Source organism: Pleurodeles waltl, chromosome 4_1 (genome assembly GCF_031143425.1).
Source record: "Pleurodeles waltl isolate 20211129_DDA chromosome 4_1, aPleWal1.hap1.20221129, whole genome shotgun sequence".
Classification (NCBI taxonomy): domain Eukaryota; kingdom Metazoa; phylum Chordata; class Amphibia; order Caudata; family Salamandridae; genus Pleurodeles; species Pleurodeles waltl.
The window spans coordinates 1,001,522,811-1,001,666,989 of record NC_090442.1 but is presented as its reverse complement, the minus strand read 5'-3'; the positions used below and the strand labels follow the sequence as shown (position 1 = coordinate 1,001,666,989).

General features: G+C 47.3%; 1 long non-coding RNA gene across 1 annotated transcript; it reads right to left on the bottom strand.

The window, feature by feature from the left end:
* Nucleotides 1–41,444: 41,444 nt before the first annotated feature.
* LOC138288609 (uncharacterized) lies at nt 41,445–102,420 on the bottom strand. Its single transcript, XR_011202486.1, has 3 exons — nt 102,208–102,420; nt 46,655–46,729; nt 41,445–41,513 (listed from the first exon to the last, which is right to left on the bottom strand). It is a non-coding gene; the product is annotated as an uncharacterized lncRNA (long non-coding RNA).
* Nucleotides 102,421–144,179: the final 41,759 nt, after the last annotated feature.

The window sequence follows — 144,179 nt, the reverse complement described above, 5'->3', positions numbered from 1 at the left end:
GAGGAACCGGCACAGCTGCCCCGGGAGAGCCCACCACCCCCATAGCCGCTGCCCAGGGAGGACCCAGCCCAGCTGGCCAGGAGGGCCCCACCACCCACAGCCCAGGTGGGCAGTGAAGGAGCACCATCCCCGCTGCCCAGGAGGGCACCACCAGGCAATTAGCAGTTGGCCATAGACCGGCCGCCGTCTCCAGAACCGCTGAACTGGGCCCCGCCGTCTCAAGAACCGCTGAACTGGGCCCCGCCGTCTCAAGAACCGCTGAACTGGGCCCTTCAAGGCAAGGAGCGCTGAACTGGGCCCCGCCGTCTCAAGAACCGCTGAACTGGGCCCCGCCGTCTCAAGAACCGCTGAACTGGGCCCCGCCGTCTCGAGAACCGCTGAACTGGGCCCTTCAGGGCATGAACCGCTGGCCCTTTGGCAGACGTGGCAGGGCAGGATCTATCTCGGGCAGGGCTGCAGGATGTCCTCTGGCCAACTTGCCTCCTCCAGTGGCAGTGGGGTCTGTTATGGACTGTATGGACTGTGGCTTTGCTCTCCCCAGGATGGCCCAGTGGGCAGGCCACCCACTGTATGGACTGTATGGACTGTGGCTTTGCTCTCCCCAGGATGGCCCAGTGGGCAGGCCACCCACTGTATGGACTGTATGGACTGTGGCTTTGCTCTCCCCAGGATGGCCCAGTGGGCAGGCCACCCACTGTATGGACTGTATGGACTGTGGCTTTGCTCTCCCCAGGATGGCCCAGTGGGCAGGCCACCCACTGTATGGACTGTATGGACTGTGGCTTTGCTCTCCCCAGGATGGCCCAGTGGGCAGGCCACCCACTGTATGGACTGTTTGGACTGTGGCTTTGCTCTCCCCAGGATGGGCCAGTGGTCATGGAGTCCCCTCGTGGATCTGGCGTCGTGTACTCAAGTGGCTGAGGTGCCCCCCCTTCCCTTCCCCCTGAGGTGCCTGTCCTATTTTCTTTCTGATGCCCCTGCAGTGTTCTCTCCGTGGAGTTCTTGTCGTGGGACTGGGCCTTGCCCCTTTGCACAGGACCCCTGTGATCCACGGACAGTGGTTGGACTACATTTAGTAGCTGTATATATTTTGTACATAGTTTATTTATTTATTGGGATTAATGGTGTACATATTTCAATATATCTGCCCGTTTATGATCTCTTCTTTTGGTCTTTGCATTATTTCGGAGGGGGGTGGTTTGTGGGTTGTGACAGTGATCTGTGGGAATGCATTGATGTGTGTGTTGTAGTGGGTGTGGGTGGGTGGGTGTGTGCCGGTAATCTTTTCCCTCCCCTGTGTCGTAGGTGCCGTACTCACCGATGTCTTCCGCGCCGCCGGGCGTGCTCCTGGTATATGAGCAGGAATAGGAGTGCGGGGATGACCTGCAACTCTGGCTCCATACTGCCGGAATCTCGCGTGGAGTGCGTAGAGGTCAGCGTTTTCCCGTTCGTAGTCTGTTTCCGCCGTGTTCTTATCGGCGGTGCTCCCGCCCCGGAAAAGGTGGCAGATTGGTGGGTCGTAATAGGGTGGGCGGAACTTTGTCTGCCGCCGGGCTGTTGGCGGGAACCGCCGCGCTGTTTGTTTGTACCGCTGTGGCGGTCGGAGTGTTAAGTTGGCGGGCTGTGTTGGCGGTTCCCGCCAGGGTCAGAATTGCATATTTTAGACCGCCGGCCTGTTGGCGGCTTGGCCGCCGCTTTATCACCGACCGCCAGGGTCAGAATGAGGGCCTTAGTTTCTTCCCTCTGGCTACAAGAATGCAGGCAATGCACTTCCACAGTCTGGGAAGCTATTCTCACATCCATACTATGTCATGCTAACCCAGGAGCATCTAAATACTTTCCTTTTGTTAGGCAAAGCATTGCTGAAGCAAATTTTATGGTTAAGAAACAGAAGACATGGCACCCACATGTGCATAATCTCCTTATAATGTTTGCATTTTTCACCCTGTATAATCTGTCATGTTGCTTTGATCATGAGGGCATTGCATCATTCTAGCATAACTTAAAGTGCTCAATTGTTCCTTCTCTATGTTTCCAGCCAATATTTTATATTTCCAACACCTCAGCTGATCACCTGTCTATGCGGAATCAGTGTTGTAGCAGTAGCCTAGACTTAATGTTCACCAGATTCTAGGCCCTATCAAAGGTGCCAAATATAGAACTGGCTCACATGCAAATAATGATGTTTCTTTTTACAGTTTGGCATCCTCAGAGTGCATGTTAGGTCAAATGTATACTCTGTGTGTAAGGCCATCTGTGAAAATCTTTACCTTGACTTAAAACTTAAAAATTGTAACCTCTCCTTTTTTCTTTAAATGACCCTGTCCTTGATGTCCATGTTCTTGATAGCTCCCCTCTGAGTCATGTGCACGTTGCCTTAATCTCTATTGTTTTACATATTCAAATTGCCCACACCTCACCTCAATGCTTGTAACCTCTCATTCTTGGTAAATCAGATCGTGCAAACTATCAATACCTAATCTGCTCTAGTTTATCTACTAATCCCATCGATCGTCTGCATAAACTCATATACTCACCCCTACTAATGATCTTACCTAACTGATACTAATTTTAATCCAACACAAAGACACTGGAGTGGACATGCAGATGTGGAATGGTCTCCTTGAGAGAACTAGACTAAACCCTTTACAAAAATAACCACTGGATTTACCTGTTACCTTGGTTCCAAAGTGAAGTGCTGCTTGGTATAAAGCACTTCAACACCTTGTTAGGGCTATTAAGTGATTCTTAAATGGAAATGCAATACAATACTTATTAAATAATCTGCTATCTTTCAGTGGTGTCCACTCCTGGTCTCTCTGTCCCCTATCAACTCCTCCATAAATGACTGCTGAAGGGCTAAGGGTCAGACAAGGGGTCGGCCATGAGGAGTCATCTTGTGGTATCTCACGTCTGGCAAATAACACTGATTCTGCTAGCTCACTCACTTGCTTAGTGAGTTTTCACAAGTCTTTGATCTAAATGGCCTTGTTTGCAGTGCACAGAGACCCTTCGCTGATGCACACAGAGAAACAAAATTTGAGGGAAGATTGGTATTGAGTACTTTGGCTTGCACTCAAGTGTTGTAATAGGGTTGTGGTTCTTCACATTGGTTTCCAAAAAATTGCTGAAGTTGTTTAGAAGAGTGTTGGCATCAGCCATGTAGTTGATAGGGTGAGAGATGAGTCCAAGCAATAGGTTGTCTATGGAGAAGTCCTTGAAGTATCTTAATGTTTGTTTTTCGCTTTTTCATTGTCCTTGGCTGTTTGGCAGGACTCTGAGCAGGGAGATAGGGATGGCAAAGTTGTTGGCCCATTCTGGGGGTATAGGTGATTTGTATTGGATGGTTGGTGAAATTGAAAAGACAAGGTTGAGGATATGGCTTTGGAGTATGTTGGTTGTGTGACATGCTATAACATGTGGCACGTATTGATGAGCTTGAAGAGGCTGTATCTTGTTTTTTCACATGTGTTGTCTGAGAGGTTGAAGTGACTCAAGAGGGTGGTTTGGACATGTTGGATGGATGAGGTGGTGAGGCGATCTGAGAATTCATAAATTAATGTGTTGAGATGGAAATATCTCTTGCATGGTGCTGGATGTGCAATCCTACCAGTGCCCCAACTGTACTGATGTGTGGATCCCTAATTCAAAAATGGATCATCATGGCATAGACCTGTCTCATGGATTCTGGCCCTTTTTGACCCCAGGGAGCACCCAAAGCACTACTCTTAGTGGTGCAATATTACTGCCTTTGCCAGGAGTTAAGCAGCAGGAGTGCATTGGTGGCAGCATACCAAGTAGTGGTTAGTAGGAGTCAACAGGTCTTTTTTAACTGTGTCACTTGAGTGAGGCCTCCAGACTCACTCCCTTAATGTTCTGTTGCTGTGTGCTTAACTCACCCTTAGTCTTAAATTGGTTTGGTGCGTAGTAGTGTGCAGTCCGTGAGTGTTATAATTGTGCTGAATGTATGTGTGCTTCTGAATGGTATAATACAAGGATAATGCAGTGCTGTGCAGCGCGAATATGCTATATGTGTGTGCTTGCGTGTATGTGCAGCTGTGAATAGTACAGTACATGGAAGATTCTGAGTTCCATTTTGAAAGATCAAGGGCTGATTAGAGGAACATGATGAGAGGAGTTAGAGGAATCCCTCCAGACGGACTTGTGGATTGCTGCATTCCTGTTAGCTGGGTGTGACACACTAGATGAAGGGAGAGCCTGGCTCTTCGTACACTTCAAAGAATGCTCTTTGCTTCAGAGGTAGTTTACTGGGAAGGAGCCGGGGCACATCTCAGAAAGTAGGTGAGGTTGATAACAGAATCATAAAGAGTAGGGCTGAGGCCCTGTGGTGACCTCTTGATACACATATCATTGTGGCAGACATCCAGGTGTGAACCTCTAATCATTCCCATGGCTTGTGTTGTGGAGCTTTGCAGTTGTTCCTGCTGTAACAGACTGCTTTCAGGAGGAAGAGAGCACAGAGGACAGGGTACTTCAAAAGAAAGCAGACTTCTAACATAAACTTCAGAGACTCAGGGCCTGATTTAGATTTCGGCAGATGCCGAAATATAAATCCCATAGGAAATAATAGGATTGAAATTTTGGTAGATGGGATATCCATCACTGTTGTGACAGAGTAACACATCTGCCAAAATCTAAAATAGGCCTTCAGTCTTTAAATCACATTTGGTGTCTGGAAATAGACTATAAGAAGGGGAGCTTGAGACCCAAACAAATTGTCAACTATCAAGCAGCCAGGGGCATGGCCAACATGGCGACCGGAGCGGCAGCATAATCTGTAGCTCCGCTCCCGGCCCTTATAATTATCCTGGTGATGGTGCCTCCAGACCCCTCAGAGACGGGCACCGTTCTCCTCACCGCCCGGGACCCCCAAGAGAAGCTGCTGATTCGATTCCAGCGCAGCTGTCATCCGCCAACTCGAGCTGCGGCCAGCGCGGAGGCGAGCCAGGACCCGCTGCCCGAGCCCGGGACGAGCGCCGATCGGAGCTGGAGCCCAACATCGCCAAAGAAGTGGCACCAGGGCGCTAAGCCCCACTCCTGCAAAGCCACAAGTAAGGAGGCCAGGGACGGGAGGCTCGACCTGGTTGGCCTCGGGCGCCCGAGTGGGGTCGATGCCGGCCGATGGGGCGCGGCCCGTAAATCCTCGGTGGCACGGATCGAGCTGCGGTGCATATAAAGAGGCCTGGTTCCCGCTCCAAACGGAGGGAACCATGGCAACTGAGGCCCCGTAACAACACAGCTGCAGTTACACTATACCCTCCCGCCAACACAAGTGCCTCTTTCGCACGCAACCGCCTCTTACCAGCCACAGCAGCTGAGCTGGACTGCGACCCTACCCATCCCTTCTCCCGCAGCCTCCCGGCGCCCTGGCTGGCCGGCAGACCCGGCTGAGATTGAGGCATTGGGACCGAAGACCAAGCTGTGGACCCACACAACAGGTGCTACACCCGCGCTGCGCTAGACCCATAAAACCGGGTTGAATACAGATATCCATACAAAATAACGCAAGGAGGTGAACTGAACCCTGCCCCTGTCCGCGCCCAGACGCGTTAGTGGAGAGTCAGTTATGGGGTCAATACATCGCGAGGGATAATGAGCATGCCTGGACTGCACGACAACGCAAACATTGCGCCTTACATCATGATTAGCAAACGACTACCTCGGACTCCACTGGGCATACCGAATGCGCTTGCACCGCAACGTGGGCCTGTGCCTATCTTCCATCGACACAAGACAGGAGCCCAACCATTATAGCACCACAGCTCCCTAGACGTGTCGATTAGCCTTAGATACATTCGTCCGGGCACACAACACCTTAAGTCTCCTATTGCAGCGGACATCAAATGGGCAAGCCGAAAACCCCACGTGCACCCCCGGGGACCATGAAATCAAATCCTCCCGGTGACCATGCAGAGATGCAACAAGCACTGCAGAAAATGGAACTCACTTTACACGCCCATACAGCGCAGTTTGAAAAGATATTACAAGCCATCCTGGATACCAAGTCCACTTTGGAAGCCAAAATAGGATCCGTTGCAGCAGACGTCAGCATACTGCTTGCAGACCAGCACGCACTGTCAGATTGTGTGACAGAACTGAGGATGCAGAGGGAAGGTCACGGCGCAACAACATCCGACTAGTGAGGTTCCCAGAATGAGTCGAAGGCCCCAGCACAGAACTATTTGTAGAACAATGGCTCACAGAGACAATTCTAAAAGACAAAGGGCCTGATTCTAAGCTTGGCGGGCGGCAGGAGCCGCCCGCCAAGCGGGAACCGCCAGAAGACCGTCTCGCGGTCAAAAGACCGCGGCGGTCATTCTGGGTTTCCCACTGGGCTGGCGGGCAACCGCCAAAAGTCCGCCCGCCAGCCCAGTGGGAAACACCCTTCCCACGAGGAAGCCGGCTCCGAATGGAGCCGGCGGAGTGGGAAGGTGCGACGGGTGCAGTTGCACCCGTGGTGAATTTCAGTGTCTGCAAAGCAGACACTGAAATTCTTTGTGGGGCCCTCTTACGGGGGCCCCTGCAGTGCCCATGCCATTGGCATGGGCACTTCAGGGGCCCCCAGGGGCCCCACGACACCCCATACCGCCATCCTGTTCCTGGCGGGCGAACCGCCAGGAACAGGATGGCGGTATGGGGTGTCAGAATCCCCATGGCAGGGCAGCAAGCTGCGCCGCCATGGCGGATTCCCATGGGCAGCGGAAAGTCGGCGGTACACCGCCGGCTTTCCGCTTCTGGCCGCGGCTGTACCGCCGCGGTCAGAATGCCCGGCGGAGCACCGCCAGCCTGTTGGCGGTGCTACCGCCGACCCCGGCCCTGGCCGCCAGGGTCAGAATGACCCCCAAAGTCCTGAAGTTCTTCTCAATAGAACGTGCCCACAGAGTCCCAGGTATACCCCCTCCACCTGGAGCACAACCCCATCCCTCTGATAGCAAGGCTCCTCAATTATCGGGACAAAGACCTCATCCTGCAACTATTCCGCAAAACCGGTCCTATACGCTTTGAAAATGCAACAATCACAGCCTACCCAGACTTCACTATGGAAGTGTTGAGGAAACGTAGCTCTTTCTACCGTGTTAAGGAACACCTTTGCGAGCACAACATCAAGTATGCGCTGATGTATCCAGCCAGGCTCTGCGTGCAAGATGACTCCCGAGTCCCTTTCTTCGCCACACCGGAAGACGCCTGGACCTGGTTGCACGCCAAGGGCCTGGCCGGTTCGACCGACATTGATAACCCCTTGGAAAGATGGTCTCCCCCAAAGGCAAGACGCAGGCAACGTTAAAAACAAGGCACTAAACCCACACCCGAGCAATCTTTTGTGGAGCGCTCCCTCCTACTGCAGGCCACATCGCGATTTGTGAATGTATCACCAACAACTCTCTCCAGTCACACAGACGGCGAATTAGACCAAGACGCCCACTCGGACTCCACAGTCTCCCCCCGGGGCCCGCCCCTTACTCCGGGCACGGCCGACGATATATGATAAGCACTTAGCGCCCGGCCACTCATGAACCCTGAGATGTGACCAACCCGCAGCATTAAGGGTTAACTCAAACAGACACCCAGGAGCCGAATGGGCTGAGCTGAGGACCCATGATACTACACACCACAAGATCATGTAACCGCGGTCCTGGGTGGCGGACCAAGAGACAGTTGCATTAAGGGCCGGGAACTTCGACGACCAGATTCCAACAACCTTATGCACGCCCCACTCCATATGGACCATTCACTTAAGGTGGCGGTCAGCGGAACCCTACCCGCCCCGTCACAACCAAAGTTAATGTTTTATAGTGTTATCAGTTCTTTTATCAGCCAATGGGTTGCCACCAAGTCGTTCACATGGACACACATTTTCAGCATTGCATGTCACATTTACTCCACTAGTAATAGCATGATCAACAGAATCAGGGGCATAAATAAGCCGGTACCTGGTGGCAGAGGGCATACTCCCAATAGGAACGCGGAGAGGATTATGCTTGATCCTCAACTAGTTAAACCTGCAACCTCACATGACTTCCCAAGTTCAACAACATATCCCAAGATACAATGTGCTCACATGGAATATAAGGGGAATGGCATCACTGCATATCTTAGGAGACACCAGATACATCTAGCCATGCTGCAAGAGACACACTTCTCAATTGCTACACTAGAAAGCACACGCGTAAAATAGAAAGGGCAATTATATGGAACCCATTTGTCATGGCTCGCACGCAGATTGACCCCAATGGTAGATACGTGGTCCTGGAGGGCGACCTTGACGGCTCGCCCCTAGCGCTGGTAGCGCTATACGCCCCTAACATCAACCAACGCAACTTTTTAGGTATACTAACAACCAGAAAGCTCAACGACCCGCCAGCAGATAGTTTATGGGGCGGCGACTTCAACTGCGTCCTAGACACCCACATGGATCGCTCCTTTCCCCCGCTTGACACCGCCCTGTCCAACCGCGCCTCACAGGACCTGGTAACTTGGGTCTCCAAAAATGGCCTGAGGGATGTCTGGAGATTTGGGCACCCCACACACCGCGAATACTCCTACTATTCCTCAGTGCACAGCCTACACACCAGGATAGACATGCTTCTTGCATCAGCGGCAGAGTATATGCCCCGCATTAATCAGACCATAGTCCATTATACTCAATTTTAGAATGGGGTCGCACACACACACACATACCAACGTGGTGTCTGCAGACAGAGGCGCTTGCAGATCCCCCCTTTACGCAGAATTGGCCAAGTGCTTGTCCAATTCTTTTTCCTTGAATAATAACACAACTACATCACGTGCAACCGAATAGGACGCCCATAAAGTTGTGGTATGCGGACATTGTCTTACAGCCTCAGTGGGGGTAAGGCGTATACTAACCAAAGAATTGCAAGAGCTAGAGACTACGATGCGAAAGGTAGAGTTTGCAGTCTACAGAAATGAGAAGCCGATGGAGGAACTGAAATCACTAAGGGTCAGCCACAGAGAGGCAGATGTCAGATTGTGTACACATGATTATAGACATTTCACGGCATGTCAACATGCAGAAGGAGATAGATCAGGACGATTATTGGCATGGCTGATTCGACAGCCATCGCAATCCTTACCTATAGGTGCGATCCGACTGCACTCAGGTAATGTCATTAACACTCAGGTGGAAATCAATGAGGCCTTTTATACATACTATTGCTCCTTATATTCACCCCCTCCCCCATCAACTGAGCAGCAAATGGCTGAACTTCTGTCAATAATCCCCCAAAACCGACAACTAACCGAAAATGCAGACGCATTGGAGGGCCCTATTACCATAGATGAAGTATGTCTAGCGTTGTCACAGATGGCACGCAGCAAAACACCTGACTCAGACGGCCTGCCAGTAGAGTATTTAAACTCCCAAGCAACCCACCTCTTGCAACCACTCCCAGAGGTGTTTAATGAAGCGCACACCAGGGTGCAACTACCAGATTCCATGTGTGAGGCCCTGATAGTGGTGCTCCCGAAGCCGGGCGGCGCCCCTGTATGTCAGATCATATAGACCACTCTCCCTACTAAATTCTGACTCCAAGCTTCTCGGGAAAATCCTAGCAAACAGACTGCTCCCCTACCTACCAAGTCTGATACACACTGATCAATCCGGATTTATACCAGGGAGAAGCACCTTCTTAAATATCAGATTACTAATCCGTATAATGCACAGCGACACAGGCGGAGAAGTGGTGGCATTATCCTTAGACATAGAAAAAGCGTTCGACACGCTGAGTTGGGATTTTCTTATGCACGCACTCATAGCGCTGGGTTTTGGCAACGGCTACATTAGATGGATTAAAACACTATGGTGGTCATTACAACCCTGGCGGTCGGTGGTAAAGCGGCGGTAAGACCGCCAACAGGCCGGCGGTAAAGAATTTGCAATTACGACCGTGGCGGAAACCGCCAACAAAGACAGCCACTTTAACACTCCGACCGCCACGGTGGTACAAACAAAGAGCGCGGCGGTCACCGCCAACAGACAGGCGGAAGACAAAGTACCGCCCACAGTATCACAACAGGCCAATCCGCCACCTTTTCCAGGGCAGATTCACCACGGATAAAAACACGGCAGAAACAGGATTCAGAAGGGCAAAACGTTTACCTCTACACACCACACGAGGAACTAGGACACCATGGAGCCGGAACTCCAAATTCTCCCTGCGAAAATCTTCCTGCTCCTCTACCAGGAGCACGAACGCCGGCGGCGAAGACCACGGTGAGTACTGCACCTACGACACAGGGGAGGGGGGAGGGAAAAAACAGGGACACACACACGCAACACCCCCACCCTCACCCTCACCCACTACAACACACACACTAATACATATTAATACATGATAGTCACACCCCCAAGCCCCCCAGAAGTATGCAAAGACAAAAGAAAATTAGTGGAACCATTGTAATATATTAACATCAAGTAGGCAAAAATATATATATACACCATAAACAAAATATACACCAAGCAAAGTAGTCCAGGTAGTGCTCCAATTAAGTCAGTGGAACACTGGGCCCACACAGTATGGGCGTGGCCCACACAAGATCCCCGACCATGATGGAGAGAGCACTGCAGGGGCATCAGAGAGCAAGAAAACAGGCACCTCAGAGGGAGGGAAAGGGGGGGCACCTCAGCCGGTTGAGTGCATGACGCCAAATCCACGAGAGGGCCACATGCCCACTGTTCAATCCTGGGGAGTGCAAAGCCACAGTCCCTCAAGCCTCTACAGTAGGTGGGTTGCCCACTGTTCCATCCTGGGGAGTGCAAAGCCACAGTCTCTCAAGTCTCTACAGTGGGTGGGTTGCCCACTGTTCCATCCTGGGGAGTGCAAAGCCACAGTCTCTCAAGTCTCTCCAGTGGGTGGGTTGTCCACTGTTCCATCCTGGGGAGTGCAAAGCCACAGTCTCTCAAGTCTCTACTTTGAGTGGGTTGCCCACTGTTCAATCCTGGGGAGTGCAAAGCCACAGTCTCTCAAGTGGATAACAGTTTCCACTGGTTCAGCCTGCTAAGGACAGAGGTAGTGGATGTATCTCTCCACTGGTTCTGGAGGGGGTTTTGTGCCCAGAGTGCTTCATCCTGCTAAGGACAGAGGTAGTGGATGTATCTCTCCACTGGGTCTGGAGGGGGCTTTGTGCCCAGAGTGCTTCATCCTGCTAAGGACAGAGGTAGTGGATGTATCTCTCCACTGGTTCTGGAGGGGGCTTTGTGCCCAGAGTGCTTCATCCTGCTAAGGACAGAGGTACTGGATGTATCTCTCCACTGGTTCTGGAGGGGTTTTTGTGCCCAGAGTGCTTCATCCTGCTAAGGACAGAGGTACTGGATGTATCTCTCCACTGGTTCTGGAGGGAGCTTTGTGCCCAGAGTGCTTCATCCTGGCCGTGACGGACTCAGTAGAATCAGTGGCCTTGGCGCTCATGGGCCAGCGGTGCTTGAGGCGGAGGTGCCCTGTTCAGCGGTGCTTGAGGCGGCGGTGCCCTGTTCAGCGGTGCTTGGAGTGGTGGTGCCCTGTTCAGTGGTGCTTGAGGCGGCGGTGCCCTGTTCACCGGTGCTTGGAGCGGTGGGCTCCTTTGCAGTGACTCAGCTGCTGGCGGTCCTCTCTGGCCCAGCGGGGCTTGTGCTGGCGGTCCTCTCTGGCCCAGCGGGGCTTGTGCTGGCAGTCCTCTCTGTCCCTTCGGGGCTTGTGCTGGCGGTCCTCTCTGTCCCAGCGGGGCTTGTGCTGGCGGTCCTCTGTAGCCCAGGGGGGCTTGTGCTGGCGGCCCTCTCTAGCCCAGTGGGGCTTGTGCTGGAGGTCCTCTCTGGCCCAGCGGGGCTTGTGCTGCCGGTCCTTTCTGTCCCAGCGGGGCTTGTGCTGGCGGTCCTCTCTGTCCCAGCAGGGCTTGTGCTGGCGGTCCTCTGTAGCCCAGCGGGGCTTGTGCTAGCGTTCCTCTCTCGCCCAGCGGGGCTTCTGCTGGCGGTCCTCTCTAGCCCAGCGGGGCTTGTGCTGGCGGTCCTCTCTAGCCCAGCGGGGCTTCTGCTGGCGGTCCTCTCTAGCCCAGCGGGGCTTGTGCTGGCGGTCCGCTCTGGCCCAGCGGGGATGATGGCTGGGGCCTCCTGGGCAGCGGGGATGACGGCTGTGGCCTCCTGGGCAGCGGGGATGACGGCTGTGGCCTCCTGGGCAGCGGGGATGACGGCTGTGGCCTCCTGGGCAGCGGGGATGATGGCGTTCTCCTCTGCCGTGCTGCTCTTCCCAGACTTTCCTGGTTTCTTGTGACCCTTCCACACCTTGGAAGGTGTCGCAGCTGACTCCACACTCCCACCGGGACCCCTGGGAGCAGCTTTGGTGGCTGGAGTCTTCCCCCTCTCCCGCCGGGCACTGCCCAACCTTTGATGCTTCACAGGTGGGGGACTGTCTGTGATGTGACTCCGTGCCACACTGGCTGCCCTGGTGGCCGGTGCACTCCATATTCCGGTGACTACAGGCACCACTGGTCCCGGAGATGTTGTAGCTGAGGTGCTAGTTCGGGACCTAGGAGATGGACGGGGTGGGGGAGGTGTGAGAAAGAGGTCAAGGTTGGACAGGAAAAGTTTTTGGGAGACACTGGGACAGGTAGCTGGAGGGGGTTTGGGAGTGGAGGAAGAGGTTGTGGTTGTAGGAGGTGTTCGTTTGCTGACTTTGGGTGAAGGTGCATGCGCTGGAGGCTGTCGTGAGGTGGATGGCTGCTGGGTGGGTGTGTGCCTGCGTTTGTGTATCTTGGGAGGTGGTGTCACAGACACACTGGGAGAGGACACAGGAGATGTGTGAATGGTAGTGGGGTGGTGACTGCACGTGAGCGGGGTGTGGTGGTGTGTGTGCTGGTGATGGCAGTAGTGGCTGTTGATGTAGTGCATGCAGGTGTGAGTGGAGACGAGACTGGGAGGGAGGAGGGAGACGAGGAGGAGGGGGACACAGTGGAGGCAGTGGATGTTGGTGTGTCTGCATGTGTGTGATGTTTGCGTGAGTGCCTGTGGGATGTGTGGTGCTTATGTCTGCTTGAGCTTCCCTTGTGTGTTGACGTGTGTGCATGCTGGTCTGAAGGTGTGCTTGGGATAGGCTGGGGTACAGGGGATTGGGTCTGGGTGGAGGAAGTTGGAGGGGGGAGGCTAGAGACAGGGACAATGGCTGCCATCAGTGCTGATGCCAGGGTCTGAAAAGCTTGCTGAAGGGCCGCCTGACCAGAATGAATGCCCTCCAGGAATGCATTTGTTTTTTGCAACTGCCTTTCTACACCCTGGATGGCATTCAAAATGGTAGACTGCCCAACAGTGAGGGAACTGAGGAGGTCAATGGCCTCCTCACTGAGGGCAGCAGGGGTGACTGAGGCAGGGCCTGAGGTGCCTGGGGCAAAGGTGATGCCCACCCTCCTGGGTGAGCGTGCACGGGGCAAAGGCTGAGGGGCTGCTGGGAGGGCGGTGCTGGTAGGGGGGTGGCGGCTGTACCTGTAGATGCAGGGGGCACAGATGTTGCCGCCACCACAAGGGAGCTCCCATCAGAGGACGAGTCTGTGCCGCTGGTATCAGCTCCTGTCCCCGCCGTGGAGCTCCCCTCGCCCTCCGTCCCACTGGTGAACTCCGAGTCTGTAGTTTCGCCCTCCAGGGCCATGTGGGATGCAGCTCCCTCGTGTTCCGGTGCCACTGCTCCTCTGCCTGATGATGTTAATGCACACAAGAACAGGGAGACCACAAAAAGGGGGGTGACGACAGAAGAAAGACATGTTGAGTGCATGCATTCCCGCTACCGTTGGCGGACACGACAGACACAGAAGCCCCCTGCACTACGCCGCGCTCTTGGGCTCCACGGTTCAATTCCAGGGAAATGGGCTACTAGGCTATGGACGACATCTGCACACATGGATGACACAGGGGCATGACTAGGTGTACTTGGCACTCTACAGAGGTGGGGTGGGGTGCCACATAGCCTGCCTTACAGAGGGACCTTGCCTACTAAACTCGCCCTGGCCTAGGGAAACCCACAGCCCAACTCCCCCACCCAGACACCTCCACTGCGCGCTAAATCAGCAGGATGAGAGTGTACTCACCCCCTTGTGGCTGCTGTGATGCCCTCAAGCGCCCATCCAACTCCGGGTACGCCACCGCCAGGATCCTGAACATCAGGGGGGTCATGGTGCGACGGGCACCCCTCCCACGTTGGGAGGCCATCCCCAGCTGAGCCTCCGCCGTCTTCATGGTTTTTTTTTTTTTTTTTTTTGCTCCAGCTTCGAATGTCCTCCCATCTTTTCCGGCAGTGGGTGCTCCGTCTGTGGTAGACCCCCAGGGTCCGGACGTCCTTGGCGATGGCACTCCAAATATATTTTTTCTGGTGGGCGCTGACCTACATGATTTGTACAGGGGGAAGAGAAACTTTATTACCAACTGCACCGTCACAGTCATTGGCCCCCATCCCTACCCTTTGCATGTGGCACATGCACTCACCGTCTTTTCATGCCCGCTGCACTCTACCCCCATTCTTCTTACATCCACCCCTCTCCACACAGGCATAGCCCATACAGCATGCTCCCAGAGTACTTACCTGTTTGTCTGGAGGACCGTAGAGTAGAGTGTACTGGGGTCGGACCCCATCCACGAGTTTCTCCAACTCCTCCGATGTGAAGGCAGTGGCCCTTTCCCCAGACACTCAACCCATTGTCTCTTCCAGACTGAAGTCACAGCAGCACTTGCAGTGTAGGTCCTCTCCTGTCGAAGATCAGGTATCGAGTAATTGAACAGATAGAAAATGGCGGTCACGTCCACGGCGGTGCGTACCGTCACCGCCGGCGTACATCGTCATTGGCTCCTGGGACCCATAGGGTCCAATATTAACCAATGCAGCATTGCGCTGCAGTCTTCGACCGCCTACCGTGGCGGTGTACAACGCCAGCGCAGTTACCTCACATCCTATTGTCTCACTTTACAGGTCAGGCAGCCGCCATTTCAGGGGCCCACATGGCTTCATTTTTAACTGCGTCACACATACCTAGGCCTAGACTCAACACACATACAGGCCACTTTTTGGATTATGATTTGTGTTCTGTGTAAGCTGTGGGTACGTACCTCTGAGTTGGTTGACTCTGTGCTCGCTGTTGTCCTTCATAGGCACCTTCCGCTGGGATATGTGAGGAGATGGCGGCATCCTCCGGTGTACCGACCGTTGGTGGACCTGTCGACAATGGAGGAAAGACATGTGATCATCACCTACAGGCTTGACCATGCCACAATCCAGGAACTGTGTATCCAGCTGGAACCAGACTTTATGTCAGCTATCCGCCATCCCACAGTAATCCCCCTTCAAGTGCAGGTGCTGTCAGTGCTCCATTTCCTTGCAAGTGGGTCATTTCAAACAACAGTGGCCATAGCATCAAGGATGTCCCAGCCTATGTTTTCCAACGTGTTGTCCAGAGTGTTGTCTGCCCTGCTGAAACACATGCGGAGCTACATCATTTTCCCTCAGGTGGAGGATTTTCCTCCAGTGAAAGGTGACTTCTATGCCCTGGGACATATCCCCAACATCATAGGTGCCATTAGTGGGACACATGTGGCTTTGGTCCCCCCCCACAGGAGTGAACAGGAGTACAGAAACCGGAAGAGTTATCAGTCGATGAATATACAGATGGTATGTTTGGCTGACCAGTACATCTCCCATGTGAATGCCAAGTTCCCTGGCTCAGTGCATGATGCCTACATCCTGCGGAATAGTAGCATCCCTTATGTGATGGGTCAACTCCAGAGGCACTGTGTGTGGCTATTAGGTGAGCACCTGGAAGCAAGACAGTGGGAATGGTTGTCTGGGTCTGGGGATATCCCTACAGGTTAGTGTGTGTCTAACAGTTGTCCCTCGCCATTTGCAGGTGACTCTGGTTACCCCAACCTGTCATAGCTACTGACCCCAGTGAGGAATCCCAGGACAAGGGCAGAGGAAAGCTACAATGAGGCCCATGGATGAACTAGGAGGGTGATCGAATGGACCTTCGGCCTCCTGAAGGCCAGGTTCCGGTGCCTCCATATGACAGGTGGATCCCTATTCTACTCACCAAAGAAGGTGTGCCAGATCATCGTGGCCTGCTGTATGTTTCACAACTTGGCTTTGCGACGACAGGTGCCTTTTCTGCAGGAGGATGGTCCAGATGCCGGTGTTGTTGCAGCTGTGGAGCCTGTGGACAGTGAAGACGAGGAAACAGAAGAAGAAGACATGGACAACAGGGACTCAGTGATCCAGCAATATTTCCAGTGAAACACAGGTAAGATTACAAAGCTGCCTACTACATGTACTTAAACACTACCACCTCTCTACTGTCTGCCGTTTTCACCCAGTGTATGGTCACTGAGTTGTCACTTTCCCTTACGATTTCACAGATGTGGGTCCCAAAGTGTGACATCTGCTTTGATTCCTCATGGACTACAGCTGTGTGACATAGGTATGTTGGCATTACAAATGAAAGAGCTTTTTGCCACAGTAATTGCTAATACACTATTCCGAAATCACAGACTGACTCAAGATTGTTTTGTGCTTTAAGGGTGTTTACTTTAGGGCTCAATATTGGAGGGGGTAGCAAAATGGTGAGGGGTGATGGCGGAGGAATGTCCATGGCAGAGTCCAGTCTATAAGTCTCACAGGTGCATTGCCCAAATGGGCATAGGAAGTGGAGCTGGGGCAGTTTAAGGATGGACAGGGTAACAAAGTGGGACAGAAGGATGACATTCAGGGTGGTCTCGTTTCTTGGCGGGGGTCTTGGCATCGTTCTCTGTCTTTGTCCTGCATCTCAGGGACCGTTTGCGAGGTGGTTCTCCCTCTGCAGGGGGTGGGGTGCTGGTGTGGTGATCCTGTGGCGGTGCCTCCTGTCCACTAGCGCCGGCGGAGGTGGTGGGCAGTTCATCGTCCAGGCTAGTGTCAGGGGCCCCTTGTAGTGCCACAGTGTCCCTCCTAGGGTTGAGTACTACCGTCAGCACCCCTACGATGGTGCCCAGGGTGGAACTGATGGCTCTGAGTTCCTCCCTGAAGCCCAAATACTGTTCCTCCTGCAGGCGCTGGGTCTCCTGAAACTTGGCCAGTACCGTTGCCATCGTCTCCTAGGAGTGGTGGTAGGCTCCCATGATGTTGGAGAGGGCCTCGTGGAGAGTGGGTTCCCTTGGCCTGTCCTCCCCCTTTCGCACAGCAGCCCTCCCAGGTCCCCTGTGTTCCCACATATTAAAAATATATACCCGAACTCAAATCCAGTATGCCCCAGACGCGCTACCCCAGCAGCAGACTTCTATCATATGGTTTGGAGCTGCCACCCAGTGAATATGGCCTGGCAACGCATCACCAATACCACAGCTGACATTGCCGTTCACACCCAAGCATCTGTGCCGGAATCTTGCTTACTAGGCATACGCCGGCGCAACAAAGGTGACAAACACCTCCATAAATTAATTGACCTAACCTTCGTAGTGTTCAAGCGATTGATTGCCACGCATTGGAAGGCTCCACACACCCCGTCACACGCTGCCTGGCTCAGAGACCTACACAGCAGCTCGCAAGCAGAGGCCCAGACATTGCACCAGCTACAACACAGGGGACTGATCCAAGGCGGCGCCGAAATCTGGGATAATTTTGTGGTTAACATCGAGGCCAGAGATGATACATATCCCCCCTGAACACAGGGGAACCTGCATGTTACGGTTCCTGTCATATCTCCACACTGTACACCCCCCGAAGACCTCCATAAATAACCCAGACATTATACTCACAGTGCACCACTCCGGACTCACGTCCGCCAGACACGCAACAACAAGCCAAATAAGTGCCCTCCAACAGCGGTGCACTGAGGAATAGTAGGAGTATGAGGAGTATGCCACGACAATACCACTTTCAGTGCTACGCCCAGTCCTGGCTCGACCTGTCTCCCCCTACAGACCATAGACACAATTGAAGTGCCACCGCCACTCTTCAGGCAAGAACAGCCCAAACCACTCCACATGCCCGTTAATCCACTCCTGGAACACCAATGTGACATCAATTATAAGTTGTCCTGTTATATGTTGCATTACAGTACACCAAAATACGAACCGCATTGTATAAGGCTATATATGCGTGTAAACAGAATGCAAAATCATAATGGAGAAATGTACTGCTGCTTGTTTATCATGTTTAATAAACAGATTTAAAAAAAACTATCAAGCAGCCAGTCCGGCTGTGGTTGGTGGGAAAGTTCTGCAAGACTTGGAGCAGGGGCCAAGGCCTGCTGGTCTCCTTGGGTGATAAGGGGACATCACCCAAGGTGTCCAAGACCACTTGCCCTTAGAGCCTGAAGCTCCAGCTCCTGCCTGCGGATCCTCATAGCGAGATATGAGGAGATGGCTACTGCACTGATTGGGTTCCTGCCTGTGTGCTGGGAAATGTTGGTGACTCTTGTATGCCAGAGGAGTGCTATCATGAAGTGAGCCATGACTGCTGTAGCACAGAACGGTTCATCATCCATGTGCACTGCCAAGTATGTGACCCCGCAAGGCAGGAGGGGCTGGCATGAATATTGGTGCCTTGCTGATTGGGCCATAGTCCATTAGCAGTATCAAATCAGTGACCCCTGTATGCCAGGTGGGGTGCTGTGAAGAATGCTGCCATGCTGATTGGCCAATAGCCTGTATGTGGTATCAAGTCGGCAATGCCAAATGCCAGGTGGGGCCACCATGAAGATTTCTACTGTGCTGATCAGGCTGTAGCCATGCCCAAAGGAGGAACGGTGACCCCATATGCTACGGTGTGCCACTGGGACAAAGCAAGAAGAGTGGTCTGGTTGAGACTGTTGACAGAGGAAGGAGGCTGCTGTGGTAACCTAAGCGAGCACATGCTGTAATTAAGGACCAGCACCAGGATTGTAGTACCAACCCCTTATCTATAGGGAGGAACCTGAGAACTTACTAAATATTGGAGTAGCATTGACAACCTGCCAGCAGCTCCTACTGCAGGCCGACGTGCAAGAAACTCGAGGACACCTGACCACAGCCCTCCTGGGCTGCGTGTGAAAGACTCACTGGAGGCAGCTGCTGCAGCTTCAGCATCCATGAAGAAGGCACAGTCAGAGGCTCCGGTCACTCGGATCCTGATGCTGTAGATAAGACTGATTTTCAGGCCAAATGGCCCTGGGGGGAACTTGCCTTTTAGATAGCGCTGCAGTGCTAGAACTATTTCGACTTTAATTGTAAGTCAGAGTGGGACTTCTGAGGCTAGGACTACTATTTGAGCTTAAACTAAATGTTGCCTGTGGTGAATGGGAAATAAACACTTCTGCTAGCTCAAGGGAAATGGGGAATTAGGGACCCACCTGTTGAACACTAGAGGAGGGGACAGGGTGGGTTGTTTGTGAATGTCGTATTTTACTTTGTGGTCATGTATAAATACTTCTTTTTCCATAAAAGCAAGTATTTGACTGGACAATCATTTATTGTCGCTGCATATATTTTTGAGTTTAAGCCTCTGTTAACCTCCATCAAAGAAGCCTTGGACTGCGTCAAGTCCTAAAGGGATACTTGGCCCTGTTGCTCAGGATCCATAGTAGGTTATCACACTCCAGGGGTATGAGTGATTTGCAGCAGACATCAGAGATATCAGGAGAAAAAGGACTCAACCCCACAGTTTGTCCCAGTATCTTCTGACAGAAATCATTGTTCTGCCCAACATACCTGTATATGAGATGGAAAGTGGCAGTCTAAGTTGCAAGGAGTGGGAAATGGTATGTCAAAGGTTCCATACAGTTGAGTGCTTAAGTTGCAGTAAGAGGAGGACTTATGGATCACAGCGAGACCTCCTACCTTGTTATGTGCATCAGCGATTCAATAGATGGTGCAGACTGTGGGAAGAAGGATGTCTAGTATGTGCAAAGATATGGGTGTGAACTATGTTTCTTTGATAAAGAGGGTGTCAAGATTGTTATAGGTGATGAGATCTGTAATGTCTGCTGCGGGGAGTAATACAGAGAGACCATTAGTGAGCATCAAATGAAATGTGTGTTCTGTAGTTTGTGTGTGTGTGGTAGTTAGTAGGATATGTATGAGGGTGGGTCTATATGTTGTGTGAATGTCTGAGTCAACTGCTTCTGGGTTTGATGGTACATTTGGCAGTATGGGATGCAGGGTGATGCATATGATTTAATCTTATCTTGCAAATTTCAGTGAAACAAGTGCTCTGGCCCAAGACCCTTCCTGGCTCTAACAGACCCAATCAGGCAATGTCCTTGTTTGTGTCTGCCCTTTGATGGGGACACCTGGGTGATGGGGCACCCTGACGAGTTGACTGAAGCAGGGATAAGGCAGAAAGTGACTTCACTTTGTGTGCAGATGGGTGATGGAAATGCAGTGATTTCCCTTTCTGTGCAAATGGATGATGGGAAATAAAGTCCTCTTGCTTAGTTATTTCTTTCAAAGAGGGTTTGGCAGAAACGTCCTGAGCATGTAGATGATGGGAAATCCAGTGATGTCATTTTCTGTGAAGCTGCATGATTGGAAATGCAGTGTTTTTACTTTTTGTTTAGATGGATGATGGGAAATTAAGTCCTGTTGTTTGGTTACTTCTGTTAAAGAGAATTTTGGCAATAAACTATTATTTTCACTTCCTGTGTAGATCGATGAAGGGAAATGCAGTGGTGTCACTTCCTGTGCAGATGGATGATGGGAAATGCAGCTGGGGAAAGGGAAGTTATATCCTCTAGCATGGCTTCTTTATTTCATAATGGTTTTGGCTGGGGCCCCTTTGTGTTGCTTCTGTGCAGAACATTAAGGGGTTGCATTCACTGCACAAGGTGCTCCCATGACCAAAACATGTCCCTAAGTCCCTATTTTAGCCATAGCTCCTGAGGTGTGGGCCTGATTTGAACACTTGTGCAAGGACTGATTTTAGTTTCTAGTTCAGCAATGAAGACAAAAAAGCAAGGGTAAATCGTAGAATGTAAAGAGAAGTGCCCATCAAGAAAAGCTACTTATTACAGTTGAATCTCTTCTTCCGCCATGTCACAAGAATCAGCGGTTCATAAGGAGTTTCAAATAGCCTGGGTGATTATGTCCTAAAATGAGTAACAGACAAAAAACTAGCACAGTCAGTCAGAAAATTACTCAACAAGGGTATGAGAATTAGAATTTTCCAGAAAGTCTGAGCTGCCTCCACACAGAAAAAATATAAAACTTGACATTGTGACACACCTTTAATTTAGCAGGATTACGGACAGAGGTCAGAATACCTAAGTCCAACAATTTTTTACATGCATCCGGGGTTTGATTTCGTTTGGAGGGTCAGGGCACCATAGTCAGGAATTCAGTTTCCGGGCACTTGTAGAAATCCCTTCAGCAAAGGCCACCTTCTTTAAAATTGGTTCACTGAGACAGGTTCCTGAAGACACAACAGAGGGTTAAAAAGACTTGGATGTAACCATGTAAACACTCAGCACAAAGTTCATACCCTCATAGTCTAGAGTGTGCTCAAGCTTTGTTTCATAAACTATTGCAATAGAGGAGTTCTCCAGAGACAGCAAGGGAAAGCCCTGAAGACAAATGTTAGAGCCACCCAATGTTATCTAACATTTTCTGGTTATTTTCCAATGTAAGCATCGCCCTTGTTCTTAGGATTTCCAATGTCAGACCAGGTTGGATCAAAACATCTCTACCTTTTAACTAGATAATAACTTCCCATCCATATCACCCTTTCCTCAGTTACCGCACATATCCATCCTCACAGGTAGGCACCTGCCCCATACATCACTGACATACAGTTTTACCATCGCTTTTAGAGTATAAACTCATTAAACTAACCTTGACAATTTCTAAGTTTCTTTTATACAGTCCAGATGTCATGTGCGTTGCTAGTAACACCTGAAGCAAGAGTAGATTTGTCAACATCAGGACAGTGCGCACTCTACGGGCGACGAAAATGCAAAAACTCAGCCTTTATGCAAGAGCATAATTCATGCATGGTGTTTATATGCAGTTTGTTAACCTTTTGCATTGCAGACTTTAACCTTGAAAAACACTATTAATGATGTTTGCAATAACTGTTCAGTTGCAAGGTATTGCTGCAGACTTATTGGGTGTGTTAGGGTGTGGTCCCTTTCTAGGACCTTCTAGAAGTTTTTCTGCAGTATGACTGGGTGTGGTCTGTGGGCTGGGCCAGACTCTATATAAGGGAGCCAGCCCAGCTCCACGTGCTCGCTATTCAGAGGCCCCGGTACAGAGCAGCAGCAATTTCCTGAGCTCCTGTTCCGGAGGCCTACCTTGAAGTTCCAGTCCTGCACGGCATTATCTTGGTGATCCTAGAGCAGGGTGGTAAGACGGTGGTCGGGCTGAGCCCCCGACCCTGCCCTAAAAAGTCTCTTGAATTTTTAGGCCTATTCTTGAAAACTTTCAGAGTACGCAAAGCATTGCTTTGATGTTAATCTTGGTGTTCAGATCAGCAAAGGTTTGCGCGATCGTTTCATGGCATTTGCATACTTTGTTAGAATCGGCTGTGCGCGTGATTCATTTCTTGCATGACAACCCTGGTGTTCGGATCGGCAAAGGTTTGCGCAATCGTTTCATGGCATTTGCATACTTGGTTAGAATCGGCTGTGCGCGCAATTCATTTCTTGCATGACAACCCTGGTGTTTGGATCGGCAAAGGTTTGCGCGATCGTTTCGTGGCATTTGCATAATTTTGTTAGAATCGGCTGTGCGCGCGATTCATTTCTTGCATGACAACCCTGGTGTTTGGATCGGCAAAGGTCTTGCGCGATCATTTCATGGCATTTACATATTCTGGTTAGAATCGGCTGTGTGCGCAATTAATTTCTTGCATGACAACCTTGGTGTTTGGATCGGCAAAGGCTTGCGCGATCATTTCATGGCATTTACATATTCCTGTTGGAATCGGCGGTGTGCGCGATTCATTTCCTGCATGACAAACTTGGTGTTCAGATCGGCAAAGGTTTGAGCGATCATTTCATGGCATTGACATATTCCTGTTGGAATTGATAGTGTGCGTGATTCATTTCCCACATGTTAGAATTGGTATTCAGATCGGCAAAGGCTTGCGCGATCATTTCAATACATTTACATATTCCAGTTGGAATCGGCAGAGTGCACAATTCATTTCCCTCATGTAAAACTTGATTCCCAGATCGGAAACAGTGTGTGCAATCATTTCAAGGCCATACAAAAAACTCTGAAGTGTAATGTTATTAAATGTGCACACATTTCTTTTGTGAAGATGAAAAATCCTAAATGTGACGTTCTTGTGCATATTAAGTTCCTAGCATCATTCTAATTGTTTTCCAGGGATGGTTTTCAGACAGCCTTTAGTCCTAATGTTAAATAAGGCAGTGTTTGTTCTGAAGCTATATTCTAGAAGGTCCTTGTATTTCTATACATTACGTGACATGTTATGAAAAGCTTTTATGAAACATTGCATTAATCATCCTTGATTTTATTCCAGGTGTCCAGAGTTCTTGAGGCCTAGTTAAAATCACTCCTTAGAGTATCCATGGTAACAGTAAGACAATACTAAGAATCATAATCTAGTGACAGTCAATGTGATTTTATTCTGATGTTTTGTTGTTTAACCTTTCGCTTCCTACAGGTCTCTTTCCCAGCTGTTCCCTACCTAATCCCCTTTTCCCCACTTGGACTCTCTTAGACTCTGTGACATTCTAATCAGAGTATTGGAGCTGTCTTGTGGTGGACATGTTGGGAACGTGCGCAGACCCCGAGGATCTGGTGACTCTGACAGAATAGTGAGCCCACAAATTATTATCCTCCTGGTTTGCGTGTGTTCTCAGCATGGCTACACTGGACGAGCTAGTCAAGGTTATTACGCAGCTCCAAGCAGAGGTAGTTTCATCAAAAGATATAGCAGCCAGTTTAGCTGAGCGAGTGAGTCAGTTGCAGGAAAGGGTAGAAAAGAAGGAACAAAGTCCGTTGGGTGTGTTTTGGCCTGGTCCTTCTTCTCAAGCTTCTGGAGTTAATCTTCCTACGAACATTTACCTCAATGTCCTTTCAGCTATTCCTCTAGCTCCTCCAGAACGTTTTTCAGGCGATCCCTTGAAAGCACAATCCTTCCTGGTTCAGGTGGAATTACATTTTACATGTCGTCCAAACACTTTCCCTGATGCCCAGTCCAGAGTGGCTTTCTTGTTCTCTTATCTAACTGGGGACCCAGCCACCTGGGCAATCCCTCTTGTACGTAATGACAGTTCCCTGCTTTACAATTGGAGAAATTTTGTTCGTGAGTTTGAAAGAGTGTTTTATCGAAGAACTATGACATTGTCAGCAGATCGTGAACTACTAGACTTGCAGAATCTAGTGTCCTACTTAGCTAACTTTAATTGTCTGGAAGCCGAGACATCCTAGCCAGAAGAAAAGCAAGCGGCTCTGTTTTACAAAGGACTCAAGGATGAGCTAAAGGACATTCTTGCCCAGATAAACCCGCAACCTACTGATTGTCGAGATCTAATAAACCTAGTTTTGAGACTGGATCATCGTCTACCCGAACGAAAGGGAACATGTAAAAAGACTGAAAAATATTCCTGGCGTGTTCACGATCATAGAGAATCCAGAATCCAGAAAGAGAGAACTCCAGAACCTATGGAAATCGGAACAATCAGGAGACCTTTGACCAAAGATGAAAAGAACCTACATAGAAAGAATGGACAATGTCTTTATTGTGGACGCAAGGGTCATTTTGCCAAAGATTGTCCAATCAAACCAAAGAGCAAAAGAGGTTCTATCCAGAAACTTGTAGCCAATGCACAAGTCGAGTCGGAAAACTAACTCACCCAAGATGTAAAGAAGGGTTGCTCTTGGGTGTCACCGTGGACCCTTCACAGTCGAGACATCTCAAGTTGGGCATAAAAGTTCAAGTAAAGAAAAAGATCTATTTCAAGAAGGCCCTCGTAGACTCTGGGGCTACCGGAAATTTTGTTGATGCCCAATTGGTTTGCACATGGGGGATCCCATGCACCGAGAAGAAGACTCCAGAGATAATACAAGCAGTAGACGGAAAGCTCTTGACTGGAGGCCCAGTTACTCTACAGACGGTCCCCTTGTTAGTGATCTGTGATGGGGGAAATCAAAGAACCAAACACGAAGAGAAGCTCATCTTTGACGTGATCCATGCTCCCCAGTATGGAATTATCCTTGGCTCACCATGATTATCCCATCACAATCCTGAGATTAACTGGGGAGAACGGAAAGTTGTGTTCTCTTCCGCTCTCTGTAAAAAGGAATGCCTCCAGACGTCTCAAGTTGACAAAATTTGCAAGTCTTACATAGCCACGGCAAAGAAATAAAGTTGCCTAGGGAGTATTTGTCCTATGAAGACGTATTCGATGAAAAAGAAGCTGAAACCTTGCCCCCTCATAGACCTTATGACTGTCAAATCGATCTAACTCCAGGTGCTATACTCCCTAGCTGTCGTCTATACGCCTTGTCAGAACATGATAATCAACACTTACGAAAGTATCTAGATCAATTCTTAGAGAATGGTTTCATCCACCCTTCCAAGTCTCCTGCAGCCTCTTCTTTGTTTTTTGTCCCTAAGGCTAATGGGGATCTTCGAACCTGTATTGACAACAGGGGTTTGAACGAAGTCACAATCAAGAATAAATACCCCTTGCCCCTGATTCCTGTCTTGTTGTATCAAGTGAAAAAAGCAAAAATGTACACTAAGCTCGATCTATGAGGTGCTTACCATCTAGTCAGGATGAGAGAGGGCGACAAATGGAAAACCGCGTTCAAGACAAGATATGGGGGGTCATTACAACATTGGCGGTAAAAGCCGCATACCGCCGTGCAGAAGGCCGCCAACACACCGCCGCAGCCGCAGAATTCCGCCACAGCTATTATGACCCACATCTCGGAATCCGCCAAAAGTCACACACCCACACAAGTCCGCCACACCAAAGGTCAGTGATAAACTGGCGATGACAAATCCTCCACCGTCACGCCAACAGAAATACGCCCACACTATCACGACACATGAATCCACGCGGCGGTCTTTCAACTGCGGTATTCCATTGGCGGTACACACTGCTGCACTCAAAATACACACACCCTTACAAAGCACAGCCACATTGGACAATTCAAAATACACACACCTAATACACATACACACACCACTCCCACACATCCAATACAATATAAAACACACACCCACATCACCCACAAACCCCTACTACCAAAAATTCCAAAAGAAGCCCAGAGAGAGACACCACCAGCAAGAACAACAGCATCCACAGGCACACAACACCATCACCCACACAACTTCCATGCACCTCACACAACACACCACTACATATAACCACACTTATCACCACACACTCCACCCCACACATCACCTACACCACCCCATGGCACGGCAAAGACACCCCAGGTTCTCGGAGGAGGAGCTCAGGGTCATGGTGGAGGAAATCGTCCGGGTAGAGCCACAGCTATTCGGATCACAGGTGCAGCACACCTCCATAGCTAGGAAGATGGAGCTATGGCGAAGAATAGTGGACAGGGTCAATGCAGTGGGACAACACCCAAGAAATCGGGAGGACATCAGGAAGAGGTGGAACGACCTACGGGGAAGGTGCGTTCCGTGGTCTCAAGACACCACCTGGCGGTTCAGCGAACTGGCGGCGGATCCCCACCTCCTCCCCCACACCTAACAACATGGGAGGAGCAGGTCTTGCCGATTCTGCATCCTGAGGGCCTCGCAGGAGTAGGTGGAGGAATGGACTCTGGTAAGTCAAATTTTTCACTACTTCATCCCCCACCATACCTGCATGCTATCACATACCCCCACCATCACCCTCACCCCCAGCACCCCCAGCACCCCAACTCCTCACATATGTCCCAACATCACTAACCACACATCCCAACACCAAGCCCTGCATGCAACAACAAAGCATGGACACCCATCACCAAAGCATGCCCACTGCACATACCCATACACCCCCCTAAACCATCATCACACAAGCTCCCACACAGGAATGCTAGCACTGGGGTACCCGGTCACCCATCCATTGCACACCATTACACACACAGATTTAATAAACATCCTTTTATACCCCTGCAGGACCCCTACCCAACGTCACCGGACAGGAGGGTCCACACATGTCCACACCACCAACAGATGAGGCCCACAGTGATGACAGCAGCTCTGTCCAACTGGATCTAGATGACCAGCCCGGACCATCAGGGACCTCTGGACAGTCGGTTCTCCTCACACAGGCACAGGCCACCACAGACCTTCCCCCCTCTGGAAACACCAGCACAGCACCCACCTAGCGGGCCCATACCTCTGTTCCCAGAACATGTCAATCAGCTGTGTGTCCACCACTACAGGGAACCCAGGATAACCCACCACCCCAACAACAACAGGGACCTGGAGTCAGTGGTAGTGGGCACACGGTCCAGGGGACGGAGGCCCAGGAACACAGGGGAACTGGGAGGGCTGCTGTGCGACAGGGGGCGGACAGGCCTAGGGAACTCACTCTCCACGAGGCCCTCTCCTCCATCTTGGGAGCCTACCACCACTCCCAGGAGACAATGACAACGATACTGGCCAAGTTTCAGGAGACCCAGCGCGTGCAGGAGGAACAGTATATGGGCTTCAGGAAGGAACTCAGAACCATCAGCTCCACCCTGGGCACCATCGTAGGGGTGCTGAAGGAACTACTCAACACCAGGAGGGACACTGTGGCACTACAAGGGGCCCCTGACACTAGCATGGACGATGAACTGCCCACCACCTCCGCCGGCGCTAGTGGACAGGAGGCACCGCCACAGGACCACCACACCAGCACCCCACCCCCTGCAGACGGAGAACCACCCCGCAAACGGTCCCTGAGATCCAGGACAAAGACAGAGCACGATGCCAAGACCCCTGCCAAGAAATGAGACCACCCTGATTGTCATCCTACTGTCCCACTCTGTCACCCTGTCCATGATTAAACTGCCCCAGCTCCACTTCCTATGCCCATATGGGCAATGCACCTGTGAGACTAATAGACTGGACTCTGCCATGGACACTCCTCCGCCATCATCCCTCACCATTTCACTACCTCCTCCAATATTGAGCATTTAAATAAACACACCTAAAGCACAAAATGATCTGGAGTCTGTCTGTGATTTCAAAATAGTGTATTAGCAATTACAGTGACAAAATGTTTTTTAAATAGTAATGTCAACATACCTATGTCACACAGCTCTAGTCCATGAGGAATCTAAGCAGATGTCACACAGTGGGACCCACATCTGTGAAATCGTAAGGGAAAGTGACAACTCAGTGACCATACACTGGGTGAAAACGACAGACAGGAGAGAGGTAGTAGTGTCAAAGTACATGTAGTAGGCAGGTTTGTATTCCTACCTGTGTCTCACTGGAAATATTGCAGGATCACTGAGTCCCTGTTGTGCATGTCTTCTTCCTCTGCTTCCTCCTCATCACTGTCCACAGGCTCCACAGCTGCTACAACACCGCCATCTGGACCATCCTCCTGCAAAAAAGGCACCTGTCGTCACGAAGGCCAAGTTGTGAAGCATACAGCAGGCCACGATGATCTGGCACACCTTCTTTGGTGAGTAGAATAGGGATCCACCTGTCATATGGAGGCAACGGAACCTGGCCTTCAGGAGGCCGAAGGTCCGTTCGATCACCCTCATAGTTCGCCCATGGGCCTCATTGTAGCGTTCCTCTGCCCTTGTCCTGTGATTCCTCACTGGGGTCAGTAGCCATGACAGGTTGGGGTAACCAGAGTCACCTGCAAATGGCGAGAGACAACTGTTAGACGCACACTAACCTGTAGGGATATCCCCAGACCCAGACAACCATTCCCACTGTCTTGCTTCCAGGTGCTCACCTAATAGCCACACACAGTGCCTCTGGAGTTGACCCATCACATAAGGGATGCTGCTATTCCGCAGGATGTAGGCGTCATGTACTGAGCCAGGAAACTTGGCATTCACATGGGAGATGTACTGGTCAGCCAAACATACCATCTGTACATTCATCGAATGATAACTCTTCCGGTTTCTGTACACCTGTTCACTCCTGTGGGGGGGACCACATGGGTCCCATCAATGGCACCTATGATGTTGGGGATGTGTCCCTGGGCATAGAAATCACCTTTCACTCTAGGCAAATCCTCCACCCGAGGGAAAACGATGTAGCTCCACATGTGTTTCGGAAGGGCAGACAACACTCTGGACAATACGTTGGAAAACATAGGCTGGGACATCCCTGATGCCATGGCCACAGTTGTTTGAAATGACCCACTTGCAAGGAAATGGAGCACTGACAGCACCTGTACTTGAGGGGGGATTCCTGTGGGATGGCGGATTGCTGACATTAGGTCTGGCTCCAACTGGGTACACAGTTCCTGGATTGTGGCACGATCAAGCCTGTAGGTGATTATCAAATGTCGCTCCTCCATTGTCGACAGGTCCACCAACGGTCGGTACACCGGAGGATGCCGCCATCTCCTCACATGTCCCAGCGGACGGTACCTGTGAAGGACAACAGCGAGCACAGAGTCAAACAACTCAGAGGTACGTACCCATAGTTTACCCAGAACACCAATCATACACAAAAGGTGGCCTGTATGTGTGTTGAATCTAGGCCTAGGTATGTGTGACGCAATTGAAAATGAAGCCATGTGGGCCCCTGAAATGGCGGCTGCCTGACCTCTAAAGTGGGACAATGGGATGTGAGGTAACTGCGCTGGCATTGTACACCGTCGTGGTAGGCGGTCGAAGACTGCGACGCAATGCGGCATTGGTTAACATTGGACCCTATGGGTCCCAGGAGCCAATGACGATGTACTCCGGCGGTGACGGTAGGCACCACCGCGGACGTGACTGGCATTTTCTATCTGTTCAATCATTTGATACCTGATCTTCGACAGGAGAGGACCTACACTGCAAGTACTGCTGTGACCTCGGTCTAGAAGAGACAATGGCTTGTACGTCTGGGGAAAGGGCCCCTGCCTTCACATCGGAGGAGTTGGAGAAGCTCGTGGATGGGGTCTTCCCCCAGTACACGCTACTCTACGGTCCTCCAGACAAACAGGTAAGTACACAGGGACCATGTTGTATGGACTATGCCTGTGTTGAGAGGGCTGGATGTAAGAAGGAAGGGGGCAGAGTGCTGCGTGCATGAAAGACAGTGAATGCAATGTGCCACATGGCAAGGGTAGGGATGGGGGCCAATCACTGACGGTGCAGGTGGTAATGACTTCTCTTCTTCCCCTGTACATTTCATGTAGGTCAGCGCCCACCAGAAGAAAGATATTTGGCATGCCATCGCCAAGGACGTCCGGACCCTGGGGGTCTACCACAGACGGAGCACCCACTGCCGGAAAAGATGGGAGGACATTTGCCGCTGGAGCAAGAAGACAGCAGAGGCTCAGCTGGGGATGGCCTCCCAATGTGGGAGGGGTGCCCATCGCACCATGACCCCCCTGATGTTCAGGATCCTGGCGGTGGCCTACCCGGAGTTGGATGGGCGCTTGAGGGCATCACAGCAGACACAAGTGGGTGAGTACACTCTCATTCTGCTGACTTTGCGCGCAGTGGAGGTGTCTGGGTGGGGGAGGAGGGCTGTGGGTTTCCCTAGGCCAGGGCGAGTTCTGTAGGCTAGGCCCCTCCGTAAGGCATGGCCATGTGGCACCCCACCCCACCTCTGTAGAGTGTCAAGTACAGCTAGTCATGCCCCTGTGTCATCTATGTGTGCAGATGTCGTCCATAGCCTTGTAGGCCATTTCCCAGGAATTGAACAGTGGAGCCCAAGAGCGCGGCGTAGTGCAGGGGGCTTCTGTGTCTGTCGTGTCCGCCAACGGTAGCGGTAATCCATGCACTCAACATGTCTTTCTTCTGTCGTCGTCCCCCTCTTTGTGGACTCCCTGTTCTTGTGTGCATTAGCATCATCAGGCGGAGGAGCAGTGGCACCGGAGCATGAGGGAGCTGCATCCCACATGTCCCTGGAGGGCGAGACTACGGACTCGGAATTCACCAGTGGGACGGAGGGCGAGGGGAGCGCCACGCCGGGGACAGGAGCTGACACCAGCGACACGGACTCGTCCTCTGATGGGAGCTCCCTTGTGGTGGCGGCAACATCTGTGCCCCCGCAACTACAGGTACAGCCGCCACCCCCCCTACCAGCACCGCCCTCCCAGCAGCCCCTCAGCCTTTGCCCCGTGCCCGCTCACCCAGGAGGGTGGGCATCACCTTCGCCCCAGGCACCTCAGGCCCTGCCCCAGTCACCCCTGCTGCCCTCAGTGAGGAGGCCATTGACCTCCTCAGGTCCCTCACTGTTGGGCAGTCTACCATTTTGAATGCCATCCAGGGTGTAGAAAGGCAGTTGCAACAAACGAATGCATTCCTGGAGGGCATTCATTCTGGTCATGTTGCCCTTCACCGAGCTTTTCAAACTCTGGCCTCAGCACTGATGGCAGCCATTGTCCCCGTCTCTAGCCTCCCCCCTCCAACTTCCTCCACCCAGACCCAATCCCCTGTACCTCTGCCTATCCCAAGCACTCCATCAGACCAGCCTGCATACACCTCAACACACAAGAGAAGCTCAGGTAAACATAAGCACCACACATCCCACAGGCACTCACGCAAGCAACACACACATGCAGACACACCAACATCCACTGCCTCCACTGTGTCCCCCTCCTCGTCGTCTCCCTCTTCCCTCCCAGTCTCGTCTACACTCACACCTGCATGCACTACCTCTACAGCCACTATGTCCCTCTCCAGCACACACAACACCACACCCCGCTCACGTGCAGACACCACCCCCACTACCATTCACACGTCCCCTGTGTCCTCTCACAGTGTGTCTGTGATGCCCCCTCCCACGATACACAAACGCAGGCACACACCCACCCAACAGCCTTCCACCTCACGACAGCCTCCAGCGCATGCACCTTCACCCAAAGTCAGCAAACGAACACCTCCTACAACCACCACCTCTTCCTCCACTCCCAAACCCACTCCAGCTACCCATCCCAGTGTGTCCAAAAAACTTTTACTGTCCACCCTTGACCTTTTTCCCACACCTCCCCCACCCGTCCATCTCATAGGTCCCGAAGTAGCACCTCAGCCAAAACATCACTGGGACCAGTGGTGCCTGTAGTCACCGGTATGTGGAGTGCACCAACCACCAGGATAGCCAGTGTGGCACAGAGCCACAGCACAGACAGTCCCCCACCTGTGAAGCATCAGAAGTTGGGCAGTGCCCTGCGGGAGAGGGGGAAGACTCCAGCCACCAAAGCCGCTCCCAGGGGTCCCGTTGGGAGTGTGGAGTCAGCTGTGACACCGTCCAAGGTGGGGAAGGGCCACAAGAAACCCAGCAAGTCTGGGAAGAGCTGCACGGCGGAGAAGACCGCCATCATCCCCGCTGCCTAGGAGGCCACCGCCAGCCCCAGCCCAGCTGCCCAGGAGGCCACCGCCAGCCCCAGCCTAGCTGCCCAGGAGGCCACCGCCAGCACAGCTGCCCAGGAGGCCACCGCCAGCACCAGCCCCGCTGGGCCATGAAGGACCGCCAGCACCAGCCCCACTGGGCCATGAAGGACCACCAGCACCAACCCCGCTGGGCCATGAAGGACCGCCAGCAAAAGCCCTGCTGGGCCATGAAGGACCGCCAGCAAAAGCCCCGCTGAGCCATGAAGGACCGCCAGCAAAAGCCCCGCTGGGGCATGAAGGACCGCCGTCTCAAGCACCGCTGAACAGGGCACCGCCAACTCAAGCACAGCTGAACAGGGCACCACCAACTCAGGCACCGCTGAACAGGGCACCGCTAACTCAAGCACCGCTAAACAGGGCACCGCCAACTCAAGCACCGCTAAACAGGGCACCGCCAACTCAAGCACCGCTGAACAGGGCACCGCCAACTCAAGCACCGCTAGCCCATGAACGGCAGGGGCACTGACGCAACTGGGTCCGTCACGGGGTGAGTGATGCACTCTGGGCACCAGTCCCCCTCCAGAACCAGTGGAGAAATCCATCCACTACCTCTGTCCTTCACAGGATGAAGCACTCTAGGCACCAGTCCCCCTCCAGAACCAGTGGAGACATCCATCCACTACCTCTGTCCTTCACAGGATGAAGCACTCTGGGCACCAGTCCCCCTCCAGAACCAGTGGAGACATCCATCTACTACCTCTGTCCTAAACAGGATGAAGCACTCTGGGCACCAGTCCCCCTCCAGAACCAGTGGAGACTGTTATCCACTTGAGAGACTGTGGCTTTGCACTCCCCAGGATTGAACAGTGGGCAACCCACCCACTGTGGAGACTTGTGAGACTGTGGCTTTGCACTCCCCAGGATTGAACAGTGGGCAAACCACCCACTGTAGAGACTTGAGAGACTGTGGCTTTGCACTCCCCAGGATGGAACAGTGGGCAACCCACCCACTGTAGAGACTTATGAGACTTTGGCTTTGCACTCCCCAGGATGGAACAGTGGGCAACCCACCCACTGTAGAGACTTGAGAGACTGTGGCTTTGCACTCCCCAGGATTGAACAGTGGAGACTTGAGAGACTGTGGCTTTGCACACCCCAGGATGGAACAGTGGGCAACCCACCCACTGTAGAGACTTGTGAGACTGTGGCTTTGCACTCCCCAGGATGGAACAGTGGCAACCCACCCACTGTAGAGACTTGAGAGACTGTGGCTTTGCACTCCCCAGGATTGAACAGTGGGCATGTGGCCCCCTTGTGGATTTGGCATCGTGCAATCAAGCGGCTCTCCGTCATGGTCGAGGATCTTGTGTGGGCCTCGCCCATACCGTGTGGTCCCAGTGTTCCACGGACTTTCTTTGTGCAGTACCTGGACTACTATGCCTGGTATATATTTTGTACATGGTGTATATATATATACTGTATATATATTTCTGCCTACTTGTTTGTAATATATTCCGATGGTTACACTTTTTCTTTGGTCTTAGCATTCTTCCGGCGGGGTTTGGGAGGTGTAACTGTGATGTATTGATATGCATTAGTGTGTGTGTTGTAGTGGGTGAGGGTGGGGGTGAGGGTGGGGGTGTTGCGTGTGTGTGTCCCTGTTTTTTCCCTCCCCCCTCCACCCTCCCCTGTGTCGTAGGTGCAGTACTCACCGTGGTCTTCGCCACCGGCGTTCGTGCTCCTGGTAGAGGAGCAGGAAGACTATCGCAGGTAGGATTTGGAGTTCCAGTTCCATGGTGTCCTCGTTCCTTGTGGAGTGTGTAGAGGTGAGCGTTTTCCCTTCGAAATTCCTGTTTCCGCCGGGTTTATATCCGCAGCGAATCCGCCCCGGAAAAGGTGGCGGATTGGCTTGTCATAATAGTGTGGGCTCCTGTCTGTTGGCGGTGTCCGCCGCGCTGTTTGTTTGTACCACTGTGGTGGTCGGAGTGTTAAAGTGGCTGTCTTTGTTGGCGGTTTCCGCCACGGTTGGAATTGCAATTTTTTTACCGCCGCTTTAACACCGTCCGCCAGGGTTGTAATGACCGCCATGGTCTTTTTGAGTACACCGTCATGCCTTTTGGTCTGTGCAATGCTCCAGCTGCATTCCATTTTTTCCTGAATGACGTTCTTAGAGAGTATCTCGACATATTTGCAATAGTCTATATCGATGACATTTTGATTTAATCCGACAATGAAACTGAACATGTACAACATGTCAAGAAAATTCTCACAGCGCTCCGAAAGCACCATTTATATTGTAAATTAACCAAGAGTGAGTTTCATGTTACCACAGTCGAGTTTTTAGGGGTTATCCTTACCCCTCAAGGTATGGTCATGGCAGAAAAGAAAGTACAAGCTGTATCTGATTGGCCTCTCTACAAAGACTGTTCGAGATGTAAAATGTTTCCTGGGGTTTGCAAACTTTTATCGCAGGTTTATAAATCATTTCTCTCAAACAGTGGCGCCAATCACCAAGTTATTAAGAAAGAAAGAAAGATAAAAAGAAAAATGTGTATGGTCTCCAGAAGGTGACCAAGTCTTTTCAACTTTGAAAGAAGCTTTTTCCACTGCCCCAGTCTTGACTCATCCTGATGTGGATCGTCCATTCATAGCTGAAGCAGATGCCTCTGGATGTGGCTATTGGTGCAGTCTTGTCACAACGAAGTAAGGACACTGGTCAACTCCATCCTGTAGCCTACATGTCTCGAAAGCTGAACGAAGCCGAACAGAACTATGTCATTGCTGAAAAAGAGCTTCTGGCGATCCGTGATGCCTTTAAAGAGTGGAGACATCATTTGTTGGGTGCCAAGTACACAATCACAGTATATACTGATCATCGCAATCTCCAGTTCATGAGTTCAGCCAGACTTTTGACTGCTCAGCAATTACGCTGGATGTTGTTTTTTGCCGAATTCGATTTTGTGGTAACTTTTCGTCCTGGTAAAGACAATCGCAAAGCAGACGGCTTGTCCCGCCAAGAGTCTACCACGTTGCCTACCATCCAACCTTCCAGAGCTATCATTGCTCCAGACAAAGAGGGTCATTCTGACCGCCAGGGCCAACGACCGCGGAAGCACCGCCAACAGGCTGGCGGTGCTTCCATGGGCATTCTGACCGCGGCTGTCCTGCCGGTTTCCCGCTGCCCCAGGGAATCCTCCACGGCGGCGCTGCAAGCAGCGCCGCCATGGGGATTCCGCCCCCTTACCGCCATCCTGTTCCTGGCGGCTTTCACCGCCAGGAACAGGATGGCGGCAACGGGTGTTGTGGGGCCCCCTCACAGGGCCCCACATTGATTTTCAGTGTCTGCCAAGCAGACACTGAAAATCACGACGGGTGCCACTGCACCCGTCGCACGCCTTCAACTCCGCCGGCTCCATTCGGAGCCGGCTTCCTCGTTGAAGGTGCTTTCCCGCTGGGCCGGCGGGCGGCCTTCTGGCGGTCGGCCGCCAGGCCAGCGGGAAAGCCAGAATGGCCGCCGCAGTCATTTGACCGCGGTTCGGTCATTCGGCGGTAACCGCACGCCCGGCGGGAGTCGGAATGACCCCCAAAGTCCTATGTATAATAAAAACCGAAGTCTTCTTTGAAGACATCCGTAATTCTTTCACCATTGAGAAATGGCAGGCATGGGCTCGAGCAGATCCCAAAAGATCCATCAAACAGGGACTACCTTTCCATGATGCTCGTTTGTTCGTGCCCACCACCAAGCTTCGCAAGTTGGCATTTCATTGGTTGCATGTTATACCTACGGCAGGTCATCCAGGTACTCCAAAAACTCTTGAATTAATCCAACGTTACTTTTGGTGGCCTACTCTGACAAAAGATGTCAAAACAATGGTAAACCACTGCAAAGTCTGTGCTCGCATCAAGACAAGTCATTCAAAACCGAAAGGTATGTTGCGTCCGCTCCCAACTCCACGCCGACCTTGGGAACACATTTCTTTAGACTTCATTACAGGACTACCAGTGGTTCTACAGCACTCAGTAATCCTTGTGGTAGTAGATAGTCTCACAAAATACGGACATTTCATTGCCTGTAAGAAATTGCCCACCTCCAGTGAACTGGCAACCATCCTACTGAACAGAGTGGTCCATCATCACGGGCTGCCGAAAATGATTCTCTCCGATCGAGGATCGCAATTTGCCTCTAACTTATGGAAAATGTGGTGCAAAACACTTCAAGTCACATCCACACTATCTACTAGCCATCATCCTCAAACAGATGGTCAAACTGAGAGACTGAATTAGACATTGATGCAATATCTGCGTTTCATGGCATTTGCATACTTTGTTATAATCGGCTGTGCGCGCAATTCATTTCTTGCATGACAATCCTGGTGTTGGGATCGGCAAAGGTTTGCGCGACTGTTTCATGGCATTTGCATACTTTGTTAGAATCGGCTGTGCGCGCGATTCATTTCTTGCATGACAACCCTGGTGTTCGGATCGGCAAAGGTTTACGCGATCGTTTCATGGCATTTGCATACTTTTGTTAGAATCGGTTGTATGCTCGATTAATTTCTTGCATGACAACCCTGGTGTTCGGATCGGCAAAGGTTTGCGCAATCGTTTCTTGGCATTTGCATACTTTGTTAGAATCGGCTGTGCGCGCGATTCATTTCTTGCATGACAACCCTGGTGTTCGGATCGGCAAAGGTTTGCGCGATCGTTTCATGGCATTTGCATACTTTTGTTAGAATCGTCTGTGCGCGCAATTCATTTCTTGCATGACAACCTTGGTGTTCGGATTGGCAAAGGCTTGCACGATCATTTCATGGCATTTACATATTCCTGTTGGAATCAGCAGTGTGCGCGATTCATTTCCTGCATGACAAACTTGGTGTTCAGATCAGCAAAGGTTTGCGCAATCATTTTATGGCATTTACATATTCCTGTTGGAATTGATGGTGCGCGTGATTCATTTCCCACATGTTAGACTTGGTGTTCAGATCGGCAAAGGCTTGCGCAATCATTTCAAGACATTGACATATTCCTGTTGGAATCGGCAGAGTGCACGATTCATTTCCCTCATGTAAAACTTGATTCCCAGATCGGAAACAGTGTGTGCAATCATTTCAAGGCCATACAAAAAACTCTGAAGTGTAATGTTATTTAATGTGCACACATTTCTTTTGTGAAGATGACAAATCCTAAATGTGACGTTCTTGTGCATATTAAGTTCCCAGCATAATTCTAATTGTTTTCCAGGGATGGTTTTCAGACAGCCTTTAGTCCTCATGTTAAATAAGGCAGTGTTTGTTCTGAAGCTATATTCTAGAAGGTTCTTGTATTTCTAGACATTACGTGACATGTTATGAAAAGCTTTTATGAAACATTGCATTAATCATCCTTTATTTTATTCCAGGTATCCAGAGTTCTAGAGGCCTAGTTGAAATCACTCCTTAGAGTATCCATGGTAACAGTAAGACAATACTAAAAATCATAATCTAGTGACAGTCAATGTGATTTTATTCTGATGTTGTGTTATTGAACCTTCTGCTTCCTACAGTTCTCCTTCCCAGCTGTTCCCTACCTAATCCCCTTTTCCCCACTTGGACTCTCTTAGACTCTGTGACATTCTAATCAGAGTATTAGGGCTGTCTTGTGGTGGACATGTTGGGAACGTGCGCAGACCCAGAGGATCTGGTGACTCTGACAAGATCCTCAACAACCAGCCCCATGGCTTTATGCATCCCTAGTATCCTAACAGATATGCCACAATGCTGTCAATGTCACTAAAATACTCTAAAGAATTGTATAACTTTGGCATAATGCAACACTGTCATTAGTGTATCTTGTTTAGCTATACTGAGACAAAATATTACACAGATACTTACAATGTTAATGAGTAATTCTCAAATATGCTCATCCATATTACTTTGAAGGTCCTGTACTGTCAGCCACCCAACACCTACCACCACATTCTGCGCTAGTACAATGACTGGGCCATGATGTGTGCTGGCCAGCCCCAGACTTGAGACATATGGCAGAACCTTGTATGTCTACAGCCAGCTCAACTGTGATTAGTGTGATGATATTTCTCTCTGTATAGGTGTCGGGATATTGAAAATATTTTTCTATAACACTACAAAAACCTCAGGTTCAGCATGTCTGAATAACAGGCCTAGTGGGGGAACTTATATATCTGACGTGTTTGTCCTGAAGTCACGAAACACAATAATCCTTTGTGCAACTTTATTGGTAAGTATGTGTATGTGTCTCCTGTCATGCACCCTATCCTCCAATGTTCCCATTGCAGTCAACCGTAGAGTGAAATGTCCTTTGTCACAGTACCTAACAATCTCTCACGTCCTGTCAATGACTACCTTTAACTGAGACCTTTGTCACAGTAACTGCCAAGCAGGAGGGGGCTCAGGAGTGTCTATTTACTGAGTAGTAAACGTTTAGCATACCCGTATACAATGTGTTTTCAGATCTTTCCTCACTTTGCATACGTATCTGTTTATGCCCCACCTATCAGAAAACATCAGGGGACTTCCTGGAAGCAGCACTTTCGCTGTCCCTGTGGATCAGGTAAGTCTTTGATCAGGCTACATACAGAACTACCTACATTCATTCTATCTCATGTCCCCCTTCTAACAAATGTCTTTCCTTTTAGTGATGTTTAAATGTGAAAGGAATATGCCTTATATCCTTTTACATTTATCAGCATTGACTCCGTGTGTGCCATCTATCCATACTCAGACTCACTTTCAGAAATGTAGTTTTTCATTACTCTTCTTTTTTGCAGCTGCTGGATCTAGGGACACATATGCACTGCCATCTTCAAGGACAATTGTTCAGCTTGTGACATCTGGGGCTCTGTCCACAAATAGCATCCATGTAAAAAGCACATAAGACACTATTATATCAAACTTTGTAAGTGCACATAACGACAACAAATGCCATTATATATTAATTGAATGCCAGCGAATCGCTTCCAGGGTGGTGCCAGCTGGCCTCCAGGTAACTGTTCTCCCTATTGAGTTTGCTCTGCAGTGTCACCCGACCTTCAGGCTGTTACTGAGAGCCAGCTGACAAGTCCAGCAATCCGAGCGCCGAAAGAAAGCAGCCATCGCTCCCACCACCAAGCCCCGCTCCCATCCTGCCAACCTTAGTCAAAAATTGCAACTTTTCACTTTTTAATTTGAGTTTCCATGCACAGAATTTAAGTGAAGGGAATCAAGATTTTTGAGTGATTTTTCGGAGGAGCCCAACCTCTTTGGAAGAAAATAAGAGGGGCCTGGAGAGGGAGTGATGAGGCAAACTCTGATAAGGTTTAGAGTCTTTAAGGTCTCGTTTGCTTCGCCATTTCCATAATAAGATAACAGTAGGAAAGATGTAATTGTCTTATTTTGGAATCCATTCTATGCACCTTGGCCACCCCTGACCGAGATATCAAATAGTTACTAAAAAGAAGTGGGGGAGGGGGGTGCTGAGATTTGTAGGAAAGCAATTCAGGTAGTTTAATTGTAAAAAGAAAAATGATAAACTTAACCGAGCTTGCTGGGATCGTTCAGTTAAATAGAAGTCAGTCTGGCTTTAGCTGTTCTTCTCATCGCTATTACTTGATCCATTTTGTGCAGGAGGATCTCATCTAATGGTCCACAGTATCAAAAGCAGTCTACGGGTCAGAAAGGTGCCAGGTCAGAAGCAGGATAAACCAATATTAAGTACTTTATAAAGACATGTTATTTTATGTTATGCATACTTAAATGGCATGCTTTCTGCTATAGTATGGCTTTGCAGTGCCAGTCTCTTTTGGTACCTCCTCTCTCAGGTTCTGATAGTTCCATCTCAGACCAGAATCTGGTGTTGTGCAAGATTTGCAGTATGCAGCAGGTAAGGTGACTGTTAGACCTGGCATCCTTGGTGTGGTTCCCCTAATGTTTTGAATTCTGACCTCCTGTTTTTCTGACTTCATTTTTGCTGCCTTTATGATTATAGGCACTTTATCAGTGCTACAGTGCAGGTGCTCTGTACTCTAAACTTTGTGATGTTGTGTAATCCACAGTTGGCATATTTAATTACTTGTAAGTCCCCAGTAAAGTACACTATATGTGTCCAAGGTCTATAAATAAAATCCTACTAGTGGGCCTGCAGTACTGATTGTGCCATCAACTACAGTAGCCCTTTAAACATGTTGCATATCCTGTGTGTGTGCAGTTTTAAACTGCTGTTTCGACCTGGTAAGTGCACCCACTTGCCAGGCCAAATCTTTCCTTTTATTACATATATTTCACCCCTAAGATAGGTCTGTAGCCGGCTATCGGATATAGCGGCTACCGACGGCGCTGAATCGGGAACAGCGTCCCGATTCTCCCTCGAGAACGCCATTCCACCCGGGCGTCATAACAACGGAGATGCCGACAACAGCACTGGGAAGAGTTTTAAAGGGAAGACGGACTTCGCGCGGTGGGCGCGAAGGGACGCGAAGACGCCGACAGAGGAGCAGAGAGGAAAGACGAACGAACGGAAGACACAGGGAAAAAAAGGAAGAACGGAGAAAACCAGGAGACCAGCAACCAAGGCCGTTTGGAGATCCAGGAAAGACCCGAAGGACAAGAAATCCGCCACGTCCCAGGAGGGACGTGGCTTCACCAGGTACGGTCCTTCCTGAAGGACAACCTGGGGCTAAAGGGAAAAGGGAGGTCTGGAGAGGGGAGGGGAGAGGTGATCCAGGGAGAGGGGAGGGAGGAGGTGATCCAGGGAGAGGGGAGGGGGACTTCGGAGGGAGAGGGAAGGAAAATGGAAGTTAAGAGGGTGAAAGAAGAACTAAAGGCATCAAACGAGGATAACCTATCGCTGGGAAGACACTAAGAGGTGACTGATTCCCTGCCGACGGATTTTCACATTCTACACCTTTCACAAGGGACGCTCTCTCTCTCTCTCTCTCTCTCTCTCTCTCCCTCTCCTTACCTTCTTATACTATTAATCCTACCAGTATCTGTATATCAACCCGACTTACCCATATCTCCATTCCTCTTCTTTTCCGGTGCGCCTGGGGCTCCGTGAGAAATATCTGCGCCAGTCAAGAGGGGACCTAGAAAGAAGAGAAGAGACATTCATTCAGGGAGAGCCCGACAGCCCTAGAATATTAAAGACTTTTCCACAACTTCAAAGAACTTTAAATAAAATTCCTTACTTCTAACACACTCGAGCCTCCTAGTCCTTACTATCGCCACACCCACTGCTACAGTGGTGTCAGAAGTGGGATATTTTAACGTGCGCGATAAAAGGACAAACTAGAAGAAAAGAAAATGGGGGATAAACCCACTTTGGAGGACATGATACAACAACTAGCTGAAGGACAGAGAAACCTTCAGCTAGTATGGGAGGCCCATCAGAGGGAGGCTAAGGAGGACCGAGAGGCACTACAGAGCGCGCTAAAGAGCCAAGCCACCATCATGGCCAATAATCAATTAGTGCATGAGGCGGCCCTCCAAAAGCTCACGGATACCATTGCAGCTAGCAAGGTTCACCCCAATGTACCGAGCACAGTGCTCCAGAAGTACCAGGAAGGAGAGGATCCCGACGCTTTCTTTACTATCTTTGAAAGGGTGGCCTCTTCGGCCCAATGGCCAGAAGAACGGTGGGGCCAATATATAGCACCATTACTGACCGGTATCCTTCAAACGGCTTACCAGGCCGCTAATCCGGATGGTACCACACCCTACAAAGAAATCAAAAAGAGTATATTGGAGAGAGTAGGGCACGATACCGAGTATTATCGTCTACGATTCCGGAAGATCAAATGGGGGCCAGCGGAGGACTACCGGACCTTTTATTATAAAGTCAAGGACATGGGACTAAAATGGCTGGGACCTATAGGGACAGACAGGGAGGATATTATAAAGGCTGTGATCCTGGAGCAATATTTAGAGTCACTCCCCCCCTCCACTCGGAGTTGGATACGCCAACACCCAAATGTCAATACCGAATTGGCCATGGACTTAGCCTGTGCTTACCACAGATCAACTGAGTTCAAGAGTTTAAACTCTAAGACACCGACTAGACCCGCAGCAATACCTTTAAGAAGTTTCCCTCGGAAGCCCCTCGAAGAAGCAGGATATCCCAAACTCAGGGAAAACCCACCTATGCAACAGCCACAGTGTTATTGCTGTGGTGAGTGGGGGCATATAGCTCGCCTATGTCCCCGGAAAGGGGAAAAAACTGAACCCATGGAGATAGGGGTCACTAGGGGAAGAGTCTTGTGTACAGGTGGAGGTGATCCCAGATACAAACAAAAGATTAAAGTAAATGGAAAGGTACTCCTAGCCCTGATAGACTCGGGATGTAGCCAATCCGTGGTAAGAGCCGATGTGTTGAGTCTATCCGGGCAATCCATTCACCAATGGGTGTCGATCTGTTGTATACACGGGGACAAAGACTAGTACCCCCTTGCCCTTGTAAACATAGAGTGGGAAGATAATCATGACCTACTACCCGTAGGAATTATGGATCACTTGGTGGAGGACTGTATATTGGGAACGGACTATATACGGTTCCACGAGCTGTTGCAAAGGGCCAGGTCACAAGCTACTACAGAGGCCTGGTGGGCAGAAGCCCCGTTTCACGGTAGCTATATAGAGGACAAACCGTGCCGTTCAAAACCCACTAGATGAGAAAAGAGACAAATAAAACAACAGTATTGGACTGCAGAAAAAGGGAAGAACATAGAGAAAGTAGTGGCCAATATTTCAGCTCCCACTTCCTTCCTTCAGAGTCAGCCAACGAGAAGATCTGTCATTACGGAATGCTTGGAGATCGGCCAAATTGGAATCTACTAATGAGGTGGGCCCCTACTTCATGGTCCAGAAAAATCTCCTTTACCGTGTCATAAAGCACGACAACGTCGAAAAACGACAGTTAGTAGTACCTGAGCCCTATCGCTTTCAGGTACTCTTTTTGGCACACAACCAACCAGGAGGGGGACACTATGGTAGGGAAAAGACCGAAGAATATTTACTGAGGAGGTTTTATTGGCCCAGAGTTTATGCCCAACTTCGACAGTACTGTGCCCAGTGTCCCCGGTGCCAGCTAATAGATCCGGGACCCCAAAGAAAAGCACCCCTACAACCTCTTCCTATTATTGAAGTTCCGTTCTCTCGGATCGGCATGGATTTAGTAGGTCCACTCCTTCCCTCTACAAAAGGTCACACATACATTCTAGTTTTAGTTGATTATGCTATAAGGTATCCTGAGGCTATACCCCTTTCTAGTATGACCTCTAAAAATATAGCCCAAGCTATGATCACTTTCTTTTCTAGACTCGGATTTTCCCAGGAAATCCTAACTGATCAGGGAACACCCTTTATGTCTTCACTAATGGGTAATATCTGTAAGATCCTTGGGATCAAGCAAATCAAGACCTCCGTTTATCACCCCCAGACAGACGGTTTGGTTGAGTGGTAAAACCGCACTATAAAAACACTACTACGGAAAACGGTCTCTGAATCCGGACAAGATTGGGACCAAAAACTTCCTTTAGTCTTATATGCCATAAGAACACATGAACAGGCTTCGACAGGACATAGCACCTTTGAGCTTGTCTTCGGGCGAAAACCCAATAGTCTGTTAGACATGGCAGCGGAATTGTGGGAGGAAGAGGGAGAGGAAGAAAAGCCCCTATTAGAATACATATACAACCTGAAAACACACCTGCAATCCGTATGGGAAGACGTACGTCAACACCTAGAAAATTCACAAACTACACAAAAGAAGTATTATGACAAAAGAACAAAAACCCGGTATTTTCAACCGAACGATAAGGTTCTGATCTTAAGACCTTGTTCAGATAATAAACTTCTAGCCAGATGGCAGGGTCCATATACTATAATAAAAGCTATTTCCCCAGTTACTTACCTGATAGAAATGTCCAAACACCCCAAGAGAACTCAGATTTACCATGTTAATCTGTTAAAAAAATGGGAAGAGCCCATAATAACACCATACCAGTCAGCTACTGGTTTCCTAATAACCCCACAGGAACCCCTGAATATGGAATTGTGTCCTACGAACACCAAGGTAACTATAGAGACACACCATATTAATGCCGACCTCACAGGAGATCAGATGAACCAATTAAAAATCCTATTAAAACACCATAGCCAGTTTTTCTCAGGAATCCCAGGTAAAACCCATCTGATCCAACACCGCATCAGAACCCCTGAGGGGAAAATAATACAGTTATGCCCTTACCGTATCCCTGAAGCTCGCCGACATTTAATAGAAGAAGAGGTACAATCTATGTTAAAATTGAAAGTAATAGAACCCTCGACAAGCCCCTGGTGTTCACCCATTGTCATTGTTCCAAAACTGGATGGGTCGATACGATTCTGTATTGACTTCCGCCGACTAAGTGAAATTTCATTATTTGACACGTACCCAATTCCCAGAGTGGATGACTTATTGGAAAGACTGGGGAAAGCCCGGTATATGTCAACACTCGATTTGACCAAAGGGTACTGGCAAATACCCCTCGCACCAGCGGATAAGGAGAAAACTGCTTTTTCCACTCATTCAGGCCTATACCATTTTACGGTACTTCCATTTGGGCTCCACGGGGCCCCAGCCACATTCCAAAGGCTAATGGACCGCCTTTTGAGACCTTTTTACGAATATGCTGCCGCATATTTGGATGATATTGTAGTTTTCAGCAACACCTGGGAAGACCATCTTATCCATCTCCACGAAATATTCCAAGCACTACACTCAGCTGGTCTCACAGCCAACCCAAAGAAATGCCACCTGGGTTATAACCACATTGCCTATCTGGGATATTTTATAGGACAGGGCCAACTCCGACCTCAAAGAAACAAGATCGAGGCCATCCAACAAGTTCCTAACCCCACTACTAAACGGGAACTTTGCTCCTTTCTAGGGTTAATGGGTTATTATCGTCGGTTTATACCTCAGTATTGTACCTTAGCCGCCCCCCTCACTGACCTTCTCAAGAAACACCTCCCATCGAAAATAACATCCCTGTCTGACAAACAACTGGCTAGTTTCCAGCAATTGAAATCATGCCTCACTACCGAACCGGTTTTGCGGTGTCCCGACTTTTCTAAGGTTTTCCATCTCTATACGGATGCCTCGGATGTGGGGTTGGTAGCAGTTCTTTCCCAACTCGATGACGAGGGGCATGACCACCCGATTGTGTATATCAGTCGGAAATTGTTACCCAGGGAATGTAACTACCCGATTATTGAATGTGAATGTCTAGCTATCAAGTGGGCGGTGGAACCCTTGAAGTACCATCTACTGGGCCGTCCTTTTGTGCTGTTATTTGACCATGCTCCCTTGACTTGGTTGGCTTCCAATAAAGACTCCAACTCCCGAATCCTTCGCTGGTTTATGGAACTTCAGCCCTTCTCTTTTCAGGTCCGGCATATTCCGGATGCTCTCCAGGGTCCTGCTGACTACTTGTCTCGCTTTCCTGGTTCTTCGGAACTGTATCAGTCCCGATCTTGGGATGGGGTGTGTAGCCGGCTATCGGATATAGCGGCTACTGACGGCGCTGAATTGGGAACGGCGTCCCGATTCTCCCTCGAGAACGCCGTTCCACCCGGGCGTCATAACAACGGAGACGCCGACAACAGCACTGGGAACCCGGATATCAGGGTTTCCGAAGAGTTTGAAAGGGAAGACGGACTTCGCGCGGAGGGAGGGACGCGAAGACGCCGACAGAGGAGCAGAGAGGAAAGACGAACGAACAGAAGACATGGGGAAAAAAAGGAAGAACGGAGAAAACCAGGAGACCAGCAAACCAAGGCCGGTTGGAGAGCCAGGAAAGACCCGAAGGACGAGAAATCTGCCACGTCCCAGGAGGGACGTGGCTTCACCAGGTACGGTCCTTCCTGAAGGACAACCTGGGGCTAAAGGGAAAAGGGAGGTCTGGAGAGGGGAGGGGAGAGGTGATCCAGGGAGAGGGTAGGGAGGGGGACTTTGGAGGGAGAGAGAAGGAAAAGGGAAGTTAAGAGGGTGAAAGAAGAACTAAAGGCATCAAACGAGGATAACCTATCGCTGGGAAGACACTAAGAGGTGACTGATTCCCTGCCCACGGATTTTCACATTCTACACCTTTCACAAGGGACGCTCTCTCTCTCTCTCTCTCTCTCTCTCTCTCTCCTTACCTTCTTATACTATTAATCCTACCAGTATCTGTATATCAACCCGACTTACCCATATCTCCATACCTCTTCTTTTCCGGTGCGCCTGGGGCTCCACGAGAAATATCTGCGCCAGTCAAGAGGAGACCTAGAAAGAAGAGAAGAGACATTCATTCAGGGAGAGCCCGACAGCCCTAGAATATGAAAGACTTTTCCACAACTTCAAAGAACTTTAAATAAAATTCCTTACTTCTAACACACTCGAGCCTTCTAGTCCTTACTATCGCCACACCCACTGCTACAAGGTCCTAGGTAGCCCCAAGGACAGGATGCAGTGTATTGAAAAACCTGTGCATATACTTTTGAGTTTAACATGTCCTGGCAGTGAACAACTGCTAACTTCGTTTTTCACTGCTGCAAGGCCTATCTCTCCCTTGAGAGTTACCTTGAAGCATCCTTTAAGTGTAACTTCTGATTGGGAAAGGTTAGAAATTTGGAGTTTGGTGTCTCGACTCACAATTTAAAATCACAACTGATGGTGAAGTCGGATTTTAAATTGTAAATTTGAAAATGACACTTTTAGAAAGTTGACATTTTCTTACATTAACCATTCTTTGCCTCTGCCTGTCTCTGAATACACGTCTGGGGTAGGTGACAGCTGGGCCTTGGGTATTTCCTCTAGACAGCCACACACAATGGGAGTAATGGGTGTGACTTGCTGGGCCTTAATGGGCCATTAACTGGCTTGATAGGGGGAGGGGCAGAGCTTAGCACTGCCTCACTTACACTTGAATAGGCTTGTCCTGTCCACCCACAATAGGGTTGTCACACCAGCCAGCTTGGAGCCAGGAAAGGCAGGGTATCTTTGCATTTCAAAGGTTTCTCCCACCTTCCAGAACCAGGGCACCAAAGTATAAATACTGGACCTCAAACACCAGCACTTCAGTACACTTCTGGAGCTGTGGATACTCTGCCAGGAAAAAGGACTGTTGTGCTGCTGAAAGGACTGCTACTTTGCTGGACTTCTGCTTTGCTGTGCTGAACTGTGCCTCTTGCTCTCTTACCTGGGAGTGAGAAGGACTGGACCTGCATCTCTACAACTCAGAATCCAGAGTGACTCCAAGGGCAAGCTGACTGGCCTCCTGTTTTCTGGAGTCTCAGGGCATACAAAACTTCCAAACAACCTGCTCCTGAACCTAGACTCTGCCGTCTGTGAGTCTGCTCTTCCAAGTGGTACACCTCAGTCCTGGACCCAGAAATTTGGGACTAAGGTGCTCCGCCCTCTTTGATCCTCACCAGAACTGCCACGAAGCTTCGCAAAGCAATGCCGTGCAGACTGCACACCAGGGTTAGTGGTACTATGTTCAGGGAGTCTAAGTGGGTCACATTATTCGGCCCACACTCTATTGCAGTCAGCCTGAATTCTTTACTTTGTCGTACTCGGGTAGGACCAGATAACCACAGTTGGCGCTTTGCACATTTATGTGCTATTTTCACCTAAATCTTTAAAATTGCATATCTCAGAATCTACTTATTGGATTTTTGTTGTTCTGGTCTTGTTTTACTCAGATAAATATTCTCTTCTATGGAGTCTTTGCTGTGTTCTGATCAATGGAGAAGCTAAGGCCATAGCTGTTTGTCACTCACTTCTGGGTTCAGGCAGACCACAGGCCCCTCAGATGGTTTATGCAGATGAGGTGTGAGAATACCAAACTGTTGAGGTGATCCGTCTCCCGACAGAGAATGGAGTTTACGGTGGAACACCGCCCTGGAACAGACCACGCCAGTGCTGATGGTCTCTCCTGGTATTTCCACCTTAGCGAAGAAAACTCCAAAGGGTTGGGTAGCTTTCCCCACTTCCAGCTGTGGGGGACACATGTTAGACCTGGCATTCTTGGTATGGTTTCCCCTAACTTTTTGCCTTCTGACCTCTTGTTTTTCTGATTTCATTTTTGCTGGGTTTAGGATTCTGGCCACTTTACCACTTTTGACCAGTGTCACAGTGCAGGTGCTCTGTATTCTAAACATGGTGATATTGGCTTATCCACAAGTGGCATAATTAATTTACTGGTAAAACCTAGTAAAGTGCTCTATACGTGCCTAGGGCCTAAATGCTACTAGTGGGATTGCAGCACTGATTGTGGCACCCTCTATAGTTGCCCTTTACACATGTCAAGTATGTGCAGTTTTAAATTGCCATTTCAACCTGGGCAAGTGCACCTACTTGCCAGGACCAAACCTTCCTTTTATTAATTATGTCACCCCTATCGTAGGCTCTAGTTAGCCCCAAGGACAGGGTGCAGTGTATTTAAAAAGCTGAACATGTACTTTTGGGTTTAACATGTCCTGGTAGTAAAAAACTGCTCAATTTGTTTTTCTCTACTGCAAGGCCTATCCCCCCCATAGGTTAACATTGTGGTTACCTTCAAGCATCTTTTTAAGTGTAACTTCCAATTGGGAAATTATAGAAGTTTGGAGTTTGGTGTCTCTAGACTCACAATTTAACATCACAAGTTATGGTAAAGTCGGATTATGAATTGTAAGTTTGAAAATGCCACTTTAAGAAAGCTGACATTTTCTTACTTTAACCATTTTGTGCCTCTGCCTGTCTCTGAATAAACATCTGGGGTAGGTGACGGCTAGGCCTTGTGTGTCTCCTCTAGACATCCACACACAATGGGAGATTAGGTGTGACTTGATGGGCTTTAATGGGCCATTATCTGGCTTGATGGGGGGGGGTGGATATTAGTCCTGCTTCACTTATACCTGAATAGGCTTGTCCTGCCCACCCACAGCAGGGCTTAAAAACCCTTCACTGTCACTCCAGCTGGCTTGCAGCCAGGACAGGAGAGGCAGGGCATCTGTGCACTTTAAAGGACATGCTTCTCTCTCACCTTCCAGAACCTGGGCACCAAAGTATAAATACTGGACCTCGAAACCACCTCTTCAGTACACTTCTGGACCTGTGGATACTCTGCCAGGAAGAAGGACTGCTGTGCTGCTGAAAGGACTGCTACTTTGCTGGACTCCTGCTTTGCTGACCTGTGCCTACTGTCTTCTTTCCTAGGAGTGAGAAGGACTGAACCTGCATCTCTACAACCCAGAACAGGCCAGCTGACTGGCCTCCTGTTTTCACAAAAGACTACCAGGCAGACTGCTCCTGCACCTGGACTCTGCCATCTGTGAGCCTGTCCTGCCAAGTGATAGCACCCCAGTCCTGGACCCTTGGAAGTGGGCCTAATGTGCTCCACCCTCTGTCGTCCTCACTGGAACCACTGTGCAGCCTCCACAGCAATTCCTTGCAGACTGTGCACCAGGATTTAAGGCAGTTTGTTCAGCTGGCCTAAGTGGGTCTCTTTATCCATTCTGTGTTCTATTGCGGTCGGCCTGAACTCTTGACTTTGTCCCGGTCCAACGTGACCAGATAACCTCAGTTGATGCTTTGCGCTTTTTATGTGCTATTTTCAACTAAATCTTTAAAATTACATATCTCAGGATCTACTTATTGGGTTTTTGTCATTTTGGTCTTGTTTTACTTGGATAAATATTCTCGTCTGTGGAGTCCTTTTTGTGGTGTTTCGACTTTGTTACCGTAATTTAAGTGTTGCACAAAAACTTTACACATTTCCTCTAAGTTAAGCATTATTGCTCTTTGCCAAGCTACTAGAGGGTGAGCGCAGGTTAATTTAGGGAGTGTAACTGACTTACCCTGACTAGGAGTTTGTCCCTACTTGGACAGGGTGCATACCTTTTGCCAAGTAGAGACCCAATTTCTAACAGTGAGGATATTAGATGTCTTATTAATGATATTTAGATGTATTAGAAATGTATTTGGTGTGTCATCAGAGGGCTAGCCAAGACACGTCCATGCTAACTTGGTTATTTGGACTGCACTATACCCGGCAGGATTATATTTGTGGGAATTAACTGAAAGTATTGGGTGGTGCTGTGGAGCTCTCATATCCAAATGCTTTCTTTGCTGAGCTGTGTGGATGAGTGCAATGTGTTCTGTATAGAATTGCACTGTGATATAAGGGTGTTTGGCTAGGGGTGTGCAAAATCGGTTCGTTTTTGCCTGAAATTACAGATATGGTTAAGAAATGTACGTGGAATTATGCATACATTACACAAAATGGAGCTTGGGGTTGCAAGCACATACCTCATGTTCAAAACTCACTATAGGTACTAGCAAGGGGGTTGGTTATGAAGAAAAATTCCTTTGCTACTTTTATTTTTGCTTGAACCAATAAAACAAAGTCTGCAGAATGTCATTCTGGATTCATTTGTGACATTTCACAATTCACAATGTTGGAAAGCAAAAAACACCTGCATTAGGCAAATTACAAGAGCATAATGGAAACTTTTGCACGGACCTAGGTGATCATGTTAGAGATCAAATATTATCAAATATTAATAATAAAATATGAATAAGCAAAACATATAAATGGGGTGTACTAAAAGGCCTAATTAGATAAAACGTGCGCTAGAAATGTAAAACATTCGTGTTTGAAATGTGGTTGACATGGAGTCCATCAACTCAAGTTCTATGTGAAATAATAAATAGTTTTGAAAACATATTATGATGAATCATAATTATTTGTACAGACAAAAAGTAATGAATGTTAATGAATAGAACTAATGATTTGAAATTATTATTGAGTGATTAAATAATGTACTAATGTTTGAAATACATGATGTTAATTAAGAGTCATGAAATACTAATTATAAGACTCATATGGTTTGAACATTCAAAAATTGTGTTATTCTTCATGTGTTAGCATTAGTCAAAAGGCTTAAGCTTTAGTATTTTTCCACAGTACAGTGTTGAGATATTATGCTTACTTCATTGAAACTATTTTGTAAATGTTGTTCATTAGCGATTCCATTGAAAGCGCACAGTGAAAATTTACTGCGGTTTTCACTCTGTTCATTCTATACTGGCTCGTGATAACTATTGAAAGTTTTAAAAATGGGCATTCATTTCTGGTAGGAAGTAACATTAGTAAAATGTCATGTTCTGTGCTGAGTTTCCTACAATTTTAAAATTCTGCAGAAACTGTTGGCCGGAGGAGAGTGTCAACATTGGCCTATCTCGTGGAAGAATGGAGAAAGCTACAAAATGGAGAAAGAATGAAATTCAATTGGTTGCTCACTGTCTCATCTCATAGTCTTGTCCAATAGTAGTTTAGCTAGTAAGTTTTGGGACTTTAATTAAGCAAAAGCCTGGATGATATAGTTTAGTTGGGTGAGAATTAAGTGCAGTCATGTTTAGACTTACACGTTTATGATTCTAATAGTTCAGATGCTTTAGGCCCAGGTTTACTGAACTGTTGCCCTTTCATGTTCTTGATGCCAATCATGGAAGACCTGCTGTTCCTGTGCTCTGCTGATGAAGACTCTGCTAGCTGCTGTCTCTTTTAGGAGAGGTATAATCAATGTGCATTTGTTTTGTTTGCAAGTTTCTTTTAGAAATCCAACCACATGTTTGTTAGCGCCATAGTTCAGATGTTTTTCAAATTAATTTTTGCCCTGTTTTAATTTTTGCATGTGCAAAGCCCAGCCCCACACATGCTTTTTGAGTTAGAATTTAGTAGCAAGGATGTCTGACCCAATAATTTAATTGAACGTTTATTAATTTATTATGAATGATTCAACTACACAATTAATTAAATATGTTGCTATTTCTCAAATAATTTAGTTGTTATTTTGTACAATTCTTTTGGAGTGTTTAATGGTGATTTCTATTGCCAGGCTAAGATCCTTCAGACGTTTTGGACAACCTGTGTTGTTTCTGTATTGTTATCATTTGTTTTTGCATATTATTTACATGACTTTAGCATTATTAATATAAGGGCAATAAATGTTTAAACTTTATTAAATTAGTGTGGTGGTTCATGGCCAGATAGGTCATGGTGTGTGGAAATTACTGACTCTATATTGTTGTTGTTTATGGCTATTTGTTCTTATTGTTTGATTTTATGATCTTATTACTTCTCTCTGAGTCAAAAGATTTGAGTCGACCTCTGAGGGTAGTTGATTCAACTGCACAATTAATTAAATCTGTTGTTTTTTCTCAAATAATTCTGTTGTTATTTTGTATAATTCTTTTGAATTGTTTAATGGCAATTGCTCTTGTCAGACTAACATTCTTCAGACTTTTGGGACAGCCTGCATTATTTTGTATTATTACCATCTGGTTTTGTGTATTATTTACATTAGTTTAGAATTGTTATTATAAGGGCAATAAATGTTTAGACTTTACTAAATTGGTGTGGTGATTAATAACCGCATAGGTCATGGTGTGTGGAAATTACTGACTCTGTATTGCATATTGTTGTTGCTTATGGCTATTGGTCTTTATTGTGTGATTTGATGATCTTATTACTCCCATCAGAGTCAAAAGATTTGAGTCGACCTCTGAGAGTAGTAGATGTCACTGCCCTATTACGTGTCACCTAAGCCTAATATAGGAGGTCACGCACACAATGATAATGGTGAATTTTGTGGTGGACATGCTGATATGCACCTAATTGGTGTATCTGAAGAGTGTTGCTAGGGGTTGTGTTTAATAGGTTGTTTTGGAAGTTGGAGTGTTATTTATTGGTCATTAATGCTGCAAGCCTTTTGGCATGCCTGTGCTATGCTGGTCATTGTCCATTCTCATTCTGTCTAGTATGTTCTTCAGAAGGTTGGATTAGTGTTGAATGTGTTTGGGGCCCTGTGAAAGCCATGTAAGGCATATCTCAGGAATGCTGGATAAATGTGCTGTGTTCTTAGGGGACTGTCGGATCAACCTGTTGAGCATCACAAGGTGAGATACTGTTAGTTTTAATAATCAAAGATAGACAATTTAAATAGCAGTCACATTTACCTGTACGCTAAGGCATGGAAATGTACTGTAGTGTAAGGTCAGAGGCAAAAAGAGTCTGGATCCCATGTCCTCCGGCCTATGTCTTTGAAGAAGATTTACTATTCTCTAGTGGTGTGGAGTGGTTTGAAGGCCGGTGAAATAGTCTTATATATGATCTATATTTGTGACTTTTTTGTGTTTTAGCAACATTTTATTAGTATAAAGAAGACATGCAAAATAAAAACATAAGTACGCCCTCCCCCACCCACAATACCAAAGGTAGGCAAAGGTAGGTTTAGTCACTATTTAATGGGGGGGCTAAAGGTAATAATTCTCAATTGGGCAAACCCAGCCCTTATTTTAAAATTATCAAATGTCCAAATACGATGAATCTTAACCAGGTAGCTTTATCTCCTTAAAACCGACAAATCTTTTGAAATTCAATCCACCACAATTTCGACCTTACCTCATAAATCAGGTCAGGGAGGGGAGGATCCTGGTCCTGGCAATGAGATGTGCAAAAAGTTCTAAGGGGCATATTTATGAGTTCTTGGCGCAGGGGAACAAGGCACGTCATATTGCTGCGCTGCCCTGCGTCAATGGGAAAGGACAGGAATTCGCTGTATTTAACCAATACGGCAAATTCCTGTCTTTTCCCCCTGCGCTAGTGCCCTTATAGCTGCCTTGCGACAACTCAAGCACCCTTGCATCAGGATGCAAGGGTGCCTGCATTGCATGCAGGATTGTTTTTTGTGCAGGAAGGGGCACCCTCCTGCACAAAAACAATCCTGGGATAATGCAGCCCAAATAGAAAGAGGAAAAAACAAAGAGAAATAGTGACATTTCTTCTTGTTGCACTACTCTGATGAGGAGTAATGTTTTGGCGCATCCCCAGTTTTACAAGGTTTTGTAAATTTGGGGATGCATCAAAATCATAGGTGTTGCATGGGAACACCCACTGCAACACCCATGGAACGCCTCCCAAGCGCAGAGTAAGGCAACACAACGCTTTGCACTGCCTTGCCTTACTCCATATTTATGAGGCCATTCAAAGTGGCTTTGCGTGGCTTCATAAATATGATGTAGTGCTTTGTGCCACTGTTGAATCACAAAAATGAGCACTGAAATATGGGCATTAGTTCTGGTACAGGTGTGAAACAACTATTCAGTAAACAATTTGAGGTGAAAGATTCTTTGAGAGTGAAGCATTTATTCCAGCTGAAAGGACATTTTAAGCCAGCCTCAGTTACTGCATGTCTACAGTTCATCCCTAAGTATGGGCAGATATATGACCATCAAGCAATGTAAATGTCCAGACAGTGCATACAGGGAAACAATAAGCATTTATCAGTAATACCTGAGAGATACCACGAAACCGCTCATAAGACTGAGAAGGAAGCATTCTTCCTACCATAGATTCAAACTTGAAATGCAGCTGTAAGTTCTGAGAACAGAACACTCTGTCTCCTCTCTAAAAAGTCTTGCAGATCAGGAAAGTACAGCTGTGTAAAATGACATTTTACAAATTCTAAAGTTAACCGTGCTGTGTGCTTGTGTATGTACTGGGGAAGGCATGTGAACTAAAGTAGATAGAGTGGGCCAGGTTTCTGATATGCACTCTAGATGTTCACACAAGAACCAACCAACAGTTACCAACCCAGGTCATTTCAGCTTGCTGGCCTGAAGGGAAATATATGTCAATTTCCTGACTCAATGCCTATGACGAATCATCCTAGGTATGTCTAAAAACAATTGGTCTAGCCAATTAAATCCCTGTTATTTTTGTTTTTAAGGGGGTGGTCCTAGTTATTCAGTTGACAACCTAGTCAGCTCTCCAGGCTATTCCAGGTCTTTTAATCATCCAAACAGTTCATGAAACAAATCACTGTGTTTGGAGGCTGTGTCACCCAGCAGTAATGATGTAAGAGAACCCCAAGGAGCACTTCTCAACAAATCAATATACTGGCTAGGAGCATTTGGGGGTATACCTCGGCAATAAGATCTGAGATAACTAATATTACGGAGGACAGGGAATCTGCCCGCCCTTCCAAAATAAAAGATTAAAAAAAAAAAAAAAATTGCTTTCAAAATGGATGATTGAGCTCTTGTATTATTAACTATGGAACAGTGCTCTTGCTAACCCTCCTAAGCCAATATAAACATTACATTTCCACATTAGACCCCTTATAATTTCAATTGAGTGGGAAATTAAAGCAAGGCAATTCTAATCTAATTTCTGTTGGCACTCAGATTAGTAAATTGCCAGCTTCAGAGACATCTTGCACCTGCAGGCAAAAACCCTTCAAAGGAGCAGACTCCTGTCCACAGCACTGGCCCTAGTTTTAGCTTCAGCGATCTCACTTAAGGGACTGCTGTTAACAGCACTAATAATACCCATGTCATACACTGTCTTCCCAACAGCTGCATTAATTGCTAATCCTGTTAATCAACCCATGGGCCCGATAGCACTATTAGCCAGTGTGTGTCCCCTTCTAGTTCCAGTACCTCCCACAAATCCAAATATACTTATGATCTGATACCAGTTAGTAGAGTAGATGTCCTAAACTATGTTCCTATGACATCTAAATCACAGAAAGGAAATAAGATATTATCTATCGCAATAACCGAAAGGATTCTTCATTATAGCCGTAGATCACAGAATATCACGCATTGAAAAATTAAAATTGTAATACTGGAGGATAAATTGGGGCATGCAGGTTGGAAAGTGTTTTTATTAAGATCTGAATTGTTTCCAAGAAACCTGGGAGCTACAGCCCAGTCATATTCAGAGGTATCCAGTCTTTACTTTGGTGGTTCAAAACCAGTGAGGGAGGCACAGAGGTAAATGGTTGGTCTATAAAGCAATTTTGTCTTGACCTCTTTAAAATTGTACATTCTGAGACTTGATAGACTAATCATAACTATTGTTGGGTTCTGAAGATTTTGGCCACTCCAAGGTAAATCCATCTTGACCCTAACCAGGGAAGGTACACCTGCCTACTGGGCACAGCTAAAGAAACTGATAGGTGTGGCAAGATCCCTCACTCATATCTTACATAATGAAGGGTCCACTTGGGGACGGTTAACCAATTCTGCCATTGAATGGAAACGTTTTTTTGTATGAGTTGCCCTCAGCATGACCCCAGGTTACCGCACCTACAGAAAACATATGGATTGGTATACAAAAGGTTTTAATTATACATCCACCTAACACAAGATATATATAGAACAATCCCAAAAATATTAGAAACAGCAGGGACAAAGAGTGTGTATATGTAATAAAGAAAGTGAGCATTATATTACTGGGCATATATTGCTTCCTACATGGCCTAGTGCTAATAGTAATTGCTAATGTTAATAAATCTGCCATAACGGCATAGCTGTACACCAAGTCTCAGCACTGCCCAGGCCTACAGAACGCATTATTGTAGGAGACCACATCTAGGGCAAGTGATATTATCTTAGGAAATATAGCTAGAAACTAGGTGACCTATGGTGGTGGCTATTTATTGACACAAGCAAAATGTATTATGCACTACACTCAGCAGAAGTCAGACATCGGAAAGCCAAAGATCAGAGATCACAAAGGCTTGCCGCAATAGTAATCAGCCATGTGCATGCAACACTTCTGGCCAGGTATTCATAATTTGCCACATTTACAGGAAGCATGTCAGTTCTGAACAGAAGTCCGCAACACTGAGGGCCTGAGATAGTTTACTTGAGAAAGTCAATTTCTTTTTATCACAGACTTATGCAATTTCTTTATTCCTTTTTCTGGCTGAAATAGGATATTCAGCTTTAGCACTGGGAATTCCTAAAACATGGTTCAAAAATAAAGGAAGACCAAGAAAGGTGTCCCTAAAATTGAGACATTTAGGTATCTACCAAGGTTTAAGAACTTTAAATGATCATTCCCCTTCAGATTGCCATGCAAAAACCAACTTCATAAAATCCAATTGATCTTCAGTACAGGATTATGGGGCTCATTATGAACATGGCGGTCCAGACCGCCATGCTGGCGATGCCAGAAATCACTGCCACCGGCATGGCGGTCTGGCCCACCATATTATAAACAAAGGAAGACCGCCACAGGCGGCCCTCCGCCACCGCCAGGCTACCGCCAGCAGGCAGCCAGACGATGGTGGATTTCTCTATCCGACAGGGCAGCGCTGCTAAAGAACCCATGTTCCTCCAGTCTTTCCCTGGCGGTTTCCCCCGCCAGGGATAGGCTGGCAGAAGGGGTGCACCAGTGCCCCCTGGGGGCCCCTGCACTGTCCATGCACTTGGCAGTGATATGCGTGACGGGTGCTGCTGCACCCACTGCACTGCGGCATTGACGACAGCTCCATGTGGAGCTGTTGGCAATGTCCTGGCCCAGCATTCTGCTGGGCCGGCTGATGGAAACACTGTTGCCACCCGTCGGCCCAGTGGAATGTTTATTATAGGGCCGGCGGGGTCTTCTACGGGCTGGCAGTCTGTGTTTAGACCGCCAGCATGAACACGGCAGGGAATCCCGCCGTGTTCATTGTAGGAAAGTACCATCTTGCCTGGCATGTTACCCCCATTTTTCACTGTATATATGTTGTTTTAGTTGTATGTGTCACTGGGACCCTGGTAACCCAGGGCCCCAGTGCTCATAAGTGTGCCTGAATGTGTTACCTGTGTAGTGACTAACTGTCTCACTGAGGCTCTGCTAATCAGAACCTCAGTGGTTATGCTCTCTCATTTCTTTCTAAATTGTCACTAACAGGCTAGTGACCAATTTTACCAATTTACATTGGCTTACTGGAACACCCTTATAATTCCCTAGTATATGGTACTGAGGTACCCAGGGTATTGGGGTTCCAGGAGATCCCTATGGGCTGCAGCATTTCTTTTGCCACCCATAGGGAGCTCTGACAATTCTTACACAGGCCTGCCACTGCAGCCTGAGTGAAATAACGTCCACGTTATTTCACAGCCATTTTACACTGCACTTAAGTAACTTATAAGTCACCTATATGTCTAACCTTTACCTGGTAAAGGTTAGGTGCAAGGTTACTTAGTGTGAGGGCACCCTGGCACTAGCCAAGGTGCCCCCACATTGTTCAGAGCCAATTCCCTGAACTTTGTGAGTGCGGGGACACCATTACACGCGTGCACTACATATAGGTCACTACCTATATGTAGCTTCACAATGGTAACTCCGAATATGGCCATGTAACATGTCTATGATCATGGAATTGCCCCCTCTATGCCATCCTGGCATAGTTGGCACAATCCCATGATCCCAGTGGTCTGTAGCACAGACCCTGGTACTGCCAAACTGCCCTTCCTGGGGTTTCACTGCAGCTGCTGCTGCTGCCAGCCCCTCAGACAGGCAGCTGCCCTCCTGGGGTCCAGCCAGGCCTGGCCCAGGATGGCAGAACAAAGGACTTCCTCTGAGAGAGGGTGTGACACCCTCTCCCTTTGGAAAATGGTGTGAAGGCAGGGGAGGAGTAGCCTCCCCCAGCCTCTGGAAATGCTTTCTTGGGCACAGATGTGCCCAATTCTGCATAAGCCAGTCTACACCGGTTCAGGGACCCCTTAGCCCTGCTCTGGCGCGAAACTGGACAAAGGAAAGGGGAGTGACCACTCCCCTGACCTGTACCTCCCCTGGGAGGTGCCCAGAGCTCCTCCAGTGTGCTCCAGACCTCTGCCATCTTGGAAACAGAGGTGCTGCTGGCACACTGGACTGCTCTGAGTGGCCAGTGCCACCAGGTGACGTCAGAGACTCCTTGTGATAGGCTCCTTTAGGTGTTGCTAGCCTATCCTCTCTCCTAGGTAGCCAAACCCTCTTTTCTGGCTATTTAGGGTCTCTGTCTCTGGGGAAACTTTAGATAACGAATGCAAGAGCTCATCCGAGTTCCTCTGCATCTCTCTCTTCACCTTCTGCCAAGGAATCGACTGCTGACCGCGCTGGAAGCCTGCAAACCTGCAACATAGTAGCAAAGACGACTACTGCAACTCTGTAACGCTGATCCTGCCGCCTTCTCAACTGTTTTCCTGCTTGTGCATGCTGTGGGGGTAGTCTGCCTCCTCTCTGCACCAGAAGCTCCGAAGAAATCTCCCGTGGGTCGACGGAATCTTCCCCCTGCAACCACAGGCACCAAAAAGCTGCATTACAGGTCCCTTGGGTCTCCTCTCAGCACGACGAGCGAGGTCCCTCGAATCCAGCAACTCTGTCCAAGTGACCCCCACAGTCCAGTGACTCTTCAGTCCAAGTTTGGTGGAGGTAAGTCCTTGCCTCACCTCGCTGGGCTGCATTGCTGGGAACCGCGACTTTTGCAGCTACTCCGGCCCCTGTGCACTTCCGGCGGAAATCCTTTGTGCACAGCCAAGCCTGGGTCCACGGCACTCTAACCTGCATTGCACGACTTTCTAAGTTGGTCTCCGGCGACGTGGGACTCCTTTGTGCGACTTCGGGTGAGCACCGTTTCACGCATCCTTGTAGTGCCTGTTTCTGGCACTTCTCTGGGTGCTACCTGCTGCTGAGAGGGCTCCTTGTCTTGCTCGACGTCCCCTCTCTCTCCTGGTCCAATTTGCGACCTCCTGGTCCCTCCAGGGCCACAGCAGCGTCCAAAAACGTTAAATGCATGATTTGCAGCTAGCAAGGCTTGTTGGCGTTCTTTCGGCGGGAAAACACTTCTGCACGACTCTCCACGGCGAGTGGGATCCGTCTACCAAAGGGGAAGTCTCTAGCCCTTTTTGTTCCTGCAGAAACCTCAGCTTCTTCTGTCCAGTAGAAGCTTCTTTGCACCCGCAGCTGGCATTTCCTGGGCATATGCCCATCTCCGACTTGCTTGTAACTTTTGGACTTGGTCCCCTTGTTCCACAGGTACCCTAGATTGGAAATCCACAGTTGTTGCATTGTTGGTTTGTGTCTTTCCTGCATTATTCCTCTAACACGACTTCTTTGTCCTTAGGGGAACTTTAGTGCACTTTGCACTCACTTTTCAGGGTCTTGGGGAGGGTTATTTTTCTAACTCTCACTATTTTCTAATAGTCCCAGCGACCCTCTACAAGGTCACATAGGTTTGGGGTCCATTTGTGGTTCGCATTCCACTTTTGGAGTATATGGTTTGTGTTGCCCCTATCCCTATGTTTCCCCATTGCATCCTATTGTAACTATACATTGTTTGCACTGTTTTCTAAGACTATACTGCATATTTTTGCTATTGTGTATATATATCTTGTGTATATTTCCTATCCTCTCACTGAGGGTACACTCTAAGATACTTTGGCATATTGTCATAAAAATAAAGTACCTTTATTTTTAGTATAACTGTGTATTGTGTTTTCTTATGATATTGTGCATATGACACTAAGTGGTACTGTAGTAGCTTCACACGTCTCCTAGTTCAGCCTAAGCTGCTCTGCTAAGCTACCATTATCTATCAGCCTAAGCTGCTAGACACCCTATACACTAATAAGGGATAACTGGGCCTGGTGCAAGGTGCAAGTACCCCTTGGTACTCACTACAAGCCAGTCCAGCCTCCTACATTGGTGGCAGCGGTGGGATAAGTGCTTTGAGACTACTTACCACTCTTGTCATTGTACTTTTCATAAGAGAAAAATATACAAAACAAGGTCAGTGTATATACACATAGCCAAAAAGTTTTGCATTTCCTCTTTTCACTCTTTTCTAAGTGCTGAAAAGTACTTCTAACTTTCCAAAAAGTTCTAAAAAGTTTAAAAAGTTTTTTTTCTCTGTCTTTCTAAAAGCTCTGACAAACTTTTTATCTTTTACTATCACTTTAACTCTCTCTAAAAATGTCTGGCACAGGCCAAAATGTTGATCTGCCCAAACTTGCATATGACCACCTTAGCTGGAAAGGAGCAAGGAGTCTCTGTGTAGAGAGAGGTTTGAGTGTAGGGAAGAATCCTTCCTTGGAACTGTTACTTAACATGCTTAGAGAACAGGATAAGGCTAGAAGTGCCCAATCTGTTGAAAAAGTAGCTAATGGTTCTCAATCTGATCCAGGGACTCCCCCAGGAAAAGATTCAGGAAAGAAACTTCCTAGCCTGCCCATTACTAGACAGTCTAGTATAGTTGGTAATGATGATGAGCCACACCATATAAATAGTGTTGTCTCACATCATAGCAAAAGCATTTATTCTCACCATACTGGTAGTGATGTTTCTGTTAGCCAAGCTGTTAGGGTGGCTTCTGTAAGGGACAGGTCTCCTTCTGTCCATTCTCACCATACTTCTGTTTCAAGGCATGTCCCTCCCACCCACCCTGATGACAGATTGTTAGAAAGGGAGCTCAATAGATTGAGAGTGGAACAAACCAGACTGAAGCTCAAGAAGCAACAGCTGGATTTGGATAGACAGACTTTAGAAGTAGAGAAGGAGAGACAGAAACTGGGTTTAGAAACCCATGGTGGCAGCAGCAGTATTCCCCATATTCATCCTGCAAAAGAGCATGATTCCAGGAATCTGCACAAGATAGTTCCCCCTTATAAGGAGGGGGATGACATTAACAAGTGGTTTGCTGCACTTGAGAGGGCCTGTGTTGTACAGGATGTCCCTCAAAGGCAGTGGGCTGCTATCTTATGGCTATCATTTAGTGGAAAAGGTAGGGATAGGCTCCTTACTGTGAAAGAAAATGATGCTAATAATTTCCAAGTTCTTAAGAATGCACTCCTGGATGGTTATGGCTTAACCACTGAACAATACAGGATAAAGTTCAGAGAGACCAAAAAGGAGTCTTCACAAGACTGGGTTGATTTCATTGACCATTCAGTGAAGGCCTTGGAGGGGTGGTTACATGGCAGTAAAGTTACTGATTATGACAGCCTGTATAACTTGATCCTGAGAGAGCATATTCTTAATAATTGTGTGTCTGATTTGTTGCACCAGTACTTGGTGGACTCTGATCTGACCTCTCCCCAAGAATTGGGAAAGAAGGCAGACAAATGGGTCAGAACAAGGGTGAACAGAAAAGTTCATACAGGGGGTGACAAAGATGGCAACAAAAAGAAGGATGGTAAGTCTTCTGACAAGGGTGGGGACAAATCTAAAAATGAGTCTTCATCAGGCCCACAAAAACACTCTGGTGGGGGTGGTGGGCCCAAATCCTCTTTTAATCAGAACAAGGAAAAGAAACCATGGTGCTATTTATGTAAAATAAAAGGCCATTGGACAATAGATCCCAGTTGTCCAAAGAAAGGCACCAAGCCTCCTACCACTACAACCCCTACTGCTACACCTAGTGTCCCTACTAATAGCAGTGGTGGTGGGAGCAAACCTACTAATAGCCAATCCAAGGGAGTAGCTGGGCTCACTATTGGTAACTTAGTTGGGGTTGGCCTTGTTAGGGAGGCCACAGAGGCTGTGTTAGTCTCTGAGGGGGCTATTGATTTAGCCACCTTAGTTGCTTGTCCCCTTAATATGGATAAGTACAAGCAGCTACCCCTAATAAATGGTGTTGAGGTTCAGGCCTACAGGGACACTGGAGCCAGTGTGACTATGGTCATAGAGAAACTGGTCCACCCTGAACAACACCTACTTGGTCACTAGTACCAAGTAACCGATGCTCACAACAACACACTTAGCCACCCCATGGCTGTTGTTAATCTCAACTGGGGGGGGGGGTTACTGGTCCAAAGAAAGTTGTGGTAGCTTCAGATTTACCTGTAGACTGTCTATTAGGGAATGATTTGGAGACATCAGCTTGGTCAGATGTGGAGTTGGAGGCCCATGCAGCAATGCTGGGCATCCCAGGGCATATTTTTGCTTTGACAAGGGCTCAGGCCAAAAAGTAAAAAGGACAGGGAAGCTTGGATCCTGGAACAATGGACCAAGTGCTCCCTAAAGCTAGGGCTAGTAGAAGCAAACCACTTCCTACAATCCCTCCCTCTACAGTGGATTCTACTTCTGAGGAAGAAGAATTCCCTCCCTGTGCAGAACCTACACCAGAGGAGCTGGAAGCAGACACTGCTGAGCTTTTGGGTGAAGGGGGGCCTGCCAGAGAGGAGCTGAGTGTGGCACAGCAAACCTGTCCCACATTAGAGGGTCTCAGACAGCAAGCTGTCAAACAGGCTAATGGGGATGTCAGTGACTCTCACAGAGTTTACTGGGAGGACAACCTCTTGTACACTGAGCATAGGGATCCTAAACCTGGAGCTGCCAGGAGATTAGTGATTCCTCAGGAGTACAGAAAGTTCCTCCTAACCCTGGCACATGACATTCCCCTAGCTGGACACCTGGGTCAAATGAAAACTTGGGACAGACTGGTTCCATTGTTTCATTGGCCTTGGATGTCTGAGGACACAAAGGAATTTTGTAAGTCCTGTGAAACCTGTCAAGCCAGTGGCAAGACAGGTGGCACCCCAAAGGCACCCCTTATTCCACTGCCTGTGGTTGGGGTTCCCTTTGAAAGGGTAGGGGTTGACATAGTTGGCCCCCTTGACCCTCCTACTGCTTCAGGCAATAGATTTATCTTGGTGGTAGTGGACCATGCCACAAGATATCCTGAAGCTATTCCTTTAAGGACCACTACAGCACCTGCAGTGGCAAAGGCCCTCCTGGGAATATTTTCCAGGGTGGGCTTCCCAAAGGAAGTAGTATCAGACAGGGGAAGCAATTTCATGTCTGCATACTTAAAGGCCATGTGGAAGGAGTGTGGTGTGACTTACAAGTTCACAACACCCTATCATCCACAAACAAATGGACTGGTGGAGAGATTTAATAAAACTCTCAAAGGCATGATTATGGGTCTCCCTGAAAAACTCCGCAGGAGATGGGATATCCTTCTACCATGCCTCCTTTTTGCCTACAGGGAGGTACCCCAGAAAGGAGTGGGCTTCAGCCCCTTTGAACTTCTTTTTGGACACCCTGTTAGGGGTCCACTCACACTTGTAAAGGAGGGTTGGGAACAACCTTTAAAAGCTCCTAAGCAGGATATTGTGGATTATGTACTTGGCCTCAGATCAAGGATGGCTGAGTAAATGAAAAAGGCCAGTAAAAACCTTCAGGCCAGCCAAGAGCTCCAGAAGCAATGGCATGATCAGAAGGCTGTTTTGGTTCAGTGCCAACCAGGGCAGAAAGTGTGGGTCTTGGAGCCTGTGGCCCCAAGAGCACTCCAAGATAAATGGAGTGGTCCCCACACAATTGTTGAAAAGAAGGGAGAAGTCACCTATTTAGTTGACTTAGGCACTGCCAGGAGTCCCCTTAGGGTGCTCCATGTCAACCGCCTGAAACCCTACTATGACAGGGCTGATCTCACCCTGCTCATGGCAACTGATGAGGGACAGGAAAAAGACAGTGATCCTCTACCTGATCTCTTCTCTTCCACAGAACAAGATGCTCTTGTGGAAGGTGTAGTTTTGGCTGATTGTCTTACTGCTGAGCAGAAAGACAATTGCATAAATCTCCTAGATCAATTCTCTGAACTCTTCTCTACTGTGCCAGGTACCACTTCTTGGTGTGAGCACACTATAGATACTGGAGACAGTTTACCTGTCAAAAGTAAGATCTATAGGCAGCCTGACCATGTCAGGGACTGCATAAAGCAAGAGGTCCAGAAAATGTTAGAACTAGGAGTGGTTGAGCACTCTGACAGTCCATGGGCTTCTCCTGTGGTACTGGTACCAAAACCCCATTCCAAAGATGGAAAGAAGGAAATGCGGTTTTGTGTAGACTATAGAGGTCTCAACTTGGTAACCAAAACTGATGCTCACCCTATACCCAGGACAGATGAGCTAATAGATACACTGGCATCTGCCAAGTATCTAAGCACTTTTGACTTGACTGCAGGGTATTGGCAGATCAAATTGTCAGAAGATGCTAAACCTAAGACTGCATTTTCAACCATTGGAGGACATTACCAGTTTACTGTAATGCCTTTTGGTTTGAAAAATGCACCTGCCACTTTTCAGAGGTTGGTGAACACAGTCCTGCAAGGGCTGGAAGCTTTCAGTGCAGCATATTTGGACGATATAGCTGTCTTTAGCTCCAGCTGGGATGATCACCTGGTCCACCTATGGAAAGTTTTGGAGGCCCTGCAAAAGGCAGGCCTCACTATCAAGGCGTCAAAGTGCCAGATAGGGCAGGGTAAGGTGGTTTATCTGGGACACCTTGTTGGTGGGGAACAGATTGCACCACTTCAGGGGAAAATCCAAACAATTATTGATTGGGTTCCCCCTACCACTCAGACTCAGGTGAGAGCCTTCCTAGGCCTCACTGGGTATTACAGGAGGTTCATTAAGAACTATGGCTCCATTGCAGCCCCTCTTAATGACCTCACATCCAAGAAAATGCCTAAAAAGGTATTATGGACAGCAAACTGTCAGAAAGCTTTTGAGGAGCTGAAGCAGGCCATGTGCTCTGCACCTGTCCTGAAAAGCCCTTGTTACTCTAAAGAATTCTATGTCCAAACTGATGCATCTGAATTAGGAGTAGGGGCAGTCCTATCACAACTTAATTCTGAGGGCCAGGATCAACCTGTTGCTTTTATTAGTAGGAGGTTGACCCCTAGAGAAAAGCGTTGGTCTGCCATTGAGAGGGAGGCCTTTGCTGTGGTCTGGGCTCTGAAGAAGTTGAGGCCATACATGTTTGGCACTCACTTCATTGTTCAGACAGACCACAAACCTCTACTTTGGCTAAAACAAATGAAAGGTGAAAATCCTAAATTGTTGAGGTGGTCCATATCCCTACAGGGAATGGACTATACAGTGGAACATAGACCTGGGAGTAGCCACTCCAATGCAGATGGACTCTCCAGATATTTCCACTTAGACAATGAAGACTCATCAGGTCATGGCTAGTCTTATTGTCCTTCGTTTGGGGGGGGGTTGTGTAGGAAAGTACCATCTTGCCTGGCATGTTACCCCCATTTTTCACTGTATATATGTTGTTTTAGTTGTATGTGTCACTGGGACCCTGGTAACCCAGGGCCCCAGTGCTCATAAGTGTGCCTGAATGTGTTACCTGTGTAGTGACTAACTGTCTCACTGAGGCTCTGCTAATCAGAACCTCAGTGGTTATGCTCTCTCATTTCTTTCTAAATTGTCACTAACAGGCTAGTGACCAATTTTACCAATTTACATTGGCTTACTGGAACACCCTTATAATTCCCTAGTATATGGTACTGAGGTTCCCAGGGTTTTGGGGTTCCAGGAGATCCCTATGGGCTGCAGCATTTCTTTTGCCACCCATAGGGAGCTCTGACAATTCTTACACAGGCCTGCCACTGCAGCCTGAGTGAAATAACGTCCACGTTATTTCACAGCCATTTTACACTGCACTTAAGTAACTTATAAGTCACCTATATGTCTAACCTTTACCTGGTAAAGGTTAGGTGCAAAGTTACTTAGTGTGAGGGCACCCTGGCACTAGCCAAGATGCCCCCACATTGTTCAGAGCCAATTCCCTGAACTTTGTGGGTGCGGGGACACCATTACATGCGTGCACTACATATAGGTCACTACCTATATGTAGCTTCACAATGGTAACTCCGAATATGGCCATGTAACATGTCTATGATCATGGAATTGCCCCCTCTATGCCATCCTGGCATAGTTGGCACAATCCCATGATCCCAGTGGTCTGTAGCACAGACCCTGGTACTGCCAAACTGCCCTTCCTGGGGTTTCACTGCAGCTGCTGCTGCTGCCAGCCCCTCAGACAGGCAGCTGCCCTCCTGGGGTCCAGCCAGGCCTGGCCCAGGATGGCAGAACAAAGGACTTCCTCTGAGAGAGGGTGTGACACCCTCTCCCTTTGGAAAATGGTGTGAAGGCAGGGGAGGAGTAGCCTCCCCCAGCCTCTGGAAATGCTTTCTTGGGCACAGATGTGCCCAATTCTGCATAAGCCAGTCTACACCGGTTCAGGGACCCCTTAGCCCTGCTCTGGCGCGAAACTGGACAAAGGAAAGGGGAGTGACCACTCCCCTGACCTGTACCTCCCCTGGGAGGTGCCCAGAGCTCCTCCAGTGTGCTCCAGACCTCTGCCATCTTGGAAACAGAGGTGCTGCTGGCACACTGGACTGCTCTGAGTGGCCAGTGCCACCAGGTGACGTCAGAGACTCCTTGTGATAGGCTCCTTTAGGTGTTGCTAGCCTATCCTCTCTCCTAGGTAGCCAAACCCTCTTTTCTGGCTATTTAGGGTCTCTGTCTCTGGGGAAACTTTAGATAACGAATGCAAGAGCTCATCCGAGTTCCTCTGCATCTCTCTCTTCACCTTCTGCCAAGGAATCGACTGCTGACCGCGCTGGAAGCCTGCAAACCTGCAACATAGTAGCAAAGACGACTACTGCAACTCTGTAACGCTGATCCTGCCGCCTTCTCGACTGTTTTCCTGCTTGTTCATGCTGTGGGGGTAGTCTGCCTCCTCTCTGCACCAGAAGCTCCGAAGAAATCTCCCGTGGGTCGACGGAATCTTCCCCCTGCAACCGCAGGCACCAAAAAGCTGCATTACCGGTCCCTTGGGTCTCCTCTCAGCACGACGAGCGAGGTCCCTCGAATCCAGCAACTCTGTCCAAGTGACCCCACAGTCCAGTGACTCTTCAGTCCAAGTTTGGTGGAGGTAAGTCCTTGCCTCACCTCGCTGGGCTGCATTGCTGGGAACCGCGACTTTTGCAGCTACTCCGGCCCCTGTGCACTTCCGGCGGAAATCCTTTGTGCACAGCCAAGCCTGGTTCCACGGCACTCTAACCTGCATTGCACGACTTTCTAAGTTGGTCTCCGGCGACGTGGGACTCCTTTGTGCGACTTTGGGTGAGCACCGTTTCACGCATCCTCATAGTGCCTGTTTCTGGCACTTCTCCGGGTGCTACCTGCTGCTGAGAGGGCTCCTTGTCTTGCTCGACGTCCCCTCTCTCTCCTGGTCCAATTTGCGACCTCCTGGTCCCTCCAGGGCCACAGCAGCGTCCAAAAACGCTAACCGCACAATTTGCAGCTAGCAAGGCTTGTTGGCGTTCTTTCGGCGGGAAAACACTTCTGCACGACTCTCCACGGCGAGAGGAATCCGTCCACCAAAGGGGAAGTCTCTAGCCCTTTTTGTTCCTGCAGAAACCTCAGCTTCTTCTGTCCAGTAGAAGCTTCTTTGCACCTGCAGCTGGCATTTCCTGGGCATATGCCCATCTCCGACTTGCTTGTGACTTTTGGACTTGGTCCCCTTGTTCCACAGGTACCCTAGATTGGAAATCCACAGTTGTTGCATTGTTGGTTTGTGTCTTTCCTGCATTATTCCTCTAACACGACTTCTTTGTCCTTAGGGGAACTTTAGTGCACTTTGCACTCACTTTTCAGGGTCTTGGGGAGGGTTATTTTTCTAACTCTCACTATTTTCTAATAGTCCCAGCGACCCTCTACAAGGTCACATAGGTTTGGGGTCCATTCGTGGTTCGCATTCCACTTTTGGAGTATATGGTTTGTGTTGCCCCTATCCCTATGTTTCCCCATTGCATCCTATTGTAACTATACATTGTTTGCACTGTTTTCTAAGACTATACTGCATATTTTTGCTATTGTGTATATATATCTTGTGTATATTTCCTATCCTCTCACTGAGGGTACACTCTAAGATACTTTGGCATATTGTCATAAAAATAAAGTACCTTTATTTTTAGTATAACTGTGTATTGTGTTTTCTTATGATATTGTGCATATGACACTAAGTGGTACTGTAGTAGCTTCACACGTCTCCTAGTTCAGCCTAAGCTGCTCTGCTAAGCTACCATTATCTATCAGCCTAAGCTGCTAGACACCCTATACACTAATAAGGGATAACTGGGCCTGGTGCAAGGTGTAAGTACCCCTTGGTACTCACTACAAGCCAGTCCAGCCTCCTACATTCATAATGACCCCCTATATGTTTGCTAGTATTGAAGACTGGAATATCGTGTCAATTTTACAGTCCCGCAGAAAGATGGGAGTGATCATAATCCTATCGGAGCCAAGGTGACTATGGGGGTGATTCTGAGCTTGGCGGGCGGCGGGAGCCGCCCGCCAAGCAGGAACCGCCAGAAGACCGTACCGCGGTCAAAAGACCGCGGCGGTCATTCTGGGTTTCCAACTGGGCTGGCAGGCGACCGCCAAAAGGCCGCCCGCCAGCCCAGCGGGAAACACCCTTCCACGAGGAAGCCGGCTCCGAATGGAGCCGGCGGAGTGGAAGGGGTGCGACGGGTGCAGTAGCACCCGTCGCGAATTTCAGTGTCTGCTAAACAGACACTGAAATTCTAAGTGGGGCCCCCAGGGGCCCCTACGACACCCCATACCGCCATCCTGTTTCTGGCGGCCGGAACCGCCAGGAACAGGATGGCGGTATGGGGGTCAGAATCCCCATGGCGGCGCAGCAAGCTGGGCGGCGGAAAGCCGGCGGGAGACCGCCGACTTTCCATTTCTGGCCGCGGCTGTACCGCCGCGGTCAGAATGCCCAAAGGAGCACCGCCAGCCTGTTGGCGGTGCTCCCGCGGACCACGGCCCTGGCGGTTTTTACCGCCAGGGTCAGAATGACCGCCCATGTCTTTTGGGACAGGCTCTCCAGTTCTGTGGCCCAATCAGCTGCTATGTTTCACATTCTGTAGTGATGACTAATAAGAGCATCAGAGTTAGATGGACCCCAAAAATGGAGGATATGTTAAATCTGGAAAGGGTGACAGCCATCCTACCTACTTTGGAGTGCATGTCTTTTAGAGCTTTAATAACCTACAAAATATGAACACCTAGATAATGGGCCTAATAATGCGCGGTAGCGGCCACCAAAAGACCGCCATGTTGGTGGCAATCTGTCTGCCGTATTACGACTCCCACTGTGAAGGCTGCCAAAAAACAGTAAAAAATCTGAAACCGCCAGGAAACAGGAGGATGGAAAAGGGGCAGTCCCGCCACCAGCACCACCAGCCTGACAAAAATCCACCCACCAGATTATGAGCTACAAATCAACTATTGGTGGTGCGAACCGCGGTGGTCTCAACTCTCATCAGTCAGAACACAACACCACATTGGATAGTTAGAATACCCCACACCTGACACACATCCACACACTCAACACACCTACCCACTGCACTATATAACACACCCCTACACAACCCACAATCCTTTGCAACTGAAATGCCATTTGGATACTCAGAGAAGGCCAAAACATGGAAATAACACACTTACACTATAGGTACACACACCCATTTCACTCAGAACACAACTCACATCAGCACAACTATCACAATACACATTTCACTAGCACACACAATCTGCACCAACCGTCTCTCACTCTCAAAGCAGCACCCACACCTCACCATTTAACCAACACTGCACCCTTAAACTCACAACACCCCCACACACCATCTCCACAATGACTACCATGATCCCATAAAAAACACCCACGTTTCACAGATGACGAATTGAGGGTCATGGTGGATGAAATTGTCAGGGTAGAGCCACAACTGTTTGGCGCACAGGTCCAACAAACATCAATTGCCAAGAAAATGGAGTTGTGGCAAAGGATAGTAGACAGGGCCAATTCTGTAGGCAGTCATCCACGCACAAGGAATGACATCAGGAAGAGGTGGAATGACCTACGGGGGAAGGTCCGTTCCATGGCACCCGGGCACCAGATAGCCGAGCAGAAGACTGGGGGTGGGCCCCCACCTCCTCCCCCACAGTTCACATCATGGGAGGAGAAGGTCATGGACTTACTGCATCTTGAGGGCCTGACTGGAATATTTGGGGGACTGGAGTCTGGTAAGTACCTACAACATTCATGTCACACGACTGACAAGTCCTGCTTCTTCTGCACCACCCAAATCCTCCCTAATTAACTAACTGTCCCACTACACCTCTCACCTAATCACTTAATGCCCCTCTCTTGCATGCCACCTCTCTACTCAGCCCAACTTCCCTCACAGCCCTTGGCATTGGAACGTTAACTACGGGCTGATCAGATCACTACGACTCCCAGAAAGCACCAAACCATCATTGTGAAAACTTGGATTGTGCACATCACATCACATTTCATGCATGTACAACTAATGTACTAGATACACCAATTAGATTGTTCTACTGAAGACCAGTACATTGCAATGACAGCAATGCAATGGCACACACACAATAGCAACCAAAGCAAAACACAGCCACAACTCAAGTACCACTCCAAATGGCCACAGCTCAAAGATCCCAAACCAGAAATAGGCAGACCTGGTTTGGAAAGGAAGATGGCAGACTCCATGCACATGCACAACATCTAGTACCAGTACAATCTTCCCTGCAAATTCACATAATGTGTACCCACTAGGTCACTATGGTTAATTGTGCACCTAAAATATGAGACAACTAGAAAACCTGACTATTCACTAGGTAAAAGACGTGAACAGTAATGTCATATATGAGACATATTCAGATTGCCGCTGCACAAAAGCCTGTTCCCAATTAGTATGACAGCTCACAACATGGATTAAGGTAAACAAGTCACAGAATCGTATGTACAACTAAGGTATGCTGTGCTGCATCTGTCAATGTCATTGCAGGGAATCATGTAAAGCCAATGTCTGCATCTCGCAAATAAGCAACCAAACACACATTCTAACCTGAACACTGTGTCTCACTCCCTCCACAGGTAACCTTGTCAATGCCACCATGGAGAGGATACCTGAGACTGTCAGTTCCCCCTCAGGATGAAAGCCCCAGTGAGGACAACACCTCTGGATGTCTAGTCACTGGCGAACAACCTGGCCCATCTGGGACACCTGGTCAATCTACGACTCTCAGGGACACATGGGAGTAGGTTGCTTGGGAGGAATGCTGTGGGCAAGAGGGTGGGGCCTCAAAGGGACACATCCGACCAGGGAACCAACTCCCAAGTCTTGGGAGCATACCAAAGTTCCCAAGACCGGATGGGCCAACTCATCACCATGTTGGGGGAAAATCAAGGGCTGCAGAGGAAACACCACCAGGAAGTCATGCAGCAGTGGCAGGCACAAACTGCCCACATGGCTACCATTGCAGGGGTGCTGAGGGACATCAATACCACCATCATGACCTTCTCCACACAACACCAGGCCCCTTGCACTAGCAATGTTAAATCTCCCCCTTCTACATCTGCAGAAGCTAATGGAATGGAGGCCCTGCCAGAGAAAAGACATGCCTCAGACACCCCTCCTTCTGTAGCCAAAGAACCCCCCCACAAACATGGACATCAACCCAGACATCCAGCTGGAGCAGATGCCAAGACCAAACCCACTGCCAGAAAGTGAACCTCTCCTGATTTGTCACCCTTGTGTTCCACAGATACACCCTGTTCACTGTTCTGAAACCAAACTCCATTTTCCCATGGTACAAGGACACAGGACTTGTGTAACCAACTGGAGTAGCAGCTACCCTGATGAATACATCAACCATGACTTCACTCGTCACTTTTATTTTAATTTACGCACTTTCATTTTTGCTGGTAGTCTCTTGATATGCACAATAAATCACACTTAAATAGAGCTACTGTGTATGTGTCCTTTATAATACATGTACAATAGTAATGCTTGCCAACTGTGGTCTGCTCATGCCTCCCTGTATCCAACTGCCAGTGTAGTGGTCATCAGGCAGAGGCTCGTTCTGCAGGAGACACATTACCACAGAAATGTCACAGGACAGATGTCAGAGAGGTTGAAATCCAGGTCAACACAATAGTATAGTCAGTATTCCAATCTGATATTAGAGCATGACAGAGAGAACCATCAGGGTGTAATCCATTGTGTTACACAATGCACATTTACAGGGTATAGAAGTCAGGCTCATGCGAACAACCTACAAAGCAGAGGCACACAGATAGGACCTCTATATCACCAGGTAGAGGCTATTTACCTACCCATACCATACCTACTAATTCACATATCCCATGAAACACACAAAGAACATGACAGAAGAACCCAGTACTCAAAACATACACTAACATAGGCCCCATACCTGTAGGAATGTCTGTCATCTATGTCAGTATAGAGTTGCACAGAACTTGGACATAAAGTTATAACACATACACAGCTAGGTCCCTTGGCCTTCACAAAGTACTTCACCCATTGTAAAGCGAGAGGCTATGATCCAGCCTTCACACGTGTCACAAACTTCACTTGACACGTCATTTACCATTTAACATCCTCCTCAGCCCCACAGGTAAATGTAAAGGACTACGCTTTAACTACCACGCTTGTATGGATGAGAAACTATCAAGGTACCACCCCACTGAAACTTAACTCATGTAAAAAGGTATCTGTTAGGTACATCTCTCATGTCTGTCAGAAATCACCATTGGCTACTGACAATGAATACCTGAAGCCTAGATTGCAGAGCCACACATGACAAAGACAAATCAGTGAGTGGGAGGAAAAGAGGATAGGAGAGTGCATGATACATACCTCAAATCTGAGATGTCATTACCAGAAGTGTACGTCAGCATCTGCTGTAACTATACATGAAAAGGCAGAACTTACTGTCCTGTACACATTACAGACTATCAGTATGCATCCACAACTCACACAGACATTGGGGCTCATTACACCCCCACTGATGAAGCAAGAAAGAAGGTGTAATGGCACTCATCTACTACAAGTTCTGCACATTCATCACAAGAAGATGCCCAATTCACATACCTGTATATCAGCTAAAGTACTGATTGATGAGATTTGCCCTAGAGTCACTTGCTGCTTCTTCCTCAGGCACTTCATCACTTGCCATATCAGCATTTCCAGCCACTGGTGCAGCTGCCTCCCCCCTCATCTGCTAACAATGGTATCTGACGTCTCAGGGCTAGATTGTGGAGCATGCAGCAGGCAACAATAATTTGGCATACCTTGTGGGGCAAGTAGAAAAGGGCTCCTCCAGATCGGTCCAGGCACCTGAATCTTGCCTTGAGGGGCCCAAATGTTTGCTTGATTGCACGCCTTGTCCTCCCGTGGGCCTCATTGTAAGAGATTTCTGCTGGTGTAGTTGGGTACCTCACTGGTATCAACAGTCAAGGACGGTTTGGATAGCCTGAGTCATCTGCGAACACAATGGTAGAACAACTCAAATTTGTATGTGGTACTGGCTACATTGTGATGACAGGGGGCATAATTCACCAACACACACTACAGTGGAAACTTACCAACCAGCCAGGCCCTCTCTGATTGGAGTCATGCCATTAGTTGTTGGACATTGCTGTTCCGCATGATGTAGGAATCATGCATAGATCCTGGGTACTTGGCTGTGACTTGTGAGATGTACTGGTCTGCCAGACACACCACCTGAACGTTGATTGAGTGGTAGTTCTTCCTGTCCTTTTACACCTGTTCATTGGCACTGGGAGGGACCAAGGCCACATGGGTGCCATCAATGGCTCCTACCTCATAAAAGTCTGCCTTCACATAGGCCAAACCTGCTCGGTGGAGAAACTTGATGTAGCTGTCCAGGTGTCTCAACAATGCACACAGTACATCCTTCAAAACCAGACTGAACATGAGCTGACATATCCCTGCTGTTAAAGCCACTGTATTCTGAAAGGAGCCTGTGGCCAGGAAGTGTAGCTCTGACAAGACCTGGACGATAGGAGGGATGCTATATGGATTGCAAATGGCAGGCATCAGATCTGGCTCCAACTGAGTACAAAGATCCATGATGGTATGACGATTAAGACGATATGTCTAGATGATATGCCTTTTTCTACATGGTGTCCAGGTCTACTAGTGGACAGTACACTGGTGGTTGTCTCACTTTCCTCATGGCAGCATAACTATGTTGGGAGAAATGGAGATTCAATGAGTTATGCAGTATGCACACATCATGTACACTTGGTTTATTTCTTCACACCCAGCATATGTAGAGGATGCCTAGTAAATCTGACATATACAGTACAGCCCATAGATATGCACTGATTTCACCCTCCTTAGTGCATTTTGGCTACTATGACAATGGGATTACACATATGATACTAATGTAAAAGGATGAGTGTGTAAGACTTAACTGTCCTGCAGTAGTCACACTTATGTCTTGGAATAGATCAATATCTACCTGTGAACAATGAACTTCGGAGTAGCTGAGCAAAGTCATCACCATATTTACACACTCAACACTTTTACTTCACATTTACACAATATGTTTCACTAACATGGTGGGAGTACATTCAGATATACAGCATTTTAGGGGAGTAAGTGAATGATGCAGATTTGTATGCACTACCATCTATGAAAGGTGCACAAAATGGCAGGTGCATGTCCTACTGTACTGGACAGGTGGAAGTGACCTAAGTCTGCCAGCGGAAGTCACCATGGTGGTAGGCGGTCACAACCACTGTGTAACTTGCCATTGGTAAACATTGCTGCCTTTGGTGGATTTGGACCAATGGCGATGTCTGCCGGCAGTGACGGTCATGTATGTGGAGGCCGTGACCACCATCTTCTGCACTATTGCTCACTTGACTCCTGACACTGTTGCCAACAAGACCTCCACAACGTGAGCTGCTGTGTACTGCCTCTGGGAGCCATCATGCCATGTCCTACAGGTGACATGGCCCCTGCCTTCACCCCGGAAGAGCTTGAGAGGCTAGTGGAGGATGTCTTGCCCCCGTATGGACAATTATATGGGGCACCAGAGGAGCAGGGGAGTCCAATGTCCTAACCATGTGTGATAGGTGTTCTGTGTGACGTTGCATCGGGCATGTGAACATGTGAGCGTGTTGATGCATGTAGATGGCATAATGTGAAGACCTATGTGCAGAGACGATGGGTACATGTGCCCTACTTGCTGTGACTGATGTGTACTGACCACTCTTATAGCTAAGGCGCAAGTGTACATGACTTTCTCCTTTTGTCTCTGTCATCCATGCAGGTCAACGCCCATCAGAAGAAGGGGATTTGGTGTGCCATCACCAAGGGGAGCATGCTGACATAGGTTTACAGGTGATTTGATGGAATGCTTCAGTGGTGCTACCTTACCTGGATAATGATGTTGGTGAGAGAGATGGCAATAAGGGGTGGATAGATGTAACATGTTTTGACGTGATGTAGGATCTGTGGTGTTCTATATGGGATTCCCTAACCAGGAGATGTATACCTACATTTGTGCACGTTGTAATGTGTGTATGTGAAGATTGTGATGACCCTCCCTCTCCCTCTCTATCTCTCCCTCCCTCTCTCTCTGTTTGCGTGCATCAGCATCGGCAGGCAAAGGAGACGGGGCAGAGGCATGTAGGGATGCTGCTGGCCACGGGACCTGGAGTGCTGAGACTACTGACAGCGAGGGACCCAGTGGCCCAAAGGGTGAGGGGAGAGCCATGGGAGAGACTGGATCCAGTACATCATCTTCAGAATCCTCCTCCAGTGGACACTCCCTGGCGGTGACGGACTGATCTGGGACCACCCCAGCGCCATCTTTGTACGTCTCCACCCACTACCACCACTGCACTCCTCTAGCTCCCCATTCAGTTGTCCGTGCCCGCTCACCCAAGAGGGTGGGCGTCTCCTTTTCCGCAGGCACCTCTGCAACGTCCATGTCAGCCTTGCTGCCCTCAGTGAGGAGGCTATTGACTTCCTGAGGTCGATATCTGTGGGTCAGTCGACCATCATGATTGCCATCCAGGGACTGGCAACTAAAGTCCAGCAGAGTAATGCATTCCTGGAAGGCATTCACGGTGCACTAGCTGGCCTACAGATATCCTTCAGGCTCTGAACTCCTCACTGATGGCAGCCAGTCACCATTTGTCTTCCGTTTCCCTCCACCTTACCTCTTCCCAATCCCAAACCCCTCTTCCCTGACCCAGCCAAAGCACACAAACATATGCATCCAAATCATCATCCAAGGGTAGCGCTGACAAACACCAACACCACAAGACCCTCCACTGGCATGTACACAAGCAATATCCATCTGCAGAGACACCAACAGTCACTACCTGTCCTGACATCCCCACCACTCCCAGCATCAAGTACACACCTGCAGTGATCACACCAACATACACCGAAACAGTCACTACACCTATCTTACCCACAGACATCACAACAGCAGACCCTCAGACATCCACCCCATTCACCACATCTGCAGCCACCATAGCCAGAGACACAACTACATGTAGAACATCCACCATGCCTGCAGTCACCACCACAACAGCACCTCCACCCCCCTCCTCCTAAGACACATAAACTCCCACACTCACCCGCCCAACAGACACCCACCACCCACAAGCATATCTCGCACACACATGCACCAGGACATCCACCAAAACACCTCAGACAAACACTCCCTTTCCCTCCACACCCAAACCCTTTTGCCATGACCGTCCCCGTGTGTCTATTATATTTTTCCTCTGAGTTGTGCCTTTTCGCTACTCCTCTCTCACCCCAAGTGACCCCTAAATGCTGTGTGTCCCTCCCCAAGTCCAGCCCTTCCACCTCCCTTGCCCACCATGCAAGTACCCATGTCCCTTCCCGGCAAGATGTCTACTCCTCCCAAGAGTTCCTAACCCTCCCCTAAACCTTGAACTAAGGTACCACTTCTATAGCCAAGCCCAAAGGTCCCCCTGCCAACCCTAAGCCCAAGCCCCCCCAAGCCTCCCCAAGCCTCCCCAATCCCTGAGATGCCTGCCTTCCCCCTTGATGCCCCTACCTGTGGAGGTTACATGGCAGTCAGGAGTCAAGTTGGGGGCACACACATGTGCTTTGTGTCCATGTTGCACAACATTTTCTTGGACTGGTCTCTGCCCTTGGACATTTTAACTATATTTATAGAAATATTAAATATTTGGACCAATCTTTTGTTGGTTTCAACGTTACATCCTTGACCTACATTTAATTTCGTAGGGCAGATTTGTTCTTGGCTGACATTGTGTGTGTTTTTGTAGTGGTGGTTGTGCTGCCTGTTTTGTCTGGGAAGCATGTGTGGTAGTGTACAGGGAATTTGTCCCCCAGTGATGGGTGTGTGTTGTGTGATGGGCATGTGTATGTTGGGGACATGTTTTTGTGTTGGTATTGTGTGGTGTTTGTGTTGATGTGTTATTTTCAGTGTGGTGTGCCTTTGTGTGGTTGTATTGTGTGCATGACTGTGTGTGGGGATTGCTATGTTAAATCCGTTGTGAGGTGTTTGCGGGGTATGACTTATACCTCTTTGTTTGGATAGTGATTTTGTTAGTTTTCTGGTGTTGTTACATTGTGTTGTATGTATGATTAGTCAAGTGGTTTTGTGTATTGTGAGTGCTTAACAGTGCTTTGGTGGTGTTGCGGTTGAGCAGTAGGTGGGTCGTTTGGCGGTGCTGTGTGTTGTTGTGTGTGACTGTGCTGGTGCTGTGTAACTGGGGGTTGGTGTGTGACTTTTGGCATATGTGTGTGTGTGTGTGTGATGGCCATAATCTCTGTACTATGTATGCGCGGGTGTGTATGTGGCTGTGTGTGAGTGTGCATGTCAGTGTGAGGTTACGTGTGTGTGTGTCGCCCTCGCAACCTGTTACCGATTGATGTGTTGTGTGTGCATAGGTACATTGACATTTTGCAGCTATGACAGGTAAGTGTGTGCACTCACGATTGCTGTCGTCGCCGCTTGTTCCGGAGTTGCTAGGCGAGCAGCGGGAAGATGTGTCGTTATGGTGTAAACCGCCAGGGAAAGGCTGGTGTAACCTGAGGCATTACCCGGCGGGATATGAAACTCTGCCATCACCAGGCTGCCTGGTGGCGGAAGCCAGGCGGTGGTGGAGTTTCAAAAGTGGTGGTTCTGCCACATTTATTATATGGCGGTCTGGACCGCCATGCTGGTGGCGGTAATTAATGCCACCGCCGGCATGGTGGTTAAGACCGCCATGTTCATATTGAGGGCCAACGTGTCCGATGGGACCATGGTCTCGGCCAGCCTGCAGGTGGCTACCGTCGACCGTGCCGGCAATGATTTGGCTGTCTTCTCTTGTGAATACCCCCGTGGTCATAATTTGGTGGTCGGCCAGCCTGTTGGGCTGCCATTTCGGCCACCGCCGACATGGCAGTCCTGAGTCCTCCAAACTCGTACTGACACCCAATATCTCTTGTTAGGAACCTGTTGGTGATGTTAGGCAGTTGTGTTTGAAAACCTAACACAAAGGGCAGAATGCCCACTTTGGGTAGTGTAACACCAAATACCATGGGTTGAAAAAAATGGTTATTGATGTCTGACAAACGAATGGGTAAATACAACAGAATGCATGTTGTTTTCTCTTCTGAGAGGTGATTATAGATCCCTTATCCACAGAAAGAAAAAATATTACTTTGACTCTTGTTGGCAGCACTAGGTTGAGTAGAGCCATAGCTCAAAACACAGGACTGAATTCTGGTGTTTGATTTTACTGGGCAAAAAGAAAACATCCTGTTAGAACACCATGTAACAGCTGATTCTTAGAAATCCAATTTTGCTAGCCTGTGCTAAGACTCACATTTAGGTAAGGTCTTTGCAGATTTCTATTTGTGATGTTCAGCAGTGGGTCATTCTCATATGCTTGTCACCTTTTCACCCTGCAGAAGGGTTTGCAAGGTTTTAGGTGAGCAAAAATGGGGAACGGCTCCATACTCAGATTATGCACTAATGACTTTCTGTTTTGACACTGACATTTGGGTGACTCCTTTACTTGCTTTGTTTAGTTTATTCTTTTGGTTAGTTGTGTCTCTGAATGAAGAGAGAAGAGCTAGATTAGGGGCATTACCACGCTACTTTGCTGTTAAATGACATTGGTAAAATATGATGAAAGTTATTGTGTGGTCATTTTAAGAGATATTCGTGCAAGAGGGGTTATATTGTATATCTGAGGTTCTATTTGCTAATCCGTGGCCACAATCAAACATTATTTTTTCCCCTCCTATCCTTAAGTATGTTCATCTGAACTAAGGAAATCTATCCTTGGCATTCCAAGATTTAGAGATCGATTTCAACAATGTGGAAAGATCTTTGCTGAAGGGGATTATCACTGGTTTTCAATAAAATAATTTATCTGCATCTAAATAGTACCACTAAGATGAAATAATGGGAAACTTATGAATGTACCCCCTTCTTTGTAAGAAATAAAATGGTTAAACAGTGGGGGTGTGGCCTGCAGGGCAAGAAGACAGGAGCCTTCTTCTTAAACTCCTACAAGAGCATCAAACATCCAGAAACAATGCATGGCTAAGGTCATCTCCACAAAAAGAGTTAATCTGCAAATCAGGTCAGCATGGATGTGGTGGTGGCTCATGAGATCACTTTGGGGCTGTTATGAGTGACTTTTGGAATATGAAGGAATCTGCAGCCTTTGCTCTCTAACTGGCAGCAGAACTGTGGGAAGGATGGCGTCCCCCAACTGTACAAGCATTGCTGCCCTGGTGGCCTGGAGCCCGGAAAGGAGTCCCTAGTGGCTAGCTGGAGGACCTGTGCCTCCTTGCCACAAATGAATTTGAGAGCTGCATGTCTGCTGAGGTGGTTCAGTCTGCAGATAGGCTGGAGAAGTGGACCTACCTGGAGGTGAGCAAGCTGATATTCAGGCATCTTAGTTGGGGGAACGCAGCACAGGTGGATGGATACTGGTCATTGCTGCCATGCCATTCTCACATCCATGGACAGCAAACTGGACCTTGGTGCACTGAGTGGTCAGCGGCCCCACAACATCTTCAGGGTGCGAGGCCTACCCATGGTTGTGGTGGGGGCACAGCCTGCATCCACAAAGAAGGGAGACACCTCTTCTAGTACAATGGTACATCGACCTAAAACCAGCTGATGTACATTGCTTCCTCCTACTCACCTGCTGCTAATACACATTGGAGTCTTCTGAATGGTAGCCATGATAGCCCTAACAAAGTCTGTCATTTTCCACCAACATTCATAGTGATGGGTGTGTTGTGATTAGACTTAGGCCCTTGTTATGAACATGGATGGTAAACACCGCTCCACCGGCGGTGGCAGTATCTACCGCCAACAGTCAGGCGGTCTGGACCACCAAATAATGAACCACCTGAAAAACAGGCAGCCTGAATGCCACTCACCGCCAGCAGAGGAGTGCCGACAACGACGACAGAGGCCGCCACAGGCCGACGAAAAGGCCCTACCTGCCCATCAAATAATAAAGCACTAGACTGTCGTCAGTTCAGGGGCGGGAACCACTGCCACGCAAAGCCAGGCGGAAACAAACCAAATAAAAGGAAACACTCACTGTAGGCTCACACAACACGCCGAAGCAGACATGGAGAGAGGGTAGCAAATCATGCCAGCCCTGCTCCTTGCCATATACCTCCACAACCGCTCCTTGCCATATGCCTCCACAACCGAGACCGCCGACGAAGACGATGACAGTAAGTACCGCAACCTACTAAACAAGGGAAGAAAGGGCACAGTTACAGACCCACCCACTCCACCCACCCCGCAACACACCCACAACCCCTCACAACAGCACAAGCCATACACCCCAGAGCAAGAGGTACTTACCCGACACAAGGCAAATTAAACCTGCCCAAGGTACACACATGTGCACAACACCCCCACACAAAGAAATGAACCGCGGATCCTAAGTGTGCCAAAGCCAACACTGGCCACACAAACTTTAATTAAGCTCCATGAGCAGCAGAAGTCCAACAGAAGGCCAATGGCCAGTCCATATTTTGAAGTCCGATGGGCCCAAATGGCCCCAACTTGACTCTCACAAGTGCAAAGGTACTCCCCCTCATAAGGGCAACAATGAGGCATCCAGGCGCCTCAGGGAACAGGGGCAGGGGGTGGTGGGAGTGGGGACTTACGACTGGGAGGGGAGGGCTTGGCTTTATGTTTTGGAGGAGGAGGGGGCTTGGGTCTGGTCGTAGAAGCTGGTGGAGCGGCCTTGGACTGGGGTGCGGCAGATGTTCCTGTGCCAGCACGGGGTCTCTTGCCCACAGGGGAAGTAGCACGGGAATGGGAAGGGCAGATAGGGGCGGGCTGCCATGTGGGAGGAGTGGACAGGACAAGGAGGTGGGCACGTTTAGGGACGAGATGCGATGGGCCAGTGGGCTCGAATAGGTCAACACGGGATAGGAAAATCTTTTTAGGGGGAATCGGGGTGGACCTGGAGGAAGGCGTGGGAGTTGAGGTAGAGGGAGTGGTTGTGACAGGTGTAGGTGTGCGTGACGTGGGTGCAGGTGACTGTACAGTATGCTGAGGTGTGGTGGAGTTGTGTTGGGTGGGTGTTTTGGAGCGTTTGAGTGTCTTGGGAGGAGGGGGGTGGACACAGCGGGACAAGACAGGCTGCCAGTGTAAATGTATGTTGTCTGTGTGTCTGCAAGTTTAGTGAGTGTGCTGCACGTGTCAACCAAAGTCGTTGTGGTGAGTGCAGGTGTGGTGCCTGGGGTGCATGAATAGATGTCTGATTTTGTGGCAACTGCAAGAATGGGGTCAGCAACAATGAATGAGGGTGCAGTGCCTGTGAGTGTGCATGTAGAGGTCACAGAGAGGGAGGTGGAAGAGGTGGACACACTGGGGGAAGTGGATGTTGGTGTGTGTGCCTCTGTATGTTGGCTGTGTGTATGCCTGTGGTGGGAAGTGTGGTGCTTGTGTTTTGCAGTGTGCTTCTTGTGTGTTGAGGTGTGTGCATGGCTGTCCGAATGTATGCTTGGGACGGGTGAAGGGAGTGGGGTGCTGGAAGGGGTGGAGGTAGTTGGAGGGGGGGGACGGAATGACCAGGGAGACTGGCTGCCATCAAAGAGGAGGCCAGAGTCTGAAAAGATCTCTGTAGGCCAGACATGGCACCATGAATGCCATCCAGGTAGGCATTGGTCTGATGCACCTCTGATGGTTGTCTGCCCTACAGAGATGGTCCTCAGGAGGTCAATAGTTTCCTCCGTGAGGACAGCAGGGTTGTCTAGGGCAGGGGATGAGATGCCTGGGGCAAAGGAGACGCCCACCCTTCTGGGTGAGCAGGCACGGGCAAGTCGGTGGGGAGCAAATGGGAGAGCAGTGATGGTATGGGGGTGGCGGAAGATGACACAAATGGGTGGACGCACTAGGGTCCACCTAGGAGCTCCCAGCGGAGGAGCTATCAGTCACTACCTCCAGTGGTAGTTGCCTCCTCGTGGTACTCCCCTCGCCCTCCAACCCATTGCTCGACTCTGCCTCCGTGGAACCGTGGGCCGCTACATCTCCACTCGCTGGTGCCTCAGCTCCCTTGCCAGATGATACTGATGTACACAGACAACACAAGAAAACAGGGATGGGGAGACAAAACAGGAGAGACACTTGTAAGTAGCTGAATGAAGGTACATAACTGGTTCACACATACAACCACCCTGCAACTATTCCACCATGCAGCACCTACCGCTATACACATGGCTATGCCGCTGACTAGTGGCCAGAACCCTGCTCTACAGCCATTCCCTACATCACTGAAGGACCTGAAGTACTGCAGACTTGACCCTTACAGCCCAACTCCCCACGGGGGCCATTATATAAAAGGACATCAGTCAGAGTCCCTGCCACTAGACAGCATACATACCACAGCACACTCACACATCCATCAAGTAGGCATACGATTGTTTCTGTACTCACCCCCTTGTGTCTGCTGTGCAGCCTTCAAGTGCCCATCCAGGTCCTGATACGCCACCACCAGAATGCAGCGCATTAGGGAGGTCAGTGCCCGACGGGTACCCCTTCCTTGTTGGGAGGACTTCCCCAGCTGGGCCTTGCAGGTCTTCCTCGCCCAGCGCTACAGGTCCTCCCGCCGCTTCCTGCAGTGGGTGCTCCGCTGGATGTAGACCCCCAGGGTCTGCACCTCCCTGGCGATGGCATGCCTCTTCTGATGGGCTCTGACCTATATGGGACACACAGAAAAAGGAACACAGAGGTCAGACTATGCCCATTACATACAGCTGGCTATACTTCCCCTATCGGACAGACATTCACAACAGCATAACAGGACCACACACATGCAGCATGTCATGAATCCCACGACTGTACAGTGTCAAACGTGCACACATGTTTACAGCCATCTACCACCACTACACACATCGATGCCCCCCAAACCACCTACTCACCTGTACCTCTGGTCGACCGTAGAGCCTGGCGTACCGGGGCAGGATCCCGTCCAGGAGCTTGTCCAGTTCCTTGCTAGTGAAGGCCGGGCCCTTTCCCCTGCCACTCGTGCCATTTCCAGGACCAGAGACGGGAGTCAAGTGAAGTTTGGGTGACGAGATGGCATAAGCTCTGCAGCGGTGGGGATCATGATACGCTAATAATCCCCATTGAAAACCATGTTAACCAATGAATGGTTGCACCGCAGTGAACACCGCCTTATGCTATTACGACAACCACTAGCGGTATGAGGCCACTTCCAATACATCATTTCTGGACTGCAGGGGGCAGACAATGTGGCCATTACTACGCAGTTATTAATTTCTCATTTGCCCTATGCAGGCCCTATTGTCTCCAACCCCCATAGGCATGAACAAATATACATTTACTCACCACAACAGTTCTGATGTATCATTGAGGACATGTCACTCCGGTTCAACATCCTACTATGCATATGTGTTATCGACTTGTATGCCAGCAGTGCTGAATATTTAACATGTTGGGCAGATGTATGTGTGTTCCTCACATGTGTTCTCCACTCCTCCTAGGTACAGACCCATGTGGCGAGGGAGGGCCCAATCGGTGTACAGATCACGTGTTGATTTGGGGAACATGGTGGAGCGTCACATCATTATCAATTACAGACTTAACTGTGCTACTATTCATGAACTTTGTGCATTACTGGATCCAGCACATGACCGGCAAATCGGAATCAGCATACGATCCCTACTGAAGTGCAAGTGCTCTCTGCACTCCATTTTCTGGCCACGGGCTCATTTCAGGTGACTGTAGGCATGGGTGCAGGTTTTTCACAGCCAATGTTTAGCATTATACTGCCCAGATTCCTGAATGTATTTGTACAACACCTACAGTCTTATGTGAGGTTTCCCCAAAGTGCTGACCACCCTGCCATCAAGTCAGACTTCTATGCCTTTGCCAACATTCCCCATGTGATAGATGCCATTAATGGAACCCACATAGCTCTCAACCCCCAAGAGTAAGTGAAAAGGTGTACAGAAACAGGAAGAACTTTCACTCCATGAACATTCAATTGGTGTGTACTGCAGACCAGTACATCTCACATGTGAATGCCATGTTCCCTGCATCAGTCCATGATTCCTTTGTGCTGAGGAACAGCAGTGTGCCACACATGATGGAACAACTACAAGGGGACAGAGGATGGATCATAGGTAAGTGTGTCTGACACTTTTTGGCACATAGCAGACAGCCAGGCTGTCTGCAGCTGAGGGTTGTCAGTGACAGTCCGGTTTTACCCCCTTTTTCAGGTGATTCTGGCTACCCCATCATGCGTTGGATCCTGACACCAGTGAGGAATCCTAGGACAGATGCATAGAGGAATTACAATGAGGCCCATGGACGTACTAGGAGGGTGATAGAGCGCACAATAGGTCTCCTGAAGGCTAGATTTTGTTGCCTCCATATCGCTAGGGGATCCCTGGCCTATGAGCCTGAAAAGGTGTGTAGAATAGTGGTGGCCTGCTGCATGCTGCACAACGTGGCTGTGAGGAAATCTATTCCCCTCTTGGAGGAGGAGGGTGCTGTATATCCAGACCAGCTTCCTCAGAGAGGGGATGAGCGTGATGGTGATGATGAGTAGGGGGAAGATGTACACTTCAGGAACCAACTGATCCAACTTTACTTCCAGTAAGTATGTGGGACTCTTTGATGATGCTGTCCATGCAGCATACTGTCAGTATGCCTTATCCTCTCTGGGGGCGTTGGGCCGATAGACATTGTCACTGTGACCAGGTTTGCATGAGACATGTGACATTATGGACAACTTGTTTCACAATTCTATTGGCACAACCACATGTTATGCGTGGGGTGCCATTACTACAAATAAGATATAAATAAGTGATTTCAAAGACAATTGCATCCACACTTCCATTTGATTCAACATAATGACAGGGGACATTTACATTGGTGAACAGGTGTTTTATTTGGTGTCAGGGATGCCATTGTGCACTTTACAGTGATGGGAGTGGGCTACTGGTGGATGTCCATGTTGGCTTCATGGTCTCAGCGTTTGTTGGCAGTGGTGGTATGTCCATCTGTTATTTACAGTTTTCGGGTTGTTATTGCACGTTGTGGGCGGTGGTTCAGTGGCACACCTGGAGAACAGTTCTTGTCAGAGTCACTTCTTAGATGGGGCCTTGGTCTTGGCAGGTGTTCCAGTGCCATATCTGGGCCTGAGGGACCGTTTGGGGGACTGGTGTTGGCCTGCACGGGTTGAGGTGCAGGTCTCCTGTGTGTCCTGAGATGGTGGCACAAGTCCAGTTGCTGCTGCTGCTGTTGTTGGCCGGTCTGTATCTTGGCCTGTACGAGGGGCTTCCTGGTCTGTGAGGGTTTCAGGCTGGGTTGGGACAAGGTGCAGCAGCGCACCTGCTATGGTGGCCATGGTGGCTTTGTGCATTTTCCACTGCTCCATGGTCTCTTGGTGTTGGGCTCTCTGCAGCCTTTGACTCTGGTCCAGGATGGCAGCAATCTGGGACAATCTGTCCTGGGTATGGTGGTATGCTCCCAGGACCTCTGAGATCACATCTGGGGCTGCAGCATCCATCCTACGGCCTCCCCCCTGCGCCACCGATGCCCTCCCACTGGGCCTAGCCCCCTGTGCCTGTGTCCCCTGCACAGGTCTGGTGGTACCACTTGTACTGGTGCCATTGTCTTCCTGCCAGTTGGTAGGTGGTGACTGAGGTCTCTGCCCTTGTGTTCCACCAGTCTGTGGCCTGGATACACAGGTGTGGGGCTGGTTGCCCTGGCCTGATGTTGGTGGCTGGGTGGTAGGGGTGTCAGTGGTGCCCTGGGTGGGGCTGCTGGATGGTGACAGTCCACGACTGTGCGAGGGGCCAGGGTATTCCTCACTGTCCAGGGTTCTCTCTCCAGTGTCCTGGGTGGTGCCCCTGTCTCCATGTGGGGCACTGCCACTCCTTGTCCTGTCTGTCAGGGTGGCATGGCTGGTGGTGCCTGTTGGGGGGAATGGACATGTCTGTTACAGTTGCATAATCGGATGGGGTGCACAGGGCTGGGCTGTTTTGTGCCGGGTTTCCACTTTTGGGCCTTTGTGAGGTTGCCATTGCATTTTGCTTAGGATGTGAAGGTGCATTGTGGGTGGTGTAGTGCCTTTGTGATTCCTTGCAGGGGTGGGTGGCTGTGTAAAGGGGAAGGGATGTGGGCCTGTTAGTGGGTTTGTGGGCATGCAGGGTGACTGGATGTAGTGATTGTGGCCTGGGTGGGGTAATGGTCCTGGTGGATGTTGGTAGGGCGGGGTGGTGCATGCATTACAGGTGTGGTGGATAAGGGGTAATTGTAGATGACTTACCTCAGTCCATTCCTCCAGTGAGGCCCTCAGGGTGTAGGATGGCCAGTACCATTTCCTTCTAGTCAGTGTAGTCGGGTGGTGTTGGTGGAGGTCCTCCCCCAGTCTTCCGGACTGCAATGTTGTGCCGGGATGCCATGGACCTCACCTTCCCGCGCAGGTCGTTCCATCTCTAGTGGACGTCGCCCCTCGTGCGTGGATGGTGTCCCACTGCATTGACCTTGTTGACAATGGTCTGCCATAACTCCATCTTCCTGGCAATGGGTGTGTGCTGAACCTGTGCCCCGAATAATTGTGGCTCGACCTTCAGTATCTCGTCCACCAGGGTCCTTAGCTCCCTTTTGTGGGTGTTTGGGGGGTGCCATGGTGTGTCACGGTGTCTTTTCCTCGGGATCTGCATGCTGCTGAACAAGAAGGCCCACCTTCCGGCGTCACCAACTCAGAAAGCTTTAATAGCAAAGAGTTATGATGAAGCCAGGTGGGGGGAAGGGAATTAGGGTAGAGAACAGCTGGGAGATATCTGAAAAGGAAAAGGTTAGAACAAACATGCATATACTCATTAATGACAATCTAATCCACCATTAGAGCCTTAGCATACATGCATCTCCATAACACCAGATTGAAACTCTTTGTGATTGGGTAATAGCCCCTTCTGTAAATCACAACACCAGAATGAACTGAGACCTCCGAGTCCCAAGAGGACCAGAGTTTTAGATCACGGACACTCTCTTAAATATCAATCATAGAACCACTTATGCATTGATAATATCAATCATAGAACCACTTATGCATTGATAAAACTCTAAACATTAGATCTCAGTTATAGAAGACTCGTAAACATTTAAAGAGGTCTTTTCACATAATATAAAACACCTTAATATGTATCTCACATTTCAAGCTTCCTAAAACAATGAAAGTGTGATTTCTTTATCTTTGAAACCCTTTTTCGATAAATGTTCTCCTGTACATGAAAAGCGCTTTAAGTATTGAGCCAAGGGCGCTTTACTTTCTGTGAACTGAAGTGCTTTCAAATATTGTGGCCAAAGCGCCTTTTTTCTCCTCTGGAACTGAAGCGCTATGCCAATGTGCGTTTATTCCTTTTGATTGGAGCGCTATGTCAATGCGCGTTATTATTGTGAACTGAATCGCTTTATCAATAGCGCGTTGCTGCCATGAATTGAAGCTCTTTTACTTGAGCGCGTTGTTGCCAGGAACTGAAGCGTTTTACTGAGCGCGTGGCTGCCGTGAATTGAAGCGCTTTACTGAGCGTGTTGCTGCCGTGAACTGAAGCGCTTTATTGAGCGTGTTGCTGCCGTGAACTGAAGCGCTTTACTGAGCGTGCGGCTGCCGTGAACTGAAGCGCTTTACTGAGCGCATTGCTGTCATGAACTGAAGCGCTTTATTGAGCGCGTTGCTGCCGTGAACTGAAGCGCTTTTACTGAGCGCGTGGCTGCCGTGAACTGAAGCACTTTACTAAGCGAGTTGCTGCCGTGAACTGAAGCGCTTTACTGAGCGGGTGGCTGCCGTGAACTGAAGCGGTTTACTGAGCGCGTTGCTGCCGTGAACTGAAGCGCTTTACTGAGCGCGTGGCTGCCGTGAACTGAAGCGCTTTACTGAGCGCGTGGCTGCCGTGAACTAAAGCGCTTTACTGAGCGTGTTGCTGCCATGCACGGAAGCGCTAAAATCAAATGGCCTAAAACGCCATGCTCGTTAGGCTAGGGGAATGCTGAAAGTTAGGGAGAAACAACTCCCTTCTGACTTGGGCTCTTCACAACCTTACCGCCCACAAGTACGACCTACTCGTGTCTGAATATCAAATGGAATAACAGGAACCTTCGAGTTTCTACCAAGCTGCCTTTGAAGAAATTCTGCTTTGCTCCAGAGGAAGGTCCCTTGAGGTCTGACCTCATCGAAGTCTTCAAATAGTGAGCCACGAGGTTGGGTGTGGCTGGGCTTTATAGGCCAGCCACACCCCAAGATGGCTGCTGCCTCTAAAAACATGGGAAATGTAGTCCCTTCATAGAATAGCACTGATAAGTGCATCTTGACCACCAATGGCCTGAACCTGCAGCTATGTGAGCTTTACCACAGGGCAAACGATGCTGCTGGCCATTCTTGGAACAAGTGGGGATGACCAGTGGTGCGCATAAAGCGCTGCAAATCTGCACAGCGGACCTTCGGGTGGAACCTGGACCACGCACAGACTTGATCCTGACAGGTGTGTGTTGTGATTGGTGGGTTGTGTGGATCTAGGTGAGGGTGCTTTTGTTTGGTTGGGTGTGTGATTCGTGTGTTGTGGTATTCAGTGTCTGCTTGTGGAGTTCTCAATCTCAGTTATCCTAATGACGTTGCAGAGGATTGTGGGGTGCTTTATAGTGTTATGGATGTGTGTCAGGTGTGTGGGTTTCAAACTTGCCAATGTGTGCAGTTCTTACTGTTGGATTCCATTGCTGGCCGTGGCGGTCTGTACCGCCAATGGTCATTCGACTTCCACTGACCGCTGTGGTGATTTGTGCATCATTATTTGGAGGGCAGGGAGTTTGTGTGCTCGGCTGTGGCGGGGTGAGATGTCCTGCATTTCCACCGACAAGGTCCTGGCGGTGACTGGTGGCTGTGACTTTTTTGATGGATTCAGATTTTTGTACCTTTATGTGGCGGGTATCTGGTCACCGCCAATGGCGAGATTCTGTTCAGCATCACGGCGGGAAACGGGGTTTACCGCCATGTTCATAATGACCGCCTTAGTCTGTGAGCCTCTACTCGCCCCATCTGGCACAGAAAGACTGTCTGGTAATGTTGTGTCACCAGCAGAGGTTGGCACGCATGAGTGAAAGGGTAATACATACACTCAGCATCACCCAGGATGCTGTGCATTTCCATAGTCTGTAGGTCCATTATCCTAGTTGCTTTCCGATAACCTTAGGGTCTGCTTTGGGCTGTTGATGGTGAAAGTTCCTCAAGTGAAGCCAGTAGTACGCCAAAGGCTTACATCGCCAGTGCAGTCATACTGTTAACATCAGATCGAGTTCAGCTGCAAGTATACGTGCCACCCTCAATCTGTGGAGCTATCAGGTTGGAAGTCTCAGGTGCCTACCATCATAAAATGCTTCAAAAGATTTTTCTCTTGCTATCGTTGGACTGCGAGCATATTGCAAGCAGAACCCTAATCACATCCTGCTTGGATTACGCCAACGCTCTGTACTTGGAACTACCGTAGTATCTCCTGCAAAAGCTACACGTTATCCAAAACACTATAGCCCATCTCATTTTTGGATGTCCGCGAATAACCCATTCCGAACTATTGCTACACAAACTGCATTGGCTCCCTATTAAGCAGCACATTCAATTGAAAGTTTGCGCAATTTGTAAGGGTTTGCTGTATATTCTCCAGGCTTAATCATCAATAGGTGGCAGAGAAATATCCTCAGCGAGAACTGTGAGACCATCCCTAGCAAACTTCCTATTTTACGGGGAATTAAGAAAAAAGGATGGGGTGGCCGAACTCTTATGCAGCTCTGAGGCCACACAATTCCCTTCCTGCTGCTTTAGTATTTTACCCCTCCTTTTTCTCATTCTGCCCGCATTCCAAGCCCTGCTATTTTTCAGGCTTTGGAAGTTAAAGTGAACTGATTACTTCAAATGCAGGGGACTGCTGTTGTCTTTTTAACTTTTTTAATGCCTTTCAAAATTGTACTAAATTGTTGTTTTGTATCGTGACTGCACTGTAATTTTAGCTGCTAATACCATACTAGACGTTTTCAACTTTTAATTTTGTTTGTTGATCTCTTCTTGAGATTACATATAAATAAAAAATATTATGAAATGAAAAAGTGAAGAAGGGATCCAGAGAAATCTTCAGAAAAAAAGAAGAATGCAGGTATAAGTGTACGAGAGGAGAAAAGCCAAACCATTCTGTTGTGTCAATGGAACATGGTGATGGCTCACACAATGAGGCCTTGATATATGAGTCTGAGCTCTGCCTGATCACTAGCATTAAGTGATGAATCATCACTGTAGAGAGATGGACATACATCAAGGATTTTCCTCATATTTAAACATGCTCAATGGTATCTTTGAGGCCTTTTCTTGGGCTTCAGGGAGGTCAGGGGTACCTGTCCTCATTTACGACTTATGCTCTTGTCCACAATACAAATGCACTCCAGCTAGATGACAAAGTAGTCCCTTTTGTCCCTTTGATGTCACATGGTAGTGAAGTTGAGGAGCCAAAGCGTGCACCTGACGGTGGAGTGACAATTTCCACAATAGAAACTAGTGATAAGGTCAATGTCCAATCACTTTTTTACTTTAAAAAGATAAGAACTTTAATCACAGAGAATAATATACTACACATGGAATTAAAATACAGAAACAGAACAGAAATCCCTTCTAGCACCTAAGCACTAGAATTTCATATTGACATTGGGTCATGTGGTCCATGTTATTGTACAGTAAACAGTTTGTGCTGCCCGATGGACCTCATGGCACTCCTTAAGCCAAATCTAGTAGTTATTTTAGCAAAAGACACAAAGACTTCATAGGATTACAGTGCTGCTCTTTAAAGACTAACTTAATGGTTCTGGAGTTTCTATTGCAGTGATTTCGGTTAGGTGATGTGTTAGAACGTGCCCATAAATGTTTTGAGGTACCCACTATGAAGTCTCAAAACATGGCAGCAGGTTTTCTTATCTAGTCACGTCAGCACAGCAGTGGCTCCACTGTCTTGCCAAGTGCTAAACCTAGACTGGTTAGGTGAGTAGTAAGGTGCGACGTTCTGCACTAAAGCTTTCTTTTCCCCTGAACTGATGTACAGCTCTCCCTTGGATACAGAGTCAAACGACAAGCAACATACTAGCAGGAGAGCCCACTACTTTGTACTTCCCTGATGACTAGGCCTGGTCAATCAGATGATCTGCATCTTTCTGATTTCCAGGGGTCTCTTCAGACCTGATAGAGCATATCCTATATGTGCTCCCCTCATATCTAGGTCATTTAGCACTGATACTCCTTCTGAGTCAATCTAAGCTAGCTGGGGTGAAGTGCATATTGACCTTAGACACGAGGTCAGATCGAGATGAAAGCAGGGGTATTTTCACCCAATTAGGGGAACTGTAGTTACTTCAAAGGTTAGTGGGCCTATCCCCTTACCACAGAAACCAGTGGTTTCTGGATGGGGACAGAGATTGTGTATACATAGGTTTTCAGGTGCAGGGTGGGTTTTGAAAAGCCTTGCATGAAGTAGGTCACTCCTTTTGAGGGACATATGCATGTGTAGTCCAATATGCTTCACCATCCATTCGTTTAGGCACACGTGAAATCACACATACAAGCCAACATCCTCACACACATATGTCCTGTCCCAGACATAATGGAAGCAAGGGGCCCTAGTTATGAAGGATTGCGTAGCCTTTACATGGAGGCAGTCGGCAAGCCTTCCCCCAAGAGTGTATAGGCAAATAGTTGTGTCCATGAATATTTACTGTACTCCCAGCGACATAAAGCCTGGGTTGGAGGGATAGTGGTCACCATCACCAAATGGAGTGCACTCTTACTGGCCCCTCAACACCAGAGTCTAGTTTGATAACTCATAATCAGTAAATAGGAGAACCTTCAATCGTTTTGCAAGATTGTCACTCACTGGAGGCAATGTACATGGATGTGAAGAAGCTACACAGTCTAGGTGGCATAGCTTCGAAAAGCCATGGGAAGGGCTTTTGTCACTACAGTAATACTACTGCTGAGTCACAGAAGAGAAGGGCACAAACATGTAGAACTAGCTGGAAGAGAACTCTAAGGGCCTCATTACGACTTCGTTGGACCCGTCCGCCGAACTTCAGACGGGGAGGTTGTCGCCTTACTAGCTACCTCCCCGCTAGCCCTATTACGACTTTCCCACTGGGCTGATGGGCAGAAACCAAGGTTTCCATTGGTCAGCCCAGCGGGAAGGTGGTAGCAGCATTGTCTCTGACTCGTAATCGAGCCAGCCGCAATGCTGCCATTCGTAGGGGGCATCAGCACCCTGGGTAATGTGCAATGTGTGTTACAAGGGTGCTTGGCAGGGGTGCCCCCTGCACTTGTTCTCTGCCAGCCTATTCATGGAAGTGAAAGCACCCCGAAAAGGCTGGCAGAGAACCAGGTCGGAATCAGCAGGGCGGAGGTGACTTCAGCGCCGTACTGGCTTATTACGACCTGCACCTACATCAGCCCATCGGAAACATTGTTCCTGGTGAAGACGTGGTCGTTTGACGATCTGACCACCAAGCTAGAGGTGGACATGATCGCCACCGCGAGTCTGGCTGTCTGTTGACGCCAGACTCGTAATGAGGCCCTACATCTGAGCACCTTACCTTGGACAACTCAGTCAGTGACTCCAATCTCCTTTCTCCCAGTTCTGAGTTCCTTTGTCCTTATCCCAGCTCCATCTTTCATCCCTCAGTTGCCTCTGTTGCTGATTCACTGTTCACGTCTCTTGCTAGGTCACTTCACTCTCACCATTGTCGCAACTTCAGATCCTGAAAAACTCACAATGCCTATGGACTCAATGCTGTGGTTTGCTAACAAATTAACTGAAAGTTGTAAGCTCATTACATACTCACATATTTGAAGTGTTGATGCTGACACCCAGTGGTTGAATATGCATCTGCGTATGTGTAGAAATATCACTGCTGGTGAACAAAATATGTCTAAAAAGATTGTCTCCTACTTTCACCAGATGCATGGTCCACTTTCATCAATAAAGCGCACCATTGCTTGCATGCTTATATCATATCCATCCAGTACAGTTCCCTGAGGACTCCTGACCTAACCTCAGATCCCATCATGTATTACCTCCTACTAAGATTCCCATTACCCTCACCCCTTCACCCCTTGGACTATCCCTAATCCATTGTAACTTGGCTGTGTACTTAACCCACCCCTGCCCTGCATGAAATGTGCATAGCTCTAGACAGCACGATACTTGCATGTGCATGCTGGAATCTGTGTGCCCGGCTATCATACATAACATTTAGGCCTGTGGGTTCCATTTTGGAAAGATAGGGCCTGGAGTGGCTTTGAGGAGTGAGGACTGCAATCCCCAGACAGGAGATGTGTATTGCTAACATTCCTGAGGGCTGGGTTGGGAGCACACACTAAAGGAAAGGGACTACAAACCATCCTCACACTCTGCAGTCAGATGCATCCTCAATCTCCCATGCATAACACACATCACACCACACCTCAGGGAACTTCAATGGTTCCCGATACACAAACTTGCAGTCAGACTCCTCACGCACACATTTGAGGCCCTACATAACCCAGGCCCTCACTTGTTCCACTAACCACCCAGATATCAACACTCTGCTGGACTTCTGCTTGGACACATTCCACGAATACAGATTCGGAGGCAGAGCCTTCTCATACATCATACCTAAAGTGCTGAACAACCTCCCAATACACATCAGAGCATCCTCCTCTCTTCTTGAGAAGAGACCTGGCTTTTGATTAACTTTCAGCCCTAGGCTAGAGTAGGCACACACACCTGCTCACTGCCAGGATACCCTTGCACATGACAATGTGCTCTACAAACACACATAACATAAATGAACACATAAGAGGGAAAAGAAGGAATATCGTGACAGAAAGGGTTAATTAGAGAGGAGTAGGAGGACCATGAGTGACACAAAGTGGAGAAGATGAAAAAGAACTGTGATAGATGGATGAAGTAAGATGAAAGAGTAGTCTGAGGAAGTAGGATGATTCACCTGGATGGAGCAGGAGAATGAGCAAAGTTTGTGATGGAGTAGAGTGATGGGTAGGCTTGTACTGAAAGGCAACTGAAAGCAACATGCCTGTCACAATTTAGGACAACAGTTCCGATTTGATTCACTCAGATATACATTCCCTCTTTGTTCCCTTAAAATACATTCTGCTCAAGAAACTGACAACCAAATATTGTTTGCAAAATAGACACCCAATGAGAAGCCTAGTTGCTAACCTTAGGAGCTGTACACCTGTGCACAGTGGGCAGTTAGGAGTAGAAAGGGGCCAACATTTGATGTTTGGTTGGTCCTTCTGGGATTGCTAACTTCGACTGCTCTTCTAATTGTTATCTCTCTTTTTAGTGTAAATGTACAGGAGTCCGTACTATGCACAAGGTTAAAATGTTGCATAGTTCCTTACTTGGCCCCCAGGTATTTATTGATCTTGTAATCCAATGCCTCGATCCTGCCACTATTCAAATGTTGAGAGCTACGAGGGAAGAAGATGTCCAGGGCAGATGGAGTGTAAGGCTCCATTACGCACAGCTGCGCACACACACAAGTACACTTTCACAGGCTTGTATGGTAGCATATTAGGTGCTTTGGACAAAATATGCAATAAAAAATATTGGGATACAGAAATATTGTGTCAAGACTAATGGGATGTCAAAAATATTGTTGAAAGGAATATCGAAGGTAAGAATATCGTTTTAAGTGTTAATTTTAATATTGTTGAAAAAATACCGTATGAAAAATTACTGTTGTAATGTAATGTAATGTGGATTTGTAGTGCATTGTTTGTCACCTGTGAGGATACCTGGGTGCTGATACATAATATATACACAATATTGTTTTTATGTATTATTTTATGAGTATTTTTCTGATGGGTTTATTTTACTTGTTTCTTAATTTTTTGTTAGTATGTTTTATAAATTATTTTAGTTATTTGTCTAAAAAACTTGTTTTTAATTCTAGGAATGTGTATAATAAATGTATATGTAATTATGTTATAGGAGTAGGATGTTGGGTGTTTAGGGAAGAAGGGTAAATATTAAAATGTGTAGATATTTATTTGATTTTATGTAAATGTTTTATATTTATGCATTTCTTTAAATTATGTTTTTTTATGTATAATTATAAGTAAATGTTAAAATATCCACTTTCTTATTTAAATAAGCATTATTAATATTAACTGTGTGCATTTTATATAAATGTTTAACATTATTTAAAAAATACATTTACATTTGTATATGTAATAACATGAACATTTAAGTAGTTACATGTTGTATTGGTTAATGTAATTATTCACTTTTGTTATTTGTAATTTTTTAAAGATATTAAATTGATGACTGTTGTTAGACTTGGCATTATTGGCATGGTCTCCCCTATCTTTGTGCCTCTACTTCCCAGATTGTTTCTGTGCTCTGGACTCTGTTTTTTGCTCTTTTGTTTGCTCTGGACACTTTACCATTGCTGACCAGTGCTAAAGTGTATGTGTTCCCTATATAAATGATATGTGTACATTGGCTTATCCATGATTGGCATATTTGATTTACTGGTAAGTCCCTAGTAAAGTGGACTAGAGGTGCCCAGGGCCTGTAAATCAAATGCTACTAGTGGACCTGCAGTACTGGTTGTGCCACCCACATTAGTAGCCCTGTAAACATGGCTCAGACCTGCCACTGCAGTGTCTGTGAGTGCAGTTTTAAAGTGCCAATTTGACTTGGCAAGTGTACCTACCTGCCAGGACTAAACCTTCCCTTTTTATACATGTACGGCACCCCTAAGGTAGGCCCTAGTATCCCAATGGGCAGGGTGAAGTGTATGTTAAAGGGGTGACATGTACTTTTGTGTTTTACATGTCCTGACAGTGACATTCTGCCAAATTCGTTTTTCACTGTTGTAAGGCTTATCTCTCTCATAGGTTAACATGGGGGCTGCCTTTAAATATGATTAAAGCGCAGATTCCCTTTGGGAGCAGATAAACATGTGGAGTTTGAGGTCTCTGTAATCTCAATTTAAAAATACATATTTTACTGAAGTTCTTTTAGATTGTGTGTTTGAAAATGCCACTTTTAGAAAGTAGGCATTTTCTTGCTTAAACAATTCTGTAGCTCTGCTTGTTTATGGATTCCCTGTCTGGGTCAGTTTGACAGTTGGGCTGTTTGCACCTCTCCTGTAGACAGTGACACAAAGGGAGCTGGGGTGTAGCCTGCATATCCTGATGGGCCAGCGGGGCTGAGGGGAGGGGAGGAAAGGTCTCTTACACCTGAAAGGGCTGTGCCTGCCCTCACACAATGCAGTCTTCAACCCCCTGGTGTGTGTCTGGGGCTTGGCCTGGGCAAGGCAGAATCTGGAAAACAACAGAGACTTCTCTTTGAAGTAGGCATACTTCAAAAGCAGAAAGGGGTATAAGAAGAACACCCAAACCCCCTGAAAAATCAAGAGGAACCTCTGCCAAGGAGAAGAGCTGGAGAAGCTGGAGGAGGAGTATGGCCCCTTTGCCTGTGACTGTGCTTCGCTAGGTTGGCCTGCAGTAGCTGCTTCTACCTGAGAGAGGACAAAGACTGACTTTTGTGTAACCCACTGGTGAAGTATCTCCAAGGGCTTGAAACTGAGCTTGCCTCCTGTTGTTAAAGTCTCAGGGACAGCAAAATCTTCTTTCTGCCAGCACTTGGGCTTTCTGCTGAGAGTCCTACCTGCCAAATGGTGCCCTAACCTGTCTCTGGGCCCTAGAAAGGTGCAGCTGGTGGAAAAGGTCAGAAATCCACACAAAGACAGCCGTGCAGGGAAACTTGCGACGCACCGCCTGCTTACTGGCTCAAAAATTACTCATGACCAGCCTCACGGCTAAAATCGACACTCCACCTGCATCGTGGCTGGGAGATCGATGTAACCTGGCTGGAGAAACGATGCGCAACACCCGCAGCTGCTGCTGTTAACGACGCAAGACCCCACACAGCGCGGCTTCTTGACACCGTGCGACCAGAGTTCAATGCAACATCACTGGGCGTGGAAATACAACACAAAGCCTGCCCAGACCTGAGGTGCCCGTCCGGATCGATGCATCGCTCTCTTGCAGGAGGAGGAACGACAAACATTCACGCTTGCGAGTGAGAAATCGACGCATCGCTTGCCTTTTTCGATGCACTCTCACCCATGCAGCTTTATTTTGACACTACCCAGGTACTTTTGTACGCTAACAACGTTCTCACTGTTTTCTAAAGGATTTAAAACTCTTTTGCTTTTTAAATTCATAATTTGACTTGGGTATAATGGATTTTTGTCATTTTAGTCTTGTTTTGTTTAGATAAATATTATCTATTCTTTCTAAACCTGTGTTGTGTCATTTTGTAGTGTTTTCACTGAGCTACTGTGTGTGTTGGTACAACTACTTTACACCTTGCTTCTGAAGTAAAGCCTGCCTGCTCGTGCCAAGGTACCAAGGGGGTGAGCGGGATTTAACTGAGGGTGATTCTCCTTTACCCTGACTAGAGTGAGGGACCTTGCTTGGACAGGGGGTAACCTGACTGCCAACCAAAGACCCCACTTCAAAAAACTGTATTCTCAAAATGAAATATCAAACATAATATATATGTTTGGTTTTAATTTGGAAATGGGGGTTACTTTGAATTTATTATAGGTAAAAAATGTATATAACATTACAAAAATATTATATTTCATATTTTCATATATTTCATGTTATATTCTATTTATAAATATCAATTGTATGTTTAACTTTTTGTTTTGGCAATGTAATAAGTATGTATGAAGTTAAATGTATATATACAACTTCATATTCATATTGATATTTCATATGTAGTATTCTGTAAAATGTTTTTATTATTACTAATAAAATATAATATAGTTTAAATTGCTGGAAAATAGCTTATTATGGATGTAATTCATATGTTTATTTGTGTGATTTTAAATGATTATATTTTACATTTATTTAAAATCCTAACAACGTTCTCACTGTTTTCTAAAGGATTTAAGACTCTTTTGCTTTTTAAATTCATAATTTGAATTGTGTATAATGGATTTTTGTCGTTTTAGTCTTGGTTTCTTTAGATAAATATTTTCTATTTTTTCTAAACCTGTTATGTGTCATTTTGTAGGGTTTTCACTGAGTTACTGTGTGTGTTGGTACAACTACTTTACACCTTGCTTCTGAAGTTAAGCCTGCCTTCTCGTGCCAAGGTACCAAGGGGGTGAGCGGGAGTTAACTGAGGGTGATTCTTCTTTACCCTGACTAGAGTGAGGGACCTTGCTTGGACAGGGAGTAACCTGACTTCCAACCAAAGACCCCACTTCTAAACACGGTATTCTCAAAATTAAATATCAAACATAATATATATGTTTGGTTTTACTTTGGAAATGGGGGTTACTTTGAATTTATTATAGGTAATTTTTTTATATAACATTACAAAAATATTATATTTCATATGTTCCTGTTATATTCTATTTATAAATATGAATTTTATGTTTAACTTTTTGTTTTGACAATGTAATAAGTATGTATGAAGTTAAATGATTATATACAACTTCATATTCATATTGATATTTCATATGTAGTATTCTGTAAAAATGTTTTTATTATTACTAATAAAATATAATATAGTTTCAATTGTTGGAAAATAGCTTATTATGGATGTAATTCATATGTTTATTTGTGTGATTTTAAATGATTATATTTTACATTTATTTAAAATCCTTCATGCTTTATTTCATATGTAATTTTCAATGACTTTTTGATTTTATTAGTTTGCTTATGTACAGTTGTATTTTGATTTTTGATTTTGTTATAATATTATTTGTAACATATTATGAATTTCATGTTATTAAATAAAAATACATTTTTAATATGTTCATTTCTGATGTTAAATATGTAGCATTTTTTTATTTGGTAACAGTGTGCTATAAGTAATATTTTTATGTATTTTAAAAATAATTTTTTAATATCTTTGACTATGGAGAATGTATAGTTTATGTAACGCTTTTAGTGTCTACCACCTTCTCCAAAATGGTTTAGATTGGAGTGGGAATAGTAAATGTAACCCCTTTAGTTTGTAACACATTTTCAGAAATGATTTAGATTGGAGTGGACCTTGTAAATATACGTATTTAGTGCCCAACAACTTCCCGAAGTGGTTCAGATTGGAGTGGGAATAGTAAATGTAACCCTTTTAGTGACCGTTTGCACCTTTGTTAAAATGTGTGTTGTATGAAGTAGGAATATTTAATGTAATTAGTGTCCAAGATTTTACAAACATCCATTTACATAGGTGTTGGTTTTGTAATTTTCACATACAAAATTAATATTTATATATTTTATAATAAGGGTACATAACACAGCTTGTAATGTTTTATTAGATATTTATTTGCACTTATAAAAACATTTTCATAGTTGTATATGAACAATATTTTAATAACATTTTATTAATAAATAAAACATGTAAAATATGTTTAAACTATCTTGTGCATTGACTTTTTCTGTACTTGTTGCCATTGTGTAACCTTTATTTTTATACATGTATACAGTTGTTTCAAATACATTTTGTAAACAATTGTTTACTTAACTATTTAAGTATATTTTAAATTATACTATATGTTATAGTACTATGTATTTTAAACTTTACATTGTTTTCCATATTTTTATAACACTTTTTCACTTAATTTACATAATTTAAACATTTATTTCTTTTTTAGCTTACTCTACCATTTGTAAATTAAATCCCTATTGTTTTCTTTTGGGTGATCCTCTTTTTTTTTAGTTTCATTTAGAACCCATTGCTTTATCGCTAACTTCAATTTTGTTATCTATTTGTCCCATTTTAGTGCATTGTCCTCTACGTACATCACAGGATGGTGCTGCTGTTCATCGGAATAGGCAAAACCTTTTCTAATGCTTTTTATAGTGTTTTGAGGTAAGGGGATGTAGGGCGAGCTTGTAAATTGTAGGTATAGTGTTTTGTTTTTGTTTTTGGTAGCCTTATTTGTAGTTTTGTAATGGTTTTCACTGGTGCTTTGGTCTAGGTTTAGATTGTCACACACTCACCTGATTCCAACTTTGGAGACACTGCTAGACTTGGGGCAGTGATAGAAACATCTAATAACAACCTTAATTCACCAGATGCCTCCGAGGGGAAAGGTGGTTGGGATAAAACAAGAAAAAGATGGTCTTGCATCCCCGGGTATGCTCTCCTTCCTTGTGATACTGCACAGGAGGATCTGTACTCCCTGGACCTTTGTGTGTGGATGTGGGTGACATGCACTAGAAACAACAAGAAGAGTAGTCCCTAACTGTTCTGAGCATATGATGTTTAAACAGTTATTTTCAACAATAACACATGCAGACTTCATTGTAAATAAGGGTTGAGAGCAGATACAAAATCAAAGGAAAACCAGACTTTTCTGCCACTCTGCAGAATGTCCAGTACAAAAGGTTCAATTTGAAATTCGAAAATCCCAACTGTTCGCTCCAAGTCTTTTTGAGTTCTTAATGCAAAAACTTGTCACAAATTAAAAAACATAAAGACCTACAGATCAGAGTCAAATCAAAGTTCGGAGCGCCCATGAAGTAAAGTGTTTGGAGCGTTAGGACTTTCTAAACTTAGGAACACAAAATGTCCATTTCCAAGAACAGGTTGTTCTCCTTGAAAGTACTGAGTCATAGATAATTCTCAAAGCTGAAATAAGGATTAGTGTGCACTAACCTGAGAATCAGTCCTTAACCTAGTCTTTGATTCTTCAACTGGAATCTGGAGAAAAGCTGAGGAGCAAGAAGCTACAAGAGAAGGTAAAACTGTAACTCTGGATGTGAAGATACTGGAGACGTCAACGGAGTCAGGATCACAGGAAGGCTGGGAAGACTGGAGTGCTGAAGGTTTGGGTGATTCAGAAGCTGAGAGCAAGGAAGATGCTTGCGCAGGACAGGAACGAGGCAAAGCACAGACTCCACTTTAGTGGTGGTTTATATACCTGATGGGAAGACTGTTCCAGAAGGGGTACGTAGGTCACATGGAAGAGAGAAAACATGTGTTAACCTAACAGATGTGACGTTTGCAGATACAGGTACAATAGATGGTTGGAATCAATTAACCAACTGCCGGAACCAAGAGCAAAAGCATTAGAGTCAATAGGCCACACCAGTTGGCGACAATAACCAAAGCAAGTGAAAAAATCTGCCTCAGTGGTTACATGCAGTAGGTAATGACGGATGAAGCTAATAAACTAGGAAACATGTCATACTCTTACAAGAGTGTATCCAGGTGGAGCAACGGTACAGGGCGTTCAAAGGGGAATGAGCTCTGGGAGAGGAGGAATGATTTGCAGGAGGCCGTGAGTTGCCATATGGCAAAAACAACATGAGTCCTGTGCACAAATCATACAGAACAGGGGCACAAGAGGGGTTTATGACAGACTGCCCCCTCTCTCCACCCGGGGGTCAAGCATCAAAGGAACAAACCAGCTGAGGCACATGGACATTGCCGGTGAACTCCCAAGACTGCCCTTTCCAATCAATAAAATAAAACAAATGGCCATGAACACGTTTAGAGTCAAGGATTCCCTGTATCTCAAATTCAAGATGACATACAGGGTTGTAGATGGTGGAGGAGGAGCAGGATGGGTTTGGTCATGGAAGGGTTTCAGGAGAGATACATGAAACAGGATGAATGGGTGACTATTCTGGTAGCTGGAGTCTTACTGCTGCTGGGTTAATGATCTTCTCGATGGGGAAGGGACCCACATATCTAGGTTGCAATTTGCAGGGACCCAGTAATGGCAGGGTTTTAGTGACCATCCAAACAAGATATCCTTTCTTGTAAGCTAATTGTTGTTGGTGGTGTTTGTTAGCATTCTTCTCCATATTGGATATGGCCTGCTGTGTGTTAACACCTCCTGTTGTGAGTTAGATAAATGTTGTACAAAATCTTGTATAGCGTGTACATTCTCAGAGGTATGATAGCATTCTCAGGCAACATGCGCGGATGGGTGCCTGTTACACAATAGAAGGGGGAAACACCAATGGCAGAATGTGGAGAATTCTGATATGCAAATTCAATGAATGGTAAAAAGGATTCCTACCCTTTGGGAGTTGATATTAAAAGACAACACAATGTCTGTTTCAGTGCATGATTTACTCGTTCTGCCTGCCCATTGGTCTGTGGGTGATAAGCAGACGAAAGTCAAGCGTCGATGTTCAAGGATGTGCACAGACTGCGCCAAAATGAAGGAATAAATTGCACGTCTCTGTCAGAAATAATGACTGAAGGGAAACCATACAGCCTCATGAATTGCTGAATAAATAAAGTGGAGAGAGTCTTGGCATTGGATATTTGTTTTAGGGGCATGAAATGTGCCATCTTAGAAAAAAGGTCATCTATTGCCCGTTGGACCCGGCCCTTATTGCAGGATTATCACCAAACTGTTTGCCTTCTTCCTCCTATTTTTTCTGACCTGTTTTTGTTGGCTTAGGACTCTGGGCACTTTACCACTGCTAACCAGTGCTAAAGTGCATATGCTACCTGTATAGATTGCATTGGTGATTGGTGTATTCATGAATGGCATATGTGATTTTCTAGTAAGTCCCTTTTATAGTGCACCATGTGTGCCCAGAGTCTATAAATGAAATGCCACTAGTGAGCCTGCAGCACTGATTGTACCACCCAGGTGAGTAGCCCACTAAACATGTCTCAGACCTGCCACTGCAGTGTTTGTGCATGCAGTTTTAAACTGCCATTTCAGCCTGGAAAGTGCACCCACTTGCCAAGCATTAACCGTCCCTTTTACTACATATAAGTCACCCCTAAGGTAAGGCCAAGGCATCCCCATGGGCAGAATGCAGTGGATTTAAAAAGTAGGCATGTACTGGTGTGTTTTACATGTCCTGATAGTGAAATACTTCTAAAATGTGGTTTTCACTATTGCAGGGCCTATCTTCCCCCATAGGGTAACATAGGGATTGTCTTGAAATATCTTTTAAGGGCCATTTCCCATTGGGATCAGATAGAGATTTGGAGTTTGGGGTCTCTGAACTCACAATTTAAAAATACATCTTTTGGTGAAGTAGGTTTTTAAATCGTAAGTTTAGAAATTGGGCATTTTCTTGCTTACCCATTTTGTGCCTCTGCCTGTCTGCTGAATAGATGTCAGGGTCAGGATGACAGTTGGTCTGTTTGTGTATTCACTCTAGGCAGTTACACAAAGGAAGCTGAGGTCTGCCCTGCATATCCTGAAGGCCCATTACCGGGCTGATGGGTCTTCCTGAGCTAGGGTGGTGGGAGGAGCAGACACTTGCACTTGTATAGGGCTGTGTCTATCATCAAACCAAAGTAGACTCCAACACCTTGGAGTGTGCCTGGGCCCAGGGCAGGGAAAGGCAGGGTCTTGTGCACTACAAAGACTTTGCTTTGAAGTTTGCCTGTTCAAAGACAGAAATGGGTATACGTACTGGACCTCTGACCCCATATAGTTAGAATCTTTCTGGACTGAGGACATTCTGCCAGGAAGAAGAGCTGGATGCTGTAAGAGGGACTGCCACTCTGCCTGTTGCCTTGCTGTGCTGGCCTCCTGCTTGCTGCTTCTGTCCTGGGAGTGAAAGGACTGGACTTTGATTTCTACATCCTGTTTCCAAAGGTTCTCAGTGAGCTTGGACTGAGCTTGCCTTCTGTTAGAAGTCTCAGGGATATCAAAGACTTCATCTGCCAGCATCTGGGCTCTCTTGCTGAGAGTCCTGACTCGCTAAGTGGTACCAAATCCAGTTCCTGGGCTCTTGGAAGTGAGTTGTGGTGTAACCAAGAAGAACCAAGTACATCAACTCCAAAGAGACTTTGGAACTCGAACTGCTGTCCAACTCTGTGCCGCTGCCTGTACCGGAGCCGTGGTCCCCACTGAGTGCCACTACTAATGCAGAAGCCCTGACAACGCCACAGCACCTCCAAAGTCCCGCCACATCGTGAGTCCCAAGTGCTGTGTCACCAATGCCTGTGACATCCAACTCTGCCGGCACCTGTAGCCCATGGTGTGATTGCGACACAGCAAAGTCGATGCAGTGCATATTGACCTGCTGGATTCATCAACCCTGCCGGGTAGTAAAGAACCAATGCCTCTCCACTGATGCCACTTCACCCTCCCTGTAACCGTAAGGAACGGACGCCTCACCTCCCCTGCCTAGCAGTAAGGAACCGACACCGCACCGGCTCCATTGACGCCTCACCTCCCACACTCCTTGCATCGTCTTTGTTTCCTCATCATTTTTTTAAGGAACTGTCCCTGGGCTCTGTGCAACTCCGTGACTGGTCCACGCTCCATTGCGAATGGCGTTGGACTGTTGGGAACTACTCCATCAAGTCACTGTGATAGCCCCAGTTGGAGCGATAGTGTTTCTAAGTGATATACTAAGATTTAGGGGGTTATTACAACTTTGGAGGAGGTGTTAATCCGTCCCAAAAGTGACGGTAAAGTGACGAATATACCACCAGCCGTATTACGAGTTCCATAGGATATAATGGACTCGTAATACGGCTGGTGGTATATCCGTCACTTTACCGTCACTTTTGGGACGGATTAACACCTCCTCCAAAGTTGTAATAACCCCCTTAATCTTTAAAAATGTGTATCTTTGCTTCTGTATGTTGGATCTTTGTTGTTTTGGTCTTGTTTTACTCAGATAAAGATTGGCTATTGTTCTAAACTGGTGTGGAGTACTTTTGTGGTGTTTTCACTGTGTTACTGTGTGTGTCTGTGTGTGTGTACAAATAATGTACACATTGCCTCTGAGATAAGATGCACTCCTTATGCCAAGCTACCAAGGGGGTGAGTAGGGGTTATCTTAGCTGTGTGACTCCCTTATCCTGACTAGAGTGAGGGTCCCCTATTGGACAGGGTGCAAACCACTGCCAAATAGACTCCCATTTCTAACACTACCCAAATTATATTAAAGTCACTGGAGTCAGGTAAATCTGTGATGAAGTCCATACTGATCGAATGCCAGGGATGTGGGGGTACAGGCAGTTTTCGTAAGAAACCCGCAGGGGCAGAATGAGATGCCTTGTTCTGCGAACAAATGGGGCAGATCTGTACATAATCATGTACATTCTTAGACAACATTGGCCACCAAAACCCTCGCTGACAGTTAACTAAATTCTTGAGAATTCCAGGGTGTCCAGCTAGCGGGATGTCATGAAACCAAGTCAAGGATTCTTATCTTAATTCCTTTGTGCAGATATATAAGGTGGTTCTATGGTAAGAAAGATCGTTATGGATATGGTTATCCTTTCCAGTTACATAAGAGGCTAAATCTTCCTGGCTCATGCTCTGCCTAACCCTGTTCAGGAATGATTCTTGTCCCCAAAGATCTATTATGTGTTTTGAGGTGTCTGTTCCTGAGGGTTCTGACTTGAATAACCCCACCTAGATAACATATTGGCCTTAGTCTGTTGTGTGCCTGCATGGTAGGTGATGATAAAATTGTATTCACTGAAAAACAATCACCACCATACTTATCTTGGAGTCAATCCCTTAAACGACTGTAGGAACTGAAGATTTTTATGATCAATGTAAATAATGATGGTGTGTTGAGCCCCTGGCAGATATGGAAGCATTATTTGAAGGGCAATAATTCTAGTTCGGCTACTGTATAGTTCTATTTGGCTGGCAACAATATTTTGGAAAAGAAGGCAACTGGGTGACAGAATACCTCCTACTGTAAATATAAAATTTTGAAAATTTTGAAAAGCGCATAAAACTTTGTATCTCTTTAACAGTGGTTGGTGCTGGCCAGCCCAATATTGCCTGAACCTTTTTTCTTATCCATAGTTACGCCTTCTAGGGATAAGATGTATCCCAGTATAGAAAGTAAATTTTTTCAGTTTAATGAAAAAAGCATATTTTCTGAGTCTTTGTAGGACTTACCTGACATGTTCAAATAATCCAAACTTTGTTCAGAAGGCCATTTTCCACTTATTTCCTTTTTTACGCAAATTAGATGTATGCACCATGCAGATCAGATTTAGTATGCACAGTGGACTTCTGAACCTGATTGAGCAAGACTAGAATTAAGGGCTATGTCTAACTGTTTTTTACTGTGACTTTGTTTAATGCCCTACAGTCAACGCATGCCCGTAACTCACCATTCTTCTTCAGAACGAAGAAAGCAATGAAGATGAGGGGAGATAGAATGACGGATTAATCCTAAGGCTAGCAACTCATGTAGGTATTTTTTTAGGTGTTCTGTTTCAGGCTCAATGAGAATGTAGGGAAGTGCTGAGCCCGGAATTAAATCAATCCGCAATCATGTTCCTTTTCAGGAGGTAATTGTGTAGCTTTTTGTTCATCAAAGACATCTAAAAAATCCTGATATTGTACAGGAAGTTGTGTCATATCTTCTGGTTTTCGGGCTGCACGTGTCATAGGTTATAAAACTTCCTGTGGTTCTTTGTAACAATCAATCAGTGTTTGTTAAGCACAACTACTCACCTGTGAGGGTCTTAAGGTGCTGAAAGGGGGGCGTGGAGCATTCATCAGTGCGGTGGTTCTTCAAATAGCCATGTCTTCGAATAGCCATGTCTTCAGCTCTTTCATGAAGTTGAGGAGGGATGTAGTCTGTCTGAGGTGCGGCGGTAGGGCGTTCCAGGCTGTGGTGGCAAAGTAGGAGATGAGCATTCCCCTGCTCTTGGTTTTCTGAAACGGGGTACTTTGGCGAGAGAGAGCTATGCTGAGAATAGGGCCATGTGGGGAGCGTGGAAATTGAGTCGCCTGTTCAGGTAGGCTGGTCGTGTGTCATGGAGAGCTTTGTGTGCGTGGGTGAGGATCTTGAAGGTGATTAATTTCTCTGTGGGGAGCCAGTGTAGTGTGCACAGGTGCTGGGAGATGTGACAGTGTTGAGACAGGTTGAGGACCAGTCTGGCGGCGGCGTTCTGGATGTTCTGTAGTTTGCAGATGAGTTTCTTGTTGATTCCAGCATAAAGCACATTGCTGTAGTCCAGTCTGCTGGTAATGAGGGCATGTGTGATGGTCTTTCTGTGTTCAAGGGGGATCCATTTCAATGTCTTGCGTAGGAGGCGGAGGGTGCGGAAGCAGGTGGATGCGACTGAGTTGATTTTGTGGTCCATGTTGAATTTGGAGTCCAGGATGATTCTGAGGTTGCGGGGCTTGGTTCGTGGGGATGGGCGGGATTCCAAGGGTGGGGGGCCACCAGGAGTCGTTCCATGTGTCGGGTTGAGGGTCCATGATGAGTACTTCAGTTTTGTCTGTGTTGAGTTGTAGGCAGCTGCTTTTCAACAGTTGGCGACTGCTTCCATGCCTTCGCGGAAGTTGTATCTGGCTGTGTTGGGTTCATTAGATAGGGAAAGGATGAGTTGGGTGTCGTCAGCGTAGGAGACGATGTTGAGTCCATAGTTTATGAAGATGGCAGCTAGTGGGGTCATGTAGATGTTAAACAGCATGGGGCTGAGGGAGGATCCCTGGGGAACTCCGCAGGTGGTAGGTGTGGGGTCCGAGAGGAAGGGGGGAAATCTTACTCATTGAGTTCTGCCGGAAAGGAAAGATCGGATCCAGTTGAGGGCCTTGTCTCTGATGCCTGCCTCATGAAGTCTGTGCATCAGGGTGTGGGAGACTGTGTGGAAGGCCGCTGAGAGGGTGAGCAGGATGAGGGCAGCAGTCTCTCCCTTGTCCAGCAAGGAGCGGATGTCATCCATTGTAGCTAGGAAGGCTGTTTCGGTGCTGTGTTTTTTCCTGAAGCTAGACTGGGAGGCGTTGAGGATGTTGCGATCTTCCATGAAAGTGGCGAGTTGGCTGTTGATGGCTTTCTCACTGACTTTAGCTGGAAAAGGGAGCAGGGAGATGGGCATGTAGTTCTTGAAGTCGGTGGGGTCTCCCGAGGGTTTCTTGAGGAGAGGTTTGATCTCCGTGTGTTTACAGTCGTCGGGGTGTTGTGTAGCCATTTTAGTTATAGCTCCATGCACGTCATTTTGGCACACTAGATCTGCCACTGTGCACTTTAACCTTGCTATATTTTATTCAGCTTTGTTTATTTTTTTTAAAATAGCCACATTTGCGGTCTTGTTTTATTTTTATCTATCTAGCTGTTCTTTGCCTAGGCCAGCACTGCGTTCTTAAACAAGACATTTCTTTCACTCTGTACTTTTTTCAAGGCTGCAGTAAGATAGGCTGCCGGTAAACGTGGTAATGCTTTGTCTCTGATATTTATAGAAACATACACATCCTTACGTAGGGACATTTTCTCAGAACATCAGCTGTTTTATTATAAAAACACTTCCCTGTCCCATACACGTTGGAGGGAGATTCCAGCCAGATGACCACGACTGTATGCTGATTGCTGAACGCTTCGCTACAGCTGCTTATGCAGACTTCAGGCCTCTTGCTCAGGTATGAGGGATGATGTCTTCCCAGGGGAATCTGAAGGGCAGAACTAGAGCTTAACATGCCGTGCTCTAATATAGCCTAAGTAGGAATTATAGTGATGACTCTAGTGACAATATCGTAGCGTTATTTTTTATGCTCATTCTCCTTGTTACAATTTTAATCCTGTCATGCTTCCTCGTCCTGGTTATTGCAGTACATGCTTTATTATCTAATATGCAGTTGCTTCACTAAAACCTTATTGAAACATATACTGCCTCAGACTGCCGCTGTATAATGTGAGACTAATGTAACTGAGAGAAACGGATGCAATCTGAGTGACCACGATTTCCCTGAGGAGTAAATTGTGTCATGCGCTTCGCTGTCCAATCATCCCTGCTCTTAGGTAGAGATGAGGCACTGCTAGATAGCCAGAGCAAACCCAGATTACCCCAACAGATGTCACCTGAAGTGGGTTAGAATCAGTCCAACACACTGCAGGCAATTCTGCAGTTCAAATCCAGTAGTCTCATTAGAATAATGAGATCCTACACGACAGGGAAAGGAGGCGTCTGCTAGGGAACGGTTGATGGTGAGGCAGAGCTTGGGGGCGATGGTTTCAGCGGCTCTGTTGAAGATGTGGTGGAGGCATGGGTCTGTGTAGGCCGCGAAGTGTATGGTCCTCATTGTCTTCAGTCTATCTTCGGTGGTGAGGGAGGTCCAGTTGGTGATCGTTGTTTTTTTGGTGTCGGGTTCCGGTGGAGGGGGTTCTGCACATAGGTTTTCCTCGCTGAAGTTGTCGTAGATGGTCTTGATTTTGTGGTGGAAGTATGTGTTGAGTTTGTTGCAGAGATCTTGTGAGGATGGGATGTTTGTTGCTTCGCTGTTGGGTTGGGTGAATTCCTTGATGATGCTGAAGAGTTCCTTGCTGTTGTGTGCATGTGAGGAGATTCTTTCTTGTATTGCTTTCTTTATGATGCTTTTGAGGAGAAGATGTGTGCGGTGGTGGCAGCTCTGCAGTTGATTTGGGCTTCTGTAGATTTGGTGTTTCTACAGATTTTCTAGAGGCGTCGATATGTGCGTCTGGATTCTCGGAGTTCTGCGGTGAACCAGCTGGCTTTCTTTGCATGGGTGCTGTTGTTTTTTTAAGGGGGGCTATGGTGTTGGCGCCGTTAGCGATCCATTTGTGAAAGGTGCGGGCTGCGATGTTTGGGTCGTTGGTGTGTGCGATGGGGGGGCAGTGTTGGCGAGGGTGGTGGTGAGCTGGTCATGTGTGATTCTTGCCCAGCTTCTATGAGATAGTTGTTTTTGGATCTGGCGATGGTGGGTGTGTTGAAGGGGAAATTGATGCAGTGAGGGTCTGTCCATGGAAGTTCGGAGGTGTGGCTGAAGGTGACAGAGGTTCCTGTTGTGAAGATGGGGTCGAGGGTGTGTCCTGCTGAATGCGTTGGTGCCGTCACAATCTGTTGGAGCCCTTTGTTGTGAAGGCTGTCTACGAGGGAAGCGGTGTAGGGGTCTTGTAGGTTGTTGAGGTGGAAGTTGAGGTCTCCCAGCAGGGTGCAGTTGGAGGCTGCAATGGCTTGCATGGTGATACTGTCTGTGATGGAGTTGGAGAATGGTGTGCGGAGCCGGGGTGGGCAGTAGATGAGATTTCTCCTGAGGGTGGACATTGGACTTGTCTGAAGTTTGAAGTGAAGGTGTTCCATCAGGCTTGTGGGGTCCTCGGAGTTTGTACTCAGTCGGATGTTAGACTTGTGGATGATGGCGATTTCCCCCCCCCTCCCCGGGGTGGCTGGGGCAGACTTTCCGGGTGATCATGTATCTGTGGGGAATGGCGATGGCAATGTCCAGGCCGGAGATGGTGATGGTCCAGGTTTCGATGATGAATGAGATGTCCAGGGTGGTGTAGGAGGATGCATTTCAGGATCCTCGGTGTGGGTGTGTTGTTGCAGGTGTGTTGTGCCGGGTCGAAGTTCTTGGTGGTGGTGTAGGGTTGGTGGCAGTGGAGGCAGCTGAAGGGTCCGTGGGTGTCAGCCGGAAATGAGGGCTTGCAGTTATTGTTGCGTCCTGGGTTGAGTGTGTGGAGTGCTGCTTGCGTGTAGAGGTGGCGGGTTGGAGGTCCAGGGGTCCTGGCCGAGGTCGGGTCGCAGACAGGCTTGCTTTTGGCGCGGCTGCCATTAAGTAGGGAGAAAGGACAGGAGAGGACAGGTGGGAGGCGGGAGAAACAGCGAGAAAAAGAGGGGCGGGCCGCAGGGTCAGCGGTGGAGGGGACAGGGAAGAGTGAAACTTGGGAAAAAGAGTGAAAGAGAGAAATGTGAGAGAATGCAAGAAGAATAGGAAAATGAGAGTAAAAAGCACAGAAAAAGAGTAATAAGATAGTATAATGCACAGAAAGTGCAAGGGCACAATACAGCAAGCAGAAAAGCAAGAAATGGAAAAGACAGAGAAAAAGAGGCTGAGGGCCCGTAGGCAGCCAAGCAGAAGAGCAAAGCTCTCCCACTAGACCCCAGGGATGAGGCGCAGGCAGGAGCCTGCGGGTGGAGGAGGGCCTCGAACTTCTGACCGGGGTAAGAGTTCAACAGACACGGGCTGCACTTACTGGAGGAGCTACACGGAGACAGAGCAGTTCACTGCCCAGGTCAGTGGGTTTGACAATAGTGAAAACCCAGAGTGACAAGGTGGAGGGGTCCAATCAATGAAGGAATTGTGAAGTTGAAGCCAAGAAACCCCTAATATTGTGCCAAAGGTAGGTGTATTAAGAACAAAGGTCAAGGTCTCTATATGCTCTGTCACATACTAGAGTTATGGGAGCTGTTTCATACATGATCATCCTATAAGAGAGGTCAGGACCACCCACAGCTCTAACTGGTTCAGGTTCATGTTTCTTAACATGTGGTATATGTAACAAACAAGCCAAGGCTAGGTCTAATAAGTTTCCAGTAGCGCCAGAATCTAAGACTATAGGTAATACCTTTCCCTGCTGGGGGAAAGTATTACGGTGACTAGGATTGTAAAATATTGTGGAACTTTATATGAGGTTTTTGCCAAGTACTGGGGGTCTATTCTAGGACCACACCCGGCTGTTTGACCCCTGGCTCAGCCGGGCTCTCTAGTTTTCCTGCATTGAATCAGACATTACTGCAACTTTCTTTCAAATCCCCTTTGGTTTGACAGTGCACTCAAGAGCAAAGTGCCCTTTCTTACCACAATATAAATATAGTTGTTTCCTTTGGTCTTTTTCTTCTAATGCCAGAGGACTGTGCAAGCCCGCTATATGCATAGGTTGTACATTACCTTGATTCTTGGAGTTAGTCTCTTATCGGTCTGGACGTGCTACTAACAATTTAGGTTCTACCTAAGGACGGTCTCCCTTGCATTCCGTTAATCTAAGATCTAACCGGGCAACCAAATCAATGAAGTCGGGACGATCTGATGGGAGGTCCACAATGTGCACAAAGGAATCTTTTAAGTCATCTCTCAATCCTCAATAGAAGAGGGAGAATTTTTTTCTTTAGGCCACCTGGTTTCTGTAACTAGTCTACAAAAGGTTGTAATGTAAGTCAGAAGATCCTTATTGACCTGTTGAAAGTTTAATAACTCATTAGCATTGGCCTGAACAAAGGTGTGTTTAGCTAAGACATGGTGCATTGTCTCTTTAAACCTTCCAAAATGTATTTTCAATGAGTGGGATAGCCTAGTTAGCTGGTTGTTTTGCTATACTTCAAACTGAGAAAAGACAAAATGAAAGGAATGGCAACAATGCAGCGCTTAGTCTGAGTAATACATTTAAGAAGGCACTTCTCAAGGTTCGTACTGGGAAATCGTGTAGGTCAAATGCAGCAACACAAGTTCACTTCTGAAAATAATCACAGGAGTAGAATAATAATGATCATAGAAACAAAAAAATGAAAATACAATCCTTCAATCAGGGATAATATATCTATCTATAGATATATAGTGATTATATATTCATATACAACGCAAAGCTAAAAATAAGAATTAAAAATGCATCACCATGGGGCTTGACAGTGACATCATCTCTTTGCCAACTTCAAGTCGGGAACCCAGACGACTGAAAAAAGAGAGAACTACCCTCAACAGGTAAGCACAAAACAGAGGCAGTGGTCATGAGGGGCTAGGGGTAAAATCCAGATAGCATTACACTGCTGTGCCCCCAAGATAGGATATGATAAAGGCAATCTTAGCTGTGTCTGAAGGAAACACTTGCAACTGGCACTGACTCCAGAAAGCATCAAATGTATTACTATCCCAAAACAAACCTTCTTGCAAAGCCATGGCCACAGGGACTGGAGTGGTTACAGTGACGGGATTAACAGTTCTGGTGGGGGAAGTACTGGTAAGATTGCCAAATGTGTGGCTTGTAGAACGAGACATGTACTTTTAGGAATCGCACTTGCCCCTACATCAGATAACTAGGGTGAATGGCAGGGGTGATATTGGACTATCTCATCCTGAAGCAACAGAATCTCCTATCACAAGGATTGAACTTCACTTTGTACATCAGACAGTGCCCTTGCTAATTCTAATGCAATTGAAGTGTCTTCTGACAAGCCCTGCAATCAGTCTTGAACATGTAATTGATCATCCATATTGTCTGAGCAGTGGAAAGTGCGTGGCTTGGCCTTCTGTCACAGACTCACCTGATTCTAACCGCGGAGACGATGCTATACCTCTGATCCCACCTGGGGCAGCAAATGAAACAAGTAATAACAACCTTTATTCACCAAATGCCTCTGAGGGTAAAGGGGTTGGGGTAAAACAAGAAAAAGATAGACTTGCATCACTGGGTCTTCCCCGCTGCCTTGTGACACTCCACAGGAGGATCTGTACTCCTTGGACCTTTGTGTGTTGATGCACGTTCAGTGCACTAGAAACAACAAGAACAGTAGATTACAGTTTACAGTTCTTAGCATATGGTGTTTACACAATAACACGTTCAGGCTTCATCGTAAATAAGGAGTGAAAGCAGATACAAATTCAAAGGAAAACCAACGTTTCCTGGCTTTCCTCAGAATATCCAATATAACCAGGTTCAATTTGAAACTTGAAAATCACGATTGCTCGCTCAAAGTCTCTCCGAGTTCTTACTACAAAAACTTGCCAAGAATACAAACATAAAGACCTTCAGTTCAGAGTCAAATAAAGTTTGGAGGGCCTACTAGGTAAAGTGTTCTAAGCGCTAGGACTTTCTAAACGCAGGAAAACATAGGCCCTCATTACGATCTCGGTGGGGAAACCCGCTGAGATCGGAGCTGACGGTTAACAGAAGACCGCCAACGCGCAGAACTCCCCCCTCCCACCCCCCGGCCACATTACGAACATCCAGCTTGGCTGGCTGGAATCAGGGCCTGAACAATAACGCCGGCTCCAAATGGATCCGGCGGCAATGTGGCAGGGCGGCAGATGCAGCAGCACCCGTCTCGCATTTCACTGCCCGTAAATTGGGCAGTGAAATGTGTGACGGGGCTGTGCATGGGGGACCCTGCACTGCCCATGCCAAGTGCATAGGCAGTGCAGTGGCCTCCAGGGGGGCCCAAGCCACTCATTCCGCCAGCCAACTCATTCTGCTTGCATCGCTGCCCTGTTGGATCAGAAACGCCACCACCGCCAGGCTGCCTGGTGGTGGGAGCCTGGCGGTGGCGCCGTTTCATCCATGGCGGTTCTGACACATACATTATATGGCAGTCTGGACTGCCATGCCATTGGCGGAAGTTACCGCCACCGCTGGCATGGCAGTCCAGACCGCCATGTTAGTAATGACCCCCATAATGTCCATTTTCCAAGAACGGGTTGGTCTCCTTGAGGGAGCAGGGGCTCATTATGAGTTTGGTAGTCCCAGAGCAGGACCGCCAAACGTGCGGGAAGGACCCCACCACCATGGCGGTGGCATTCCCCCCCACCCTCTATTACAAGTTTTCCTCTCGTCTGACCTGGCTGACAGGAGGAAACCTTGAAATAGAGCATTCCCACTGGTACGTTCGATGGGAACAGTGCTACAATATAGCACTCGGCTCCCTTAAAGGAGCTGAGTCGTAGCTCGTAGCACAGAGGGCGACTTCTGGAATGCGCACAGCCTGCATTGCAGAAAGTGTGCATTCCAACAGTGCTGTGCAGAGGCCCCAGTGTGGCCCCCTGCACTAACTTTCCGCCAGCCTTTTCCTGGCGGGGTCCCAGCCATAAAAAGGCTAGTGAAAAGGAGGGTTATAATCAGCATGGTGGTGCTGAATGCAGCGCTGCCATGGCTGATTACAAGCCCGACTGCCATCATGCCATTGGTACCCATGTTCCAAGTGGGAACGACAGTCCTTTGGCTGTCCGACCACCAAAGATGTAATTTGGTGGTCGGACTGTCAAAGCCGCGGCGACACAACGGCCAATGTAAGGCTGGCGGTCTGAAGACTGCAAGACTCATAATGAGCCCCTCAATCTTAGACAATTCTCAAAACTGAACTAAGGATTAGTGCACACTAACCTAAGAATCAGTTCTTAACCTAGTCTTTGATTCTTCAACTGGAATCTGGAGGAAGGCTGAAGGCTGAGGAGCAAGAAGCTACAAGGGAAGGTAGAATCGTAGTTCTTGACGTGAAGACACTGGAGACATCAATGGGGTCAGGATCACAGGAAGGCTTAGAAGACTAGAGCCCCGGAGGTTCCGGGAGACTCAGACGGTGAGTGCAGGGAAGATGCTTGCGCAGGACTGGAACAAAGCCAATCGCTGACTCCAGTTTGGATGGGGTTTATATACCTGATGTGAGGACTGTTCTAGAAGGGCATGTGGCTCCCATGGAAGGGCTAGAAAGTTCCAATGAAAACCTCTGAGAAAATATGTGTTAGCCTAATGTGTTGACCTTCGAAGATGCAGGTGAAATTTATGGTTAGAATCAATTAACCAACTGCCGGAACCAACAGCATTAGCTATTAGAGTCAATAGGTCATGCCAGTTGGTGCCAATAATCAAGGCAAGAGGATAAATATGCCTAAATGGTTACATGTAATGGGTAATGACGAATGAAGCTAATAAACTAGGAAACACATGGTACTGCTACAAGAGTGCAACCAGGGGGAGCACCGGTACAGGAGGTTCAAGGGGGTGAAGAGCTCTGGGAGGGGAACAATGGCTTTCAGGAGGCTGCGAGGTGCCAGAGAGTAAAAACAACATGAGCCCTGAGTGCAAATCCCACAGAACAGAAGGCACAAGAGGGGTTTGTGACATAAGTAGAGTTTTTCAGTAATGCATTGTTATGTTATATTAAGTTACGCTATGTGCTTTGTGTTGGTTAGTTGTCATCTATTTACTACATTTAAAGTTACTGTTTATATGGGTGGGTATTGTATCTTATTTGTTCAGGTTTATGAACTCGAAGGTTTCATATGGATGTTTGAAGTTTGCATTTATTTATTATTTGTAAAGGAAATCAGTTTTGTTTTTTAGTAAACCAATATTTTTAACTTTGAATGCCATTGGATGCTGCTGACTGCCTCCACCTCTGCCACCACTGTGCACGTGCCCAATGCCAGTGTCCTCACTGCTGTGTCCCTAAGCACTCACATGAGCAGGTTGTGCTGGGCAGGGTGAGAGGCGCTCCTGGGCACGGTTCACAGTCGTTCGCTGCTGTTGCTGTTGCTGCTGGCTGCCCCGCTGTTGTTGGTTAGGGGGGTGTGCACTTTTGGATTGGATTGGCAAGTACCTGCATGGACCGGCAATGGTTGGGTAACTGTTGGGCAGGCTCTAAAGGCTCAATCATGTGTCTCTGCAACGGGAGTGGTGCCCATAATTGAACCGTGGGTCAGGACTGCCTGGGCCCGAGCGTGGACTCGCACAGGCCGTGCTGTCATATTGGAGTGGTTCACGTCCCCCCCAGGGTATTGCTTGGCCCATAGCGCCTGCCATAAGCTGGTAAGATTGGGACTGCCTCACACACTACACTGCTCCATTCTGTCCTGTGCCTGATTTGGAGGTAGGACAGTCAGCACTCAAATGCTCCATTACTCAAAACTGTTGCTTAAGGCAGGTAGGTTCTGTAAGTTGTGCAGCCACAGGAGAAAACTGCACCCCCAAGCCCTCTGCTTTAGTCTGCTACCATGCACAGTTGTCCTGGGGAGCTGGGAGGATTAGGGCATATGGCAGAGTGCTATGCCAGTATGGGGATGTAAAGGAGAATAGGGGGCATAGAAGAAGCAGTAAGGAGCGTTAAGAGATATTAGGAAGTATTAAGGAATCAAAAGTTCACCAGCTGAATGGAATTAATGGGCATAAGAAGCGACTATAGTCCTTGGACCAAGCAACATGACATGTGGAAGCAGCATTAGTGGAAAGTTAGAGATGGTGGTAAGTTATTTTTATCTTCTCAGCCTCACCTTCCACCTAGGATATACAAATAGATAATGTCCCTGAGCAAAGCATGGGAGCATGGGAAGTGTGGTCCCAAGAGGGGGCCAAAAGACGCTGCAGTAAAAAAGGGTCTCACAAGCGAGTGCCAATATGGGGAAAATGTTACTACTATTGACCCTGAAGAAGGTAATATGACCCCTAGTTTGCAGCACAAGGATGACTTTGGAGAAGTCGGTGCAATGCCCCTGGGCCAATCAATCAAAGAATTTGTGGGGAAATATTTCAAAAGGAACACTGATAGGTGACCGTATCCAATGATGGAAAAGCCCTCGAGTGTTGGCCAGAGGGAGGAAGAGGGTACTTTAATAAGTGACTCAATAATCATGGAAACTGCACGTAATGTGGACTTAGACTCAGGGGAATGGTTGGGTAGAAACATATGGGGGATGCTTCTACCAGAACCCAGGCCATCCTCATCACCCTGCCTCTCCCCCTTCATGGCTAACAACCTTACGGGGGTAGAGGATCCCCGCAGTGTGTAACAATTAAGAAGGAAGGGTCTGGGGTTGGAGTGAATAATACAGAAGAGGAGGGCAGGAATGCCCCCTTGTTGTATACTACCTCTCCCACCTCCCCGCAGTCCTCATTAGGTATAGATTTAAAAAGCAAACCCTGCTGCATCTCTATTAGAAGTAATGTTTCTAATGCAGAAAACCTTCCAAGCAATTTTGAAAGCATTAACTGTGAACAATGGGTTGGGAAGGTCTTATAAAAACCAACTACAGGGGGTTATGGAGGAGCTAAAACAAATTAACAGCTTTATGCATGCCCTAGTGCATCCAGTGCCACAGAAAAGGGATCAGGAGGTGTGACCACAGAAACTAGTGAAATAACTAATAGAAAAACAGCAAATTTACCGACGGTATACATCTCAAAGCTACCTATGCTGGTAATAAAAAAGGGTCAGCATTGGGGACCAAGGGGCTGCATATCCTATCTCAATACACTAGGGAAAATACAAAGGAGGCCCAAAAAGTAAAAGGATCGGAAAAAGAGAGGGGAGGATAGTTCAGCATAGGATCTCAGGAGTAGCTCCACAGGAGAAGTGCAAAATGGGCAACTGTAAGAAGGGGAGTGTGCCTCAGAGGGGTTTCAGAGCATTAGGAAAAGAGGATCCAAAGCTATTGGTGGAGAATATGCACCTCCGAGTGGCTGTTAAGGAGGGAAGTAAGGAAATTGTAGGCACAAAAGAAAGAAGCAAAGGTTGAAGGACATGGCAACTGGTACTAAAAAAAGGGAGGAAGTATGTTTAGAACAACTGGACAATTAGCATTGGTTAGAGGTCATGGAAACAAAAGGAATGAAGAGGAATGCAATGGAAGGGAAGGGTTGTGGGTATATCTGGAACCCTGGGGAAGGGAGATAGGTAGGAAGGGCTGGAAGAAGCTTAAGTCCTTGGATCGTTCACACCTACTGCAAGTGTTAGCCTAATGCTCCAGTTTATGTAAGATTTGATTACTGATTTAAGGCAAATAGGGTTTACAACTAACCGAGGAGGAACAGAAGTGACAAAAGCCCGCTTTTATTCAGGATGTGAAAAACAGATGGTGATGAGGGCTGAGGATAAATTAGATAAGGAGGGCGTAAGGCTGGTACAGATGAGTGAACAGGGAAAGGAAGGGAGAAACCACAGAGCCCTGATTTGTCACACAGAGTTATCAAGAGCAGATCAAGTGCAACATAGCTCAATAGGCGTCCAATCCAGAAGAACATGTATTGATGAAAGTAAGGGCAGACTAAGGGGTCATTCTGACCCTGGCGGTCGGTGACCGCCAGGGTCACCGACCACGGGAGCACCGCCAACAGGCTGGCGGTGCTCCGTCGAGCATTCTGACCGCGGCGGTTCAGCCGCGGTCAGAAACAGAAAGTCGGCGGTCTCCCGCCGACTTTCCGCTGCTCGGGAGAATCACCCCCTACCGCCATCCTGTTCCTGGTGGGTCTCCCGCCAGGAACAGGATGGCGGTAGGGGGTGCCGCGGGGCCCCTGGGGGTCCCTGTAGTGCCCATGGCAATAGCATGGGCCCTGGAGGGGCCCCCGTAAGAGGGCCCCACACAGTATTTCAGTGTCTGCAAAGCAGACACTGGAATACCCGACGGGTGCAACTGCACCCGTCGCACCTTCCCACTACGCCGGCTCCATTCGGAGCCGGCGTCCTCGTGGGAAGGTAGATTTGCCCTGGGCTGGCGGGCGGCCGCCCGCCAGCCCAGGGCAAATCTCAAAATACCCTCAGCGGTCTTGCGACCGCGGAGCGGTATTTTATCGGGGGAAGACAGTCTCAGAATCACCCCCTAAGTGTAACTATAGCCAACGACCTAAAAGGCCCTATGTTGGGAAATCACTTTGAGGCTTTCTCAGATTATCGTAGGGGTGAGTTGAGCGATCTAGACTAGGGATTATAGAGTCCCCGCACAGCCTTTTGGTTTTATCTTGGAATCTAGGAGGATATTGAAAGCACCTAGCCCAAGACACGTTCAAAGAGTTGCTGGGAAAACAGGAGATTGTGTGTTTTCAGGAAACTTGGCTGTGTGAAGAACCTGAGCCAGTGGATGGATTCCTAAGGCTGTACAAGGACGCTATGCGTCTCAGCCCAGGCCATTCCTTGGGTTGCTTGATGATCTTAGTCTCGACTGGGATAGCCAATAAACTCACCATGATAAAAATGAAAAGTCAATGGCTGAGATTGATTGGAGAGGATAGCCCCAAAATAGTGTAACTATATAAAAAGGAAATAGAAAAAAAAGCAATTTAAACTGGGCTTCCCAAGTGAGAGCTATGCTATAGAAGATTTGTGTCAAACTTCCTCTATCAGTCGACCAGTGGAAGTTAGAGCAACAGATCAGAAAGCAGGAGTTGTGCGCCATTGTAAACAAAAGTGCTAGAGAGGAGTATTTACGTTATTTGTAGGGCAAAATATCCATCCAGTTTTTTATGAAAGGCTGGAGGAACGAGGATACGGTCCTGTAGAAGACGTGGGATATCACGCTGGGTTAGAGACATTAATAATTCTTAGCATAGTCACTGTAGAATTCAAAAATAGTCTTTTATTAATACTTTTGAGTCTTTTTTTCTGTTTGTTTCATTCACAGAAAGTACTTCAGCTTTCTTATGGAGTTTTTCCACTCCTGCTTCTATTCCTATTTCTATCTTTCTCTTTTCTCTAGTCTTTTCCTTTATTCCTCCTCCTCTTGTGTAATACGCCTTTTTTCCTTCTATTTCTTTTGGGGCTGCCTCTCCAGAGAATATGTTCACCTCATCGTATCCGGGCGGAAGGATGGATCCAGACAAATCAAAGAAGAATAAAAGAAACCAAATGATACGGTAAGTGTTTTGTTCTGTTCTTCTTATAATAAGGTTAGGGAGTGCTTGTGTGGGGCGTGGTGGGGAAAACAAAAAAATTCCTCAGCGAGTGCTTTTAGTACTTTAATCTCGGTGCGTTGTGTTCTTGTTTCACACAAACCAAGGGTACTGGCTCTTTCGCTTTAAGGTCCTGTTGCCTTCACAGGACACGTGCCAGCCCGTGAGTAATTGGTGAGGGTTATTAATACAAAATAGAGAGAGAAAAAAAATAAACAATAGCTACAAACTAAAGGAAAACTAGCGTAACGGAGATATTACCCGAACTGTCTCCTTATCTTGTTTTCCCGCTGTTTGTTTACCACCACCCGCCCCCTCCGTCTACCAATATTACCCCGCAGAGTTTGAAAAGCAGGCACGTTCTTGAGAAAGCCACGTCCCTCTGGGGACGTGGCGGGAGTTGTAGCTCGAAGTCCTAATCGTCAGTGGAGCATCCTCCCTTCGACAGGTCTCCGTCTCCTCGTTCTCTCCAGTGCTCTTCTCTGGCGTCACGAATGGCGGCTTGGACTGCGCGTCTTCTTTTTCTTCTCCTTCCTTGGTCCGTTTCTCGTTCTCTCCCCACTGGTCTTGTTCTTCTCTGAGAAGCGGTGCCTCCTATTGTCCGTCAACCCTTTCCAATTTAACCCGGACGTCCGGGTTAAAGGTGGGCGTTTCTTTTCTCCTGCTGTCGACGGTGCCCCCGGGGTATCGGGTTGTTGGTCTCGGGGCACTGTCTTCTAGCAGGGTCCCCGTGACCCTGGTACATACACCCTCCCAGGAGAGGGCTGTTCAAGATCCTGACCGATGGGATGCCTGGACAGATAGTCTTCCATGCACAACTGAATGCCTGGTAGATTTTGTACCTGAAAGGTAAACTGTTGAAGTTCCATGAACCAACGCAATATTCTTGGATTGGTATCCTTGTTTCGTGATAACCAGGTGAGAGGTGCATGGTCAGTATGCAACACAAAGGGTTGGCCCAAGAGATAATATTGTAGATTCTCTATTGCCTATTTTATTGGCAGGCATTCCCTTTCAATCACTGGATATCGTTGTTCCCTGGGCAAGAGCTTCCTGCTTCTGAACACGGTGGGATGGTGATTATTATTGTGTTCATCTTTTTGGAATAATACGGCACCTATCCCTACATCGGAGGCATCGGTCTGCAAATAGAATTCTTTGGTGAAGTCGGGAAAACGTAACACCGGCTCCGTGGTTAGACGCTTTTGAAGGATTTCGTGACTACGTTGTGGAGAGGGGGTTCAATGTTTTTATCTTCGAGGGTTGTCCCTTTCTTAATAGATCAGTTAAGGGGGCGGCCAAGGTGGAATAGTTGGGAATGAACCGTTTGTAGTACCCTACCAAACCCAGGAAGGAACAAAGTTCTTTCTTTGTGGATGGGGACCAGAACCTTGAGGATGGCTTCTACCTTATTTAATTGAAGTCAGATCTGGCCTTTACCTATGTGATAGCCGAGGTACACAATCTCATTACAAGCTAATTTACACTTTTCTGGATTAGCGGTGAGACCTGCATTCTGTAACATGTGGAATATCTCGTCTAAATGGATCATATGCTCATTCCATGATTCACTATAAATTACTATATCATCAAGATATGCAGCGGCGTATGTGGAGTGATGGCGTAATAAAGTGTCCATCAATCTTTGAAATGTGGCAGGGGCCCTGTGTAGTCCACAGGGAAGGACTGTAAAGTGGTACAGTCCAGATGAAGTAGAAAAAGCGTTTTTTTCCTTATCCGAAGAACACAGGGGAATCTGCCAGTCCCCATTAGTGAGATCTAATGTAGACATGTATTGGGCTTTGTCTAATCTTTCCAGTAATTCATCAACTCCTGGAATAGGGTAAGTATCAAACTGCAATATGTTATTTAGTTATCTAAAGTTAATGCAAAACTGAATGGATCTGTTCGGTTTTGGTACTAGAACAATTGGGGAACACCAGGGACTTACTGATGGTTCTATAATGCCCATCTGTAACATTGTTTTAACTTCCTGTTCCATCAATACTTTCCGTGCTTCTGGCATTCTATATGGTCAGAGATGAACGACTTTCCCTGGTTGTGTCTTAATGTGGTGTTGAATCGAAGATGTTTTCCTCGGGGTTGTAGAAAACAAGGATCTATGTTTCTCTATCACTACACCTAACTGTTTCTGTTGTTCAGGCGAAAGGGAGGTGTTGATGGAGAGCTTGTCTGTTGTAGGGTCGTTGGGTGTTAGGTACAGATCGATTTCTAGTTCTTTGATATTATTGACAAGGATCCCGGTTCTTAGAGGAGTCGGGGGTTCCTCTGGCTCCTCCCATTTTTTTAAGAGATTTAAATGATAAATCTGTGTTTTCTTTGGGTTTTCAGAAAGCTCAATTTTATACGTTACTGGGGTGATGGCTGTTAAGACTTTATAAACACTCTGCCATTTCGCCAGTAGTTTATTGTCGGAGCTGGGTAGTAAAATAAGGACATTGTCTCCAGGTTGAAACTGTCTAAGCGTGGTACTTCTGTCATAATAGCGCTTTTGTTTTTCTTGTCCCCTCTCAAGATCACTTCGGATGTCCTCCCATAAGTCTGTTCTTGGTCTTTTAATTGATGCGTGTATTCGAGGAGGTCTCTGTCCTCATTCTCTTCCTCCTCCCATTTTTCTGCAGCCATGTCCAAGAGGGTTCTGGGCTGACGCCCAAACACCAGCTCGAAGGGACTATGGCCAGGAGAGGACTACACATGCGTTTGTATGGCATAGCGGTCTAAGGGTAATTTCTTGTCTCAGTCTCTGCCAGAATCAGAGATGGTTTTCTTCAGGAGAGTCTTTAGCATGTGGTTGTACCTTTCTACGAGGCCATCCATCTGGTGGTGATAGACGAAGGTGCTTCTCTGGGTCATTCCTAGTATCTGACATATTTGTGTCATCAGTCGAGACACAAACATGGTACCCTGATCTGTTAGGATCTCCTTGGGAAATCCCACCCTAGAGAAGAACCCTATCATAGCAGGAGCTAAGCTTTTTGTGGTCATGCTAGCCTCTGGGTACCTTGTTGCATAATTGACTAAAACGAGGATATACATATACCCTCTTGAGGATGGAATGAGAGGGCCTACCAAATCCATACCTACTCTAGAGAATGGGATATTAATGATGGGTAATGGAAACAATGGGGCTTTCTTTTGGGGTCCTGGATTTACCAACTGACACTTTGGGCAATGTTGACAGAACTGACGGATCTCAGAAAAGACCCCAGGCCAATAAAAGCGGCGTAAAAGATATTCCTCCGCCTTCTCTCTTCCAAAATGCCCACCCCCCCATGTAAGTATGGGATAGATGTAAGGTTTGGATGCAGTAGGGTTGTGGAACTACCAACTGCCTTCTTTTACAATTATTATGTTTTGTTATCCTATATAGTAATCCTTTCTGAACAAGGAAATAGGGACCCACCTGTCCGGTTTTCTCTGTAACAGCAGACTTCCTTGCATGCTGCAGGGTAGGATCCTCTCTTTGAATGCTACGAAAGGGAGGGAGAGAAGTCAATGCTACCTCTCTAGTTCCTTCTCTCATGATGGTTTCTTTCTTTGTCTGGTAGTATTTTCCCCTCTTGTTTCTCCTTTTTACTAGGCTTCTACCGTTCTTCGCCTGGGCTGATATGCATTTGAGAAAAGGGAGCGTCTTCCCACCAAAAGTCTGTCTTATCTTTTGTTTGTACACTGTCCAGGACGTCAGAAAAGTGGGCATAATCTGTACCTGTAATCACTCCCTCAACTAAATGTCCAATAACCCCCATCATAATTACGTCTGTTCGTCCCTTCCTTTCAACAGAGACAGAGATTAAAGGATATCTCTTCATGTCTATGTGGATACAACAAATAGACACTGTATCACTGGAACCTTGGTCTCTTGGTTCCACCAAACTTGCTCGGATTACAGATTGACTACACCTTGAGTCAATTAAGGCATTAGTGGGTTGGTCATTAACTCTCATCTCTTTCGTATATTTGGAGTTATCTTTCCCAGTGTAGAACACCCTCCCACGGGTGACGCCTATCTCCATCGGTTCTGGTTTTTCTTCTTTGTGAGGACAATTGCGAGCAATATGCCCCCACTCACTGCAATTATAGCACTGCGGTTGTTGGTTAGGGCTTTTCTCGGTGACCCTAGGAATGGGTATGTCTTCAGGACCTTTAAGATGTTTGGGACGATAATATGGTACAGAGGGACAACTTCCTGTAGAGGATCCCTTTGATGCGCCTACTTTAGACTCAGGGGCTCGGTAGTATGCACAAGCCAGGTCTATCGCAGTGGTGGTATCCACATTGGGATGCTGTTTTATCCAGTTCCTGATTGTTGCTGGTAAGGCCTCTAGGAATTGTTCAAGTAGGATGACCCGAATAACTTCATCCCCGTCTGTGCCGATGGGTCCTAGCCACTTCAGTCCAAGACCTTTAAGTCTAAAATAAAGGGCTCAAGGATTTTCCATCGGACACCACCTGGTTTTCCAGAACTTAAGTCTATAATACTCTGTGTCAAACCCAACTCGCTCTAATATACTTTTTTTATGTCTGGATAAGGAGTGGTACCTCCGGGGCTTACCGCCTGGTACGCTGCTTGCAAAGTTCCGGCCAGGAGAGGGGCCACATATTGCCCCCACCTGTCTTCAGGCCACGTGCCAGAAGTGGCTACATTCTCAAAGTTGGTGAAGAATGCATCTGCGTCCTCTCCTTCTTGGTATTTCTGCAGAACAGAGCTAGGCACGTTAGGGTGGATGTGAGTTGCAGCAATCGTATCCGTCAGTTTCTGGAGGGCAGTCTTGTGAACTAGCTGGTTGTTGGCTATTATTGTCACCTGACTTTTCAAAGCGTTTTGAAGGGTCTCTCTATCTGTGCGCGCTTCGCTTTCTTGTTCCTCCCACACAACCTGCAAGTGTCGCTGACCTTCGGCCAGCCTTTGGATCATGTCTTCAATTGTAGGCTTGGCTTCCATTGTTTCTTGATACTAGTTGAACTGCTCTATAGGTGACGTCTCCCAAAGTATCCCACTTTGGACACCACTATAGAGGACGTGGGATATCAAGCTGGGTTGGAGACGTTAATAATTCTTAGCATAGACACTGTAGGATTCAAAAATAGTCTTTTATTAATACTTCTGAGTCTTTTTTTCTGTTTGTTTCATTCACAGAATGTACTTCAGATTTCTTATGGAGTTTCTCCCCTCCTGCTTCTTTTCCTGTCTCTATCTTTCTCTTTTCTCTAGTCTTTTCCTTTATTCCTCCTCATCTTGTGTAATACGCTTCTTTTCCTTCTGTTGCTCTTAGGGCTGCTTCTCCAAAGAATACATTATGTTCACCTCTTTGTATCCGGGTGGAAGGACGGATCCAGACAAATCAAAGAAGAATAAAAGAAACCAAAGGAAATGGTAAGTGTTTTATTCTTTTTTTCTTATAATAAGGTTAGGTAGTGCTCGTGTGGGGCGTGGTGGGGGAAACAAAAAAAATCCTCAGCGGCTGCTTTCAGTGCTTTATTCTCGATGCGTTATGTTCTTGTTTCACACAAACCAAGGGTACTGGCTCTTTAGCTTTAAGGTCCTGTTGCCTTCACAGGACACGTGCCAGCCTGTGACTAATTGGTGAGGGTCAGTAATACAAAATAGAGAGAGAAAAAATAAATAAACAATAGCTATAAACTAAAGGAAAACGAACGTAACAGAGATATTACCAAAAACTGTCTCCTTATCTTGTTTTTCTGCAGTTTGTTTACCACCACCCTCCCGTCTACCAATAATACCCTGCAGGGTTCGAAAAGCAGGCACATACCTGCGAAAGCCACATCCCTCCGGGGACGTGGCGGGAGTTGTAGCCCGAAGTCCTAATCGTCGGTGGAGCGTCCTCCCTTCAACAGGTCTCTGTCTCCTTGTCCTCTCCGGTGCTCTTCTCTGGCATCACGAACGGTGGCTTGGACTGCGTGTCTTCTTTTTCTTCTCCTTCCGTGGTCCGTTTCTCAATCTCTCCCCGCTGGTCTTGTTCTTCTCTGAGAAGTGGTGCCTCCTTTTGTCCGTCAAATGTTTCTAATTTAACCCGGACGTCCGAGTTAAAGGTGGGCGTTTCTTTTCTCCTGCTGTCAACGGGGCCCCCGGGATATCTGGTTGCTGGTCTCGGGCACCATCTTGTAGCAGGGTCCACGTGACCCTGTTACAGTTTCCTTATATTGAGGCTCTCCCAAGCCAAAACTTAGGAATGCCATGTTAAAAGATGACCAGGACCTATGCACACGAGGCTTGAAAGAAAAATTTAGTGGCCAACGTATTTTATTGGACTGTTTGTGATTTTTAGATGAACGGAAAAAGTTTTTAAAATCTGTTTTTATTTAATATAATATTAACAAGCCCTTAGCCTATTGATAAATATGAGTGCCACTGGCCATTTTTTGAAAGGAATACGGGGGTCCCTAAATGAGCTTCCGGGTAAATTATAAGGGGTTAGTGAGTTGGTAAGAGGTTTCTAATTAATTAATTGTTAAGTTTTTGTAAGCATTATGTTGTGCTTTTAACTGTTAGTAAACTAGTTTAACTGAATGCCCCAAGAATCTGCCTTGCACTTTATGATGATTTATAGCTGGGTATTTCACTATCATGAGAGATGATGATAATTTTGACTGTTTTATCTTATTTGATATAGTATTTTAAGAATGTGTATTGTGTTTTATGAAGTGATCTGTGATGTTTGTTCTTTTTGTCCATTTTTGTTTTTTGGGGGGGAATTTATTATTTTCCTTTTTGATGGATTATATTTTTGAGTACATGGATACAGAGGAGGATTTGCAGCTACAGAACAGTAAGTTATATTTACGTTATTTGTTGTGGGTGGGAAATGCTATATTTTACGATTTATGTCAATTTTTTGTGGTTGACACTTGTTGAATTATATTTTATGTGTTGTAATTATTTTTTCTATTCAAATTTATTTGTAATTTGAGGTTTGTGTTTGGTGAGATTTTTGTTTTTTACATAATTAATATACATAATAATGTTATCCATCAGTCTTATTTGGAATCTCAGTTGTCTATACTTTTTGGCTGAAGTAAAAAAAAAAATGGTTGTAATTTATTTATTTTTTAAAACATTAACTATGCTGATTTGGATTTTGTATTTATTTATTGGGTATTATGTTGGATATTATCTATTTTATAATAGGGGTTTTGCTATTGATTATAAGTAGTGTACTCCTTTGTTGTTAATAAAGAGCTTCACTTTTCATGGTAGCATGTCGTGTACTGTATTGATTTGTTTGCTAACTGTAGGATTAATTTGGGTTACTGATTGTTCCTTTCATAGTTGTAGGTAGCGTTGTTTTGTAAGGCTTCTATAAATTTATAGCGAGTAGGTTGCTTTCCAATCTGGAGATTGGAAGGCATTGTGCCATCCTTTGGCTGCGTTGTTGATATTGGCTTCCTGAGCCATGGTGCTGTTGTAGACATTCCACCATGGTATTTGGAATTTGGGTTGACATCTGTGTTCAGTCTTCCGACCCAAGTGTCTTCAAAATAACCCTTCAGAGGGCATAGTTTATGTTTGTTTTGCTGGTAAAAAGGACTTTCTATAAGTATATTCTCTTACATATCTTTTTACACTTACGGCAATAGAAATTGCTACTTATCAAACAGCTAGATTATTAGTTAAAAACAGTGAAGTGAAGGGAAAAGAAAAAGGGGAGAAAAGAGAACTGCTCGGGGGTGCACGTGCTCCGAATTAAAGATGCCTCTCTCTTGGTAGGGGTAGGGGCACCATGTCTGCCATACAGAAGTCCGAGCGCGAAAGGTGAAGAGGCGCGGTGAGGGAGAGCAGGGGGAGGCCCTCCAAACAATCACTCTCTATTTGTCATTAATGTTGGGTTAGGTGCACCTGATTTCTGGCTATGTCCTCCAGACCTCGTACCGCTCTCAATTGTCTTATTCAGTTTGGGTATTCGCGCAGTGCTGTGCCTCCTGAGATATGTGACCGGCGCTCCCACCTGTGCGCACCCCTCGACAACCCTGTCGCAGGGCATAGACATGCCTGCTGGCATCTCAGGGAGGTCGTGTATCGTCTTTGTTCTCCAAGTTGACAATGAAAGAGTTCCATGTGTCTATTCCCTTGATCTGGACCCCTCTATCCTGGAGGGACTGCAGCGCATGTGCTTCGGCTTGTGCCTAGCATAACAGGTCCCTCTCCCACTGGTGTTTATTCGGTGCACCAGGGGCCTTCCAGTGCATTGCTAGGAGGCGTTTGTATAGCACAAACGCTAAATCTATGCATCTATGTACCTGTTTCCGTCCTCTGGGTCTCCTCCTGATCCCCAGCAGGCAGGACTCAGGTGTGGGGGACAAAGGTACGTCCAGCCATTCTGCAATCAGTGATGTTATGTCGTGCCATGTGCTCATAACTGGGGGACATTCCCATGTCATGTGGAAAAAGGTGGCTTCGGCGACGCCACATCTTGGGCATTCCTGCGATGCCTGGGGAACATGCGTGCAAGCCAGTGTGGTGATAAATATGTTTGGTGTAGGTAGTTGAACTGTGTATATCTGAGTCGAGGGTTACGGGATACTGCGTATGTCATTGTCAGTGCCTCGCGCCAAGCATGCTGTGAAAGTGGTGTTGCTAAGACCTCGTCCCACCTGCTTCTTGCTTGTTCTTGCACGTGCTCTGACTGAGCGGTCAGAGTCCCATATATCCCAGATATTCTGACTGTGTTGTCTAGGTCATCTATTAAATCTTGTAGGATAGGGGCCGTCTTTGGTTCGGCATCCCCGCAATTCCATGCGGATCGCACTAGTTGTCGCAATGCGCCGTACGCTATGAAGCAACCCTGTCCCAGGTCGTGGGCGTTAGCTAGTGCCGCGTAAGATAACAGGCATCCCTCCCCATATATGTCCCCCACTGTTTGTATACCTTTTTCCGGCCATGTTGTCAAGCCTAGTTCCACTGCTACCCTTTCTACATTTGGGATAGCCATCAGTGGAATCCTAGGGGAGTACTGCGGAATCCTATTCCCAGCTAACACAAACCGGTGCCAAAGCCAGCGGGCTACTTTTAATAAAATGTTGTTTGTGTGCCGTGGACCGTCACGAGCCAGCAGCCAGCGCAGTATATCAGTATGTCCTAGGTTAATATGTATCGTCTGTGCTTCCGCACTCGTAGGACTCCGCAGCCATTTGATCACCCACTGTATTTGTGCGGGAGCATAATACAGCTCGAATCGCGGCGCCCCCAGCCCACCCAGCTTGAGTGGTAGGTGTATTTTCGCTAGTGCAACCCCCCTACGGCCATTGCCCCACACCAGGTCGGTCAATAAACTGGTCAGAATCTTGAAGAAAGAGCTAGGGAGTATCAGCGGGAGGTCCATAAAATAATGTAGTAGCCGCAGTAGTACTATCATCTTCGCTATGGCCACTCTGCCCATTGGCGAAAGTGGGAGCGAGCACCAGAAGGGCAAGGATCCCCTGAAGGACCTGATCACACGTCCTACATTGCCCTCCCTGAGGTCCGTGAGGTCATGGTACACATTTACCCCTAAATATTTAAAAGTGGTATAGCACCATGGCAGGTCGCAGGACGAGGGGTCGAGACGGAGGGTCTCCGGCACCACTTGCAGCGGGAATAGGTAGGACTTCGACCAGTTCACCTTTAATCCAGAGAGGTCTCCGAAATGATCTAACAGTCCGAGAAGGTCGGGAAGGGATTCAGTGTGGTTTTGCAGGAATATTAGTGCGTCGTCCGCATATAATGATACAATGCGGTGTGCTCGCCCATCCAGTATGCCCCAATCTGCTGCTAAATTTCGTAACTGAGCAGCTAGTGGTTCAATCGCCAAAGCGAACAGTAGTGGTGACAGTGGGCAGCCCTGTCTCGTGCCTCTTTCAATATTAAACCTCTCAGAGATGGATTCACCTGTCTTGACCCTCGCTGACGGTGCAGAATATAGGACCTTGACCCATCTAATGTATGTCCTTCCAAACCCCATTCGATTCAGTGTCTCCATTAAGAAGGGCCATCCCAGAGTACCGAATGCTTTTTCAATGTCTAACGATACTGCTACCCTTGTGTGCTCTCCTTCTGGGGTGTCTGCCATCAGCCGCAGGAGGCTCCGTATATTAATAAAAGTGTTGCGGCCAGGTATGAAACCCGACTGATCTGGGTGCACTAGACCCGGCATCAAGGGGAGCAGGCGATTGGCCAGCACCTTACCCAGCAGTTTGCAATCCGAGTTCAATAGTGATAGTGGTCGATATGATCGGACATCAAGTGGATCGCGGCCCGGTTTGGGCAGCACCGCTATTATCGCCTCCCTTTGGGATTCTGGCAGTCGGCCAGTCGTGAGGGCCTCCTTCAGCATGTCCAAGTATGGCGCTAGGATTTGCACCAAGAAAGTGCTATAGTACTCTGTTGGCAGACCATCATTGCCAGGCGCTTTACTGTGGGCTAGTTGCCGTAAGGCCTGTTGTATTTCCTCGAGATCGATCAGATTCTCCAAAGCTCGCGCCTGTGTATAAGTGAGGCGTGTCAATTGGAGCTCCATGAAGAAGACCCTTAACTGTTCTGGTGAGGGGGCAGGCTGGGGCCTTTATAGAGTGCTATAATAGTCCTTAAAGGCGCTGTTTATCTCCGCCTGAGTATAAACTATGATCCCCGTGTCCAGGCGGATGGCGCCTATGGGAGTATGTTGCTGTTCACCCTTTGTTGGAAAATGGGTTATTGGTAGGGCAGGTAGGTACCTACACCTAGCAACAAGCCACTAACCTCCACATAGGTACAGTTAGGTCTCAGTAAATTAATCCCAGCTCAACCCTTGGTAGCTTGGCAACGAGCGTCAAGGCTTAACTTAGGAGACAAAGTGTAAAGCATTCAAATATCACAAAACAGTAATTAAATCAAACACAGGAAACAGTTTAAAAATCCAAAACCAATTTATAAAAATAGTTTATATTTTTATCTTTAAAATGACACAAAAACAATTAAAATCGGTTCAGGGGAACCGGAGATATGAATTTTTAAAGAATTATTACTTTTCTAGCGCTTAGAAACAAAAAGCGCCAATCGGGTCATCTGGTTGCACCTCGACCGGGGCAAAGTCAAACTTTCAGGCCGACCGCGATGGAGCCCTGCTCGGCTACAGGTCGCGGGAGGCCTCGGTTAAAAAGTTACCTTCTGACTTAGTCTTTATTTTGAAGTTTTTCTTCACCGGGACGAACCTGCCAGTTGAATCCGACCTCCTGGAGCCCTTGTCCGGATACGCGATGTGGGTTTCCTCGGTGGAGACTTTTACCTTCGGACTTAGTCGTTTTTTTCGAGATGAAAATCCTTCGACCGGGGTAAACCTGGATCTTGATCCGACGTCCATGGAGCCCTTCTCGGATACGATGGCTGGGAGGTCCCGGTCAACTTTTTACGTTCGGACGTAGTCTCTTTTTGGGATGTTTTTCTTTACCGGGACGAACCACGAAGTCAGGCCGGGTCGCGGTTGAGGCAAGCCGGCTAGAATTTCCGCGGCGGGTCGGTCCCTCTCTGGAGCTTTTTTCCAAAAATTCTCAAATCTTTTCCAAACTTCTGGGGCTTCACCCAGATGTTCTTTTAAGGTTCTTTTGGGGTCCACAGCTCACCCCAAGGGTCCAGAAGTTCTGTGATGGTCCTTGGGGGGTGCGGACTTCAACTCCCAGAATGCACCTGGCGCAAACTCCTTTTTGGCCACTGGACAGTGGTCAGCTGGTCGCTTTCTTCAGGAGTTGGTGCAGGGGACTCTGGTTAGCAATTTTTCACCTGTAGCAAACAGGGAGTCCCTCCTTGAACCAGTTGAAGCCAGGCAAAGTCCTTCTTGTGGTGAAGCCCAAGTGTGCAGCTGGTGCAGTCCTTCTGAGTGCAGGGTCCAGGTGCAGGCCAGGGGTCCAGCAGGGCAGTCCTTCTTCTTCTTTAGTTCCTTTCTTGTTGAATTCTGGAGGGGATCTCAGGCGTGGGTGCAGGTCTGCCAGTTTTATCCTTGCTCCTGGGTGAAAAGCAGGGGGACCCTGGTTCTCCAATCAGGGACAGGGTCGTCCCCCTGTGATGACCACTTCCTGTGAAGTGTGGCAAAAATCCATCCCAGAAGGCAACAGTCTCTAAAAATCCAACATGGATGAATCTGATTTTTGGAGGTTACATCTGGCTGAGCCCACCCACTGGTGTGGCTAAAAATCATAAACACACCCCTCTCCTGCCCTCTCCTAATCTAATCAAGGGGGCACCTAATTGTCTGGGGTTGCAGGATGTGGGGGTGTTGCTGGGTGCTGCAAATGTCCTTCTCTGCCTTTGAAGACCAGTTTGGCAGCCCTCCCCCTTCCTGCCTCACCATCTGCTGAGGGGAGATTCTCTCCCCCAAGCACATTCCTTTGTGTGAAGCCTGGCCACTTCACACCTCATCAAGGCAGCCTGGCAGAAGCTGCTGCAGGCTGGCCAATCAGAGCACAGCAGCAAAAACAATGCAGAGCTGAAATTGGCAACTTTTTAGGTAAAGTCTAAACTTTTTACCTGGACAAGTTATATTAAATCCAACAACTGGAAGTTGTGGGATTTATTACAACAATCAATTTGATACCAAATTCTTGGTATGTAACATTTAAGGAGACTTTAAAATTTAAAATAAAGTCTGCCCATTCTAGCCTATGAAGGCCATTTACTTCAATGAGGGAAAAACGAATTTGGCTGTTTTTACCTCACCAGGGCTTATAAATCTATTTTTATAAAGTCCCTGCTTATAGTTACATGGCACCCAGCCCTAGGGGCACATAGGGCACACCTTAGGGGTGACTTATATGTAAAAATAAGGTAGTTTAAGACTTTGGAAGTACCTTTAATTCCAAAGTCGAATTTGCATATAACTTTAATTTAAAAGCAGCCAGCAAGGCAGGCTTGCTTTTAAAATGACACTGGGCACCTCAGCAGTGCACCTAGGTGTGCACCACCTATGCTGTGGTCCCTAAACCTACATGCCCTACCATATACTAGGTACTTATAGGTAGGTTAACTTAGCCAATTATAATTAGCCTAATTTGCATATCCATTTTACACAGAGCACAGGCCCTGGGACTGGTTAGCAGTACCCAGGGCACCTTTAAAGTCAGGAAAACACCAGCAAAAAGTGGAAAATGGGGGCAAAAAGTTATGGGGCCTCTGCAATCAGCCCTGTTTTCTCACACCCTTTAATAGCCATGTCAGCAAACTCCCTGGCCGATCCCCCTCTGCATGCATGCGAGCTACATAGTCTTGGTAGTCATATTGCCTCAGGCGGTGATCTACCTCGTTCCACTGTGCTCGCAACCGCCCAAGCTCTTCCCTTGTCACCTTGCCCTCTGTGGACTTGCACTCCGCAGCACGCAAATCGCGCTCATGTTTTTGGAGATCTTGCGTCAGTGTTCGTCGCACTCCCGCTGCGATTGACATACACGTGCCTCTTATCACCACCTTGTGGCGTCCCACTCATTAGCACGAGAGTTTGTTGTCCCGCTGTTGAGTGTGAAATAAGATGTAATATGAGCAGCTAGTTCTTTACGGAACGGAGGATCCAGCAGCAAGCTTGGTTGGAGGCACCAGGTTGGGATGCATGCACGCGGTCTACCCCATTGTATGTTCGCTATCAGCAGGCAATGATCCGATATAACCCTTGCCATGTATGCAGCACTAGTAAACCTGTGTGTCAATCCCTGGGAGCTAAGTAGTAAATCTCTACGGGTATAGAGGCAGTGTACCGGGGAATAAAAGGAGTACTCCGTATCCAGTGGGTGTAAGCGCCTCCACACATCCTTCAATCGGCGCTCTGACATCCAAGATTGTAATATTTGAGAGTTCTTCCTGACGGGAGCAGCTATTAACAGGGGGTGCGATCTATCCACGTCCACCTGTGGCACGCAGTCCAGGTCTCCCCCCCCATATACTAGGCAGAGATGGGTCCCTCGTCAGACGTGAAGTAGTAGCTAACAGGAATTCCCCCTACTTGACGTTTGGGGCATATAGTCCCACTATCACCAGTGGCTCCCGATCCAGCGAGCCCTCTTACTGAACAAATCTTCCAGCTTCATCAATTGTGCTGCGTATCACTGTGTAAGGGACCCCGGGGCAATCCAAACCATGACTCCCCTAGCATAGGTTGATGTCCCGGTGCCGTGCACTAGTCCTGCCCATCTCTTTTCAATTATTTTAAGATCCACTGGGGTGAGATGCGTCACCAGTAATATGGCTATGTGTATGCGATGGCGTTTCAAATACACGTGTATCCTACCTCGTTTAGCCATTCCCGCCATGCCCTTCACGTACCAAGTTAGTATGTTATAAGTAGTCTTCGTGTGTGACATGGTCTGATGTATCGCCCTTCATACACCAGTCTGCCATAGGAGTAAAGAGTCTGCCCTCCCCATCCCTCTCGGTCAGGAGCTCCTCCCCCCCAAACCCTCCACACACCCCCACCCTCCCCGTCGAGCAATAAGGAATGATAGAGAAAAGGGGAGAGCAAAATATGCTCTTCCTACGAAGGGGAAGAGAAAAAAAGAGTGTCTATAACAAGAGGAAGAACTTACTGGGCGGAGCCCAACTTGAAACAATTTGGCACAACCGGTGCCTAAATGAGCATCAATATGAGTCTGTCCATTCGGGGACCGTACAGGTATTGGGGGCATAGATTGACAGAGTATGCAGGCTTTTGACTATGGCCCGCCTCTGGCATATTGTGGTCCTGCACGGCCTCGGGAGAGTTAATGTCAGCTTTGTCTAGGATTCCTTGGCTTTCCGGCGTCACCGTCAGGCAAGGCCCATGTGGTCGTCAACCATGTCCAACTGTTTCTGCGGTTGGGCCGTCCGCCCCTGGGTATCCTCCACCGGGCGGGTATTCATTGTGGCCCCATTATTTCCTACCCATTTCCTTCCTTTCATCTTCCTTCCTTCCCTTCTCCTCTGCTAAGTGTTTCAAGCCAGGGACACCACTGGGCGATCTCAAATGTCGTCAGCCATGCGTGGTGTGAGGTCCGGACCGCCCAGTAGTAGGGAAGGGGGTGTACTGGAACCACTATGTGGTGGGCTGTATTCAATGGGTCTCGCTTCACTCCTGGTATCTGATTGCGAGCACGCAAATGAGCTGGCTTCCTTTAAGGCCTGTGCCTGATCGTCCGCAACTAGCGATTTTGATGGGCGCGTCATCGTTCCTTTCTTTTTCTTCCTACGGGAGCGGGGTGTGATCCACTCCTCCTAAGCTGTATCTTCTTTGGAAGGATCGGCTAGGCCCTTGGCGTATATCCATGTCCATTCATCTTCCGGAGTCGGGAAGATAAGGATCTTTTCTCCGTTTACCACCCGAAGGCGAGCCAGAAACATGAGTGAATAAGTAATATTGTGTTCGCGGAGCAACTGCTTGACTTTGGCGAACAATGCTTGTTTACGCTGCACCTCCCCTGTGTAGTCTGGGTAGGCCGTGATGTTGCAATTTTCCAGTCTGATTGGGCCTGAAGATCTAAGATATTGGAGGACCTGATCCCTATGTCAGTAATTTAGAAATCGTGCAATCAGTGGTCGAGGTGGGGCTCCGGGCCGCGGTGGTCTGCCCGGTATTCTGTGTGCTCTTTCTACCACCAAAGCTGTGGAGATGTTGTGCTCCTTCATTGCGTCTTTCAGCCAACGTTCTAGAAACACCTCAGCTTTAAGCGCCTGTGCTCTCTCTGGGATACCTAGGAATCTAACATTATTGCGCCTGGAGCGGCCCTCTGCGTCCTCGGCTCTTCACTGCAGTTGCGTTATTTCATCTTCCATCTGCAGAATTCTGTTTTTCATACTTGCGACATCTGGTTGAGCGGTTTTTACTACCTGCTCTGTATTGTCGACCCTGTCCACTAATTTGCTGTGGTCCGCCCGGAGCAAGGTAACCTCCAGGACGACAGAGTCTATTTTCCCTTCGAGCGATGTCTTAGTATCCATTACTGCTTGCAGTAGCTCATCAAACTGTTGGGAGTGAGCGCCCAGTGTTTCACCCACCTTGAGTAGCGTAGTGATCTGTGCATCTGACGTGTTTGCGGTGGAAGAAGCCCCACCGTCTGTGGGGATCGCCGCCTTGATTTGTTTTGGTTTGACCATATTTTCTCCTGGTGGTGATGGCTATTAACATATAAGCTGATCTGGTCTCTCCCCTCTGGGCGGTCCGAGGCTAAGTTCTTGTTGGGGCCACCTGACTCGTTTCCGGTCGGTGGTTCAGACACAGTCAGCCTGCAGTATCAGATACTCTGAGGGCCCCTCTAGCACGTTTATTAATGTTTTACACTCCGTGGCTCCTGCCACATCACGTTTATGCAGCTCCGTGTGTACCCAGTAGTTGGATCAAGCATTGGTCGAGTTTCAGGCTGTGGTTGTATAGTGGGGGTATTGTCACGCTTTGGGCCCAAAGGTCGCGATAGAAGAAGAGGGCAGAGCCACCGAGCGATTGGTCGCCGTCCGGAGCCTCGTCTGTTGCTTGTTCCATGCTCTGGGTTATTTTTGATAAGTTCACTTTATGCCTCTCTTCTGTGAGCTGCGCGGAGGGTCGCTTTATAGGCCTTTCGCTCCGTTGCGTCCCTGAGCGGCAGCGCTGCCCAATCGTCCGACAGCCGCTACAATGCAGGGGGCCCCAATTTCAGCGCCAATCGCATACCTGCAGCGTTGTACGTAGTGTCCACTAAGGTAGCTTGTTGCTGTGAGGTCGGCCCGTACCGTTGTCAGGGGGCAAACAAGGAAACGCAGTCTAGTCCTTTCCCCCCCAATTGCGTGCCGAGTCCGTTTGGTGCCGTTCCTCTCTCTGGTGGGTCCTCTGAGGGCCCTCTCGACTGCCGCTCCTTAGCCTCCTGGGGGTTGCGCCGGCCACACACAACCTGGCACCTTCAGCCACCGTTATCTCCCTTCTGATCTCTTTTGCGGAGGCCCGTTCTCGTCCGACTTCAGGCCGCTCCTCCGATCTGTGTGGATGCGGCGCTGGGGCCCAGCCGGACAAGCCGCCTCTGAGGTATTCGGCTTTCCGGGTACGCATTCAGTTGCAATTTGTTGGGCCTCCTGGACCTTGTTGTGTCGAGTCTCCGCAGTGAGGAGCTCCGCTCCCGTGAGTCCGGTTTACGGGTCGTACTTCGGCACTGGTGGCAGGCTTCACCTGAGTGCCCGAGCCCCACCGCCGGTTCAAGGGTGCACCGCGCACCGCAACAACACCTACGAGGCCGCGCAGGGACAGGATATTTGTTGTTTGTGGCAGGCCGTGAGCGGAGCTCTCTTTTCAAGCGTCCGCTCCGGTCGCCATCTTGGCCACGTCCCCTGCAGACAGTATGCATTATAATGATGCTGGTGTGCTAGGGTATTGGCCTCAGCTCCCTTAAGGGAGCTGAGACCAATATCATAGCACTGTTACCACCGGTCAGCCCGGCGGGAACATTGAAATCCGCCAGTATGCTAGTCAGCTCGTACGACAGCTAAACTCACAATGAGGCCCTTAGTGCAGTTTGTTGGCGGTGTCTCCATATGCTTTGATTAAAATGGTAGCAACAGCTGTGCATGGCTGTGTGCGGGTACAGTTTTGAGTTAGTTTGAATCATGGCTTGTTCAAAATCTATCTATTATTAGGTTCTGTGGGTAGTAGTTGTTTGTTTTGATTTTAATGTGATTTAGTAGTTCATTGTAAGTGCTACTTTGTTTATTGGGTAGTAGGGCATGTATGAACTATGTATTAGTTTTTGATATTCTCCATTTATGGTGTATATTTCAGTGAATGGTTTGGGGCACATTTTGAATGTTCCATCCATCATTCATGTTGACATTGGCTTAGTCTTAATAAGTTATCTGCTGTAGAAAATATTAGGGTGTGCTTTTCATTGTTAAGATTATCATGTAAGAGGAACGGTTCCTCATTATTTGTGGTTGCTAAGTCTTCAGGTATTTGAATATCTTGGCAACTATTTGGGGCAGGAGGGGTATTACTGGTGGCTTTTTCAGTTCATGCAACTAGGCGTTTTAAGGTGGACATAGCTGGTAGATTGCCTGTGATGTGTTCTGGGACTTGAGGGAGTATATCTTTTAGTGTTTTAGCTGTGAGCTCCTGAGAGCCAGTGCTCGCCTCTCTTAAACTTCGTAATACATGGCTTACTTATATTTTGGTGACATTTGGGGGGTGGTTGTGTTCCCTTACTTTGATTACAACATTATATTTTGTAGTGGCCCTTCTATAACAAGCATTATTAGAATAACAGTACATTTCCATTTGATAGTTTCTGTGTTTGTACTGTCTTAGCTGTAAGTGTAGTCCATGTGAGATAATAATAGCTTTCCTTTCTGTAATGTGACATAGCTTGCTATTTCTGTCATTATTTCTGAAAATAGTATCATAATATAAAGAATTATATACTTGAAATGTATAATACGCTTGTTATTGACATACATAATTATGCTACTTGTTTTCTATTTTATACTTACTTCTGTGTTCTTGCTGGATGTTGCAGACTTTATCTTCAGGTTTGACCATTAAGGGTGTTGCAATGTGGATCAGATGTGTTTTTTTCTGTCTGGGGAAAAAATGGATTTTTTAACCACTTTAGTGTGAGTTACTATTTTTTGTGTGTTTTTTCCAGGTTTACGATTGGTGTTGTGTTTTGATAGATTAGCGGTTTCTCAGTGTTGTAGTAATTTCTTTATAGTATCTAAACTTAAAGAGCTAAAAACAGTATACTGTTTCATTAGTTATCTATTATTTGATATTTTTAAGTTTAATTCATTTTAAAAATCAGTTTAAATAAATGTTTTACTTACTTTGTGTCGTAGTTGTACATATTTTTCCACTATTGTTTTTAGGTTCTGGTTGGAAATTCCAAAAGTGTCTCCTCTTCTTTCACCTCTGAGGTTTTTGAAGTAGTATGGGCCTGATCTACAGTTTGGCAGATGGGGTTACTCCATCACAAATGTGACAGATATCCTGTCTGCCGCATTATGATCTCATTATGTCCTATGGGAATCGTAAAACGGCGGATGGGATATCCGTCATGTTTGTGACGGTGTAACTCTTACGCCAAACTCCAAATCAGACCCTAAATTGTTAGCATTTGTTTTCCTTTTATATTGCTAGTTCAATTGCTTGTGTAATTTTATTGGTTAAGCTTGTTTAGGTTTGTTTTTATTGATTAGTTATCATTTGGTTAGATTTTTTTCAGTTATAGTGTTCTATGGTGAATGCTAATTACTATTTGTCTTATATTGTTGAATATGTATTTCGATATTTTGTAATTTGATTTTATTTTAGTTTAATGTTTAGATGTTAGTATTTGTGGGGATTGTTTTATTAATATTTTGATGTACTGAAGTTTATATTTTTTGGGGTGATTTATGTTTATTTTAGTCACGTAAAATGGTTATATTGTTGTTAGAACATTCATATATATTATTCAATGTTTTGTTTGACGTAAAAAAAATGTATCTTTATGTTTCATAATCAAAATTATTTCTTGGTTGATATTATTGTAATTTTGCGTTTAGTGATTTTGTTTACTATTTATATGTTTATTTACTGGTAACAATATGTTTGTTTCTGATATTTTTGTTATTGGAATTAGTAAAAATAGATATTTTTAACAGCAATATTTTGGTTATCATTATTTGTATTTTTATTAGTTAAATATACAAGAGCAATATTTTGGTGAATGATATTTATTTTCTGATATTTTGGGGAATCAATATTGTGTGCATCAATATTATGTAATTTATCTGCATAGCAAGCTTCCTTTACATACACAAAATCATTACCTCATATGCAGCAGCAGTAAAAGTGTTGCTGAGAGAAGACGGTGAGGTGGAGAGAGAGGAGGGTGAGGCAGGGAAAGAGGAGGCTGAGGTGGAGAGAGAGGAGGATGAGGTGGGAGGAAACGAAAGGCGAGGTGGGAAGGAGAAAAGGGTGAAGCCTTCAGCACGGGGTGTGAGGGAGAGAAAAAGAAGTGTGAGGTGGAGAGAACAGAAGATATAAAGCACGAAGGTACAAACCCCTAGGAATACAGAATAAAACAAGAAGGCACTACCCATATAGTATGTAGAGTACGCTGCTCACCACCTTACAAGACTATCCTGCATGTCCATAGACAGCTCTCAGACACCTGGGAGATGCTAGGCATCACTATTCGCCTCATGGCCCACCCATGCTTATTTATACCTTCACAGACCTTTAAGCCTGGAGCCGGACCTGCTGCGGATGCCAGATATGAAATTGCTCTTGGTGCTATATGTATAAATTGAGGTGCAAGGGTGGGCTGCCTGTTGGTCTATTGTGATCAGCCCTGCCAAGTCTCCTAGGTCCATGCGTGATGACCTGCTCCAGTTCTGTTTTTTTCCATGAATTCTGGGACTTGTACTCTTGGTTATTCCATTCTAAAACAGGTCTAAAAGTCTCAGAATTCAAAGAAGAAAATCCTGGACTGAAGCAGCACATCACATATGGTCCTAGGAAACTTGGCAAATATGTTGGATGTGCAACGCTCCTGGTTCTCCTTGTTGCTGCATGCAGTGTAGTCAAGAGGACGTCTGATGTGCATTGGCACAGCTTAATGTGTAAAGTGGTTGACCTAATTTCTGAGATTACCACATGTCTCTATGTTCTCAACAGCACCAAGTTCAAGTCTAGTCTTATTTCAAGTCAATTAGTCCAGTTGAAATGAACCAGGACTACTGCTCCCAGAATGCATTAATGGGTCAAGGAAAGCCCAGAAGTGGAAAATGGTGTACATGTGGGCATGCAAATATCTAGTAATGTCATAGAGCTCAGAAACTTTTTAAGGCATGGGCAAAGCGGACTCTGGCCCTTGGCCCTAGCCTTCAGGGGGCCCCTTGATAGATCAAGCTCTGCTGTGCAGTGTCTTGCCCAGATGACATTGAATAATTCTTAAACAGATTGTTTTAAATACTGTTTTCCTTTCATTTATTTTTCATATGGGTGACTGTTACAGACACAGAAATTTGTATTATTTTCAACACCATGCAACATCCCCAAAATACGATTTCTTTTAGTTCAAAACAGGACCTTACATGTGAGAAATTGGAGGGGGTCACAAAGACTATTAGCAGTATTAGTGAGCTACTGCTGTATTATAAATATATAAGGCCCTATACTTGTGGGCAAATCACTTAATCTCCCGACACCTGAATAATGAAGCGCCCAATGCCTTTTAGTTCCTGCTTTATTTAAAACAATAAAATAAACAGCAGCGTTTGCATGGATAGAACACTCTCTTTTACAAAGAGAGATCTGCATTGTTACAACTACCCTGTTTAGCCTGGGTCTGCGACTGGAAATGGGGGGGGCCTTTTGTTATGTTATTGATGCTGACTGCTTTACAGTGTTTCCTGCAATGGCTGCTGCACAGGATGACTCCTACTGCCTTTGAAGTCTTCAAAGTTTACCAGGAGGGAAGAGAGTGGTCTGCCTGTGAATGGAGTGTGGAATGCAGTAAAACGGGGTGACAAGTCGTCACATGGGCGAAGGTTTAGAAAGACAACACCCCCCCCCCCCCCCCCCCCCCCAATCAGGGAAGAGGATGCAGCATAAACCGACTATAGAGCTAGGAATCTAGGTTCGAGTTTCGGCGGCGGTCGGTGGCTTTATAACCTCTGATTCTGGGCAAATCACACAAGCTCCTCGTGCCTACCAAAAATGAATGTGTCCTTGTGTAATGTAAATGGTGACCATGTAAAGCGCTCCAATACCTGCACTAGGAGAATGCACAGGGACTTTGAAGAAAAGACACACATCAGCCGGGGGTCGTTCCATGAGATGATAAATGTTATGTTATTACGAAAGCAACATTTTCTTCAGCAGTTCAGGGAGCGATGAGGCTTGCAAAACCCCTCCCTAAGGTGTGAATGCTAAACGCTTGATCGGATGTCAGTTGCACAGGATGTGTTCTTAGAGCATGGTTATGGCGATTGCGCAGGGCTAGCATGAGGCCCCTTGACTTTTTCAGAAGGTCCTAGAAAATGTTGCCAACAATTTGTTGCACATAGGGACATGTTGTCTCCTTTTAGAGCTGGCTTACTAGTGCAGCTTTTTTTAGACCTTATGTGATCACCAGAAAAAGGGCTTTAAAAAGCGTTGTTGAGAGAAGAAATTATGCTCCGCCCATACGTTGATTTTCATTTTAGCAGCATTTGATTGGGCAGTAGATTAGCGCATCTGCACAAAAAACATTGCTTGTTCTTTAGGAAATGTTTTGCCAGGTCCCATAAGTGAGGGGTCGGGCAGTAGTTCCCCGGGCTTTGGTCTAGAGAAGTCAGAACAGGAAATTGCCTCTCTAGGGGGAGAGGGACGTGATGTGTGAGTAAAGGGCTAGTCAGTTGTGAGATTTAGGAGGAAGGAGAAAAAATAAAGAGACCATGGGGCATATTTATACTCCGTTTGCGCCGAAATTGCGTCGTTTTTTTTTACGCAATTTCAACGCAAAACTAACTCCATATTTATACTTTGGCGTTAGACGCGTCTAGCGCCAAAGTCCATGGAGTTAACGTCATTTTTTAGCGTGGACACCTACTTTGCGTTAATTATATGCAAG